At 38.4% G+C, this 124839-nt stretch overlaps 2 protein-coding genes across 10 annotated transcripts; one reads left to right on the top strand and one right to left on the bottom strand.

Annotated features, from left to right (window-relative positions):
• Positions 1-3698: 3698 nt before the first annotated feature.
• Positions 3699-63720, top strand: NFATC3 (nuclear factor of activated T cells 3). Of its 3 annotated transcripts, XM_050311138.1 has the most exons (12): positions 3699-4034; positions 19798-20929; positions 25121-25283; positions 38536-38735; positions 39408-39580; positions 40324-40464; positions 41271-41326; positions 41947-42073; positions 43936-44982; positions 53454-53555; positions 59763-59840; positions 60285-63720. In XM_050311138.1, the coding sequence occupies exons 1-12, from the start codon at positions 3935-3937 to the stop codon at positions 60407-60409; spliced, it is 3444 nt and encodes a 1147-aa protein (XP_050167095.1). In that variant the 5' UTR covers positions 3699-3934; the 3' UTR covers positions 60410-63720. The 3 variants fall into 3 exon arrangements, with proteins under 3 accessions (XP_050167095.1, XP_050167096.1, XP_050167098.1); XM_050311139.1 differs by lacking the exon at positions 59763-59840 and having other exon boundaries at positions 3701-4034; XM_050311141.1 differs by lacking the exons at positions 53454-53555; positions 59763-59840 and having other exon boundaries at positions 3701-4034.
• Positions 63721-80167: 16447 nt separating this feature from the next.
• ESRP2 (epithelial splicing regulatory protein 2) lies at positions 80168-123740 on the bottom strand. 7 transcript variants are annotated; one of them, XR_007628457.1, is made up of 18 exons: positions 122398-123736; positions 121990-122142; positions 120943-121071; positions 102809-102922; positions 100649-100763; positions 99825-99923; positions 99658-99712; positions 98693-98803; positions 97725-97857; positions 97478-97520; positions 96685-96986; positions 95757-95978; positions 94319-94517; positions 92909-93101; positions 91705-91882; positions 87107-87325; positions 84524-86265; positions 80168-81813 (listed from the first exon to the last, which is right to left on the bottom strand). XR_007628457.1 is itself a non-coding variant. In XM_050311388.1 (18 exons), the coding sequence occupies exons 2-17, from the start codon at positions 122122-122124 to the stop codon at positions 84546-84548; spliced, it is 2334 nt and encodes a 777-aa protein (XP_050167345.1). In that variant the 5' UTR covers positions 122125-122142; positions 122398-123740; the 3' UTR covers positions 80176-81813; positions 84524-84545. The 7 variants fall into 7 exon arrangements, 6 of the variants coding, with proteins under 6 accessions (XP_050167345.1, XP_050167347.1, XP_050167346.1 ...); XM_050311388.1 differs by having other exon boundaries at positions 80176-81813; positions 84524-84635; positions 98693-98800; positions 122398-123740; XM_050311390.1 differs by having other exon boundaries at positions 80176-81813; positions 84524-84635; positions 98693-98800; positions 99831-99923; positions 122398-123740.
• Positions 123741-124839: the final 1099 nt, after the last annotated feature.

The raw sequence follows: 124839 nt of genomic DNA, 5'->3' as shown, positions 1-124839 counted from the left end.
CCCAATCACTCCTTAGTGTATAGAAAAGGTTTGAAGGTCTAATTTTTTTTTTTTTTTAATTTCAAATGAAGAAAGGATGCACTTTTTGGTGCAGCAGAACAGAGACAGCAAAATGAAAGCTATGCTGAAGACTAGACAAAAAGAGGAGAATGTTGGCAAGAAATGGAAGTCCTGAACTCAAAGACATCTGATTTTGAAGTAAAAAACTTTATAAAGACTACTGTAAATAACTATTAATTGCTTACAATGCCACCTTTCCTTCTACATATTCTCTAAATTCTTGTCTTGTTAGCTAAGTGGTCATGACATAACCAATTTCTCTGTTTTATTTTAGGATGTATACTCTGCTTTCTTTTTGAATTGACAGCAGTAGGTAGGACTAAAAGCACTGCCTAATGTCCTGCATATATCATCGCTTTCTGAATGAATAGTGTCTCAAACAGGGAAGACAAGATTTATTTTACAGTCAAGGGAAAGGAACAAGTCAATAATATTAATATCTTTAATTCAGCATATTCATTAGAAATATTGCATCTTATCAAAGAACACGGATCAAATATTTGTGTTCAGATTTCCCCTTATGAAGAGAACAAGTTTGATTGCATTTTTCACCAGGGACATGCATAATGAATAATCAGAACAGGAAATTGCTGTGCTTGCTTCATTTGCTGTAATCTGACACAACAATTTTTAATAAAAAGACAAATTCTAGTATGGCTGCCTTGAAAAGCAAAAGGTTACCAAAAAGGTTTTAGACAATAATTAGCTGCTAAAAGCCATTCTATGTATAGTGTATCTTACTAAATTGTTCATCATAGATCTGTTTACATTCAAGAATGTATGAGAGTATTTCTTAACCACAGTTAATCCAATTACATGTTCTTTTCCAGCTTGTTTTGCTGCGTGACCTTGGATTTAGAGATAAAAAGAGGCTACAGGCCAACTGGGTGTGAGCTTCATATAAGGTTCGGGCTTCCTTCAGAGAGGGAGTCATCAGCTCTAACAAGAGCATCAGTCTTTGGTTTAAGTATTGTAGGAACAGTAGCTGTAGTTGCTCATGTATTTTCAGTCAACAAATAGCTAGTGGTGCATGGGAAGTGACAATAGCAAGTACAGTGCTTTGGCAGATCAAGTAAAAAATATATGGTTGCTTTTGCACTAGAAACATCTTTGCATTTTGGCCAAACTTGGGCAAACTCCTGCTGTCCCGAGTTCTGCAAAGTATTTTTTAATATGATGCTTTATGTTTCCACTATAATTGCCATGTCAAAAGTAGGTTTTAATTTAGGCTTGCTTTCTTCAGCACAGGCTACTGATCTTCCTTAGGAGTGGTAGAGAGAGAATTCACTGCACTCTATTAAGAGCCTCTAGTCTGAGAATTACTCACTGTAGCCAGTTCCTCTTCATGAGAGCCTTCTTTTCTCACCTTCATCCACAGGCTCTAATGAGAACATCTAGACACAAATGCATACCTGGGATTATGACATGCCTGTTTGGATCTGTCTAAACCGCAACAAACATGGAAAGACCCTGTGCATAGAAACAATTAGAATTAGTTATTTATAAAGCAAACAGTGTTAACAGATAAATCTGTAATTTCCACATGGCCATAGAGTCACAACACACTAACTCTAGTTCAGTTGATTTTTCAACTAAGTAATGAAATCTTAGAGGCAGCAATGCTATTTCTAGTTAGTATGAATTTCACAGTCCACAACAAATTAAAATTACATAACCGTCTATAAGTAAACTTGACTGCTCGTGAGTAGTAGTTTAAATCCCATCAATGCCCAAGTTTCAGCACAAACCTAGATCACATATATTAAGGATTAATCTTTTACTAATTCCACTGCACACAGTGACTATTTCATTAAGTTGGAATCACAGAATAGAATCACAGAATCATTTAGGTTGAAAAAGACCTCCAGGATCATCATGTTCAAGCTTTGACTGATCACCACCTTGTCAACTCAACCATGCACTGAGCGCCACATCCAGTCATTTCTTGAACACCTCCAGGGATGATGACTCCACCACCTCCCTGGGCAGCCCATTCCAGTGCCTGACAACCTTTTCCATGACGAAGTTGATGTCCAGTCTGAACCTCCCCTGGTGCAGCTTAAGGCTGTGACTTCTCATCCCGTCACTGATTGCTTGGGAGAAGAGTCCAACCCCCACCTGGCTATAGCCTACTTTCAGGTATAGTTGTAAAGAGTGATAAGGTCTACCCTGAGCCTCCTTTTCTCCAGGCTGAACAACCCCAGCTTCCTCAGCTGCTCTTCACAGGACTTGTGCTCCAGACCACCAGCTCCATTGCCCTTCTCTGGACACACTCCAGCACATCATTGTCTTTCTTGAAGTGAGGGGCCCAGAACTGGACACAGGACTCAAGTACTCATATTAAGCTCCTCTCAAGTTGCTCTACACTTTCTCAGACTGCAAATTTCAAACACATCAGGCCATTTATGGTTTCTACAGTGCCATCCCCTGCAGGGAATAGATGCTTCTGCTGCAAGAACAACTTAAATTCTACAGTTACTTTTGCCCTTTTATTTGACTTCCAACCTTACTGCAAGGCAAAACCATAGATGATGGTATGTTATTGTGCAGGGAGAGTATACTGAAGCTTCTGTGCTCTTCTTAGTGACTGCTGGGCTCCCTTTATTGATGGCATACATTGCTAAAAAGTAGTTTAATTTGTATCTTCTTGGTTAAAAGCTTTTAGATGCAGATCTCACAAAGTACGAGACTGTAAAGACACTTTTCCATGCTTTAAAATTATTTTTTGAACTGGTTTAGGAGGAAAATTGCCTGCAGTTCCACAGCCTTGGTGCAGCAGCTGTGGTGACCAGAAAGTGAAGTGCATGAGAGGGTGGTGGTTGGGCACTGGAACAGGCTCCCCAGGGTCACAGCACCAAACTGCCCAGAGTTCAAGGAGCATTTGGATAAGGCTGTCAGGGACACAGTGGGATTGCTGGGGTCTCCTGTACAGGGCCAGGAGTTGGACTCGATGGTCCTGCTGGATGGTCCTTCAGTTCCGGATAGTCTATGATTCTGTGTTTGCTCCATTGCTCCTGTTCCCACTGAGCTGGAAGGCGAGTGGCTGACAGACTCCTGCAGCCAGCGCTTGTTACCCAAGCGACATTCCTCTGCTTACGTCAACCTACCTAATTACTCGAGCCATTAATTAGTGTCAAGAGCACCACCTATTTACATGCGGTGTTTTAGAAGATAACGTGAGATCCGCACGCCGCGAGGGATTCTGCTCCTTTGCTTTCACAGGCGGCCGTTTGCGCTTTGCAGGAGGGTTCACACAGGGACTCCTCAGCGCCCGCCTCCACGGTACCGGGCACAGGACCGGGAACGGGACCGTGCCGGGATCGGGATCGGGCCCGGCGGGGCCGACACGTGGCACCGCGCCCCGCCGTGGCCCCGCCCCCCGTGCTCCGCTGGCCGCCCGGGATTGGCCACCGGCAGCCAACTACACCCCCCGGCAGCCCCCGCGGCGCGGGGGGCAGGGCTAGGCGGGTTCTCCGCGCCACGTGACCGGCGGCAGCGCGGCCCCTCCTCCGGCCCGGCACCGGCGGCCGTCACGAGGCGCTGTCGGTGCCGCGACGTCACCGCGGGCGGGGCGGGCTGAGGGAGGGAGAGAGGGAGGGAGGGAGGGCCGGCTCGGGGGGCGCTGCCCGGGGCGAGGTGCGGGGGCGGGACCAGCCGAGGCCCAGAGTTACGCGCCCGCCCCCCCGGAGTGACAGAAGCGCCCGGGCACCGGAGCTCGCGCCGGGGTCGGAGTCGTCGCTCGGGTGTCGCTCCCCACCCCCGCTCCGGCCCCTCCGGTGTTATGCGGCGGCCCTGAGGGGCGAGCGCAGCCCGGCAGGACCCGGCGCGGCCCTGAGGGGCGACGGGGTCTCGCTGAGCCTCGCCGGCCAAACCCATGACTACGGCAAACTGCGGCGCCACCGACGAGTTCGACTTCAGGCTGATCTTCGGCGAGGACGGGCAGCCCGGCCCCGGGCCGCCGCTGGGGCCCGCAGGTGCGCCCGGGGGCCGGGGGGTGGGTCGGGCGGGTTCCTGTTTTGCTCCGAGCGAGGCGGGGAGGGGAGTGGGGGCCGCGGGAGGCGGGAGCACGGGGGCAGTGGCGCCGTTCCTGCCTCCCTTCCCTCAGGCCGCGGCCGCTGTCCGGCACCGCTCCCGGCCCTCCCTCGGCCCGCGGGGGTTCGGGGGGCGACGGCCTGGGCCGGGTGGGCCTTTCCCCGCCGTCACAACTTTCTTTGGGAAAACAAACCCAGGAGCTCGCGTTGTGCGGCAGGAGCCGCCCAGGAGAAAAAGGGAAAAGGCCCTGGGTTGGATGTGGTGGCCCCGCACCCGCCGAGCCCGGGGAGCGCGGGGGGGGTCTGGTCCCGGGAGTGGCGAAGTGTTAACGGGGCTGGACTGGAGACAAGTTCGGGCGCATGCGACGAAAAGTTTCCACCGAAGTGTTTCCCGTCTGTAGAACATCAGTTACTCCAGTGTGTTCCTGCAGACTTTGTGTACGTGTGGATGGGCGAAACACGGCGTGTCGGGATGCTCGGAGTGCTTCTATTGTAGTCTGTTTTGTGGTATTGGAGCCTGAAAATCCTGTTTAAAAAAACCTCGTATTTCTTTAAACTGCGGAAAGTGAAGTATTCCCTGTGAATTACGGTGTGAAGAATCAATAAGGGCCAGCTGTGCGGTGTGTAGCTGTACCAGAGTTTGATAGCTGCATGCTTTATTTTCTAACCTACTTGAAATAAGTATTAATTGCTAAAGGGCTATGCTATGTCTAACTGTTAGATGATGAGATAGCTCTGAAACACGATTGTGTCCAGGCTAAGTGATGCAGCCATGTTGTTTAGTTCTCTGACTCGGTTGTCTAAGTTGAGTAGAAGAAAATTTGTTTGATACAGTCCGTTTGTGAACACTTGGGATTAACTTCTTATAAAATCCTTGACTTCCTTGATGCTCAGATTTAGTTTGCAAATTCGTTGAGATAAGAGAGGATTTTCTTTGCATATTTTCCATCTTAGTGTAATAGCAGATGGTGCTTTTTGGGAAGGGGGCCTGCATTCTGCTAGCTTGATAAATGCATTACAGTATCATATGAAAATAATGGAAAACATACAAACAAATGACAACAAAAATAATTATGACATCCTCATTTCTATTATTTTGACATAAAACTGATAGTGTAATCTATGTTCTTTTGTTAGTAATAGGTGAGAATGAGAGAACAAGTTGCTCAGAAAACTGGAAATACTAGTGTGGTGTTAATTGACTCTTATGATATTTGTATTTTGGTAGAATCCTTAAAACAATTCAGATACTACGTTTCACATGCTTAAAAAGTTACAACTATTCTTACATTAAATTTGAAAATGCAGTATTTGGACCATGAACTAATTTGTTTTCTTACTGAAAGCTGCATTAGATTCTCTTGCCTGCTGTGCAGAGATGTGGCCTTTGGGAGAAAGGGTTAGAATAGGTCTCTGCCTTCATGTATTCTATTAAAATTATTACTAGAGCTCATCTCTTAATTCTGCACTTGTATTTTACATATGAAGAACTAGAATTCATTTGAGAGGACCCATATTGGAAATCTTGTATTTTTTCCCTTACTCCTCTTCCAAATATATTAGTTAAATGAACAAAAAAAAAGTTCCTAGAGCTCCCTAAAGTATGTATTTCACAGTCTCGTATCGCTTGCTTCAGTGGTGGTGTCTGTTGTGCTGCAAAGTGAGCAGAAGGGTCATTTTTTTCAAACGTATGCTAATAAAAAACCCCTATACATTGCAGGGAAAGTTGCTTATTTTGAAATAAATAATATTAAAATCACTAAGTCTTCCATGATCATGGAGAACACCTGAAAAACTTTCTAATGCTTCATGCTGTATCTCTAAAAGTTTGAGACTGGCATTTCTGATGAAAGAAGTGTCTGGTACTGATTTCTTGCATAAAAAACATGGAAATCTGTGTTAATGCTCTCTTTTTTACTGGGACTACTGTAGCATTGTGAGGATTTTATTCTTTTATATATGTACATGTATAAGTATTTATAGTTCTCAAATCTTCATTTGCGAAGCCTAGCCATGACTGACTGATTTGTAGTTATATATTTTATATTTAACTGTATCTTTAATCAAAAGAAGAAAAGGTGAGCTCTTCTTTCATTTGCTTTAAATACTTTTGATTTCTGAACTACCAAGAAAACACTACTCCCAGGCACTAGATTCCCTTTTTATGACACTAAAAGAACAGTAGGAGAAATTAAATCAACTGGGATTCTGAATTATTACACAAAACAGTTTTAGTGGGTTGCAAGATAGTAAGATTAACATACGTAGTTTTGTGTTAAGTGGCAGGAATTGATTCTTCTGTTCTACCATAGTGCTTGTTTGCTTGATCTGAAAGCTGTAGTTCCTGTTGCAGAGGAGAATGTATGAAAGATGGCTTCATGGTGCTTGAAGTCACTAGTCTAATACTGCAATTTTTGCAGCATACTGGCCTTGAAATCAAAGTGGCAGCCCATTTTAGACAGCTTGTGAGCAGAGGTAAAAATTTGCTCAGGTGGTTGCTAAATAAGAGATTCTAAAAAGCTCTTCAGCTGCTTTTAAGTGGATGTTAGGTACTGAGCACCTTCTGCAAAATCTTGCTCTCTGTTTCTCTGATAGTTTATTGTCCTTGTCCTAAAGAATAAAGAAATTGTTCGTTCAATTTTGTAGTGTTTGGCACTCAAAAGAGGTTGTACAGTTCTAGGTACCAATGAGCTTCATCTTTTTCTGACCAAAAAATTCAAGCCTCCAGTGCCCAAAGGTAATGCTGTAGAGCACTCTGAAGTGAACCAAATCTCTTTGTTGCAAAACTGTTTGGGTTGCTACAGTAGTATCTGATTGCCTCCTGCCACCTTCTGTCAGTTGCATTTGAAATGTCCCTGTCAGCATGTGAGTTACAGTGTCGTTCTGGTCCTGTACAGGCTGCTGAAAGAGATTGTCCTGTAACTCAGTCAGTTGTGGTATTTGAGGTGCCACCTTGTTTGGTCTTTCTAATGAAGAGGTTTTTGAGAAGTAATCTGTGATACTTGAATAATTGAATTTAGCTTTAATGCTTTTCTAATGATGCTGCCCTTCCCTTCTCCACCCCCACCCCCACATTTTGCAATACTATTCAGTATAATTTTGGGAAGTCTGCCTCAAATTTATTAAGCAACTAAACTGCATTAAGGTTTTCGCACTACTGAGGATGTGTTATACCGTTTAAATGCCAGCTGTGCAAAAGGGAAGTAACTGTGAGTTGCTATGATAGTTTCTTTACGTGAAGTTTTATTTTAAGGGTTCATCTTCTCTTTTAAAGAATGAGTTTTTACAAGGTAAGAGCCACACTTAGGGTATGTAGTGCTAAGCTGGGAACTCTGGATCTTGTAAGGTTTTGTATAATGCAAAATCATTTCTTGTTGGTATGTGAAATCAGGACTAACTAAAAATAAGAGGCTGTAAACTGTTCAGTACCCATAAAATCACTTATTTAATTATGTAGGAAATTCTCACAGATGAATTATTGATACTGCTGTTTCGAATCCTGTCTCAAATGTTCCTGTTATTTCTGATAAAGTATTTTAGGAGCAAAAGAGGGGCTGATATTTTATTTCCTATTGAAACATAATAATATGTGAATTTCACTGCAATTTCCACTTTTTGTTCTTGGGTTATGAAGTAGAGAAGGAGAAATTGATATTTCAATATAAGTAATCATCCTTGGTTGATTACTTGATTGATTTTGTTTATTTGCTTTCCTGCAATATAAGTCCTTCAAAAGAACTGATAAGAGTACCCTTCTTGGACTTCAGGTTCACAGTAGTTGTTTTATTTTCTTGGAAACCTTGAAGTGATCTGAAAAGAGATTCTCCATATTTCCTGTGATTTAACATTTGGTTAAGTAATACTGTTTAGTAATCTTGCTACAAATGAATCTCACAATCTATCTTACTTTTCTTCTGAAAAGTATGAAAAATATTCTGTGGTGAATTTAGTGACATTCCCAAACATCTTTGGAACTGGAACCTCACTCTGGCTATGGACAATATATCTGGATTTGTATCTTCCATTGATTTGGAAACTACTACTCTTGTTCTCCTTTGAGATTTTTTTTCCTCTGGCTTAGATATATCAGGTTATTGGTTTGTTACCGGATATCACGGTTGACACATACATTTTGCGATAGTGACTGTCAGAGTAATACCTGATCTTTTCTTCTGAAGGTTTTTGTGTCAAACCTTTCACTGTGAGCATCCGTGAGCTGCTTAGGCTGCTCAGCAGTTACCTGCTGCCCCTGTTTAAGTGCTCTGAAGCAATGACAGGCACTGCATTTTGCCTCAGGTAGACAGAGTACTCTGTAGCAAAAACTAGCATTATATATGCGTCATTTAATTTAGATATATAGGAAAAGTCTTAAAAACACTGATTTGTAATGAAACACCACCACAATACTAGTCTTTATATCTTTGCCTTGATCATTAACATGTATTCTTCTTCCCTTCTTAAACTTGTATTCATGACTGGTGTTGCTGTCAGGGATTGTTGGTAGATAGTAAAAAACAGCTGAAGTTGTTTACAAGAGTTTGTTTGCAGCATGCTTGAACTTTTTGTTCTTTTCCCCAAGGTAGTGATTAAGGTAAACAATACTAAGAAAGTCAAGTTGTGGTAGAAAAGAGAGTAGTCTTATAATTAGACTGAGTGGAAAATTAACGGCTGGATGCTGGCAAGAGCTGTGAACTTGAGGTGTGAGTTGACTGAGGATTGCTCTTGGTGAAATTAATTTTTGTGTTCACATACTTCTGCTGCAAAGTTTGCTTTCCTTAGCTGAGTGGGAGGAACTTGTGAGACATCTTTTGAAGTCTTTTTAACAGGCTGTCTTGCACACCTGTATGGTTCACTTAAAGTGAACTTTTTAAAAAAAACTTTGATTCTGCTTAGATTTGGTTGCCTATACAAATGGGTAGGAGAAAGTCTTTGCACAAGTTGGTAACTGTCATTAATATGTATAACTTGATCCCTCCATATAAATTACAGCTGTTTGTGCCAGTCCATTAACATTTGCTATACAAAAGAGTGCTCATACAGGTTAAGAGTAGGATCAGCTGGTGCAACTTTAAGAAAAGAATGAATGGATAAGTTGCTTGAATCCGTTTCTTTTTTTCTCCCTTAAGTGTGACACTTTTTAACAGAAATATTTGTTTATTAGATACTGAATATTAAATGTATTGTGGTAGAAACCACCACTTGTGGGAAATTAGTCACTATCATTTTATTTTACAAGCTAGTGGATGCTGGTATCTGCATGTGAAAGATTGACACGCAGGGACACAATGCAAATCAGTCGTAGGCTGTGGTTATATAACCTGATGATAGGGGGGAGGAGGTAAAACCAAACAGCTGCAGCTCACCAAAAAGAGGGTCTGTGACAGGAGCCCTTATGACTTCAAGATAACTTAGAGAAACACTGAGGAAGAACCAAGGAAAATATGTATTAAAGTGGTATCAAGGAATTCAAGAATTGCCTGACAATTAAGAGGAAGAGATTAAGATGGTAATCCTCGGAAGTTGCCATGTTGTCAATATGTTGTGGTTTTTTCACAGTATTCTGGCTAAGTGAAGTCTTGGCCATTTGGATGAATCTTGACCAGGGTGAGACCATTCAGGGAAAATACCAAACTCTTTTGTGTGGTGTTGCAAAGCAACTGTAGTTGCAGATTTGAAAAGATCCCCAGTTTGACAAAATGTCACTTATTTTATGTATGAATTCATAGTCACACCTCACTCTGTCCCTTTCCCTCCCATCTGAATTGTGGGCACAGTGCAAATGAAAGCAAATCCTGAGAGCTGGTATGTGGGAGGTGGGAAGGGTACAAAGCATTTGGGCTAGTGCTTTCTTTCGTCTTACATATTTCTGAAACTTAGAAATAAACTCCTTCTTTCTTCAAAGTCAAAAGTAGCCCTCTGCTTAAAACGCGATGGTCCCTTTTCTTTGGTTTGTGTTGTACAACTGCAAGCAGTTTGTCATATCCCACCTGAAGTACAGCCAAATCAGTAATGTTGCTGTGAATGAGTGAGAATAAATTAGAGTAGATGGGGCCTGGGTCAATAGTAAGCAGAGGTTTGGCTGTTCACAGCAATAACGTAAATACGGGAGTTGTTGCCTCAAGGTGCCCTAGTGGGCCAGGGAAATACATGGAGCAGGCTTGGCAGTAAGCCCAGCCAGTAAAACAACATCCAAGTCCTTGCATTTGCCCAGGCATGCCATGTGGGGTTCGAATGACACTGGAATTCAAGATGAGTGAAATGATCAGGAAGGCTAACTAAAACTGCAAGGCAGGAGCAAGCTTATTAAAAAACCAACATTCTCTTCTACCCTTGATACACCCAACTGTGAGTATTCTTGTGAAATACTGGTGAAATAGAACGGTAAAAAATTGTATAACTCTTCTAAGTCATTCAGGGAAGATGAGTTAAAATCTGAAGCACTGCAGGTCTGGTTGAGGAGCAGTTGTTGGGCTCTGGTGTGGCCTGCACAGCTCACGAGGGCGTAACAGAGCAACTGAACTTCACCTCTGTGTCTCTTCTGATGGAATGTCAGTGGCACTGAATGCTTATGGTCACTTCTCAGTCAAAGGCCGATAGGTGTGATGGAGGAGAAGATACTTCTGTCAGTTTTCTTTGGGAGATTCAGTTCTCATTTTTATGTTCCCAGTGGAAGGAGAGAAGAATTAACTTTCTGGGGATCTGACTACAAACTTGTGATCTTCCAACAGTAAAGTCATGAACATAGAACTCTGGGTGTGGTTTGAGTTAGTCTTGTGTCATGATTTTGGTGGAGTCTTTAAAGCAGAAACAAAAACTTCGGTTGAGGCCACATGAAAGATGTTTGTAGGTAAAACATGAGCAGGTACTTGCAGCTAATTTATTAATATCAGAAATGTAGAATCCTATTATTCATATTAATATTTAATAGGAATTGCTTAAAAAATGGCTTTCTCAGGCTGCACTTTGAAGATTAGTCATCGTTTCTAAAAATGAGAAATATTTTTAATATAACAAATTCCTGTATGGAGTGGAATATTTGGATGGTGGGGGGATGGGGAGAGGTTGGTTGGTTGGTTGGTTGGATTTTTTTCAGCAGGTTGGTGAAGAGGGTTAATGAGAGACTTCATGTTTTAGTGGCTGCTAACTTTGCTTTTTTTGGAACAAGTGCTGCAAGAAATGTTTTTTTAATCCCATATTTTATTTTTTTAATACTTTTGGAAAAAATGGGAAGACCACTTAAAGCATAATTTCAGTGATAAGTGGCATTTTTACTATGCTGGAGAATGAATGGAATTACAACTGATTGTAAGGGAGCCCCTGGTGGTCTAGTGGTTAAGGGCGCGGCGCTGTCACCGCGGAGGCCGGGGTTCGATTCCCGGTCACGGGCACTCCCTGGGCAGATGGAGCTCGTTAGCCCTTAAAGGCAACCCATCTACGTCCTAAGGACCTCGCTGCCACCGTCCAAGCTCGCTTGGCCCCGGCAGATGAACCTTAGGATTAAAGGGTGGGCTCAGTTCCGCGCACACTGTGTCTCACCTAAAACATCCAATGCGCAGGCTGGAAGGTGTAAAGACCTTCCCTGGATCTTCGCTCCGGAAGACTAGCCATTAGTTGGGCCAGGGCACAAATTGTTACCTTCTAACTGAAGTTGTTTTACAGTGTAACCCTTTGTATCTTCTTACCCAAAATGAAAGTGTGACAGAATGAGGAACTGCTCATAATCATGTTGCGTTTGTGAACCCTTAGTGGCAATGATTCACTTGGTTTGATGGCTGTAATAATATCTATAGTGATTTAGAGCTACTTGTGTATCTTTAGATGCTTTCTAGAAGTTGTTCCCTAAGTCAAGGACACAAAGGAAATGAGGAGATGGAGTAACTGTATGATTACAAAAGGCTTTAATGGTGTCACTTGGGATAACTGTACTCAAATGACAAGACCATGAGGGAATATGTGGTTTAATCCAAAGAACCACTAAGAAAATCTGTTAAAATTTTGTATTTTGCATGGCTTCTTTAAATTAGGTCAGAGTCTCTGTATTTCATCAGTGTAGTTTGTCAGTTTTAGTCTTTTGAGAACAAATGCTGCTGTCTTTGAAATTGCTGAGTTTTTTGGGGTGGGGGCAAGAGGTTGTGCTGGTGAGGTACAGTATGTGATAAAAACTCCACTCATACTGGAAAAAACACAAGCTATTTAGGGCTTTCAAAGACATGCAAAGTTTCAGGGCAAAGCTACATGTGACACCGGCATGAGACATGCTAATACAATCTTCCATGTATTTGAGGAGACCATTCTGAAACTTCCTGAAAAAAAATTGTATTCATGCTTAGCTTCAGCCTCTGCATTCTCATTTGACTGTTGAATTCCTGGTTTTCCCTGTTACTGTATCAATCCAGCTAAGTGAATTCAAGATGTTTCTGATTCTACATTCGTGGGAGCAGTTGGGAAAACAAGACAATTTCAGACTTATCATCCTGGCTCATTACAGTCCTTTGATGTACAGAGTGTCTGAGCTTCATGCACCTGAAGTCTACCTTTAAGCTGTATTATAAAACATAGGTGAAAAGCTGTAATAATTAATAATCCCAAATACCGAGTTAATGATATGGTAGGATTGCCTGCTATGGAATGGTTTGCCCTCTGTCGTTTAGGACATCTGCAGAAGTGCAGTGTAATTTGTCTGAGATGTGAAGAGTTCCCAAACTAGTTTGTTCAGATACTGCCAATACCAGTTCTCCATCTGTGTTATGTTATGTTTGATAATTCAGTCTCCACCACTCTTACTGTATAATTGCTCCCTACTCGAACATCTTGCCCTGACTTATTGCTTTCCTTTTCTACTAGTTTTCACAAAGATCCTGGTCTATGTCACTGTACTCTCCTGTAAAATAAAATCCACATTTTCTTGCACGCTCCTGTCTGTTTTGTTTGATGTGGCCTGACTTACACATTCTGATCTTGGAATCTTGGATTCTACCAAGTGCTTGGTTCAGGACTGGAGCAGACTGTAAATGGGCAGTGTGTGTAAAGAGTTGTTGTCAGCAGCTCCTTTGTTTTAGAAGTTGGTTGATGTAAAGGCATCAGAGTAGGTAATAAGGTGTGGATTTCAGTTCACTCCATTTGAATAACTGAAGAGCCTTTTTCTGGAGTCTGTTAGTTTTGCCCCCACAAAGGAGGAGTTCTGCACAGTAAATTGGCCTGCAATACCAGGAATCTAGGCAACCCTTCCGCTGGCAGCTACAGCACATAATTCTCTTATTGCTTTCAATTAGTATTTGCCTAGTCTTCTCACCTTTATGTTCAGTCTTCCAGTGGATCAGGCACAATACACTGGTTTCAGAGTGATCAGTCTTCCTTCAGTTCCCATGTTTAAGCATGTAGGATGCTCTGGGGTTGCAGGGCTGCAGTCCTTTCGCAGACTTTAACTGATCAGATAGAACAACGTACTTCATCTCCAGAACAGCAGTGTCAAAAAGGCTGTTAATACTGTGTGTTAGTAATTGCCGTGCTGATGTACTGTGTTAAGAATCTTCCGAAAGGCCGTAGTGTGTTTTTTGATATCTCTGAATTACTAGGTCATGTTAAGCTGACTTTTGATCTGACACTGAATGACAAAGCTTCCATTTTGCGTACAGGGGTATTCTGCAGTGAAATAGTGTGTCTTCTTAAATGTCAACCACAGAGAAAAAAAGGAAGCAAAGGAGAGCCCAGAGAACTTGGAGACTTTTAAAGTAAAAATTAGATTTTTTTTTTTAACCTGTTATGAGTATTAATGAATAATGTGTAAATACTGAACCACAAGTTTTATAAGGTTATAGTATAAAGACATGCTTCATAATCAACCAGAAACAGCAGGAGATCTGGAGAAGGCACAGGTATTAACACTGCCTAGCACTTCCGGGGACTGTTTTCTGTTTGTAACTGAACTTGGAATGACTAAGAACCTTACAGTTACAAGTTGAATTCTTCACCTGCTTTGTACATCACTTGTTATCAATGTATTCCAAAGCTGTTCTTTCCCTATTTGAAACTTAATTCCATTATTTCAGGGTGAAGCTGCATGTACACTAAGACAGTCATTCGAGTTTAAGTGCATACCAGGCTGTGGCCTAAGGGTTTAGTTTCATGTTATGTTTTTACTTGATGGTGAACACCTGCAGTTCCTGCCCTGGTTGCTCGTTTCTCCCCATGTCCCAAAGCCATTCTGTCAGTTGTGTATATACAGGTGTTTATGTTAGTGCACTGTAAATCTGATTGCCAAACCTCATATGTCATTTCCCCTCCCCCTCTGTGTGGGAGGGTAGTTACTGCTGAAAAAAACTTACCGTGTAGTTACACCCTGAGAGCCAGTATGCTCTCATTTTAATCAGTATCAGTTGTAAACATTTGATATGCTGTATTATTCTCTTGCTTAAACTGCTTAAACTAGTGCAACTTCTTTATTCTTCTGCATTTCTACCAAGGATAATGAGTTCTTATCTCGACTAGAATTTGGAGAAAACTCATCGGTTCTACTTTTCTGGTATTCTTGCTTAACACAATAAAATGAGTGAAGTTGTAACTGGCACGACAGAGCTGCCTCTGGCATACATGATTGATAGAAGTAGTGTTTATTTTTATCCTTTTTTGAGTAATCTGATATGACCATGAAACAGAGCACAAAATCATTGAAGAGGAAGAACTGCTTCACAAAATGACAGTTGTAAATCATCCCTTTCTGAAAGCTTAAACTTGCACTACTGTTTTATGTGTTGCCAAATTTGGTCTAGAAGGATGTGCTTCCCCCTGTTCCACCTTGCTCCCTTAATTGTTTTCACAATTTGTTCTTTTTCAGTACCATATTTGGCTTACTAGTCGGTTATACTTCTTATAAACTAATACATTGCTGTGTTTTTTAGTGGATTTTTTGGGTTGTGTTCTTTTTAAATTGGTGTTTAAGCCTGTAGGAAGTATGTCTGGAGAACTTAAGCTTGTAATGGAAAACTGGAGTTAAATATCCAATTATAGAGCTCCAGTGTGGTAGTGTACCAACAAGAACTCTGATCAATTGTCTTTTTAAATTCACAAAAGGAAAACTATGATTCTTGTGTATTTTGGGTTCTTTGTGAAGGTTAAGACTCCTCTTTCATCCCAAGAAATATATAAACTACTGCAAATCTGCAAAATAATGGAATAAAAAAATGGAGCTGCATATCCTTTATGTGCTTATTTAGAGATATTTTTGGAACATTTTTTATAATACCATTGTGTTCAGAAAGAGATAGTGGTAACTCATGACAGAACTGGAAAACAGAAGAGATGGTTATCCTTTCTAAAGTTTGGAAGGGAGATGCACATGATGTTGGTGGCAATGCCTGTGTCTTTCCTCATTCTATTTAAAGGACGTGATTACTGATCCTGTTTTCACAGTAGTATTTTTATAAGACCTAGGTCAAGTTGCACTCTCTTAATACGTTATTGCAGCTCTTGTTGTCTGAACCTGTTTGTTTGTGGGCTTACAAACTTAGAATAATAAAGTAGTTTGGATAATTTTGGCACAGGGCTTCTGTTCAGACATTTGATTGTAGCTGACTTTCCTTCTCTGGAGAAATCTGCAGACTGCACAGCTGCACATGTGCATGTGCCAGTACATCCTTGAGGAGTGAACAACTGGTGGGCAGCCATTACCAGTCCTGAATGTGTCCTCTGATACAGCAAGTAGCGAGCAAAATGTGCTTTAGAAGCAGTTGTTCTGGATATTATTTAAGTACATTCCCCAGTTAGACAGCTTATGTTGAAGTGTAGTTAGCAGCTTAGTAAGGGATGAGCCAGTGCTGCTTTAATACTGAAGAGGAGCTCCTGTAAATGGGTCTGTTTCCAAACAGTAGCAAATGTACATTCAAAAGAAGAGACCTTCTGGTTCTCATTGACATTGGATGACACTGACACCTGATGTAAGATTGCAATGAAAGTCTGCAGCTTTATATAGCTTATACACTGTGTGAATATAAAGCATCTGCTGCCTTTTGTGATCCGTCAGTAGTGAACCTGATCTCAGCAGGGTGGGAAGGAAGACTTCCCTAAACTTCTAAAGACTCAGTGGCTTCTCCATGCATGGTAGTGTTAGAAGTCTTAGTCAGTAAAAACCAAGTTGAGTTTCTTTTAGTGCCGTTGATCCAGAAGATCTCATTTGATCCTAAACCAAAATTTGTTTGACGTGGTTTGTTCTTAGCAACAGTGACTCGTTTAGTTTCTCTGTCTCCTTTAAAATGCTTACTGGAACAATTAAACTATTAATACTACTTCTATAACGGAAGTTAAACTTATTGGACCATAATTCTTCAGTATTTTGTAACCTTTTAGTTTTTTGTTTTTTGGTTTTTTTTACTCTGTATTGCTGTTACTTTTATTAGAAATTTACTCAGTTGACTTTACCAAAGGAAAAGCTTTTAACACACCTGCCTTTTTAGGGTTGTGGGCTTTTGATATGAATGGCACTGCTTCTCTTGGTCTTTGTATTTTGCCAGGTCTGTCCTACCTAGCATCTCTACCCCCATGTGTTTGTTGGAGTTTTACACTCTACCTTAGTAATCTGACCTACTTTCTATGTCTTGAAAGCTTTGTTATATTTTATGGACAGTGAAGGCTTTATGACTTGACCAACTTTACTTCTTTACTGTCTTTCCTTCCCCACTAGGGTTGTTTGGATGTGTAATAGCTCTCCTATTAGGTAACCAGATTTCTGTAACTCCATTTTTTCCCTTGGGCTTCTCCATAACTCATTTTTGCCTTGCACTTGTCTACTGTGAGACCTCCCTTTGTTTGTTTACCTTCTGCTTCTTGAAGCCCTGTGTTGGATTTGTTTTGAGCTATTCTCGCTCCTTTCCCTCTTAAGGATTATTACCTGAGGTTTTTTCATTCTTTCTTTTTTTCCCCCCATTTCTTTCACCTGAGTTGTATTTGTGTTTGTATGTTTACTAGTCCCTTAAGATAGGTTAGAGGGATCTTCCAGATTGGATTCTCTCTACAGTCTTTAATACAACAAAAATAGTTATTGGTAAATAATTTAGTAGAATTAATGACATGATTTGTGAAGGTCTTAGTGTTGTCCTTTTGTATGAGTAGCTAACAGGTTATTTTAACACATGAATTATAAGGGGGAGTATTTGTGTGTGCAGGCTGAAATAAATCTACCTGTTTATCCATTGTGTCTGAAAATGATTTGGGTGATTTAGACTTCCAACTATATTGTGTCCACAGTCTTAAGCATGCTTTTGTGTTCACTAGGTTTCTGGCTTCCTGGTTTTTTGAGTGTGTGCTGGGGAGGTGTAATGAGAGAGCACAGTGCCAAACTCCTTAGAGGTTGTTTGTCAGGAAAGGGACCAAAGAAGCCTGAGTCAGAAGTGGTCTCTTGCCTGCTCGATCTCTTCCCCAGTTCTTCCCAGCTGGCCTTGATAATTCTGTGCTAGTCAGATCTGTCCACCTCAACTCCATGAAACTTAAATTTTGAATGTACATCTGCTTTTTGTAAATCTCAGTGACACTGAAAGTGGAGAAAGTGTCTTAAATATTTTAAGAATTCCAGATTATTGGTGCAAGAGAAATACGGCTCTTTGCACTGGTGAGAGTTTTAGTGCAAACCCATGTGCTGCTACTGTTCATAAAGCTGTTAATGACAGTATATGCTTACACATAGGGCTTGAGGACTTCCAAGTGCTTTCCTAAAACATTTTTATTATTATTTCAAAAATTCTGTAGCTGTGACTGTTTTATTTCTAAGTTTAGAGAAGCTGGATAATAGCTTTTATTAGGATTGCCTTTTTCTTCCCTTGATCTATGCTTTTAATGTTAATACTGAGTTAGGAGCAATGACATCTATGATCTTGCACACTAATATACCAATAGATGTGGAAAACCTGTAACCAACTACTGTCTGCATTTCATGTTTTGTGATAGGAAACAGCAAGAGAAAAAATAAAGACACTCCAGTTAAAGTTTTAGAAAATGTCTGTTGCCCTAGTGAAAGGATAGGGAAATGCAGTTTTGATAGTGCTCAGTGTAGTAAGCTTGTGTTAATTGTGTGATACATAAAATAGACCTTCCTGAGAATCCCGATCTTTTTAATGTGTGCATATTTAGAAATTGATCTATACTGGTTTTTTGTTCTCTTAACACATAATAGTAGTTAATTATATAATTATATAATATGGATAATTGTCATACATTACTGTAATACATATAAAATCACACACTGCTTATGAAATTACTCTGTGCTCCTCTTAAATGCAGTTTGTGCCTCCTATAATACATTCCTTACAGAGTTGCTCCCTGCCCATGAACATTCTGAGGAACATGTTCTGTTCCTTGGTAACAATGTGCTTTGTCTCCATTTGAAATTGCTACCTTGTCTCTGAGGAGCTATAGTTTTGTTTTGGTTCTGTTTTAGTTAATTTTAAGATGATTCCTGTTAGTGAAACTGATAATAGAATTATTTCATTAACAAACTAATTTTTTCGTCATGGAAAGGCCTAAAATACATAGCTTCCTGTCTGGACATCTTATCTGCTAGTGAGAGAGACTAGATTGATTTTTTTTTTTTTTTTAAACAAGTATTAATATTCTGCTGACACTCAGGATAAAAATCATTTTAAAAAAGAGCTAATACCCAGAGATGCAATTAATGTCATCCAGCCTGGATTTATGGAAAATTAGAGTGAAGACTCTGTTTTACAAGTGGAAAGACACAAGACTGGAATCATAAAGGTTAGAAAATAAGAAAAAGAGTTGTGTTTTTTCTACTTTTGTTTCAGACAAATGTTTCATATTGACGGTTAATTCAGTGTTGAGAAGTGGGCCAAGAAAATCTGCTTCAGTTCTGTGAGACAAAGCTTCTGATTTTGTTAATGAGACTTGCTCTCCCTCTCAATTTCTTGTTTTCCTTTGGAGTATTTTCTGTGTTTTGAATAAGTTAGATCTGAGAATATGTTTTGCTTTATTTTACTGAATGACTTGTGCTCAAACTTCATGAGATTGCACTTGAAAAATGCTATTTTGTGGGATGAGCACTTAAGAGAAGCAACAAAAAAAGATCTTTGGAATATGACTCTTCATAATACCTTTAATAATATTCTTTGTTAGACCTCTTGTGATTGAATGTTTTTAGTGGTTCATAATCTTCATTCAAGTTTGAGTCACTGTAAGATGCTTTCTATTGTTTAAGTAGATAATTGTTATGTATGTGATGTTACAATGCTTGTAAGTATTGACTGGACTTGCAGAAAGTATCATAGTCCTATTTTTGTCAAAAACATGATTTAAAAAATAATTTATGATTAAAAATGTTAAATTATAAGTGGAATACACTTGTGAAAGAAAAAGTCTGAATTGAATGTTTAGGCTAAGATCCTGTCAAGTTGTAAACCCATTTTTCTGTTTATATTATATTTTCAACCACTAAAGATGTGTATAAACTGTGGAATCTTGTTGAAAACAGGATTTGTGATAGAAAACAATGTTGTAGTCATATTTAGCTGTAAATATGACTGCGGAAAATGTAAAATTAGCTTTATTTTGTATAGCTAGTATAATGGGAAATATCTATGATGTTGATAACAGTCCATATCTGGGAAACAAAGGATTTTGTTTATGGCATTTTTCCAAGTATTGCATTCTGACTCTGTTCCTTCCTTTTTTTTTTTTCTTTTTTATGTTTTAATTTTGTTTTCAGATCTTGAGTCAGATGACTGTGCATCCATATACATCTTTAATGTAGACCAACCATCATCCTCTGTGAATCAGCCTATTTGTATTCCTCGCCATGGACTGCAATCTCACTCCTCCCCTCTGACACCTCCTACAAGACTTCAGAGCCATAAGAACTATGAAGGCACATGTGAGGTACCAGAATCCAAATACAGTCCACTAGGTGGACCCAAACCCTTCGAGTGCCCCAGTATTCAAATTACATCAATTTCACCCAACTGTCATCAGGGGATCGAAGCCAGTGAAGATGAATTACATACAAATGGCACAGAAAATGACTATATGGAAAGACCTTCACGGGACCATCTCTATCTTCCTCTTGAGCCATCATACAGGGAATCATCCCTTAGTCCAAGCCCTGCCAGCAGCATTTCATCCAGAAGTTGGTTTTCAGATGCTTCCTCTTGTGAATCCATTTCCCACGTTTATGATGATGTAGACTCAGAGCTAAATGAAGCAGCTGCTCGATTTACCCTTGGCTCTCCTTTGGCATCACCTGGCGGTTCTCCAAGAGGTCCCAGTGATGAGTCATGGCAGCAACCTTATGGATTTGGGCATGCCTTGTCACCTAGACAGTCTCCCTGTCATTCTCCTAGAACTAGTATTACAGATGAAAATTGGCTAAGCCCTAGACCAACATCAAGGCCCTCATCAAGACCTACATCCCCTTGTGGGAAACGACGACACTCCAGTGCTGAGATTTGCTATGCTGGTTCTCTCTCTCCTCACCATTCTCCAACTCCATCACCTGGCCATTCTCCCAGGGGAAGCATAACAGAAGACACGTGGCTTAACACTTCCATCCATAATGTACAAGGCCTTAATTCTGGCCTTTCACCATTTCAGTGTTGTACAGAGACTGATATTCCTCTTAAAACAAGAAAGACCTCAGAGGATCAGACTGCCACTTTATCTGGAAAAGTAGATATCTGTCCTGAAGAGCAGGGAAACTTGTCATCATCCCTCGAAACTGTAGTAGATGACTGCCCTGGATCTCAGCACACCTTGAAAAAAGACTTGCCTGGAGACCAATTTCTTTCTGTTCCTTCACACTTTACTTGGAACAAACCAAAGCCTGGTCATACTCCTATATTTCGGTAAGAGATTAAAAAGTCTTTCCTTCCTGTTTTTTCCCCTCCAATGCATCTTAAGTAGGCATTGTCCTTGTATTTCAGTGATGCATTAAGACTACTTAAAGAAAACTTGCTGTAGGCAAGTAGATGTTATAATTAGGAAAAAAATAGTTGAGATACCAAATACCCATCTTTTTCTGCTTTTAAAAGTACAGTAGATGTGTTGTAACATAGGATTAGTTTGTGTACTTGCACAGAGCCCAGCTGAATTAAATGTCTGCAGATTTTGTGCACACTTTGCAGTTCCATCTGTTCTGAGCAACTGACATTTTAATATAGCCAGAGAGACCTGACTTACCTGATTTCATAGAACTGTGAGACCACAAAAGAGGTGGGGAGTTTATTTGCTTTTGTTTCTACTTGCTTCTTTGGGCTCATATAATTCTAGAAATAGAATAAAGAAAAAAAAAATCTATGCCATGCTGAAAATCATCCAGAAAGAATGGATGTCTGGGCTGTCATTCCAGGGTATTTCCATCATCCACCATAGAGTTAAATAGCTCTTTTCTTTTTGTAGTTTGGTCATGTGCTAGCAGAATGGTCTGTGGAGGCTCAGAAGAGGGACCTGGTTTGATTGAGGTGATCAAAACTTCCCATTCCATTACTTTTTAGATGGACCAGTTCTATGATCTTTCCAATCACACAGCTTTTGGAATCACTTTGCCAGTGCAGTAGGTAGAGTAGAAACAAGACCTCCTTAAGCAGCATTGCTGCTGAATGGACAGAGTAGCCATTTCATTTGAGAACCTTTTCCTTGCTCTACTAGCTTTTAAAAATAAGGGGTAGGGAGGTACTGGGAAGGAGAAGCCATTAGATTAATACCTGTAAAGCACAATTGTCCATATAAATCCCCGTATTATAGATTTAAATGTCAATGCTTCCATTCTATTCTGTATTGATTTTAAAAGAACTTTGGTTAACATAGTATAATTCTGTCCACAGGCAATGCTTAAGAGTTGCTCTTCAACAGGGTAGTAAATGAAGCAATTCCTCTTTTTTTTGGAGGGTTGAGGGGTGGATAGGTTAGGATTCATCACATGTATGCTCTATTTTGAAAAAGGCAAAACTTAAATCTTGATAGTTAATGATAAAATATAGTGTTCTTATCATTGCAAAATTTTGTATAAGTTCCTTAGAAGTTATCAACTAGCTTGTCTCGTTAATAGCTAAATATATTTAAACACTGCTTATTCAGCTGTTTTGGTTTTTTTTGCATGATGGTATAACCACAGATTTTAATTTCTCTCCTCAGAATTGTATTGATTTTAGTAGGTAGAAGGCTTTTTTTTTTTTTTTTACACTCTTTTAGTGTCCTTCCACATAACTGTTAATGGATGTGAAATTTAATGGTAAAGCTGCTGGATGGAAAAATCTCTTTTAGCAGATCCGAAACTGCTGTGTTGGCAGATACGTTAACTGTCTTGAAATTTAGGGGGTTTTAAAATTCTGTTAAGTCTGTAAATAATAGGTGTTCTAATCTGTTACCAGAATCTTTTCTTCAGACTAGAACAGTAAAAACTGTTTGTTTTTCCTAAATTATGTATTTTGGAATTGTATTATGTAGGATGCTAAGCAGTCCTAACTTGGCATTTTTGTTAGCTTGCAGGCTAACACAGTTCATAAAAGGTGAGCATCACTGCAGCGCTAAAGGTCATGAACTTATAGGCATGTGGAAAGATGGGATGTGGATCTATGATTCTTTTCTGGGATGACCAAAGTAGTTTAAAAAAATAGATAACTCAGTTAAACCTGTTTCTTCTTGTCGTAGGGAGAACTGAGTAGAACTGAATAAAAAAGTTTCAATGTTGTCATTAAAAAATAAAAATATATTTTTAAATGTCAGAATTTATTTAGAAGCTGGCACTGAAGAATTTCTGTAAATATAAAATGGGCAAACAGGTAGAAGACAAGGAAGACTACACCTGTACACAAGTAAACTAAATAAATCTGTTAAGCTGTATACATTTGGTGCCAAAATGTCATCTGACCATTGAATTAGTGGAAATGGTTGCACTGACAGCTGTATCCTCAGTGAAATGTTGAATTACTCAGCAGTTGTAGCCTGTTCCACGGGTGCTGTGACAGTGTGCATCTTCAGTATGTTAAACATTCTGTTCTGTCATATAATATTTTATAATTTTGATTCTTATAATGCAGAGTAGCTAAGTTGACCTTTATGTTTTACGAATAAAAATGAAATGCAAGATAGTGACCAAAAGTGAGCATCCTACTTATCATAAAGAATTATACAATTGCTATTTATATATTTATTTCCCAACATTCGGTGAAGATGCTGATTTTATTATTTTCTTGCACATCTACTGTTAGTAAGTTTTGCACATTTGAGTTGTAAGTTTTCCAGAAAGTGGGGGAGAAAATAAAAAACATTAGAAAGTCTGTTTTACAGTGCTTTTCTTACTTGAACAAGGGGAATAACAAGAGTCTAGGAGTGACCTAGAAATCTCTACAGTGTAAGTAACATAACAACTTTGGTCAGGACTTGTCACTAAAAGTACAGTTCACAAGACATCAGCAACATTATTGGTGCTAATGGTGGTTATGGTGTTCTGGAGTTAAGGACCATCACAGGTATGGGCAGCACTTGTGTGGGTAACATGGAGCTTTTTTTTTAGAAGAGTGGTCACTGATGATGCAATTGAAAATCATGGGAGTTCTGTTATTTTTGCTTTGACATTTGTTTTTTGTTATCTTTTGCTTTAAACTTACAATTTTAATATGAATGACTAGTGGAACAGTAAGTTTTAAGTTCTGTGAAGTGTGTCTTGAGAATCTAATTTGTGCCTCAAGAAAATAGGCACTTCTTAGGGTAGTAAACTTAATGAGTCATTAATTTCTTTTTTTTTTAACCCCACAGTATTTGATGGGAATAAATGGTGCTTTTGTGTCTGGAAGATAACCAGGGGGTATTCATTAATGGTCAAAAAATCTTAAAATTGAACCCAGTTTCTTTTACTTCCTTCATGGAATTCTTAGAGATTTTTACATTGGTTTAAAAACTACTTGATAGTTTGGCATGTGTCTTCAGACTGCTGTGTCATGAATTTAATATGTAACATTGAGAAGTGATGGGACATCAAGTAGTTTCTTTGTTTCAGTGGTGATGAACAAACAGGCTTTGACAGATATATTTACAGCTCAGGAATCTTTGTAGTGATGGATATATAATGGCAACTTGAGAGTATTTTACTGCTGGAAACTGGGATTGCTGTCAGTGTCACTTATTCTCTAAGAAAAAAAATTTGGTTTAAATATAGTGGTGGAATACTCAGCAAAGTTGCTTCTCTTGTCTGAAACCTTGTCTTGAAAGTCTAGAGAGTAGATGTTCACTTTTAAATGTTCATAATTTAATTTACTCCACCAGGTAGTTACTGACTTGCATCTGACTGTTCATTTTTTTAGAATCTTAAGTCTATAAATCTATGCAGGTAAAAGGGTAGGTAGGAAAACTTTAGTTTGAAGTTCTTCCATATTACTTCTATTAACTGCGTTTTGTTTTTCCCTGGAGTGACTTTGCTAATGTATAAAAGGGTATATCTGTGGATAAGCTGAACATGTACTTTAGGTGTCTTTGTTGCCTGTTGCGGAAAGTCTTTATGCTTAGGTAAAACAGCAAGCTTTTTAAAACTTGGATGATCATACAGTGTTCATTTTAATGATAGTTAATAAAGTGCAGTGCTTGCCAAACTTAGAAAAAACAAAAACAACAAGTTGAAAGATAATAATGCAGAGGGTCAAAACTTAATGACTGGCAAAGAGTGAATCTATACTGTTCCCTCTAAACCATTTAAACTTGCTTTCTGATACACTTGAGGATAAAAAGTTAATATAAAGGTGTTGTAGAGTAGCACTGGTAGTGTGAGGCTTGAGGTCATACAGTACCTTTCTTTTAATCAGATATTGGAAGGAAAAAATTCCATTCTAACAACCCCAAAATAAATTGGGATTAATTGAAGATTTTAATGTACCAGCAAAATTTTGGAATTTTCACATAACATTTTTAAGCTAGTAGGTATTCTTCTTTGGTTATCATTTGTTAGGAAAGTGATATCATTGTGTTTTACAGTGAAGGCTTTGTTTGTACTGTGACCAGATGGCACAGTTCTTGTAATCATAGTGTGCTCATCTTGATTGCAGCACATCTTCCTTGCCACCTCTTGACTGGCCTTTACCAAGTCATTATGGGCAGTGTGAACTGAAAATAGAAGTCCAGCCTAAAACTCATCACAGAGCTCACTATGAAACAGAAGGAAGCCGAGGAGCAGTAAAAGCGTCTACTGGAGGACACCCTGTAGTGAAGGTAGGAAGTCTGGCTTTCTTGAATAGAAGGTAATTTTTTAACTACAGTTGTTGGTATTTACAATGCTGTGAATTGTTCCCTTGTGTGAAGCTTACAGTCTTTCCTGGGTAAGATTTTCTCCCGTAAATGGAACTAGTTCTATACAAAAGTTAGTTTTGGATGCTAAAAAATTTAGTTTGCAACAGTTACAATACCTGTCACAATTTTATGCTGTATGAAGTTTTATGCCTGTGAATGGGTTCACAGTGCAATAGTGTATTATTATTATTGTTATTATTATTCACAAGGTTTAAGGAGGAAGGACTGTGCATGGGGGCAGGTAAGAGAAGTCACCGTAATTAGTTGAAACTATACTGAAATGTGGTAAAGCTTCATTTGAATCAGAAATCTTCCTTTTGGTGTTGAAACAGCTTCTGAATACTATAAATGCCTCTTGTGTTTTTATCAGATCATTTCTGTGAAATGGTACCCATAAATTCCTTAAATTTTCACTTAAATATTTGTAGTGAATCAAACTTGACTATTCTATTTCTTCAGCATAAACCAAAGATTCTTACTCACAATTTAATGTTGGCTATCTCCTTGAAAAGTAAGACATCACCTAGATTTGGACTACTTATCTACAAGGGCAAGTAAAACTTGTTTCTTGCCTTTCTTTTTTTGACATAGTTTTTATTGTCTTAACAGAATCATGGAAGATTTTTTGTCTCTTAGAACAGTTTTGATCAACTTGAAGAAAATGTAGTAGTGAAGGCAGCAGTCCTCATCTCGGCACAGAGCATGGTGATACACTGACTGTTTCCATAAGTGGTACTTGCCATTAACAGTTGCTTTAGCTGGGTTTTTATAGCTAATGGTGTATATTCCAAACACTAATGACATCTAAAGTATATTATTTAAATAGTTTGCAAACACTGTCCAATTATTGTTGAGCTCAGAATTTGATGTAAGATCCCAGCAAACAAGGCTTGGCTTTCATAAGAAAACTTTGGCATCATATTGTCTTTGAAGAGAAAGATGTGTGGGTTTAATATTGTTGGAATAACTGTGTTGACAAGCTGTGACGTGCTCCTCTTTGAGTGTTCTGGTGTGTACACAAATATCTTGCTCTATGCTGGGAAGACTTCTGGATTGGTTAGGGGTAGTCACTCATGTCTCCTTTAATATCCACTGTGTCAGCTGGCTCATACAGCTTGGAAGGGAACCCACCCTCATATACCGAACATGGGGAAGATGAGGAATTGTGGGACTTCTTAGGATGCCTTAGCTATGTTTGTCACATCCTTGGGTGAAAGCAATGTCTCTCTGCTTATTCACCTGAATCTTATTTAATGGCCTTTATCTTAACAGTTACAAAATCTTTCTAAAACAATGAGAAAAAAAATTGATTACATGAAGGTTACAGCAGGGTTTGTCTTTTCCTCCAAATCCTGGATATTTCCTGTTCTTTTCCAGTAAAATGATGGTCAGAGCTTCAGTCCTAAATCTTTTGCTTTAGCAGTCTGTACATTAAAAATGTATTTGAAATAGTTATCCTCTTCGAGTAGTTGGGAGTAACTCATTACTATTGGAGATGCAAAGTGCTAGTAGGATTGGCATAATCTGTCCCCATCCTTTTTTCTACTCAATACAACAGGTCTGTAGCCTATGTGACTTACAGCAATGATTTTAAAAGCTGCTTATTTGCATTGGAAATGTGAAATACCTCACCATACAAGAATGCTATCTTAAAAATGAGGATAATATTTAGGTGTCTGATGGTCTCATGCATTGTACTAGGCCTCTCTAAAATAAAATGAATACAAATGCAAATCAGTGTTCTACTTTGCAATTTGGTCTCTTCCAGATGGATTGGGAATTAGTTGTTGTGTTTGATAGGAGAGAGGAAGTTGTTATGAAACAAAGCATTGATTCGTATTAACTTTTTACTCATTGCTGAGAAAAACAGTTTGCAAAGGGCCAAGTTTGGTAAAGGTAAATACTAAATATCTGTAAGCAGACATTAAATACAAACTGAAATATTTTCCAGAACTTCTGGAAGCTTATTACACAAATCCAGTTCACGATATACATTACTGCTTATTTCTGACTTTTTTCTTTTTGGTGCTCTTAGCTTTAGACCAGCCCCTTTCATGTGTGTGATCACTGCAATAAAGCGCTCAGCATTTTCCTGTGTAAAATAACTATGTGTTAACCAGTGTCAGAAATGAGAAAGAATGTGGGTAAATAGAATAGAATATTTCAATTGGACCAGACCTACAGCAGTTGTCAAGCCCAGCTGCACATCTTTGGGTGCCGGAAGGCCTCTGTGCTTTTTTCTTCTTATACAGTTTGGCTTGCTTTTGAAAAAAATAATTTTTATAGAAAACTGGAGTATTGAATTTCCAAACTGTGAAACCTCTGTAGTTCTGCATGCGCAGTTAATGTATTATTAAAATAAAGATTTTTAAGATAGTACATAACAAGCCATTAATCTATTAGTGCATGTCATTAATCTGTTACTAATACTGTACCGTACCTGTTGCTAGGACACTAAGCTTCTGACAAATTTGGCATCATCTGTTGTGAGTACATTTAATTAGCTTATTTCCAAATGGGAGGAAATCAAGTGGAGCATCATGCTTTGCTTTGTATGTCTCTCACCTTTAAGAATGCAAATTCTGTAATGATGATCTCTTGTTTTCTAATGCAAAATGTTCTAACTAGCAGATACCTTTCATTTTAATCTCTGCTTTCTTGGGAGTATGATCCAGTGAATTCATGTCATCTGGAACAGTTTCTTTTACCTTGGTAGAGAATCTACATGATAAGGCTGACAGTTTTCACAGGGAAGGAATAAATAATTTAGCAGAATGGTTTGCAAGGAGAAAGGTAGCATGTTGAACTTCTGTCATCTAAATTATGTGGAAATTTTGTAATGCACTGCCAGGAGACATAGCCTCTGAGCGCTGTCTACATTTACCATTTTAATTCATAGATTAGAGTAGGAACTTCACCCGTCTACAAAGCCTTTTAAACAAGTAGCTGTCACATTTCATACAACTCTAAGGGAAAAATCATCATTGCTTGAATTTCCCACCCTTCCCCTATGTCAAATTGTACATAAAATAATGTTTACACTTACAGTTTTCTAGAACGGGCTTTTCCTTTTACCTAAACGGGTTAAGGTTCTTCATGAGACTTCACTTGGATAATGCCTATGATCAAAACCAGAAAAGCCTTTTAGAGCAGGTGGCACATGATAAAGATCTCTCAGGGATAATTTGGGGTTTTTTTACTATTGTATTTTAGCTTCCTGATCTAAAATGAATGTTTCTTTTTCAAACAAGAAAACTAGTTTTATATATTGTGTTCCTGCTACTCATGTCAATTTCTGCAATTTTCTGAGCTAAAGTATTTTAAATTTAATGATAACTTTTGGCAGTAAATTCTGTAAGCTGTGTTGTGCACACCAGGAAGTCTTTCCATTTTATCTTTTGTCCTGTTGCTAGGGAATGTGATGATCTACATGGCAGTTATCTTGCTAACCATGCAATGTGATGTACTCAGGGACTGTTGAACTCACAGCTACTTGTTAGTACCGTTCTGTATGCAAGGAGTATCTGTCCTGTGGCCATTCGACACTGTGGGAATCAGTTATAAATAGGGGTAATTTGTTCTAAAATAGACAGTGTATCTATATACTATAGAATCCACTATATAGAATCCACTCACATCCCATGTATGCAAGATAAATTTGGAGCAATGGTAGCTATTAAGAATTCGCCTGTACCAGAAGTGTCTTTTTACTGTACTGTGAAAGGATTCACCAGTTCCTCTGCCATAAGCAAAATTATTTCTGTAGCTGATTCACAGTAACAGAGGAGGGGAAACATCATGTAATCCATATGGACAACTCAGCAGTATTACAGCTGAAGAAAAGTGTAAGATCAAAACTGAAAGAAATACTAAATCTAAGCTAGTTTGTTTGGATGGCTGTGCACTGCTGGTCAATGACAAGAAAACAGTCATCTGCTGTGTGAGGTTTAATGGAGTCATGTAAATAAGGGACTCAGTGTCAGTTCTGAGCTTGAAGTCATGACTGAAGAGCTGCAGTGGAAGAGAAATTAAACTAATTGAGCTAACGTAAACTAATTTTGAACTACTTTGAAACTTCTGAAACAGGAATGTTTCTCAAAACGCTTGTCAAACTCTACCTGAGTTCTGGTGGAAGAAACTATAAGCAACAAGAGAGGATGTAACTCAGCAATGTCTGAGATGATCTGCTAACAATAAATTAACAAAAGGGCTGTCTAAATGAGTGTATGTTTCCTGACCTGTAATTCTGTGACTGTCACCTTTTCCCAGGTGTTCTGTGCGGCCAATGTGTGTAACTACTTGACTGTCAGGTATAATACCAGAATTCTCCCTTTCCTCTATGCCCAATGAATAGCACACTTTTTCAGTGTTTTGTGACCCTTCCCATTCTTCTTGCCTTTCACTCTTTAATTTTTATTTTTATCTTGAATTTTTTTCTACTTAGTCCATAATCAGAAGGCAGGCTGTATCCCAGCTGTAGTTGCCTACTGTTGTTTGGTGACAGCAATGTGCCAATAAATCCAGAGGTGGAGGATAAGTATCAATCTGTGTGCACTGTGTAATGGGCTGTATTGGGAAAAACATCAACCTTTGGATGAGATTCTGGAAATGCATATGTTTCAAGAACAATTTGATGACCAGGCATCTTCTACTTCATAATCCCCAAAATAGATAGCAAAAGCCATATTGATGCATCTACTATGTTTGAATGCTCAATCTAGAAAATGCAGTAACTGGTATGAAAAACAATAAAAATTACACACTGGATGACAATCATCTGCTTTTTGTATCATATGTTTACTAATATTTTTTTTCTAAAGTAAAACCAATTTATGGGATTTCTTTTACAGCTTATGTGGGAATAACCTATTTCTATCCCAGAAACGCTTGTCCAAAATCTGTTCGTAGCATAATTAGCATTTGGAGTTGGCGTTTCAGGAATAGCACATTTCCCCCTTGGTAAAGGTTTGTTTTGTTTGTTTGTTTGGGTTTTTGGTGGTTTTTGTTTGTTTGGTGTTTTTTTGTTTGTTTTTGTTTGATTTGTTTAGTTTTTTTCAAGAGTGTAGTAGAGCAAAGTGCAGATGGACAGTGTGATGACCAGTTACATGTGATTGGCAATTCTGCACTGTGTAAAGTTGGTCTGTTAGTCTTAACACTATTTTAGCTATTAAATTATATCCTTCTTTGCAGTGCATAGAACTGGACAGGAACAAACTAAAATACTCTTCAGAAATGCATGTCAGTATTTAAAACACTCTCAATCCTGTCTGCAAGCAGTGAGTGTGTAAAAGTGTGATATTTCAGAAATAGAAATCCAAGTTTTTATACCTTGAAGAATGTTCTGTACATTGTGTAAACACGTGGTACCATGACCAATAATGCACTGATATTTGCAATTTGTTTGCTTTAGTCCTTTGCAGGACCTGTTTGTTTTTGTAATGACCTTTAAAATATTTTTAGTTGGACTTGTGCCCCTACCTAGTAGTTTATTAAAGTTTATTCCTTTTATCTCTCACTGTTTTTTTTCACAGTCACAAAGGTCTGTACTATTTTAAAGTCTTCAAGTCAGTCTACTCAATAAGTTTATTTGGCAAAAGACAAAGATACTTTGTTTGATGTGCTTTTCCTTCTCAGTTGATGGAAAGGTACATCAAATAATCAAGTGATAGAAAATAGTACTGTGCTTCAGGAAGGGGAAGTTGATGTTTTGGTTTTAACATATTTATATTTAAGATCAGACATTTAACTTTTTGTAACGTTATAACCTTTGCAGAATCAGAATGAAATAATAAAATAAATTCCCATGAGCTGTTAAGACTTTTCTGAGCCAATGGTTGGGATATTGCCTAATAAATCTGAATGGAGTTTTCTCCCATGAATTTCTGCAGTCTCTTTGAAACAGGCCATTGAAGATTATGGGTCTGCACTCATTGCACCCCTGCAAAGCTACAAGAGATGACTGTGGTCAGTCTGATTTTCAATAGCTTCCCTGAGCTCTGGTTTCTTCATTTTATGTATGTGGTTTGCTTCAAGTTTTTTTGTAAATGCAACTGTTGTTAAATTCATGATAAATTGTACCACTGATGTTAGTCATTGTATCTTACGTTTCAAATTATGTTCATCCTCATGCTCTTGAATCCTTGTCATCCCTTGCTTTTATTCCCAAGTCATTGTTGCTAGATGTGCTGTTCAGCTTGGCAGACAACCCTTCAGCTTTTAAAACCAACAGTCTTCACAGTTCTTTAGTGAAGTCACTGCACACCACTCAAAAGTGAAATCCTTGTGGAAAAATGTCTGTATAAAAAAAAAGTTTGGTTCTTCAAAGCTGTGCTCTGGTGTCTCTCTGATATTGCTGTCCAAAAGACTCCAGGCTTGTGGGTTGCATCTCCCCTGTCTCACGGAGCAAAACATTTAGAAGGCATGGTTTGCTTTTTTCTTTAAGTTAAAAAAAAAAAAAAAATTTGCTTTTGAAGCGGACCGAAATTCAAGCAGTTAAGTTTCTTTTCCTTTAGGATTGTTTATGTTTCATGGTAAATTATACCATATCTTTACTCAGTCAGTCTTCCAAAGTAAAAGGAAAAAATACCTAATTCAAGAGAACAGATTTTTCTTTTCACCCTTTAAAATAGGGCCTCCATTCTTCTCTTTTGTCCTCCTTACCTTGTGACTTTGGGGTTTTTCTAAGGAATACAGAAGTCACTGAGGTGCATCCAACTGCTGTGAGAATATCAAGAAGGAAATAACTGGTTACAACATGCTTTTCATATCAGTGTTGAAAAGCCTAGGAAATCTCCATCCAAAATAAATGTTTAGTAAGTGCTTGTAGTTCTTAATACAGCTCTGTGTTTCATTCTCTGCTCATGCTTGAACTGAGGGTTTTTATATAGATGTTGCTGCATTTGATGAACGTAGATTGTTAACTTCAGTGAACAAAAGACTTGATTATCCCAAACTTTACCCCTGACATGCCTTGTATTTCAAGACTATGCCCTATTTTTAGGGAGGCTTATTTGTATGTAAAAGCTTTCTTTCTAATCAGCCTACTTTACCAATCCAGTAATGCCATAAGCATTGAATTAATTGCACAGAGGAAGGAGTGGTAAAGTGTTGATCACATCTCCATCTTCAATTAGCAAGCAAGAAAAGCCACATAAAAGATAAAACTTGAGTATTAAGCCTCAGTAAATGTTTGATTAAGCATGACAATTTCCTAGTAAATGCTGGAAAGTTTTGCAGGAAAATCGCTTTATAAAAATGCAATTAAATAGGTTTTGACACCATCTGGATGTTATTCGTATCACCGTGTTGCTTGATTGCTGAGCATAAAACTTAACTAATGAAATTATTTTTCCCCGTCTTTCCCAGTTCCATATTTTCCCTTCAATTCTAAGACTGAAAGTGTAGGCATATGAAACCCTGACATCAATTCTGGATTCAGTGACACTATTAGGTGTTTGGCTTTTTGTAAATAAGCTGGGGACGCTTTGATTCAGAAAACCAGACTATTTCCAAGTATACCAGTGTTGTCTTGTAAGTACCTGGTTACTGTGAAATGCATATTTTCTGTTGAATATTTTTCTCAAGTTTTGTTGCATGTCTTAAGAAATTACATCTTCTGGATAAATAGCTTTTACATCTGAATAGAGATTGCAGGCCAAGTATCACCAACAATAAATGAAAAGCATGGACAGAACCTTCTTAATTAAAAAAAAAAAAAGGATGGAATAAAGAGGTAGCACTTGCAAGTATTAGAGACTAAAAAGAGTCTTCTTACGAGTTTTTCATGTGTTGCAAGGTTTCCTTTAAATAGGAGTATGGAACCAATGACGTGTACCAGATATGGTCCCAGTATAATCTCTAGGTAATCTGGAAAAGTGCTAACTTATTTTTTCCAGGTTGATGCCTCTTAATTAATGTCCTCAGCAAGTAAAAGATTCTCACTTCTGCCACAAAATTCAAGGTTTAAATGCTGCTGTCTTTAGTGCTTAAATCAATGTATATAGTATCTAGTGTTACGCATTTTTATAGGATTTTCAAGGTGTGCATTAAGAATGTAGGAGTGTTCTTGCCATTTAAAATACAACTTCTGGATGATCCAAAAGTTCTCTCATTAACTGACTGTCTTTGTAGTTACTGGGTAAAAACTATGAACTCAGTATAGCCATGCCTGAGTTTCCTGTGTGCAGTGTAGTAATACGGCTGGAAGTGCTTTGGCATGAAGCCCTTCTGGGCTTATCCTGTAGTGACCTTCAGTCTTTAGCCTTCCAGCTTTAGTTTAACTTACGCAGGCACTGACCTTTGCTATGGAAACGATATAGAAACACAAAAACAACTTGACTGAGTTTCCTCAGCAGAGCAGTGGGTGGTGTATCAGGATTCTGTTACAGAGCAGGGTTTCTAGAGGTCAGTAGTGACACTGTGCAGGAACTTACTGGTTGTCTACAGCACACAGTTTACTGCTCCTGGGAAAGTGGTTTATCTTTTTTTTGAAGTAAAATTAGTAACTTTTGTTTGTAGTCAGCAGGTCTAGGACTGCATGTTAATGGAGTAAATGCTGGAAGGTGTACCTGAAAGTCTACCTAGGGCTCAAGTAGTAGTTCAGGTTCCTATCCCATCTGTAAGTGACCTGTGACTGAATCCGGGGCATGCTGATACTGTAGTGACTTACTGTAACACATCTTCATCGTGGTGATTCTGCAGCACTTGCCAGTAGGTTGTAAAAAGCTGTTTATTTAAATACCTATAGTCTGTACAAAGACACTGTGTTCTTATTTGTGTGTATTGTGTTTTCTTTCCTAAGGTGAAATAAAGGTTTGTATACCATGTCTTCATTATGTATTTGAACTAAGCATAGTGTATGTTCTTTCAAGTTAATTATGTAGGTATTTTCATGGGAAAACAATTAGGAATTTTGTTCTGCTGACTTAAATGTTTCGGCTGTTTAACGTACAGAATTGGGCATAAAGCAGATGAGGTAATAACGCTGCTGTCAATAAAATGAAGAACAATCAACATTTTTTTGAATGAGAACAAAATCGTATTTAAAAGGAATGCGTTTTAAATTCCAAAATATGTAATTTTTCCTGATTTGAAGTTGATTTGGGGTAGTAAGTCTCCTTTGTTATTCACAAGACAGGTATTGCATCAGTAATGTCAATTCAGGCTCCAAATACCATTTTTCTTTAAATGGAGGAGAGATGACACCATTCCTAGGAGACAGAAGGTAGTTCAGATCCTATGATGATTTGGTCTCCAGCAGGGACCAAGTGTGGTGGGCAGAAAGTTCTGCTTTACTTATTTTGTACAGGTTTTGCATAGAGAGAGACATCCAAGGCTTGCTCTCACAAGGATTAGCCATAGAATGGATTTCAGAACACTTCGATACCCTTCAGCAAACTGCTGAATGCACCTCTAGTTAGATATACTGGGGGAACTTCCAGGTAAATTAACAGAGTAATCCAGCACTGTCCTCTCTTCTCAGGAATGGTGTGACATGTCTTTAATTCTGTTGTGCTACACAGTGTATTGGTTTCACTGTGGTCTTTGAGTGATTATGTAAGAGAAGCTACATGGGATGTGCAGGGCATTCTCTCCATGAGCTATTGGATCATTTTCTACTGAAGCTTTGGCTCATTGGCCCCCACATACTCTTATCTTTGATTACAGACACTGTAAATCTTTGATTGACTTTTGCAGAATCCGTGGCATGCCTGGAGTTGTCAGCTTGCTTATTACACAAGGTTTTACAGGAAAATGTTAATTCTGAAGCACAAATTTGTAATATAAAGGTTGAGGAGTTTTTATCCGCTTTTTTGACAGTCTCTCCAGCTCCCCGAGTTTCACTAGCACATCAGGCTGTCTCAGTAGCATCCACAGCCAATTAGGCTTACTGACTTTTTGCTGTAAATAGGGCTGTTGGGAACATGAGGACACTGTGCAACCTGTTCATTGCCCGCTTAAGGCTGGGATATGTTTCCCTTTAATGTGGTCCTGTTACTGCAATCAGACCCTGAATTGTACTCTGTGCTGTGGGCAATAGGGGTTATTCTCTTCTTCCCCACCCCTAGCTTATTTAGTTGCCACATGTATTGCACACATGGTTTATATTTATGGTTTTACAGTGTTTTTTCTCTTTTTACTTTAAACCTTGAATAAATACAATAAATTATCTGCAATGCAAAGTACACATTTTTGAAGTCTCTGCTACCTTGCCAATGTGTTACTACTCTCTACCTAACCGTATTTATGTATACTCCAATACCTTTAAGAGGACATCATTGCAGATCCTTTACAGCAATTATATTTGAGACAAAGCTATAATGGAAGCATCTAATTGACCTAGGTCAGGGGAGACCTTGTTGGCTTTTTGTTTGTTTTGGGACTGGTTTGCACTAGCATGGCTTTTAAGTATATATGAAATTTCATGGGGTTTGTCCTGATGTTATTACAGATAATTCTTGGGGTACCTTATGTATATGCTTCAGAATTATAAAATGCATTGATTTCTTCTAAATTACTATAAAAGTGTATTCTGTTGCATTACAGTACTTTCCTTGTAGTCTTCGTGGGGCATCTTGTTTTTCATTTAATTTAATATGTAAAGCAGAAGAAAATTAGCTGAAGGTGATACTGTGGTAGTCTTGTGGGGTTTTTACTTCTTCTGAAACTAGTAAAATAGTTTCAAATGTCTGCTTTGATACAGTGGTGTACTGCTATGCTGTATGACTCAAGCACACAAGCTGGCATCACAAGAGCATCCTACAGCAAATGCACATGGTAACCTATTGATATATAACTAAACTGTGGTGGAGTGGGCATTTTTTGTCAGACTTGCCTTTCCCACAACATGCTTTGCATAAACCAGGCCCTGTATTCCATAATGGGATTTCAGGGTGAGCACAGAGGGTCAAGAATTATGGAGGGAAAACTAGTATTAGATATGGCTTTGAGCAGTTCAAGTGTATATGGCCATAGAGTCTCACAGGCAATAACAGTGCAACTGCTGGCATGGGGAATGTTTCACTTCCCTAAATTAAACTACTGCTCTGTGTAGGCTTCTGTAGAAGATGTTTTCTCCATGGACTGTAGACAGACCAGCTTAGTTTTGCAAGTATCCCCACCTCCCCTCCTTATCTCTCATATCACCAGTATCTCTAGAACTGCTGTGTACAGACCATTGTTTGGGAAGGGGAAAATAACCTTAATTGGAAATTAGCTTTGTCACAGTGACCGCATTTGGAACTTAGTCAAAATTTTGAATAGGTCTGGCTTGTAATTTTTATAATTCCCAGTACTGGAGTGAACACACTAACGTCACATCTAGACTGGATTCCATTCTGTTAAGATTTAATTTTAACTCTGAGGAAAATGGATGGTGGAGTCACAGTGTTGAGAACAGGTGACAAGGTGGCTGTTGTAAATGCTAAACTAATACATGTCATAAAATAATTCAAACTAATAGAAAATACTGAAATATTCATTTGGTATTTAACAACAAAAAAAATCTTTTGAAAAGACATTGGAGTTGTGCATGAAGTACAAAAAGGAACTTGTGCATATGTCTGTATTTCATTGATGTAACAGCCTCTATAATCCACTCTCATTCCAACACTAAGAGGAGAGTTTCTTGTTGTGTTCCGGTAGTTACAGATGAACGGAGAGAAACCTCAGTACACTGATGGCCACAGGAGATTATTTATATATCTACTGCAACCTTTATAAATTCTTGTTTATCGCACTTATTTACATGGGAAGTACCTCTGCTAATCTAGACTGTCTCCACTCAGTGTCAGAAGGGTTGTTTTGGTTTGGTTTGTTGGGTGTTTTTTAACTGGATTAAACTCTGTTTGTATTGCGAAGTCCAGGGAGAACAAAAAGATGTTACATATTTGGCAAAGCCTTTCCAGACTTCTGTCGGAAACCAAATTTCTATTTTTGTTTGAGAAAGCTCTAATAAAAGTGATGGGTCTGGTAGGTGCTGTTGAAGCCATAATTTGAATATATAAACCAGGCATTCATTTGACCCATAAAACTTCCTGCCAGGAGTAAGTGCACCAACAGTGGGACTTCTGATTGCTGGTGTGGGTGTGCTTTGGGCTTTTGTGCTGCAGACTACTGGCATTAAATTACTCTTCTGAGTAGGTTAAATTGACATGTTTTGTTTGTTTTTTAAGTGTTAGTTTTGTAAAGAGCTTGGATAATATTGTTGTGTGACCAAATAACTCTCCCTAGAGACATAAATATTGACGTGACAAAACCACGTTTAAAGAATGACTGTGTGGCCCTCCCTCTAGTTTGAACATAAGTTGATGTCAAAGTCAATGGAATGCAAATTTGCTCCAGTGTCGTTTAGAAATTATATGACTTGCATCATGCATCAATCTGCCAGTTGCAGAAAGGTGAAGTAAAATGATTTTATAAGAAATATTTTATAGGCTTCAGTTTTAAAGTTGCAGTGTCTAAAGGAAATCTTGGTGTTACTGTTGGCTACACTTGTTTCCTTAAATCTCCTGGATAATGTTACCAATGTACTATCATAAAACGAACTTTTTTTTTTTTAGAATCAATTTATTATTTTTTCTGATGTTTCAATGTGTTGTGCCTAGAATTATTGCTGTTAGCTCAAACAAGAGGTGGTTTTATGACAACTGAACGTGTTGGTGGCTATATGTGTATTTAAGAAAAGGAAAGATGTATGAATCAATATTTGCAAAATTTGGGGTTTTTAAAATATTTTCTTTACCAAAAATACACCACACATGATTTTCCAGCTATTAATTATATTTTCTCAGTCCTAACGTGATACATTTGCATTCACAAAACCTCTTATGTTTAATAAAAGTTGCTATTCCAATTTCATAGTAGAAAAACAAAAATATTTTAGTATTTCTAGAATCTTGGTGCATCTTAGTAAAATTAATAATTAGACTTTGTTTAAAAACCACCTCAGAAACAGACCTATAACATAGCGTAGCTTTGATGTCAAGATTCTGTAGATTGAGCAATTCTTTTGAAAGATTTTAAAATAGTAACAATGGTATTTTAATATCCATTTGTTCTGGTAATTGGTGCCAGTACTTGTCTTCGGGGACAGATACTTGTACTCAGTTTTCTGATTGCTGAAGAATTGCACACACAAATGCAGTAGAAGTCAACTAATATGTTTTTCCATCAGCTCCTGGGCTACAGTGAAAAGCCTGTGAACCTCCAAATGTTCATTGGGACAGCGGATGATCGATACCTACGGCCTCACGCCTTCTACCAGGTGCACCGAATCACTGGGAAAACAGTTGCGACAGCCAGTCAAGAGATAATCATTGCCAGCACCAAAGTTTTGGAAATTCCACTTCTTCCTGAAAATAATATGTCAGCCAGGTACACCACTCCATAAATCAGCTGTTTGGTTGCTATGTGTCTTTTTTTTTCTTCATTTGTGCAAAGGTGAAAGAAAAGTCATGTAGAACAATATATTTTCAACAAATGTGGGTCACGATTAAGATAGACATGTCTCTTAAAACATACCAGTGTTTAGGTAGTCAGAAGTAAAGGAGTAGAGAGGCAGGGAAGCTCTCATGCCTACCTGCTAATTGATGGAGGTATGTGTGTCTCATATGAATAACTGACCACTGCGTGGAATAGGAGCTGGGATTTGATGGATGCATTTTGTCATTCCCTACTCCTTCCTAAGGCAGAACTAAATATAGGTCTCTTGCTTTTTGTAAATGATGTTTACTATATTAAATAAGTTACTTGGAAAGTTAGACAACCTGCAATATCAAATAATCTTTTAAAAGTTCGAAAAAGCAGCAGTTTTAGACATTTACAAGACAAAATGTTTCAACAGAGTGCTTGCTGCCATTTTCACACTAACTTCTTTTAATCTCAGACATTTAAAATAACACTTAAAGCAACATAACATGGGGAAAACATAAAACACGCTTCATTCTTTAACAAAAGAAAGGCTTACAGAGTATACTTTGTCAATAGTTTGATTCAATTTCTTCCATTTCTCTTCTGCTCCATCTGTCCATCCTCTCCATCCTGCAGTATCGATTGTGCTGGTATTTTGAAGCTTCGCAATTCAGACATAGAGCTCCGTAAAGGAGAGACAGATATTGGAAGGAAGAACACCAGAGTGCGACTTGTGTTCCGTGTTCACATCCCACAGCCTAGTGGAAAAGTCTTATCTCTGCAGACTGCTTCCATCCCTGTTGAATGCTGTAAGATTGCTCTAACTATATATAATTTATACTCATGTTTTCTGTATATGTCAGTAGTATTGTCATTCTGAGAATATTTATTGCCAGAATTATGTATAACAAGTGTGAAAAGCATTGTGCATAAAAGCTCAATTACCTCAATTTTTGGTATCTTTAAATACGGTTCTTGCCAAGTGGTAGCCTGAAGGTTTAGAGGAAAAATACCTTATAGTGCAGTCACACAGCAGCTTCAGGAGTTCCTCTGTATGAGTGGGGGCAGCTGATTCATCTCAGAGAAAATATTCATTCCAGGTAGAACTAGATACCATTTAATTTACAAGAGTCTATACCATTACTTGTCTTTATACAATATTATCTAGTGAACAGCTGAAGTTCTGGAGAGTTCACTTGTTAAATGCTAGCACTAAGGAATCAAGACACGACCTCAAACAATCTCAATTTCCCCTAGAATTCATTTTGTCTAGAAAATACTAAAATAATTTTTAAACCAGTATTCCTAAACTAAAAACTTCATTTGCTGTAACAATAGAGACTGTTGAGACTCCTGGCTTCTTGGTGTTTCTTTTCTGTAATTATGTAATTTAAACATGATTTTTAAAACAAAGATAAATCATACACAGATATGAATTGTGTATGCAGATAGATGTCATTTTAGTTTCACCCCTGATTCTTCAAGTTAGAATCATAAAATAAATATCATGATCAAAACTGCATAATAATTTTTTCCTTAATATTTTTTAAAGCTCAGCGATCTGCTCAAGAACTTCCTCAGATTGAGAAGTACAGCATCAATAGCTGCTCGGTAAATGGAGGTCATGAAATGGTGGTGACAGGATCCAATTTTCTTGCAGAATCCAAAATTATATTTTTTGAAAAAGGACAAGGTAATGTCTTACTCTTTTTTTTTCTTCAGAACAAAAGCACTATCTGAATTTGATTTTAAGAAGTAATGATGTTTTAAAAAGAAAAAAAAGTCCTGAATAGTAATCTGAAACTACATTTGGGCACTGATCAGTGTGCTTGAACAGCTTTGATAGAAACACTGCTGCTACTGGTTCCCTGATACCCTGTACAAAACCCAGTGACAGAGTCGAGTGCTCAGTTAAGGATATGGATTATGCCAGGTCAGAGCAGAAAGACGTTCACCAGGTGATTTACTTCCCTCCCAACACAGACAACTTGCCCAGCAATTGAACTACAGGGTCTGTGGGTTCAGGGGAAGGTGTTTGTGGTAAATGTATATAACCCATGGGTCAGGGCACAGAGGTGTGGCTTATGTTATCTCTTGCGTGGTGACTTAACCCCTAAGTCATCAGCATGTTTGAATAACTACAAGTGTTAGTAGCAATTCAACTACCTCTCAAAAACGTTTTTAGAAAAATAGGGTAAAAAACACTCTGTACACTTAACAATGCCTACTGCCTCTTTTGGAATTCAGTCTACTGTATGGAATCTACTGGGTTTAAATGCAGAATCCTGCACAACAGTCAGCTTACAATGGTTGTAGTGTTGAGAATCTGAAAGCAGCTCTATACTTCACACTTCTTTTACAATAGATGTCTATTGCTTAAACGGCCTCTTTATGACTGAAAAGAAATCCAGTTTTATAATAAGTATTTTTTTTAATTAATTATTTACATGTATTAGAAAATGCTTTTTGCTTGATTTATTTCTAAATTTCTCTCAACAGATGGACGACCTCAGTGGGAGGTAGAAGGGATAATAATTAGGGAAAAGTGTCAAGGGGTGAGAAACAACTTTTCTTACTTTAGAAAGCTTATTTTTATTAAATGAGAAAATAGACGTTTTCATTGTTGATCTGAAATTTAGACTTCATTTAGTAAAGCAAGTAGATCACTGGCTAATTCAGACAGACAATGGGAGACTTCTAAATTGGCTTAACACTGTAAAGTAGCCATTAAGATGATGCTTTGAAGGAACTGGAAATAGCATGCTTTTTGTGAAAGCAATGAAAAAGGAATTTGAAAACCGAAAAAAGGAAACTTAATTTTATGAAGATGACAAATTATTTCCAGTGCATTAAAATTTTTCTTAAAAGCTTAATGATCCAAAATGCAATTCTTTGACTGCTAGAGGTTTTTTATGCTCTGGCAAATAAACAAAGCATCCTTTAGATGATGTGTCTATTTAATTAAAGCATTTATCTTTGGAGCACTCGCGTTTAAAGGGAGAAAAGTCTCCAAATAAAAACTTGCTTATAGTACTGTTTTATTATGTAATGTGTATTGATTTGAAATTTGACAATTTCGAAATATTAGGGTGCTTTAATTTTGCAATGTGTTTTAGTTTTTCTATAATTAATACCAGTGTGCATTTGATACGGAAAACTTTTTTGTTTCCTGTAGGCAAACATCGTACTTGAAGTTCCTCCATACCATAACAAAACCATTACAGCTGCAGTTCAGGTGCAGTTTTATCTCTGCAATGGCAAGAGGAAGAAAAGTCAGTCTCAACGTTTTACTTATACACCAGGTATCAAATGAAAAACACAGAAGTTTTATTTTATTTTGCTTTTAAAGTAGACATTTGAAAGAAACTCAGATAGTCATGTCCCTTTGATCGGTACATAAGTTACCTTTGAATTGGCTATAAAACAACTTCTAAAGGTTGGTTGTCTAATTAAAAAGCGGAAACATAGAGTAGTAAGCTCCAGTACTATGATTACAGCCAGGTATTTCTTCATTACATTTTCTAGAGAATAATTTTTGCATTCTGCTTTTCTTTGAGAATGATGATGAATCTCAGAAGCTACTCTTTAAATAACTCTAGTGATGACACAGAGAATAGTAAGATCATAAAAGAACAGGTTTATGGTTTTTTTTGCCCTTTTGAAATGTCAAAAAAACCCACTCAGGTTTAGATACAAGGAAGATGAAAATATTTTTCCCCCCACTCTGGACACATTACAGCTTACTGAGAGAAAATAGTTTGTAACTTAGCCAGAAGTGAAAATGGGACGTGTTAGCTGTAAGTGTAGTTAAAACATCTTAATCCCTCCTATTTGGATGTGGAAGTGGTTGCTATGAGACATGCAATGCCTGCTTCTTCACCTGCCACTTACTTTCTTTTAAGAAAGAAGAACTGCACACCTTTTCCTTTAAGAACTGCACACCCATTCAGAGCAGTCAGAATTCCCAGGGAACCAGTGATGGTGGCGACTCTGCTTGGAGCACTTGAAACCAGATATCTAAAGGAGTCTTTAAAGTTGGATATGGATATTAATATAAACTTCTCGAAGCCAGTGTATATGCTGACAAAGCCAACTTCCATGAGTTTACACAATTGAAAATAAGTTGCGCTCACTTGTTGTGCTCTAAAATTACCCTCTTCATACCTTCATGTGTAATGTAGGCAGTACTTTAGATGTCTGGTATGCCTAGTACATATTAATTGTTACCAGATTTCTGGTAATTTTCAACTATTTTTAAGAGTATCAACTCCTAAGATAGTTACACATCTTAAACTATACCTCTGTTTGAGAAATCTGTATTTAAATTATTTAAATGGTGGAATGAAGTAATGACACTTATTACCTACAGAAGAAGCAATTTTAATTGTAACTGCAGCTGTTATTACACAAACACTTTAAAATCCACATTATCTATGTATGTGTAAGAGTTCATTAAACTTCAATATTTGGTTAACTGTGCTTTATAAAGTAGTAATTGAACTGTTAAGTGTTAGCATTCTTCTACTACTTAAGATCAGTATCTTTTCATGAGACTATCAAGAGTTTAAAAAACCCAAACCTGTAATTGAAAGTGTGTCATTTTGTAACTCTGTATTATAGGAACAGTTGTTGCCATCATTGAAGTTGAGGCATGTGCTGAAAGAGCTGCTGTAATTGAAACAACGTGCACTACTCAAAGTAGTTTCTGTATTGCCAAAGTTCAGCTGTCATAGTGATCAGAGGCTAAGGAAAGCTTGAAGCCTGCTAAAGATTTCCTTCATGTTTTGCCAGTGCCTGATACTGAATGCACATCTGCCTGTTTTCAGTGGTGCCCAGCAGCAGCCCCCTGGTCTCTCTGGTGCATCCTTTTGATGTACTGGACTTTCTCTAACTGGGTTGCAAATGTCTTTAAAAACATACATTACATAGGAGGGTGTGTTAGAAGGGAAGATAACTACCTTTGAATACATGCTAGAAGAATTGTTCTGGCTTCTCTGGGTTAATATAACAGGCATGAAGCCAAACAAGATGAAAGCAGAGTAAAAGAAGGGAGATTGCAGCAACGACACTAACAGTGCTATTGTGGTTGTTAAACAGCTATTGGTGTGTATTTATCACAGGATACAGATGGGTTGGAATTGTAAAACTGTTTTACTTTTTCTAGTTATAATGAAGCAAGAGCACAGAGATGAGGTGGATCTGTCTGCTGTTCCATCTCTGGCCCTGCCACACACAAGCAATGTCCAGGGCCTGCATTCAATCCGAACTCAGCTGCCTTCACCAGAGCAAGGGCACCCACATGACAATTTCCTGTCTACATCACCCAGAAGCCTTGTGTGTCCCGTTCAACCACCATATACAGCAATGGTGACCTCAGCAGTGTCCCACCTGCCACATATGCAAGGTAGAAACCTTAGTCCAAGTGAAGAGTGTCATGTTTTGCCTCCTGCTGTGGTTCAGTCTTTTCAGGTAACATCAGCACCTCCTGTGAGGCCTTCTTACCCGCCTATGCAGTCTAATAATGTGTACAATGGACAGTCTGGTCTTCCTATGAACTCTGTCTCCAGCCAAGGATTTGATGCTATTTCATTTCCGCAAGACACAGCTGTACCTCATTTGATAAATCTTGACTGCCAAACTCTACCACCAGTGCAGTTTCATTCTTCAAATCCAGGTTCTGTGTCAACATCAAGTACAGCAGGGCACCCACTGGCACATCCAGCTCATTCCGGAGAGCCGTCTGCTCACCTGCCATCAATGGGATACCACTGCCCAAGCACTGGGCAGGGCTCCATCCCTTCTGCAATGGGTTGCTCCCTTGGGCAGTCTTCTCCCCAGCTGCAGCAAGTCCCATACCATTCTACAAATCCGGCATCTGCTTCATCCCCATCCCCAACAGCTTCCCACCCGCTGGTCCACTCACCGCTGTCTGGACCTTCCTCCCCCCAGCTACAGCCTGTGCCCTACCAGTCTCCGAGCTCGGGACCCACCTCATCCCCCCCACCCCCAAGTCACTCAGACCAGCACTCTCCCCAGGCCCCCAGCCCTGCCCTGGGGGCTCTCAGCGCTGTGTCACCCCTCAGGCACCACTCCGTGTGCGACTCATCTCCGTTTGCACCCGATGGGGCAGCTATTAACATTAAACCTGAACCTGAGGATAGAGAGCTGAATTTTCAAACCATAGGACTACAAGACATCACACTAGATGATGGTAAGTGGGTATAATATTTTAATACTGGGATATAATCTACATTAAACTACAAAGTGTGTGTGTGAGGGTTGTTTGGTTTAGAATCCACTCCTCTTCATGGAAGGAAATTTGTATTATCAAAATGGAGTCACATATTTGTGTGTTGTCCAAAGCAACAACTTATTTAAAACTAACTGTATCATCTGTAAATTTGTAGTTATACAATTCAAGAGTTTTAGTCTAATTTGCCCATAGAATTTGTTTTTGTCATAAAACAAGACTGGAGGATTAATTCCTACACATTGACACCTTATGTTCAAGGAATTAATTTGAAGCCTTTTCTGGTTGTCTCATTGATATGTTTCAGTGAAAGTCATAATAAAATATCTAAGTTGCATAGATGTAGTTTGGGAGTTGTCCCAGTTTTGAAGGGCAGGGTAGTGTTTTGAAAATCTATCACATGCATTTTGGCACTCTCTCAGTCTCCTCACAGACATTCCTTAGATGCACTGTTGTCATTCAGCACCTCTGCTCACAGTGGCTGTTTTGCTTTCTCCATGCTGACTACTTCTTGAGAAATTCAGTTGTTGAACATAACAGAACAAGGACGTTTCCGTGCTAAAGGCAGGCTGTAAATGTCTGTACTTTAAATACTTGGACAGTGTAACTTACAAAACTTGTCCAACCAACTGAAAAAAGAAGAAATATCCAATCCCAAACATCAGACTATTGGAGATGTTGATGCAAAGCCATTTATGGAACATGTCACTCTAATAAGGCTGGAAGAAGAGAGGGCCTGACCTTAAATGACATATAAAATGTGTTTGGTATTGATGAAGGGAATCTCACTAGTGTCTCTTTTCTCCAACAGCCTTTACTGTTGTGGCTTGGGGTTTTTTTAACCATCCCTAGTAATTACTTAATTGCATCAGCAGTAGTATAAAGATTTAAGTGTAGACGATCTGTTAAATATCCATGTCAGTCCCAGCTCCTTGCATAAATGCAGCCTTGCTATTGTTACCTCCAGACAGTAGTAACAAAATTCAGTAGGAAATGCCTTCAAAGACATGGCACGGTAGGTAGAAAATGAGAGAAACCAATACACTTGGGCTTTCAGTTCAGTGGCCACCTTAATTAAACAAAACTCTCTTTTTAGAAACACTGTTTATCAATCAACTTAACTTTATTTAGAAAAGAAGGAAGAGACTGATTCTGTCAAGGACTTGCTGAGGGGAGGAGAGCAAGGCTTTGTGAAACAGCATGCAGCAAAAAAAGTAGCATTTTCTACTTCTGTATAGAGGACTGAGAAAGAAATCTAATGTTTCGGGACATGTCAGGTTAGAACCTACTTTTTTTCTCATCCTTCTTCTCTCCACACCCACAAACAAAAGATGTAGGAATAAATAAAATACAACTAGATACTGTAGTTAGACTGTTCACAGTGTGAGCAGAAGTGTTTAGCATTTATGAGCATCTTGGCAGTTTGTTTATACTTGTTCAGAAATTAAAATGTAAAAAGAAAGCCAGTTTTTTTGCCTACATCACAAATATTAGTTACTTTCAGAAACTATTTCCATTGCTTAACACACTGACATTACTGAGTTGTTTCTGTGCTGGCAAAGACAGACAGACAAATCATAGGAAAAGCTGTAATAGCCACACTTCAAACATGGCCACTTGTTAATTATTTAGAGAAATATAATCAATATACTTGTGAGTCAAATGGCCACAGTTTTATTAATTTCTTTTTTAAAATGATGATTGTTATGGAAATTTAAAGAATTTCTGATTACTGGTGATTAAACAAGACTCTTTCTATATGGAAAATTGAACATGGATTTAAATGATAAATAGCACTTGGCTGCAGCAATAGGTTTGCAAGCAGAGAGAGTCTCTGCTTTTCACTTCCGTGCTCCTGCCATGCCTAGGGGTTGGGCTTGGGGATTTTTTTTCGCTTCCAATCAACAAATACAAATCAGATGTCTGATCTGAAACCTGCTGTTCCAAAAGTCCTATAGAACTACTCAGTTCTCTCAACATGAGAGAATACTTCCTCTGCTTAATCAGCTTGAAGTAAAAAAAAACAAACCCAAACAACAACAAAAAAAACCACCACATGTTTAGACAAGAACACTTTTAAAATAATATATCTAACGTATTACTTTGGTTTAAAAAATAATTTCAATTTTTCTTCTTTTGTGTCTATCTGAATTTTAGTTCCTGTACAAAGAGAGACAGGCACAAATAGCAAATAGGTTATTCTACAATAATGTTATAACAATTAAAGAAAAACATCCAAACATAATTACATACAGAAATGAATGTTGATAAAGTATGTTCTCCCAGCTAATACATTAAACATGAAAACCATATTTAGTTGGAAAATAGGTTTTTAAGGGTTACAAATTAAGGCAAATAAACCCCTCAAAACACTGAGGCAAAGCCAATTGAAAATTCTTTAAATCATGTCTGGATTACTGACATGTATTTCAGTCAGTAGTCTTAAAGTAAACAAATTCAAAAAAAACCTCTGAGGGCATAAATTATCTTCTTTCTTTTAAGTAACACGCACTATTTAAAAATAGTAGATGTTTTCTTTGCCAAAGAATATTTCTAAAAATATTTTACAAAATTTCAGTGCAGTATGGAAGCGCTACCTCATGACAAAGTCCTGGAGTTCCTGTATAGCTTGACGGGATATGATTTAAAATTCTTTAAAACCAAAAAACACTACAAAAAAACCCCCACAAAACTGGGGAAAAAAAGACAAACCCAAAAACCAACAAAACTAAAATCCCCACCAAAACACCACCACCCCACCTCCAGAAGTGGCAGTGTGGGTAGTAGTTACATAAATTCCTTTAAGCAAGACTCTTAAAAGTGAATCTTGCTGCCTCTTCAGCCAAACTTAGGTGTTTTCTTCAAAACACACCAAAAATCCCTCCAAATCCACTAATACAGAACTACAAAGCTGCTTCACCCATTAGTGCTCAAACCATCTGGATTAGTCTTAATCCAGCATCTCCTGAAAGATGTAACACATCTGACATCACCATTTACAGCTTCCCTGCAAAGTCCAAGATGTTTGCCAGTGACCAGTGGAGCATCTTTTTATATTTTATTTATTGCTTTACCAGTCAGAGCAAGCTGGGCTCTGTTCAGAGTATGAGTGAACATGGATTACATAATTTGAAAGCAGATCCTACACCTGTGTGCCTGTATAAAGACACTTTTTTCCTTTTTTTTTCCTATACTGAAGTTCGTGTGACACTTCATTATCTTGTTTTTTAACAGGATCCTGTTGATGCCTTTTGACTTCTCTAATCTCCACCTTGAATTTGCTATTCTGCTTTGTTGCTTCTCTTCCTGTTTTTGCTTCCTGCAGGAAACACTTTCTAATTCACTTGAAGAAATGAGAGATCAAAATGCATGAGGATACCTAGATATGAAATTCAAATTATATTACAGAAAACATTTGAAACAACACAATTTCAAAGTAATATTTATTGTATGTTACTACTTCAAATGTGTTCTGAAAAACTACTCTTTTCACTTAGGTCTTTGCAGTAGTCAGGCTGTACAAACTGGTAAACTTTCAGACCAGAATTATGTACAAGCAACTTCTTACACTTTATTTGTCCCCTCTGCTTTTTCTCTCCCCTGATGTGTTGTTGGACCTTTTTACCCTCAATGTCATTCAGCAAGTCAGCCCTCTGCCCAACACCCCAGGTTAACATCTCCCTGGATAGACAGTGGAATGTTTAGGGCTGCAAATAGGTGTAAACAAGGCAACTGCAGTGACAGGAAACAGGCAGCTGGTCATTTCTGTCCTTTCCCATACCCATCATCCATACTGTGCTCTGCTGCATATTCCTCTAATAAAGGTCCCATTTCTTCCCCCTTGAAAAAAAAGCTACTCAGACTCAGTCTAGTTATATGATGAGGCCTTAATAATTTCCCCTCACTCTGATTTTAAAAAGTGCTCCTAATGTGGTGGTTTAGCTATCCCACTGTCACGTTTTAGATTTAAATCTATTCTAATACTGTTGATCTAAAATTTAATATCTTGTGGTTTGCAGTTTAGGAGGGCGTTTACCTTGGATTTCATGACTTTCTACAGTGATGAGATTTCCAGCATGTACAACTGTATTTAACCATTTTGAAGGTATTGCGTTAGGCTGTATTTAGCAAATCAGGATGACCTTCTACTAATCCTCTTACATTTCATTACTCATTGCATCCTCATTATATAAAGCTGGAGATTAGAAAATCCAGTATGTGGATTTACTATAAATCATAACTAGAAATCCCCTAATCATTTTGTGTATATATAAAGCAATAAGTCTTCTTTCTCAGCCATATTCCATGTAGAATTTTAGCATTCATTCATTTTAGTAGTTCTGTGATGACTCTCTAGCTGATAAAGTCTCTTACTGAGAAGCTCAGATTCTTCTGATCTTGGCTAGAAAATGTGTACATCATTACAGGTTGCTTTTTACTGTAGCTTCAACTTAATTTCTGGAGAATCAAAGTAGTAATTAATAAGAAAATATTGTAGAATGAATGTACTTTGTATTTCTGTCTATATTTAAAACTTATGCAATAACAAGTCATTCTTAATTAAGGCAGTGTCCTGCCAAATGGAGCAGTGAAGAAACACAGAAAATACTGAATGCGAGAGTCTAGCTTAGTATGGAGGAGAGCAACTCAAAAACGTGTTGTCTTGCTGGTGCAGCTCAAACTTGAGATGTACATTTTAAATCGAAGGTGGTTTTACTCTCTCCTGAGCATGGAACAAAACATTGCATCTTGCAGCATGCCCAACATGGGTAAAGATCCAGACTGACCAGTGGTTTAAAAGCAAAAGGTTGGTGAGGAAAGGTGAAGAGTGTTATCCATCAGAGCTTGTCAGCAGTTGAAGAATGCTATTACCATATCTTCTAGTGGATTCATTGTGTCCATAAAATTTGTGACAGCAAGGCATCTATTGAGAAGACCAGTTACAGACTTCTGATTCGTAAAAATGTCAGTTAAATCCTCAGGTGTCTGATCAGCTCTCCCTCTGAGAGCCACAGGACATCTTGTAATTAACGCAAAGTAAACTCAACTCATTGCACCACTGCAAAAATATTTCCATTTAGGGATTAGGTTAGAAACTTCTTCCATGAGAGCAAGTGGCATGTCTGCATCGTGGTGCAGGTGCTGGCATAGCAGCAAAGCTGGAAGGAGCTCAGCAGCCTTGTGACACTGCAAAAATACACTGAGACACTTCAGCACTCCTTTCCATTGCACAGCGCATGTCCTCCAGCACCAAGGCTCACGCTTAATCCTGGGTCGGACTCATCTCTCTCCTTGTGTGAGAGAAGGGGGTAAACATGACTTAAGGGAGATGGGTTTAACAGGATATGGAAATGCAGAGTGTGACATCATGACCAAGACATGAACAAGGTATTTGTTACTGTACCACATAACTGCAGAACTTGTATTGTGACTCTGCAGGCACCCGCAGCCTATCTATACAGCTATAAGCGTTATGTGCACACAAAAACTGCACTCCTCCAGAATTTCATGCAGCCTTATTTTGTCAGTTAATAAAAAAGTAGTACTTCTTAGTAAAGTTGGCATCAAACCTGAAATTATTAAAAGCAACCTGGCCTATGACTTGGAATGGTGATGTGTAAGGCAGCCCACCATGTCCTTGGTGGTTTGCTGTAGCAGACATGGCTTGGCATATGACTGGTTCGGTGTCAAACCAGCAAAATCAGCTGTGGCTGCTCCACAGCACGGAGGACTGAGGGTTAATTATAGCCTGGCAGCTCTTTCTTTTTTGTTGTTAGGGAAAGTTGACACTGTATTACTTGCTGGTCATGTGGAGTCAAAACCAGGCTAAATATACTGCAATGAGCAATGTGATGTAGTTACAGGGATTCTTCACATAAATGCCGCTGATAGAGTTCTGTTTGGAGTTGACAACAAAGGCCTGTGTCTGAGGAAATGGGTGCTGCAGTCTGTCCATAGAGTTCTTTGAGGTTTACTGGTCCTTGTTGCCTCTGTTAGTAGAGTGATTCACTCAGCCCTCCCCTAAACACACCAAAACGATTGTATCAACTTCTTTTTGTGGGGCATATTAAGAAACTGTTACTTACTGTAGCTACACTACAATCACCTATCCCAAAATATTTTTGGAATCCACTTTTCTAAAACCAGTACATCTCCTAGGTTTAAGTCCCATTGCCCACACATCCTACTTCAGTTCAGTAGGATACACAGGCCAAACTTCTAATCAGATAGTGCTATAAAAAAGGAATTTACTTGACTTCTGTAGGAAGAGATCTTGAAAATCAAATGGTATAACTCCAGTAGCCTTTTGGTCTGCCTGTATCCGGAACAGAGCTCTAATTTTAAGTTGACTTCCTGCTTTGACCCAAATCTGGTGCAGATAATTGAAGGTTTAAAGCTTTTCTTAACCTTTCTTTACTTAAGGGATGAGCCAAGACAAAGAAGTCATTCATAAAAATATGAATTTTTGATGAGTTAAACAGATCTGAAGGGTGTCAGCTTTCTTGATTTTTGTTTCAATTTAATAGTTTTAATTTTGGTTTTATATTCTTTCATTAAAGAACACATTTTAGTGATGCTTTAAGAAGTAAAAAACTTTCTCAAATGTTTATGAAATTATGAGGTAGAAAGGTATTTTTAATGAATATTTATGTGGTAGCTCAAGTTCTATCTAACTTACATGCGTGTTGATCAAACCCCTTATGCTACATAACACACTAGAAAAGGCTGATGCTTTGTTTACCATGTTTCACAAACGACAAGTAGTGTATGCTCAAGGCAAGCGCACGTGCTTCATTCTAGAAGGTGCTGGCTGGAGACATGTGCCATACATGACAGTTTGTCAGGAGTTGATAAAAGCAAACCTGGCAATACTTGGTAGCTTTGTTAGGGCAGACAAGAACCTCAGAATCCCTTTAAGTATGAAATTAATTAGAAAAACTGCTCAGAATCATGTTTCCATGCTAGAGTGACAGATAATCCTTACTGTATAAGCTGTGCTGTCTTTATGGTGCAGAACCTGTTGCTTTATGAGCTAATGAACTGCACTTTCTCTCTGGAGGTTTTTTGAGAGTGTTTGTTGTCTGGTCCTTTGAAAGCTGTGCCTTTAAAGAGGGTTGCTGGCAAAAGTAAATTTGTTTCATCTCGAGGTAGTTTCCTGCCCATCTCTGTAGTTTCATCAGATCTTTAAATAAATATCACTTTCTTGCTGTTTCTACCATAATGGATGGGGAGAAATGTTCTTTTCTTAATCTCCTGTTATTTGACAAGAATTTATCCTTAATCTACTCCTTTCCTTCACCGTGGCAGTGGACATTTTCATTGAAACCCGGATAAAGCTTTCCACTTCCAATTTAAATACATGTAACTTTACACTTTGAACAATTAAGCATAAGAAGTCACCCAAAGAAGTCATTTGAGCTGATTGAATTTCAGAAGGAAGTAAGAGTATATTCATTCTCCCGGGAGTGACCCCTAAGCAGGGCTTAGAAACCATGCTGGCAAAACAAGTGTGTGCCTCTGTCCAGAAGGCACAAATTGGACATGGTCCAGAGTAATTTTGTTAATTGTGTTAAAACCTAATTTATTAGACTTGCAGCTCTGTCTTGCACAGGAAAAAACCACTCTATATCCAACCCCATACACTGCTGTAAGCTCTGCATAGCCACCAATCACAACTGAATAAAAACACACTTGGTTAAAGTAATGAACACACTATTTGACATTGATTTTTCTCCAGGAAAAGCAGTTCAGTGACACACAGCTCTTCACTTCCTCTGGGATTTCTCACATGGCCTTAGTCTCAGAGAGTCACCTGTGCCAAGATAATACTTGGTATTCTGGCACTTGGATCTGTGTGTGGTCTGACTGCAGAGAAATACCTTGGATAAAGTGTACAGACAGTGTGACAAGTAAGGAGGAAGCCAACAGCTGTGTACAGCGACAGTTTCTTTTGGTTAAAGGATAGGGAAAATAACAATAAAGGTTTTATTTACTAGTACTCTTTTGTCTACCTTGTTCAGTGGAGCTGCTGTCAAGGGGAACAAGCACTTTTAATTTGGCAACAGTAAGTAAAGCAGATTGAGAAAACTGCAGGAGGAATGTTTTAAACTAATACAAATACTAAAACCAAATTTAAGTAGTATAAAAATCACGATGATACAACTAGGCAGACATCCAAAAATATTAACCATTACCTTTATGGTTGCTAACTGAAAAGTAACTATGTATACAAGATAAATGATACCATTTTTAGTAAGCACTCTGATAATTTATAAATAGTTATGTTGGCTTACGCAGTAGTTGTGAATGAAGCTGGGTATTTAAATTTAGTGCTATTAAAAGAAAAATGAAAATCACTTCCTGGTTGAGTGAACTGTAACTTCTTGGTTTAGTCCAGTCAGTAGTTATGTCTGTCTTCTTCTCTGATACAGACAGTTTTATCTCTGACCTGGAATACCAGCCATCAGGTTCAACAGAGAAATGGACTCAACATTCAGCATTCATGTCCAACTCCTATGTGGAAAATCTAGAGGGTGAGTCTGCTTGCTCAAATGCTTCAATGTTTGAAATTGGAGCACAAAGGAAAGGGGAAAGTCTTTTAATAGTCTTATGAGCTACAAGTGAAAAGCGCTGTGTAATACTGAAGTATTACTGTAATTGGACACCTGTGTATTCTGAAATAGTTGGAAATTCAGCAGTTGTGAACCAGATGTACAGTCACTCAGTAAAATCCTCCACTCAAAGTATGTATAGCTGCCACAGAACTTCTTGACTGCTGTAGGATCTAGGAAAACAAAAAAGAGGATATGAAAATCTTAAGCCAAATATGAACATGGTTAAAGAGTGGCCAGATAAGTTACCTGATAAATTTGGAATGTTTCTCTTTATTAAAAAGATGAAGCAATATCAATTTAAATAGATGGAATACAGTGGTGTACACCACCAATCTAAGTATTAGAAATACAGATTTATAGCCAGATTTCAAGTTGAATGTGCCATGTAATTGGGAAAGAACATCTGGATTTATTATTTCAGCTTCTTTATTTCACATATAAACAAGATAATTATGCATTACGACTCTTCTAAATACTAATGTTAGAAGTTGATGCATGGTATATGGGTCTTGTTTGTGTTTACACTTAAGTGTTTTTCACTCTATTACAAACATGCCTAAAATGCCAAAGAACTACATTGTCCCTTTTTTCCAATATATATGCATATACACATACATTAAAAGATATATAAAAAAGATATATAACATGCTTTACATTCCCCATTGATTTTTAAAGGGCAATACCTGTGTACAGTAGATTTGGGATTAGTAACAGTAAAGTAATCAAGCTCTTAATTAAACTTTCACACAATTCATGTGTAGACTGACCTTAAGTTTGCCTGTGAAACTGAAATAAATCACACTGGTCTTTTATCATCTTTCAAGAAATTTAGTTCTGCTTTCCTTACATATCAAAATGTTATTAGTAAGGTAAGTAGCTCCTATTCAGAATGGCAAAGGTAGGGAAAGGACTCTGTACCCTAAGTTGACGTTCCTATATATTGAAACAGCAAAACGATTAGTAATTTGCAAGTTATAGCTTAGATTATTTTGGTGTTCTAGACTACATCCTGTGCAACTCAGGCTCTGGTAGGTTCAGAATAATTGTTGAAAAGCAGAAGTTCTTGAAAAATGAAAATTCAATTAAGTAATAAAATAACCCCCAAATACCAGTCTCATCAACTAAAGAATAACACACAGGTTGGCAAACCCCAAGCTTAGGCTTATGAAATGTACACCAACAGGTCCCTTTTAAAAAGGGCACATGGACAGAGACCCAAACTTAAAGAGAAACATGCTTACATTGGCATGTGAGAAATACAATTGAGAAACATGGCATTTTTAAAACTAAAATAATGAGTATTTTATATATTTGGCACAAGATAGTGCGGTACTAATACAAGAGATTGTTTACACAGGAAAGTAGAATGGTTTTGTACCTTGAAGAATGCAGTGTCAAATGAGAGAAGCTTTCTGTATTCATTGCTAGTACAGAATTCTTGAAGAGCCAGCTTTCAGGGTTAAACTAGGAAGAGTATAGCTTCTAAATTATACTGTTGAAGAGGAGAGCAACTGTAAGCTGTGGTGTTCTGCAGGAGATTAGAGCATCTGCAAAGGCAGGAAATAACTAATGGAATACTTGAGTCATCCTTTATAGAATGGGTAAGTGTGATGACTGCTGTGTGGAGTACTAAGTCATGAGGAGAACCCACAAGGGGAAATACCTCTTTATTTGGTCCAAAGGAGCATACAGAAATGGCCTGGAAAAAAAATAAGTCTTTGTTTTGTTGCAGTTTCAGCATTACAGGCTGTGACAAACATGAAAAGGTGAACTATGGGAACACAATCAAACTTACTGAGATATAACAGGTGATCAAAGGATCAAATAGTTGCAAGCAGTCTGCAAACTGTTTATGAAGGTTCATATGAAGTGTACAATTACTCTGAAGTGAGAGAGACTACAAGGTGCTTCCAAATGCAGAAAACAGAAAAGAACATGAAAATTATTAGATTAAATGTGAAACGTACCCCACAGATGACAAATCAGTTATTCAATTAAAATAAAATAAATTATCTTAGAAATTTTTTTGTGTCGATGTTCACAGTTGAGGAACTAGAGATTCTCATGCCCAAAGTCCTATGAAAAAAAGAGACATATTGCAGGACCTGTTCAAGGTAAGGTGTCAGTGAAAAGTTTTCAGAACAGACAGTGACAATTGTCCTCAAGTAGATGACATGCCAGACAACAGCTCTGAAAGAGTAAGAAACAGTTATCAACTGTAATGTATAACCTCCTACTTAAATCTGATTTAGAGCCTAGGTGAATGTGAAACTGCTGCTGCTCGGCTATTCAGAGGGGCGAAAACCAGAAACTGTCTAGAAACCTCTAGAGGAAGACCTTGTGATTAAAAAAAATCAGGTAGTTAAAGAAAAAGTAGAAATTAGAGTAAGGTAAAGAATAAAACCTGTGCTTGTTATTATATTTTTGGGTTTTTTTAATTTTATCCAAAAAAAACATTCAGTCATTTATTAATAAGAGCATCATTTTTCATTATGATGTTATACTTCATAACACAAGAGTATTATTCTATTCAAATCAGCAAATATGGATCACTTTCTCTAGGTGGGAATTTCTCCTGAGGGGTTGGTCAGTACTGGAACAGCTGATAAGATCAGCTCTTGTGTGTCACTGACTGCACAAATGTTCAACCTAATTTTAGTTTATCTTAAAACTCTGGATTGCAAATTGCAGAGTTTTAAGAGCTCTCCATGAACAGTCTGGCTGTCCTGCACAAACACTGGAACACTGGCTCTGTCAGCTGTCCCAGTGCAAACCTTCACCGACCCAGGGGCAAAGTCCTAGGCCTGAAAGACAAGGACAGAGGAGACCCCAGTGTTCTCGCTGCTTCCATTTGTGCAGTGAGCAGGGACTGAAAATGGGCAAACAGCACGATGTGAAGTGAAAACAGTAGGAAGAACCCAGTAAAACAGAACAAGTGGTTGCTCTTACTTTACAGCTTGACAGCAGATCCAAAAGTCAGACCCACTTCTCTGTTCCGCTGATATTGGTGTTACTCTGCTGCTTAATGTATTTGCAGGGTTCCAGTTGACCTTCAGTGCTCTCTCAGGGCATGTTCATTCTTTTACAGTGCAGCACAGAGGGAGAAGAACAAAGCAATAAATAGACAAAGCTGTTAAAATCATTTCCATTTCACAGCCAAATTAAAGAAAAAAATATTAAAAAAGCTGTGTTGCATTTTGATCTGAGCCATGTCTGACAAACAAGTTTTCAAAGTGCAGTTATCACTGTTGTAGTGGAGGAATATGCCACACATGTACACAGTGTAGTGTGTGCCACCCTCTCTCTTGTGATCTGGTCCAGTCATTATTTCAGGATTAGTGACCTGGAGTGTAAACACAGGAAACATTTGATAATGCTTTTGCTGTTACCCACTCAATTGACACTGATCATCCAAAATTACTTTAGATAATGAGCAGGTACTAAATGACTACTAAATACTAGCTGGGCCTCTGCAATTATTTAGTATGTAAAAAATTTCTGGTTCCTCATGGCTTGACCGTAGAGGCCTAGGGTATGGGATTAGCAGTGAGAACACCCGGTACCACACGTACCAAACAGGCAGTTGCTGACTGGATGGCTTTTAAGATTAAGTTAAAGGGCATATGAAATCTTTCTAGCTATATTTCTAGGGCATTCAAATACTAACCTTTGGATTTCCGTTTTAGTCTTTTTAATACAATTTTCTCCATCACAAATTAATACAAAAAGGAAAGTGCTGTATGGTTTCACCTTCAACCTTGTACGTTTCTGTGCAGGATTTTATCTCTTCTTACTGACTTCATGATTTGCATTTTAAACTACTTTATGCCATCACTTCTACCTCATCTAGTCAATGTACAGTCTTCTGGAGTCTGCAAGCTCCCCTGATCCATTTGTTGCTCACAGAGTTGCAGACAGATGAACTAGACACTCCTGGAAAGTATAAAATAGGAAGATGTGTTAGTTGGGACGGTGGTCTGGGAGAAAACACCTTGGCCAGACACAGCAGTAAAAGCATTCTGGCCTTTGCTTGAGGCCTGCATGGTGCTCTGATAGAACACTGAGTTAGATACTAATTTTTTTTAAAAGTGCACTTGAATACTCATTGGGATTATAAATTAGCAATCCTGACAAAGCCACTGGAGTAAGTAAGACTTCTTCATTAGAATTCTCTGTTGGGATGAAGACAAGATCCTGCATTTCCCTAAGAAATGGCAGATGCTTCTAATGTAAATCCATGTAAACCAGATAAATCTGTATTCCCCACTTGGTAAAAGCATTGCCAGAAAAAGCCCTATGCTACAAGACAGCTTCTTACAAACAAATCAATGATTATTTAGAACAAAACAACACAGACTAACCTGGAACTTCAATACTCATTAATACATAATGACTTATGCAGAAGTTCGGCAAATAAAACCCCGTATGACCAGCTACTATATTCAGTGTAATATGTGTTTTAAGGAAAATGTAATGCCACATGGCTACGTGCTGTTCAGTTAAACACCTTTGCCTGTGGGAACTACAAAACACTGCAGCAGTATAGACCAGGTGGTGCTGATGGTGCCAGTACAGGTACACATCATCCATCAAAACTTACGGGAAGTATCTGTCTAATACTTTCAAAATACTGAACTTCAAAAAGTTATTTTTAATGTTTTTATTGTACCAGTCATCAAATTTTAGCAGTACTGAACAGCTGCGATACTCAGTTTGCACAGACCAACTGCTCAGTAGCATTCAGTCGACAGGAGCTGTTAGAAGTCCTGCAGTTAGAGCAAGCTAATGACAGAATCTGATGGATCACAGTTGTTCTAAATGAACATCTAGATTTTGTTTAAAAAAACAAAAAGTTTTTTAGCAGGTGTTTACTTATGGCATTGCGTTGGCCTAATAAAAATACTTGGAAAAGTGCCCTACCTGCAATCACAATTTTCAGTGTTATAGTGCTAGTTAAGTTCATTGAATGAAAGGTTTTTTTTGAAACCAAATAAATTGCAAATCTTGTAATGCTTGAGGGAATTGGCTTTTACATAGCTGGTCTGAACTGTTTGAACTTACTTTGGAGCTGCAATAACATGTATTTAATAAGCTATCCTTGCATTCATGCGGGAGAAAACCATTGCCAGTGATCGACTCTTAGATAAAAAATGCCCCCTGTGCTGTGACATGAGGTGGTTTTAGAGCTCTCCCGAGTAAATTAAAAGAATATGACAAAACCTTTTTTCAGAGTTGAATTTTATATAAGTTACACAGATCTGTGTAACTTGTGTATTCACAGTATTACTGCATTTTCTTTTAGACCCACTTATGCTCCTGCTGCTGCCAAAGGCAATGCTGAGGCTGGAGAACACTGTAAGCAGCAGGAGCAATTTACACTACATGTACATTGATTTTATTATGCTTCTACCAGACAGGAATGATTAGTAGGAAGCTAAATCCTGCTAGGGAAGATTAAGGAAGCACTGCGCAGGGTGTAGAGTACATCAACACTGTTCTGTACAATTACCCAAAGGAGAACAAAATAACAAAAGCCTAGGTTCCAAATACACTGGTTCCAAATATACTGAAGCAGCTTGCTACCAGAGCAAAACATTCTTTTTTTTAATTAAGAATGGTCCTTACTCAACAAAAGGGTCCCATTAAATGCCTGTTTATAGAAGCAAACTCATGCCAGTAATAAAGGTATAATTTAGCAAAGTCTTATTCAAAGTCTTGTTGAGTAAGAGTTACTGTAGCCTATTGCCACTCAGTCCTGGAAAAGGACAGAATTTACTGCCTCTACCAATTAAATAATTATACAGATTTTGGTTATAATCTAATATTTGTTCAAAATTTGTCATTACTATTTAATGTGTTATATCACGGCTTTTACACTTACTTATCCATTAAAATAATTATTTTTGTCATCTTCCAAACTCAAGTGTCCTGCAGCAGTTATCTAAGCTTCAGAGTAAGACTCCAACATTTTCATTTGTTGATAACTTAGGTGCTAGTTTGTCACATTCACAGAGACGTCCCTTACTTTTAAATAGTACTAGGTGATTAAACTTTTCTGAATTTGACATATATGCACACACAGACACACCGACTGGCCTGCATATTAGTCTTTTTTAATTATTACAGAAAAATTGATAACAAAAGAAGATGTGGTTACTGCAGCTTCAGAAATGCAAGGATTCAGAAAACTGGCCCATCAAACAGGTATATAGTATTTAAAAAGAATATTCTGTTAACGTAAATCCACATCTGAGGAAGTTCTGTAAGTTGCTTGAAAGAGCCAGGAGTTGTTATTTGTTGTGCCTGTAACACTCCTGACCAGTTCTGTGGGGAAACCTGCACTAACCTGCCCTGTGCTGTGCCTTTCAGTTACCTGCTTATCGTGAGTACTCATGAGCCTATTTTCTTCAAGGGTATTAGGGATTCTCCAGCATGGATTATGGCAAGTACATGTGTAATAATAAGAGAAACTAGAACCTTTTCTCCCCCCCGTTCCTGAAACCAGGCTCCTCATTCATCTTCTGTTACTTAACAGCATCAAGGCTTAGCAGTGCAATATTTCTTTTTAAAAGGGATATACTGATGATTTCTGCCTTTTGGAAAGCATAAAAACAGTCACTTTTTTTTTTTTTTTTTTTTTTTTTATAGTGAATGAGATCATAGGAAGAGATATGTCACAGATCTCAGTGTCACATGGAACAGCAGTGGCCAGCCAGCCTGCACGTACATGTCCTGGATCTCTGGAGACAAGAATATCTGATGGAATCCAGTAATGGATAAGCTAACGACTAAACACCCATGAAAACTTCACCGTTTCTCTGAATATTTCTTCATCCTCTTCCTCTTTAGACTTACTGTGCTTCCAACTCTGTGGCCTTTATGAACTGGAACAGTGGATCCTTGCAAAACCCTTTTAGTGGGTTACATTTTTGATGTAGAGACAGAGCATTTTAACTATAGTTCCTCAGATGCTGTAAAGAGACTTCTTAAAATGGACACACAGAATCTACACCAGATATTTTAACTGTTTTAAAGTTACAAACAAGCTTTGCTGTTTGCATTTAAATAGAATACTTTTATATTCTAAAAGTGCTTCAGATGTGTGGAGATGTTAGTTTGCTCTTATAATATTCACAGTACTGAATGTGGAAAAAGATTGAATGCACATCTGCAGTGTGCTGCTTTCCCTTAGAGATAGTAGAGTTTGTAACTGATGATTTGTAACACCTTTTGGTCATTTTGGAAAGCCTTTAAAGCTTCTATTGTCAATTTTTTTTTAGTAAGATCTTCCAGTGGCAAATCATACCTGTCATCTGAAGCCAATGCCATGGAAGAGCCATTATGTATATGAATATCGTAGTGTTTTCTTTCTTAGATTCATAGGAAGCAAAGCCAAATGTAGATCTGCACTTGTTTATAAACTGAAAATGTTACTTGATAGGCTGCAAAAAGACCATTCCATCATGAAAGTGTTGGGATAGAAATTACATTCCAAAATTTAACTTTTATAACTTTGTGGATAATCTTCCTGATCTTTATTAGCACAGGCTCCTTCTTGAAATAGCATTTTTCTTAGAAAGTTGCATTTTTAATCAAATTTGAGCAGTAGGATTTTAGATTAAAGAACAGCAACATCAAAGCCATGTTAGATAACAGAAGAATATTTTATATTTGCTGAGGATCTAAATGTTCCCTGCAGAATATGATTTTGAAATCATCAGTTCAGTGGCATTCAAGTTTTTGATGCAATAAATCATTTGATCACATCTGTACATTTTATATGCTGTATGCCTGATCATGCCACTTGGAAGTCCTAAGGAGATGACAATTACAGTTCCTTAAATTTAGGCTGCTTATAAATGTCAGTTTGCTCAAAAATAATTTACTGTGAATTAGTGGTTAGGTAGTGTAATGTGTCCATGTTGAATTGTGAAGGTGTGAAGCAGAAGCTACCAAAGAAATCCACAAGATCCGCCACGGCAGCAGTGAACTCTGCCCTGTGCTCCAAGAATGCATCTCCCTTACCCACATGATCCGATAAATTGGAAACAATCGGTTTACATACTTATTTCAAAATCTCATGCCTTTACAATTAGACACCTTGGAGAGGATCTGAAACTGCCTGTGTCACACGCATTTCCCTGCCTCCAAAGGCACTCATTTACAGAGCTTTCCTCCATGGAACACACAGGGTACAACAGTCATAGCAAAGGAAGACTGGAAATAATATGGAACATCAGAACATCCACGACATTCAGTTTAGTTCCTCATTGGGGTGAGCCATGATGCTTTAACAAAAATTGAGTGAATTAACTCAAAGAATTAGAAAATTAAAAAGTATATCTGCATTGGATCCAGTTCAGACAACTGTGGACAATTTAGCAGTTGAACACATGGTGAGCACATGCCCCTCTCTGTAGACTTAGAGTGGTCTGACAGGAAAAAGCAGTGCTGAGTTATAATTCCTGGAGGAATTCTACTGACGTTGCATTTTGGCAAACAGTCATGGGGAAAACATTACATGAATTGAAGTCAGTGCCCAAGCAATACCATTACAATTGCTATAATCACATCTCTGTAATAGCTGAATCATGAACTTTTAAAAAGGACATACGTTGAGCAGGTGAAATTATAATTTCATCACGTAACTTCCTTTTAAGAGTGCAGCCTGAGGCTACTATCTCGATGTTTCATAATTATTTCAAACAACTTAGTGCAAGGCCACCATGTACCTGCTGGGAATTGTTAAGCATCCGTTTTGTGAATGTACTGTTCAGTGGTACAAATCTTGAAATTTGCAGAAAAAAATTGGCAGAGCTGGAATGTGAAAAGTGTGATATTGTAATTGTCCTCAGCAGTGGTGCTTTACTTTGTCCTCTACTCACGTTAAAGATCCTACAAAGGACTCATATGCTCAGAAATACATCTACTTGTGTTTTTAACACCTTAATAACAAAAGAAACCACACAACACTGTAAACTGTGTAATCTGTCTTCAGAGTGTGTGCTGGTGGCAAGGCACGTTCCAGTTTTCATTCATGTGTTGGGTCTTTTGCATTAACCATTGTTTGTAGGAGAATTCTGACTTAAAAGCTTTTCATGCTAGATGGGATTTATGCTCCTTTATCCTGCTGGTACAGACTCTCCTTGCAAGTTCTCCAAGTAGCTGGAATTCACACTGTACCTAAAATACAGGAGCCCAAACAATCCGGAGTTGCTATGCACTAAATTTTCTGATGCCTTTAAATACCTTGATGCCTGTAGACATAGAGATGCTTTCCTATTTAAAAATGAAATTTAAAAAAATAGTTTTGGATACTAAAGCAGTTTTGTATTTGCCTTGTAAAAGCTTCAGTACAAGGGTCTTAATTTTATTTTAGCTTGTGTGATAACCTAGGTAAAGACTGTTAATCTTGTATAATTTTAGTGATATAAAAAGCACACAATCTCTATTCGACTATGCAAATTTAATTAAACAGCAGAACCCGGTAACTGTTGATATTTTGTTGGCATCCACTTCCTTGCCCTTAAGTCCTGTATTCTCCCTGAGTAGTTTTCCAAAAATTTTAAATAATTTAGATTATCCTGAAGGAAAGCCTTAATGATGAGGTAGCTTTTCTATAAAGAGGGTCAAAGGTCAATGTTAAAAAAAATTAAGGGGTAGCATATTAATCCAGGGGGGAGGAGGGTGAGTTCTGAAATTACTATAAACTAGCAATCTGAATTTCTGTAGTAAAACTTATCTGTTATCAGGGGAACTGCCACCCTTTTTAAACCAAAGAATGAAAAGAACGTAATAGTTTTGTTCTGATACAGAGCTTTGAAACTCTATTTTTGATATTCATAATGGATGTCATTCCTTGAGGTTTGGAAATCGTTCAAATTGAAGTTTTATATTTAAAAATGTGGGACAATAAAGATTAAGTTCTAGATGTTTACAGAGCCTTGTATTGTAATTTCATGTACATTTTGTATTTTAAACTTTTTTGTAAGTTATGATTGCAGTGCTACTTGCAGAAATAAAGGGAAAAACTTGCATTTAGGCTCTTAAATCGTAGTGTTCAAATAAATAAATATAATGGAAATGCATTGTCAGTTATTTAAAATGAAGACCCAGATGCAGAGTGAGAAGGAACTCCCTGTTTGTGATGCGGTGGTAAACAGCTGTACTCCGTTGTAACACGAAATGAGGGACATTTTATATTCCCCCTGGAAGAGTGGTGATTTTGAACAACATGATAAGAGTTTGGGGCTCAGATTAGAGCCAGCAACTTTGAACTTTTACATATGTAAGAAAGAAGTGATCAGCAGTGGTGGTAGAGTATGAGTTTGCACAATACTGATGGTTTTCCTATTTGCAAGTATCATTTCAATTAGAAAATGACAAGATTATTTCAAGAAATTATTCTAGAAATTGTTATTCAGGGAGTGCATCATAAACAGCCATTTCCATTCCTGAAAGAATATTATAGGCAAGATGCAGTTAAACTATTTCTGAGATAAATATGAGATTCCTACAAAGTCTAAATTATTTGCCTATTCTTGGCTGATCAAGCAGTACTGAGGGAAATGCCTTTGGGGAAAGTACGGTAGAGTCAGGCCTTAAAACCTGTATCTCAGTGATATTAGTAGTACTGACAAGATTTTTATCTCTCTTGCAGTTTTGTTACAGTGCCTTTTACTTACCTGTGGAATCCCTAGGCACAGTGACATGTGAGAGTATTCCGAACTCAACAGGGAAGCAAAAGCTATGGCCTTTGATTCCCAGTTCCCACCTACCCGGTACAGAAGAGGACAGTGATCACTCTCCTGGGAGAGCACGGCCAGCGCAGGATTAGCTTCTCCTTTGAGTGCCTGTCCTGGCCGATTACCCTCACCAGTGCTTTTTATCTATAAATACAACAGAAAGGGGCAGCTGAAGTGCCAGTGACTGAATGCACAGTAATTATAGCTGAGGTTTAGTAAAAATAGCACCGGCAGTTCGAAAGCTGTTCACATGTTTTCTAGTGTGATTACCTGGTATATAATTAGCACACAGTGACACCAGCAATAAGCCATTGACTGGCTGTGTCTGCTCTACTGTCAATTCAAGTCGTCCTTAGAAGCAAATAGGCTGAAGGCTGATTCACTCGGACTGACGGGGTAGGGGAGATGAGAGGATCTGCAGTCACGTCAGGGCATTCAGAGCTGAGCACTGACACCCAAAGCTGTTGTGTTGAAAGAGGAGACTTCATTCCAAGCATTGTGAAAACATCACTGTATCTTGCAAAACACTCTTTTGGTATCTCAGGTTATAGGAGAAAAGAAACGTCAGTTCCTTTAGAAAAGTAACCAGAAGTTTGTTCATTTAGGACCTAAGCCCAAAGGAAATGCTGGCAGATATCAAGGTCTTTTAATTTTCATATTGTAGTCAGTATTTCTTTTCAGTATTCCACAGCATTACTTTTGTTTTTCTTCCTTCTGCTTGTTTCTGGACTTCTATCACTCTCCCTGCCTAACTCAAAATACCACTGTGTGCTCTGAATCCAACACTTACTCCACTGGAGTGAATTAGGTGAGGATTGAGGTGTTTTTAAATAGTCCCCTCACCTTTTATTTTCCCTTGGATTCACCTAATTTACAGTAATAATATTCAGGAACTAGCCATTGTTGTAGTGAGTAAAGTATTAGGACATGTGAAAGGTCATGGAAATTAAATAGGATTTCTTACGTCTTTAAATTCTTGCATAGTGTTGCATACAGTTGTCTTTAGTAATGGAAGTTAACACTGAACTTTATTCTGCCTGGTAAAAGGATAATGTTTATCAATCATTCTTAATCCACAAAAAGCATTGTCATTTGCAGAGATTCTCTAAGAAAGGAATTATTTTACCATAACCTACTGTTATCTTTGTTAACATCTGCTACATGCAGAAGGAAATGGAAAAAAAAAAAATAACCAGACTAAGATATAGAAGCAATAAAAATAGCATATTTACTTTACAAAGGCTAGTATGTACCATGAATCTTGTTTTGGAAGAGACTGACCTACTAGAAAAGTCAGGTTATACAAGTTCTCCAGCTGTTTCTGCAAATTTAAAGTTTTTATTGTCTTTTTATTATTAGAAACTAAAAAAAATACTTCTCTCTTCCTTGCTGTCAGTGCTGTGACACCTACTGGTAAGAGTTGGAAGAATGTTTGCAATCTGCTTGTTCCTATTACAAGGGCTCTCCTCCAAAAACAAACAAAAAAATTCATTCTATGACATTTCTCATTTGACATTTTTATGCATAAAAATGCCTATTTAAGTGTTGTGCAGTTGTTGTGTATCCCAGAGAAACACAAACAGCCACAGGTACAGGAAAAGCTCAACAGCTCCTTCCTGAACCCTTGGAGAAGTCGCCCCTGGGGTTGCCACAGCGCGGTCTGTTAATCCTGTGTTCATCCATTACCTTGTATTGCCCTCCCAAGATGCTGCACAAAGAGTTACAGTGCCACAAAAAAACACCTGGAACACCTCTCACAAACCCAGTCACATATATATGGTGATAATGAAGCGCGAGCATTTAAGAGGAGGATAATATAACTGGATGGGCAAATAAGCAAAGAAACAAACAAAAATACCAGAGTCACTCTTTGTTCTTTCAGCAAGGCCATGTTTTGGTCTAAGATCATTATTAACTAACTAAAACTTGCTAAAAGTAGATTTGGTGACATCTAGCATAGGCTAAAGGGTCTGAAAATTATATATGCAAGACAGTCTGAAAATAAGAAAAAGCAGTTCTGATCAGCAAGCTCCTGCCCTTTACATTAAGAAGTTCAATGCCAACAGATAACTCTGATAGTTCATATTGCAAATAACTGACAGTGAGTATTTGAACCCCAGATGTTGTTTGTTAGGCGTTTGTTTTTGGGTTTTTTTCCCACCACTCTCAGACTCCCCAGTTTTGTTTCTAGTATCAGTGCAGTTCTATCCTCTTGTACTCTCCTAGTCACCTCACCTCTAGTATATGAGAAAACGTACTGCCAAGTCTATTCTTTTCTGTAATTTTTGATCAAAGGAAAACGATGCACCTAAAGAGGACTCAGTCATGAATATACTGCTTGGGAATGCAGTGTTGGATAATCAGTGGTATCACGTGAAATAAGTTGGAGGGAGAAAGGAACAACTACTACAAGTTCTTGTGACAATGGAATGATACATGACTAATGACTTAGAAAGGTCCTCCTTGTAATAAAAAGCAGAGGAGACAATGAAGCAGCCTACTGAAAGTCCTGGCAATTGAGAAGGCAAACGTTTCTAGAAACCATCCTTTCTGGAAAAGGACAAGACAAGCTTTCAGAAATCATTATGTCACTGTTCTCAAGTAGGAAATTCTGTAAGTATGATGCAAGAACACATTTTTCCAGTGTTCTCTCATTCAAACAAGTGTCTGCAGAGCCTGCTGCACAGCCTGTCCAAAGCACTGGTTTTCTATGATTTAATGAATTAAGGTTTAATTTTGAGGTCTGTCAGTGTAAGAATTGCATCATAATAAAGGTGCAACCATTTACAGGTCAGAAACAGTTTCAGTTCACAACAGATTTCCAGTTTAACTGCCATTAGTTTGACATCACCCTGTGTGCTTTCTAGGCAGCGTCTCCATGAATAAAGGTTGCTCACACCTGCCTGTCCCTTAAAACCGCTCATGTTCAGGTCTGTGCTGTGTGATCAGTTCCTGATGTAGTTGTTTCTGTCCCCAGCTGCACTAATCAGCAGACGCTGTTTTGCCAATACATGCATTTGTGGAATTCCATGTTCCACCACTTCTTCCCTTACCAGGAATAAAATTTTCCTTATAAAATCTTCAACAGAAAGCAAATATGAGAGGTCAAGGATAACTTTATTCAAGTAACAGCAAATACCACCCTGTGACATTTGCCTGGTCGTGGTCACAGTAGCTGAAGGAGGAGTACGAGCCATCAAGCCAATAGGACAAATAAGGCAATACTGAAACTGAATTAAGTGCTACTATGGGATTATTTTTTTCTAAGGATATGAAAAAAGAAGCTATGCCAAGAATGTCATCATTGCCATCTGACCCCACCACTGACAGAGGTTATAATGGGAAAGTTGCACAAACAATGAAGGATACAAGCAATCCAATACTGGCCAAGTGCTGGGCTGAATGACATCGTGGCTTGAAGAGGAACAGCTGTATATTTTGTGGCTGTCAGCAGAGTTTTGCTGAGAGACTCAAGTGCTGGTTGCCGGAGCCTAAATCCTTTGGAACTAATCCAGCTGCTAAAATGACACTGGAGACCAATAAGGTTTCCTTAGCTAGAAAATGAATACAAAACATACAAAAGAAAGAGAAAAAGGGTGGGGGAGGGAGGACGGAAATTTTGGTTACTGAGCAGGTCTGTCTCCAAGTGCAGGCTCCCACTACTACAGAAGCCTAACCTCTACTTCAGAGTAGAAAGCAGGAAAATCTCTCACAGAGTTCTTTTTAGATATGCTTTTTAGATAGCAGTTAAGCTACAAAGAACACCCTTTAGGTAAGCAATAGTTAAATATCACTGGCTGAGCAGGGCATGTTCTACTGTTAATTGTTCAGTTTTTCTGTGCCATTTGTGCCATTTCTCCTGCACTCCCCCACTACAGGGACTGTGCCTTCATGGCTTTGTATAGCTTGAACATGCATTGCACTATGCTCAAGATTTTTTTCAAACAGTACATGAACTCTTAGAAAGTCAAAGACCATTCAAACCAGCTGAGTAAAATGGAATTCTATCAGTTATGACAAAAAAAAAATCTGTGTGGTTTGGATGGACACAGCCTAAATACAATACTGAATGACATTCAATATTATATTTAACTAGCAATGTAGTCTTTCATAATCAAAGTAGAAATAATTAAAAAGCAATTACATTCTGTCTTCACACTCAGCCTGTAAGATGGTTTTTAAGCTACCTGGTACTTCTTTCATCCAAAATACACTCATGTAGCTTATGCATGACCAAAGGCCACTTTGCAGACAGTAGAGGTGTGCTGTGGATGGACCCAGCAAACAGAATCAGAACTGCTTCCATGCAACATAAAAAGTGCTCAGGGGTGATGTTAGCAAAAAAAGAAATCACATTATTGAGATTCATGGAGCTCATTTGATCAGCTGTTCTGAAAGTGTTCCTCAAGCTCTCAGATTTGTTTAGGACGACCAAGCACCTTCAAATCTTTGTTCAGTATAGCTGGCATTCTAGCAGTCACACAGATACCATCCAGATCCTGTTCTCAACAAAAAATGGACCTTTTTTAGGGTTGTTTTTGGGTTTTGGTTTGGTTTTTGAGGGGGTGGGGTGGGGTGGGGGTGGTTGTTTGTTTGTTTGTTTTGGTTGTTGTTGTTTTGTAAGAAGGTGGAACTCTCTCCTACTCAAAAAAAAGAATAGGATCTGGAATAAAGGGGGCAGCACAAGAGACTAAACTGGTATAAATCCTCTAGAAGACTTGAAAGGGAATAATACCTGTAAAAGATGAAGATGCCCCACCAAGTAGGTGGAAGACAAAGGCTAAACCCTTAAGTAGAGTTATCAGAAGGGGAAAGAGCAATGCTCTTTACTTCACAAAAAGAGAGCTTGGTTGACATTTCATGTCACACATACAAAGCGCTTTAGAGCCGTATCGGCTACAAAGGGCACCTTCTAGTCCCAGTCTCTGCAAACACACCACCTACTGATCATGAGCTGTTCCATCACCGATCTTTCCCATAATTCAAACTTTCAACCATTCACAGCTTTATCAGCAATTTCCCTCCTCACACTAAGAAAAATTCACCATTTGAAGTCAGTCTCAAACCAGAGGAAATTTAAGGTCCACTACTTCTTCCCCTTCCATGCCATTTAGTGAATCCATCCAGGGAGGAGAGAAGAAGGACCAGTTAGGAACCCTAATTCAGAAACCAGGATTGGATTGGTTCAGATGATGCTCTCACTGCACTCACGGAGGAGCAAATGTGTGGGGAGGGGGCAGGACAGTGATATTCAAGGGTTTATATTATCTGCAACTTACATCTGCAATGGCAGCAAAGCCTCCTGCCAGGTCTTGGTTAGAGAGCCTTATCTCACTCCAATCTGTTGCTATTATTCCGTATTTACAGCTCCAAAATTCGGCTGTTATGAAAAGATACTCAGGTTCACTTAATGCCTTATTTATGCCCCATCATTGAATTCACTTAAATAACAGATGGTAGTTGAGGAACTCCAGAAATGTTTAGCACATCCTTCTCTTCTCAATTTTATTAATTTAAAAGTAATCAATAATTTATAAATAAACAATTAATTTGATTGTTCCTATGACAGTACAGAAGCATCCAAACCACATGAAACAATTGCTTCCAACAGCAGCCATGTTAACAACTGCCCAGAAAGTCTTCAGTCTCCCCTTGCCACAAAAGGTACTCTCTGAGAGACAGTATTGCATAACTGGTGGTTTCCACCAAACAAATGCACAGCTACAGAAAAGGACACATGAAGGTGTATTTAAGAAAGGTAGCATTAAATCTTACAGAACAGGTTCCTGGTATCTTAAAATTTACCACACTGCATGTCTCAAAAAATTGAGAAAAAAAACCGAACCAAAACAACTCTCTACAGTCTTGTTTTCTAAAAAGTTGTGCAGAATTTTGCATTGAAAAATCTCCTTTGTAAGAAAGAAGATACCTGGCAAAAGAGGCTGGATTCAGAGGCACAGCCAGGTAGGACTGATGATTCAGTGAGAGTTTTCAGGAAGAGAAGCCATTCTGAAAGGAAAAAATGTGTCCTTCAGAAAAAAATGGTTCCTGTTACAGTAGGGTTAAGAGGAAATCTTCATTGTTGTCTCAGTGTTGGGACCGTTTAAATTATTTTCTCTTTTTTGTCTGTATAATTAAGGCTGGCCTTAGTTGGCTTTCCAGCAACTACTGTAGCCATGCCAGTGGCTTCACGCAGCTGGAGCAATGTTTACAAGGGCTGCAGAGCTGAGCTCTTCTCAGAACATGGTGGGTGGGCTGGGAACAGGAGGCACAGAGTGAGCTCACCCTGCTCACCAGAGCTGTCCGTGCACCAGCATCCACACCGTGCTCTGCTCCGAGCTCCCACTTAAAAGCCAAACCATCCACCTCAGGTTGTCAGGCACCCCTTGATACTTCCTATAAATACCTTCCCATCAGCCCTTCCTCCCAGAAATGTCTATTAAATTACACTTACAGCAGTACAGAAAGGATTATTTATAAAGCTCCACATTAGCAATCTTTTAGGGACCACTTCAGTAAGATAAATGCAAAGGCATTTTTTGAAAGGCAGGACTGTTTTCCCATCATGAAGCACTACCAAGAGAACATTATCTTCAATACCTTAATACGTTTGACACAAAAGTCTATGCATGTGGTTTGATTATTGGTTTGAAATAAACTGCATTTACTGTGTTCACAGAAAATCACTTTCAAAAAAATGTTCTTTTTTCCTGCCTCGAAATGAAAGTCCGAACAATTTAGGGGAGGGGGAGGGGGTGAGTTTAAAAAAAAAAAAATCACAAGTTGCTGGTCTTATTCACTGCTGAAATCCTATGTGGAATATACAAAGGTAATTTTAGACTAAATATTAACATCATGCTTCAAATGTACTCAAATGTAGCCAAAACCAGATGAGTTCATTCCACAAATGAAACCTAGACGTAGGGCATATCAGAGCAAACATGGGCAGCACTGGCTGTTGCTTTGGGCACAATGCTGGCCCAGCCTGCTCGTGCTGGGTATATTCTGAAGAAGCGAATGAGTACACAAAAACCCTTAGATCTGAAACACAGTCCAGGTCATGCCACAAAGGTGTTGCAAAAGCACAACCTGAGCAACTGCTCACGAGCATCAAAAGGCAGGACAAAAGCTTTCCTTTCACACCCATATTAATTTTGTCACCCTCATTTTCATATTTAAAAAAACCAAACCAAACCTACCATACCTTACTCCTTTTAGTACTACAAAGCCACCACAGGGACAGAGAGTATTTTGGATTATTTTCCATATTACTGATGGTTATTTATTGGTAGACCTCACCATGGATGAAGAAGTGAGGCTGAGTTTCAGATTTTAGATTTCATTTGCCATTCAAGAAAAACATCTTGTAAATCTATCAAATTTGGAGTGATTGAAGGCCAGCAAGCATGAAATTTTATTATATCATTACTAAAGCCCATCAGCAGAACCCATTTAAGAGAAAAGATAAGGTAACTGGTATTGTCTCCGAACCAGTATCTCCCAGTGAAGGAGATTGTCATACTAGTTACCTTCTGCATAGCACAGCTGCTCCCTCACTATCTAAACATGGAACTGCAAAGCACTGCATGGTAGAAAGGTACTGAAAAAGAAAGGCACTGAAAAAAATAGTCTTTTCAGGTTTCAGTGTTCCACTGTAGATTTGGGGGACAAAGGATGTAGTGTTTTTAATAAGAAAATTCAAAAAACACCCTATGGTTTATGTGGGTAAAAAATAAAAATGAATTATAAACCACAAAATCTTATTTTTCCTGTGTACACTGAACAATAGAGAAAACCATTCAAATGGGGGTGGGGAGGGCAGTGGTTTTTGAGCATTCAGAAAAAAATGCAAGTCCTCTTACACAAAGAGTTTGCGGAGTTCAGTTTTCAGTGGCATAGTCTGTTAAACTGCAAATATTGTTTCCCTGTATAGTTCAAAATTTTATATCTAGAGCTAATATGAAACTGAATATTTCTGAAATCAGTAACAATACACAAGAACGAGAAGAATTTCTGAAAAGACGTGCTGTGCTTGCTTAATAGAATTGTAGTTACTCTAATTCAGTAATAACTTTCCTGAAGAATTTCTGACTCAAATGCCAGAGCTACAAATTCAAGGGTTCCAAGAGCCAAGGGAGTCTGCTTCATTACTAGCTCCATAATTACTCCTCAACACTGTGTGTTTTTTAGAATGACATCAACACAAATATTGCAGGTTCCCCCTTGCTAAATCAGCCTTGTTTTAAGGGAATGAAAACTGAGGAGCTGGCGTGAGAAAAACTGTTTCTCGGCTCTTTCTTCTGATTTCAAATCCAATTTCCTATTCCAGATCTAGAGGCTAAGCCTTCATTTATGCTCAGTGACAGACATGCAGTGAGTAAACTGTAATTGTATCCAGCAAACCCTCCTCTCCCCCATTTTGGTTTATCCTGATTGTCTCAAAAAATTCTCAGGTCTATAACTCATAGTTGTGAGTGCAGCTCATGAGACCAGCAACATAAGCAGAGCTGTGCTGGAAACTCTGCATCCCTGCTTGCCCAGCTTCCTGAGGGGCTGCACTCAAGGCTGAGCCTGTGCTGCTGGCAGTTCCAGCCACCCAGCTCAGAGCTGGTTTAGTTAAATATACAACGTGCTTTGACCTCATGTTCACTGTTCCATTTCTGGCTTGCCCAGAATTACCCCAAGAACAGTCTGTTAGCAGAAGTGTCCTTTGCCTGCAGCTCATCCCAGCCTATCCGCAGCACTGGTTAACATTGCAGGTTGCCTCCTCAGCACATTTACAACCTGCTTTTCCTGTTCAGAACAGGTCAGAAAATCATATCACCTTCTAAATCCTTAGAAGACTCATTAGCCTAATCATTACATAGTCTGAAAGCTACAATATCCCACAATTAAACTTCCTCTGTAGTAGCTGGAAGATCCTTGAGGCCCACTTCAGTTGTGAACTACACTACAGCAGCACGGGGCTATTTCCTCAGAGTAGCTATATCTAAAAACCTCCAATTGGATGATCTGGTGCCAGTGAACAGATTAGAAACATAATAATAAAAGCCCCCCAAATATTGCCCTCACTGCATTGACAATTTCCCCTATTGTTAGCACGCTCTGTGTGATGCATCATCAGTGTCTAGGTCAACCACATTAAAATACACTTTCTTTCCCAAATCATCCCCGAAACTGTCCCCCAACCTAAAAATTCAGAATCCTTTGTTTTCTGGGGGCTTACTTCTTACCTGGTAAGAAGAACACTGACATGCTGTTATCAGTCAACAACATCTTTTAGTTGAGCCAAAAGATTAATTTAGGGACAAGTAGAAGTCACATTTCAGTGCTGCCATGCTTTTGAGCCTTCTCCTCCTCACAAGCAAGAGAAATGGTCTACTACTACTCACATGCACACTAACAGGTATAATCCCAACTCTAGCTCCTTGTTTGAGATATATCTACTTAGAGCCTGCAGATCATCATCTGACCTGCTCTCCGGATCCCATCAGGGATACAATGGACCTGACTTCTGATAAGTGATTTTAGAAGGATTTCAGAGGTAAATACCACATACAAAATACTTAGCATTCTAAGCAATCTTACAGTTTATATTCCCAGGCATAGATTACTTCACTGTCCATAAAAAATAAGCAAAAATGATCGTATTTCTAGGTTTTTGCATTGTTTAAAAAAACCCAGTCCTGACCTTTTCAAGGTCATTTTAAATTAATACTATTACTAAAATTAATATTCCATGTAGCTTGTGTGGATTTTCACAGTAAGGTCTACAATTGCACAAGGAGTGCATTATATCAAAAAAAAAGAAAGACACACCTAGTCCAGTGGGAACAAGCCCCACATTTGTAGAGCATGTTTAAATAATAATTTATGGGACTAAATTGTAGGAACAAATGTTATGCTCCAGGTAAAGCTCAGACTGTCCTTTCCTCACTTAACCTCTCATGCCCTGACTATAGATGAGAAAGCATCTCTTCCTTGCCAGCCTTTCCACTGTTCAGTTGCACCACCTTTACATTTCTCTCACAGTAGATCCTTGTGTGTCTGCCATCTGTAATGAAGGCAGTCCCCAAAGACCCCAACAGTGAATTAGCTCAGAAAGCAGCGGGAAAAGATCTTACCCTTTCTGACAAACCCACAAGCTTTCAATGCAGCAAAGAAAGCTACATTCTATTGCTACTCCATTGCACACATCAGAGATTTTTCCAACAAACCCACAACAGTTTTTTGGAACTTACTGACACAAAACTCCTGTAATTCTTCCCCTCCCCAAAATACCATGATACATTTTGTTCTTCCTCTCCTCACTTTTCTGTCCTGTTCTAGGGGCGAGAAGAAATATAGCAATGTTTCCTTCATTTTGCTCTGGCATACTTTTTAATATTATTATTTTTAAAATACCCAAAGATTTGGAAGATTTTTGCATATGAACACACATTTTAAAAGCATGAAATGCAAACATTTTGAGTTATTTTAAAAGGCAATGTACACACACAAGTGACCCATAGGAGTAGCACATTAACTCTTCCCCTACCCCCAGCAAGCAGAAAATTAAGTGCTGCTAACAGTGGATGATTAAAACCAAATAGCTACAACAAAAAAAACTTTCAGAAGTTACAATGCTGCAACAGTCAAGTCAGAAGGAAAGGGTCAGTACAGGAGATTGGTATAAACCAAAACAATTGTACATTCATCAGGTCTGTTGTAAAAGCTGCTCTCCCAAACGAAAAGCGACTCAACATGTTGTTGGTCATATTTTCACTCATTGTTCAAGAAGAGCAGGATGTCCTAGAAGGTCTAGGAGCAGTAGAAGGCCCTTTTGAGTGTTCCCAGGCTTCAGAGCAAAAGAAATTAACACAGACAATTCACATGTTTGAAGGTTCAGGGTTGTGGGAGAGAGTGTTTTTTAAATTTTTTTAATAGTGGAACTATTGATATGCAGCCCCCCCCACTCCCCCAGTCACTGCTAAATTCACAGAATTCTCTATTGAACAAATTAGGCAGTCCCAAATTGTGACAAGTGCTAGAGCAACTCAAGATCCAATACTAAACAATAAAAACCTCTTCTCATTTCATACTTCTTTCTATACTATACTTTCTTTTCACACTACGGTCTGAGTGATTACTATGCATGGGATCCTCTACAAGGAGAATACCCAAAGACTGTCAATTTATGGTGCTCAACACCACCAAAGGAAATGACCTGAGAGATGTGGGAAAGGTTGACAGTGATAACAAGCCTATATCATCGGTTTGTTCTTTCATTGCAAGGGGAATTTAACATATATGGGCTGAGTCAGAACATCAGACATGGGTCTTAGGTGAAGGGGAAAAGAAAATGTCAAATCTGGTTCTTCCCCTGCTGAGCTCCAGCTCCCTCTGAGGACGTGCACAGCCCGCTCTGCAAAGGATGCCTCAGGAAGAAGGTAAGTACCTGTGTCTCTGGACATCTGACCCCCATGCCAGGATACCCAGAAGCTGTGGATCTGGAGTAGGCTGGAAACAGGATCAAAACCAACAGGAACAGCAAACTTACTCTCTGCCAGTAGTAGTTTACAACCCCCAGCAGAGAGGAGCTGAATAATTACCTGGAGAAAGTTGCCACCTCTCTGAGAGAAATGCTGCCGATATTGAGGCCATTTTACCAGACATGGAAACCAGGAGCCAACCACAGGGCCAAGAGCAAGTAAAATCAATCAGTAAAGCATAACCACCACACTCAGATCTACCAGCTGGGAGCATAGAACCATCACAATCAAATACTTGTCCAAACTAGGCTGCAATCATGTGTTTTGCTACCAAATTTAATCAGTTGTAGACCCCTAACATTATACTACCGGTATACATTTTTTGTTCTTAAAGCCAGAAGACTGAAGAGTCATTTTGCTTTTATTTTTAGTCCCTTAGTTTCTTATGTTCTAACACAGTCTGTTCACATCTGGGTGACACTTTAAGGCATCCCTTTGCCCAAAAATTTCCACTGGATTTCTATTAGATATTGTATTAATTTGTTTTTTGTAGAGCGGTTTTGAAAAGCTTATTTTTTTCCAGCTAAACAGTCAGACACAACGGTGTTTTGCACAATTTGAAATCAATTTGTACGCTTCAAAGCAACCATATCAAATATCAATGAACACATAGAAAAAAAATTAAAATAGGAAAAACAAGAACAAAATTTTAAAAGAAACCCAACATACAACAAACTGAAGTCAGCAGTTTCATGGGCAGCATAATGACCTCCGGTTTTAAGACTAGCAAGCACCAGCATTTGTTTGCAGTAGCTTCTCCTGCAGTTGGTAATAGGGAACTCCCGGCCCCAAAGCATCTGTGTTCCAAGCCCCCTCCTTGCGAAGCTCGATGGAAAGGGGACATCTACTGGCAGCAAAGATTAGTGTGGGCAGAAGAGGCCGAACCAACGGTTTAACCAAATTACATCCACCGATGCTCCTGACAAATCTAAAAATTCCTTCTCCTGCCATTAGATAAGGATTGCTAAAAAAGAAAAACCCACAGCAAAAGATATTCTCTCAAAGACACAGCTAACATTAAAAAGATAAATCAGTACTTTGGTAATATTTACAGAAGGGAAGGCAATTTATTTAAACTCTTTTTATTATCAGCAAGCACACAGAAAGCAACATAAAATACCTACTCTCTTAAAAATTGGTTATTTAAAGGAAAAATTAGTATAATAACACACTAACAAAAGAAATGGCAATTAGTAAGTCTAGACTAACATGCCATCATCTTTATTTGAATATTCACATTTAACTGCACATCCAGCTAAATAGCCCTCACCTGTTTATATAAAAAAAAAAATAGGAGGAAAAAACACCAGGTCCTTGGTTTAGTTTGGATTTTCTTTTTAAAAATTTGTAAAGCAATTAGACCTAGAAAGGAACAATTTTTAATTGACTATTGGCAAACCTTGGCACAATTCAGGAATTTTGTGCTTTAGAATATTTCAAGTCATCTTTAGATGCAATCAGCTTTTACCAGATACTGTAAGCAGTTGGCTGAAAATTCATTACAACCAATTTTGCCAAATACAGCTCTATACAAAACAAAACACAACTCGTTAAACTGCCAGCCTTGCAGTTCATTTAACTGACTGAAATAAAACAAATATCGTTTAAAAAAATAAGGAGGTGAAGAGCTCTTTTTCTTAAAAAAAAATGCGGAATTAAATTTCGCTAATAAAAGTTTCTTGAAACTATCTTAGTTTACAGAAACAAGCAAAACTTATAAGACTATCTAGAGTGAGTCTGCTCTGCAGATGAAGAAATTCCAACAGCAAACACCTAATCCAGAAGCACAACTGCAATTACTGAAATAGAGAATGGCTCTGCAGTCTCAGCTCATCACAAACAAAAGTAATAGGAATAAACTGTCTTTTCTATAAGCTGGGCAGGAACACCCCATGGGATGGTCCAACAGAGAAATTATTTCTAGGTAAAATTATCAGTATCAAGAGAACAGGACCAGAAGTGAGTAAAGGAATCATCTTCAAACCAGCAGTATCAGAAGTACAAAACTAGGGAAATAAATTCAAATAATGCTAACTTCATTCCTCAATTAATGGAGGAATATGGCAACGCAAATGCAGGTAAATCATTTTGCTGAATGCAAGCACTGAAGAAGTTTCCTTTTGATAATCAAGTTTCATGGCTGTGAGTACCCTTTCTTTAACAACAATAAAAGTCAAATCATAGTTCTTTACCAAACTTCACTTCTTGGGTGAAAAGAGGTAAAGCTTAACACTTTCTGTATTTTTCTTATTCTGTTAAACCACATGCACGTAAAGACAGCAACCCCTTTGATAAGTCTTTGTAACACAGCATAGTCTAAAAATTCAATCACAAGGAGTAAATGCATTCATCAAAGAATAAAAATACTTAGGCCTTACCCTAAGTGGGATTCCCAGTCTTCCCCAGAGACAGAAGCCACCATCCAAAGACATTTGATGCAAGTGTTTATCTTCTATTTGTGAAGAACTCTTGGATTTGAAGCCAACTCATCAGCTATAAAGCCTCTACAGCAAAATTGCAGGTTATCAGCCCCAAACCGGCACTACCTGGGGCTCATGCTGCTCACAGAAGTGCAGCTGAGATGTAAACGTAAGCACAGCTTCACTTTCAGAAGTCACCTGCCTTATCTGAGGGCTGGAGCCCTCAGAGCAGTTCTGCCTCAGCACAGCCCCTCTCACACCTGAGGCACAAACCCTGCGGGCAGCGGGGCACAGCCCAGGGAGGGGCGGCTCAGTATCGGGCTTGTTCCTCAGCTGAGGAAAGGAAACTCCAGACGCCACCTGCAGACACGCGGATGGCTGGGGAAAGCTGCTCCCATCCCAGGTGAGAGCGCTGGGACACGGCAGAGGGAACCCACAGACGCTCCGGGCCCTTCCGCCCCTGCAGCCGGACCCCAGGAAACCTCTCTGGCCCGAGCAGGCTCGGCTTTACCGCGGGAAGGGGTAAAACAACAGGCAGCTGGTACAGGTTTAATCCCATGTTGGCCTTGGGTGCCTGACTGGCCCTGCCTCCCCCCCACACACACACCCACCACCCACCCCAGCAGCACTTGGGTTTGTAACTGTTCCTCCCCCACCCTTCGTTTTCTTTTAGCACAAGCAAGAAGGTTAAAGTTCGAAGTAGGAGCATGCCCAGGTCGGGCCTGTTGTCAGACCCCCACCTGGGGGGTCTCTGGTCTACCCAAAATGCTGTCACTGCTCTTGCAATCATTTTACACAGATAACTGCTAAAAATTGGACACTGCTCCCACGTCCTGTGTGCTATGTTTGGTACAAGCGCAAACATGAAGCCTGAAATATCCAAGTTCACTTTCTATAACTAGTTTCAATCATCTCATGCTAAACAGGGATTGAAACAGCAGCTGGTGATGGCTAAGCCTCTTCTTAGGAGACAGGTAGATACACATTTTGCACATGGCAGAGCTTGTTTGCAATTTCCATTCATGTTACCATGGGACTGTATTTAAAAGCAGAACTGTCATTATTGTCAACTAATCCAGAAAGGTGTTAGAGGAGTAAGGGAAGTATGTTTGTATAAATGATGGCTGATGTTACTTAAGGTAGCAGCCCTGGCTCAGCTTACCAAGGAAAGAGAAAAACACAAGTTCCATATGTTTTTTTTTTTAAGAGGAAAGTAAGGCATTTCAATAGATTGCAAAGTCACAACCAAGATGTGACCAGCTGGACCATGGCAGACTGTAACAATCTAATAAATGGACTATGAAGCTCCCAAATTTTTTAAAACGGGAGCTACAAATTTAGGGAGCTAAAATTTTTTTAAAAGCATTCTCCTCCAAGGCATTCTCCTCCAATTAACATTGGGAATGTTAATTAAAATTATACAATACTTTCTACTATTCAATTACTTTAAAAGTAAGGTTTGGCAGATATCACAAAGATAAATCTTGAAAACAGAGTAATGCAAACATTCTACTTTAAAATAATGTAAAAGCTTTTCCTCCAGTCCCACCCAATTGTCCTGAAACTTCCTTTGGGAGATTTTAATGCTGAATGGCATCTGGCATGAGATAATTCTGACCAGAGAGAAATAAACCATATTATCTTTACATGTTTCCCTCCCCTTCTCCATTTTCACAATAAAAAGGCTGACCGGCTCCATCATAACTTAAACATAGCATTTTGGGTTGCACAGAAAAGTGAGTGCCCATTAGGTCAATTAAATCCAAACATGAACACAATTTCAAGTTCAATACTTTGTTTCCTCTGGCAACAGAATGAGAACACTAAGCATGTAAACAGTTACATCACCCTTGCCTAAAAAGTGTTCCACTACAAAAGAAACATGCCTCATGCATATTTCTGGCTTACCAGCACATGCAAAAAGGAAAAAACAAAACAAAACAAAAGTCACACCACTCACTCAAAATACAAATGCTTATCTAACTCTAAAAGAGAAAAATGTGTATGAGGTTATTTATCAAATAATGATGTTCTGTGAAAATACATCAAACCAAAGCATACATTAAACCAAAGCTTAAGGTACTTTCAAAAGCCAATGCACATAGTAAGCATCTCTTTTATTTGTTGTAATATAAAGAAGCATACATCATTCAGTTCTTTAAAGTACAACTCAAACTGTATACTAACAAAAAGGATCAATTCAGACATCCATGAACATGTCAACAACAGAATTCGTTATATTTTGCTCTGCTGGTATTGCACTTGGAATGGTTTTGAAGTAAGGCACAGTAAAAACAAAGTCATTTAGTGCTTCTACAGCAGATGTCTTTTTTTAAACACATGCTACATGACGTAAAAGTACTTCTAGCTTATGTATATACACACAGGGAAAAAGAAAAAAGCATGCACTAGAGAATTCAGATTCCAACATATCTTGTTGTTTCATAATATACAAATAAAGTAGTTTAAAGATGTAAACAAATTGCATGCACATAAACTAGAGCAAAATCTTCAATACAGTATCTGAAAGCTATTATGCTTAAATAAAAAAATATAACTTATTAGTACTCAGGTTTATGTGCCATTTTTGTCCTGTAGAGATTAAAAGTTTGGGGCTAGGGGGCAGCAAGTTATGGGCAGGCAGGGAGAGTTTCTGATTTTGATGTTTGTTTAATTTTTTTTGCTTTACATGTTGGCAGCAGTACACTGGTAAGAAAGACAAATATGGCTTTTGCAAAACAAGGTCTAATGAAAACATGAAAAAGCACAATTGGATTTGGAGTCCGGCATCCTGATATTTTCCAGTTGAGAACAATACAAAACAAAAATCAATATGATCTACGCTTTGAACTGGGTAAGCCATGCATTCCAAAAGACCTTTCTAAAGACACTTAAACTCTACAAAAAACGAGACACTTTGTTCAGTGTAAACTCTTAAAAACTAAACATAGAAGAATCTGAATGACTCAAGCTTCGCTTTCTACTTCAAATGCTACTAAGTTTCTCCCAATGCTGCAATAGCTGAAGTGCTATTAGACTGTCTTCAGAATTAACTAGATGCCAGGAATGGTTTACTTATTTTTACACAAGTATATTAGAAATTAAGTAAATTAACTGCATAAATTTTGCTTTCACTTTATCTTTGGCATAGGATGCACCGTTTTTCAAATTAAGTACAGGACATTTACCACTCTGCATTCCAACTTGTTATGCTGAAAAGGCACATTTGTTGCTGCCTGGGTGGCAAGGGAAGACTTCTGATTTTGCAAAAGGCACGGTGTTGAGTGCGACATTCTCTCCTCATCCCCCAAAGAGTGTTTAGTTAGACCAGGTACAATTCTACATAGCGGCTTCCCAGGAGCTGTCCATTCTTCTCAGCCACTGCTTTCTTAGCTAGATCCAGGCTTGGAAAAGTCACCAATGCCTCGCCACTGGGCTGGCCACTAAAGTTGTAAAGCATGAGGATGGAATCTGCTTGGAGCTGCAATGGTACAAGAAGACAAAAGAAAAAACTATAAAATCCAGAGACCACACCTGGAAATGCAATTTCAGATGCTGCACATCTGGTTCACTCTGCACCTGTGTCTGTGGTGAAAACACTCTGGATGTTGAGAATGGGAAGGAGGAGAAGGTATCGAAGATTAAAAGAGTTCAACTTTTAGTTTGGCAAACAGCAGCAGCTCATATTCTGCTGTTGTGCTGAATAGAATCATGTAGACATAATTCCATGCAAAAATTTTGCTAGGGAAGCAATTGAAATTAAAGGTTGATAAGAAAATAAAGACATAGATGTTAATAAAAGGTAAAGGGAGCAAGAAAGTCCAAGCATTTAATGAATAGTTCTTGTACTATGTAGACTACTGGCCAAGTGACAAAGGAGATATATATATAAGGCATGTCAATACTCACATGCACAGTTTAAAACAAAACAAAACCACATCACATACACAAAAAACAAAAGAGTTGCTAAGAGTTCTGTGTTGGGAGGATGAGTTGAACTCAACACAGATATACAGCACATGAAAGATTTTTCAGAAAAATGAAGTAAAATTTGGTGCAGTCCAACTGAAATAAGTACTTATTGTAATTTTAACAAAGTTAAGAAAAAGCAGGGTAGCCGATGAGATTATTTAGCCACTGGAGTTGATTTACTTTGCAGAGCATTTGCCCTCATAAAGTCTTAAAAGGTAGTGCCAAATTGCTGAGTTCAAAGCAGACATCTGCCCTGCTGTACTCCATCCCTTTCCTATAACATGCAGGAAGTACTTCCAAGGTAAGTTTGGAACCCCTGTTTGTTGGATAAAAATGAATCTCAGTGAAGTTTCAAAGTCTGAAGGATCAAAACTCAGCATACAAGGTTAATTTGTTGGAGAAAACAGTGTCAGACAAAATCATGCTGGAGAACCAACTAGTTTTAGGATTATTAACCCAATTTGAGTTAAGTTCATGTAACATATGTCCTGTTGAGTTTATAAAAGGTTAAAATATTTAGGGGTTTCCTTTTTGTAGAATTTGTGTGCCTGGTATACTGTAAAAAATAGAGTTCTCAGTTATTACCAAGAGCAGTTTCTGACAGCTTTACCTTCAAACATATGAAAATAAAGCAAGTATGAGCCAGAGCTTCACTTACCCAAACACTGAGCAGGCAGTACAAATATTCATAAGATGTAAGCAACGGTACACATAAGAAACCAAAAGCATGCATAAGACAGTTAGTACAGACTTTGCATTATTTCTTCTCAGATAACTAAAGTTAGTCAAGAAATAGCATACAGAAAGAAATTCAAAGACAAATAAAAATGCTCACGTCTAAAACCCACTTCAAGTTTGGAAGTAATCTTGGTTTATTTCAGAATAACACTGTGCTCAAAGAGAAAGTTGAACACAGTTTGGGTTAAGTCACAAATCTGAGCTAAAAGATGCTCTACTCTAAACAAGCTCTTTGTTATTAATCCATATGGAATCAAGTCATTTACCACCAGCCCAGAACAGAAATTTAATATTGCAGGTTAGAGTCAGCTGAAAACACACATGGAGCACAGTTAGACCTCTAAGCACAGAGAAGAGCTTTAAAAACATAGTTTATTGGTGTAATACCAATGTAAGGGTCTGGAAATTCATGTTATAAGAGTTACATAGAAAGCTAGCAGGGAAGTTTACGCATTCTGCAAGGATTATAATAAAAAGAGTTAAATAAACCCCTTCAGTTTCATTTTAAGACACACTAGTGTTAAGTTCTCATTCTTTCAGATTTATAGAGATAGAAATAGATTTTCTTTATGTATATATGTGTTTTATAACTAGATCCAAATTCATAGAAATATTTTTCTGTATTTTTTTTAATGGTAAAAAGAGTGGTATATGTATAATACTACTTTGAACCACTTAGAATTCAGGAAACAACTGAGTTGATGGTGTTTATGTGAAAGTACCTTTGTCTGTGAAGGTAATTGTCTCAAGGCACAGTATTTAATTGCCATATTTGTACTAAAAGTTTGTTGTGTTTTTTTTATTTAAAGAGGAAAAAAAACGTACTGACTAATCAGTAGCAGTTTGAATGGAATACAATAGTACTGGGACATGAAGTACTCCATACAGGCCATAACAATTTCTTTAAGAATTATGTGTTAGTGCCAAATATGCAGGCAAGTTTACTGTTAGCAAACCTAGTTAATTGCATCAGAAGTGACTATACCCAAGAAACCTCTCCTAAAAAAATAATGTAGTAGTTCACATTGCACTAGAGAGATCAAGAAACAGAAATATTAATCTCTAGCCAGTTATATGATACAGAAGAGACAAAGCCAGAGCTCTGGGTTTTTTGCCCACACCTTAGTGGGTGCTTTGTAGCAATAGAAAAAAAGAAAAAAATCATCTTCTACTACTCTACTGGAAGTAAAATATTGGACTGGAAGCTTTACATGAGAAACAAGCACTAATAAACCCTGCTGGAAGTTTAACACACCATCTAAGCAGAGCCAGGCTACCTCCACCACTGTATCCCAACTACAGATCACAATGGGCCCATTTCCTTAGGTTAGTTGATTTTTTAAGCAAAAAGTCTAATGCAAGGATCCCAATGCAAGCTAATAAGGGAAAAAAGCCACAAGAAAAAAAAATCTCTATCACCAAGCCCTTCTTTCCCTTCCCATTCACCTCTGGAGACACAGGTTCTGCCAGTGGTATCTTACCTTCTTCAGAAGTTACAAAGAGTTACAAACAGACCCACTCTTTCGGTGCTTGTAACACACTCCTGGCTTGATCGCTCAGCTGAATAAGGCCATTGTAGTCATCGGGTGCATACTACAGTACAAGTGTGATATGTGATAATCAGCAAGAGAAGGAACAGTCCTGGTACAGCAAGCCACACAGATGATCATTTGCAACCTTCATTAAGAGCATCAGCTATAATAACTGGCAGGAGACAGTGAATTTGACATGCTATTTTTATGTAAGATTAAAAAAAATACACATCAACTGTATTACTGGTCATAGGAATAGATATAAAACAAATGCTTGGGGGAGGAAATTCTGAACTGTATTTGAACTGTTCCTTATCGAGAAAGGGGAATAGCTCAGATTATGAAGTGCTCCTTTTTTTTTTTTTTCATTCTACTCATGAGATGGCAGCATCAGGTAACCAAACTCTTCAAGTTTGCATGAGCATAATCACACCTCCAGTAATGGCTCTCACTGGGACAGATGAGCATCTTCCAACTGAAGTGCAGATTGGTAGAAGTGCATGCATCTCGTTTAGATCTTTTATGCACCCATAGAAATAAACTGCAACTTCTCTAGGGTAGAGTGATAAACACTTTAACTACATACAACGCTTGCACTACATAGACTACACCAATGCCATTAAAGAAAATCAGTGTCCTGGCATGAATGCACCTACGAGATAAAATTTATCCCAGTATAGTATATTTCTACATAGAAAAAAGAAATAAATGATACAGTGTAACTGCATCAAGATAGATTTGTAGAGGTAGTACATTAAAATAAAAATAGTGACTATACAGTACAGTCACACCAACAAATTAAAACAAAAGCTTCATTTATGTGTCAGATCTATGAATTACCTGGTCTGGTACAAATATAAAACATGTAGTCAGAAAATACATCTTGGGGAATATGAAACATTGTTTTTATCTCATAATCTTGCTAAATTACATATCCTGGAAAAGGACTGAGAATTCTTGCACATGCTGCAGAGTACTCGAGGGGCTCCTATAATCCAGAAGACAAAGCGTGTAGCATAATGCAAATTATAGAATATCCTTTTTGGTGGCAAGAAGGGTTTTCTGCCCTGAAAATGGCTGTTTTGTATTAACATTTTAGATGATTGCCAAATGCACACAATATGCTGCCTTCCTTTGATATTTCTATAATACAAAAAGTCTCCTGCCAGCTTAGGGAGAAAAAGGTGTTATATTTGGGCATACAGGACACATTGTATCCATCCAAAGGGAAGTCGAAAAGAAATAAACAGTCAGTATACACCTTTCAGAGAGAACAATAACCAGGAGCCCAGAGAACATAAAAGGAAAGAACCTCCCAGAATTTTTACTACTGAATTCTAGTCACCTTCACATCTAGACCCATGCCATTAAGTAAAAGACAAATATAAGAAGTATTTTCTAGATAGTCTCTGCCAGGGCAACCAGACCGTGCAAATATTAGATTTATCAGTTCCCAGACCTGCCCTTTAAACGAATCTACAAAATGTAAGTTTACTCTATGGAAAGAATGTCTCAAGATAGTACATACTTTAGATTATCAGTAGATGTACAGTAGGCAAAGATCTACTGGTTCTTGTGAGGGACAGTATTTCAAAGGTTACACTTGAAATGCAATAAACAATGTCAAAAACACAAAAGTGGGAAAACTATCCTGCACAGAAAGTCAAGGTTGTCAGAGCTTAGGCTCAGCCCTAAAGAAAGAGAAAAAGAAAGAAGAAAACTAAAATCATCAAAAGACCTAGCAACAGAAGTAGCTTCTAATCACAAGGATAGGTAAGAGACTGCAGTCAATTAAAACAGAAGCTGTGGAACAGTAAATTCTTCAAATGAAATAAAGACTACCCTAATTTGCCTGAGTAAGTACATGATCGTGAATACTTCTGATTCTGTCTGCATTGCAGAACCCATAAGAACAAAAATATTCAACCACACAGGACAAAACCAAGGGTAAATTGATTAATAAAGAGGTAGTATACTTCACTTCCTCTTTGTAAATTTTTTTTTTCCTATTTTATTTCTTTTGTCTATGGTGAGGGAAATATGGGACTGTTCTCATCGCCTCACAGACTATGCACAGATTTAACCAGGTCACTAACCAATAAGTCATTGATTTCCATTTCATTTTTACAGTTTCTACAGTGAACATATAAAGCTCAGTCTAAAACCAGCACATATAAAGCAATCGGGGGCAGGGGAACCCACTGCTGAAAAAAACAATCAGGAAAGTATATTTAGATACACCTCAGCTGGGAAAAAATGGGAGCAAATAAAAGGAAAACATCATAGGAAAAATGGCCTCTTCCTGGATGGCAGCTGCAATTATGGCCTAAACTATTAATAAACTATAACAGAACAGTTCCCAGAGGGATCTCTCAGACTTCAGAAAAAAGCCTAGATAGACTAAGTCTAGGGCATAAAATGAGATCTGATGACTAGGTAACTGCAACCTGTAGCACAAGAGTCAGGAGAAATACCCTAAACTGGTTTGCCCCTGGAACGTATCAATTGTACCGTAAAAGTGCTGATACTCACCAGCAACCACATGGCTTCTCTGAGGAAGAGACACCACTGGAATGGTTTGTGTATCAGAGACTGCCTGTCTCTGTATCCAGGAATGCCTGTTCCCAACAATGTGGCTTCAAGGTGGTGCCACTTTAGTCTTGCTTCAAGCACGGGAGGCAGACAGACAGAAACCGGAACCACTAATTTACTAGTTCCAGTCTCGTAGATGGTTTCTCCACACAGGCAACACTTTCAGGAGGAAGATACATTTAGGAATAAGATAAAACAAACAGCGTGCTCTATTCTCAGAGTGGGGGAGTGAGCATATAATAGTGTCTGTATTGCCAGATGACTTCAAATACCAGTAAGTTGGAATTATTCCTCTACTACATCGCCTTTACCTTCCCTAGTCAAAATATGCTATCCCTAGGATTGGCACACACACAGTGGGGTGTCCTTCTCAGACTACAAAGAGTCAGATTTCAAAAGGAATCCATAGGAAACAGAGAATACTTCCTTGTTTGAGCATGCACTTCAGGGAAAAAAACCTAACCTCTAAAAAGTCAGTAACAATGAAATCAGCTGTCCTGATACAAGAGAGAAATGTTACTAATGCCCTCGGAATTTAGTCATGCATCCACTTCCTTTCATTTCCTTGTTACTCTTTTAAGCACAAGTCACTCTCCTCTCCTCCACTGACAGGCCTTGAATTCTGGGTCTCTGAAGACTTGGAGGATTAATATACTGCAAAAGCACTTTTTAACTGCGGACAAAAGGCACCAAAGCCCAGTACAGGTTTAAAGAGTAGTATTTATTTTAAGCTTCTCTTACCCAAAAACATGTACACAGAAGTCCCTACGTTTCCATCCTAGTCTTCTTCAGCAAATTCAGGAGGCTTTATTTAAAGTTCAGATTGTGCCCATGGCCCTTAAATCTTAGTCATCTTCTAGTTTATTTTTTTTACTACTATACTTATGACTTACCTAAATAGCAGTCTGCTTTCTAAGAACTAATCCACAGGGTCTTTTTCAGGCAGGCATGAATTCACATTCATGCCAGTCTCCAAGAAACTGGGGCAAGTACTCCTAAATGCGTGCTGAATCCTAGCCAAGACAACAGCTGTGAAGTAGCTTTGGTCCGCTAAGACCCGGGGCACAGTTAAATTGTGTCTGCTTATTCATTAACCTAACAGTTCTTGTCACGATACCAACTGTGTCAGTATTTGCATTCTCATAGAAAAACAAATAAAAGTCAATATTTGGAGACTAGAAATATTTCTCATTGATTTGTTCAGTGGCTAAATAATAAAATCCACAGAGAGTTTAGCAAAAAAATGGGAAAAAAAAATACTTTATTGAAAAAATTTGTTCTGATACGCACCAACTTCACATAAATCCATGACCACTACTACCCTTGTTCCTTCCTTATTTACTTGAGTTTTCCCACTGCTTCTACAGCTGTACAGAGTGTGACGGCCTAAAGTAACACTGAGAAGTCTTGTTGCATGTAATTATTATTTTTGCACCACTTCTTCTAGTAGGTGTTTTAGCATTTGTCACAGCAACTACTGTCACCCCACTTTCCTATGAATTGCGTGGTGAAGTTTTTGATTTCATTGTTTTGGTTATTTTGGGTTTTGTTGTTTTTTTAATGTAGTTTTAGTTGGTTTGGGTTTTGTTGTTATTTTTTAGGTATCCTTTAGCTGTGTATCCAGTATACAATGGGACTCAAATCAATGGTCCTGTTTCATTACAGTGCAACTAAAAAGCAGTCTAAGATGTATTACTGAATCAGAGAGTACTAACATTAGCTGTTTTGAAGATTGCAGTACACTACAATATTATACAGAAAGGTAATGGGGAAAATTACCACCTCTAAGATTTACTATTAAAATTCTTCACAAGTTTTTGGTTATTTAATCCCAGTTACAATAAATAGAAGGAAGTTTCAACAATAAAAACAAGAAAGCAGAACTACAAGAACAAATCAAGCTGCTGAAACACTAAGCAAGAGGGTAATGCTGATAAAATTAAAATTAAAATGCTGATCTGCAGACTTTAATATTATTTGTTATTAGAAGCATGTACTGATGTTGAGACCAGCTTGTTGAAGCCCATGATAAGCAAAGTCTATCTCTGAAGAGGCAGGTCTGGTATGAAAGGTGCTTTCATTTAAGCAGCAACATGTGCATACATGCAATATACAGAGCCCATGAAGACTGAAGGAAAAAACCAGAAGAGAATAAAGGAAGTACTAAAACTGAAAACCCTGTTCCTTTCAGAAAAGGACATACAAAGACAAAAATCACCCTTCAATCTCAGCATCTCCAACCTGGTTCCCAGAGTACCAACACTGAAGCCCATTGAATACCAACATCAATTAGTTACAGAGAGATTAAAACCACACCCAAACCACTGATGATTATTAGGGGCTCACGTTATGAACAAGCAGAAGAATCATGTAATAAATCCTTGGGCAGCAGCAGAAAATGAAAAAATAATGTGAGGAAAGGGGAGGAAAAAAAGAAAAAAAGAAAAAAAAAAAAAAAAGATTAGTTATTGCTCCAGAGACATAATTTTGTCCCATTACAGTAAGTCTCCACCTCTTTTTCCCCTAAAGGAATGAGAGAGTATAAAACTAGCATTACCAAATGCAGGTTTCCAAGAACAATTCAAAAGAATTCCTTGGCTTCTTTATAAGATTTTGAACCCGATTTCATTTGGACAACATCTTCTAAAGAAACTGAAGAGGTGACCAATTTAATAACAGTAACTGATGATGACAGGAGGTTGCAGCAGCAGAATATATTTTTCACCTTGTGGCAAAATTTCTATTCATCTAATCCTTTAACTGTGCAATACAAACACCATGAACTGCTCTCCAAATGCAGAAAGAAGGGAAAGGGCAAATTGAGCAGACACAAAGTCAATGACCTGTTCCATGCACAGTCTGGTTCAGGTCACATTTTTCAAAGGTGCACTTACTTAATTCTAGCTGAATTTCAATTTAGAAAATACACTTCCCCACTTAAGGTTATAATACATCTACCATCTATCCACGAAAAGCCCCACTCAGTTGAAAAAAACTGCAAGGCAAAATATCAGTGCCTAAACAGCAAGATGAATTATTATTACTGTTTGTGTGGAAATCATGAAAGCCACAAACAATTGAACACGGTTTGAACTTTTTTCTGTTGAAGGAAAAGCCCTAAACCACAACAAATTTAGTTTCTTTTTAATGTTTGTCAAAATTTATCACACTTTTTATGTGCTAATCTTCAAATTTTTCCACTGAAAAACTGAGTATGTAAAACTGTTTTAAACAAATGTAACATTTGAAAAAGACACAACAGGTAGAGCACCACATCTTCCAAGTACTCAGAACTTGGAACATACACATTTAAGCATCTGTTCTCAGTCTACGTTCATTTACATAGCAGACATCTAGCTCTACAAATTAAAGCTCATTGTTCTTTAAGAATCTTAAGATTAAAAAAAGAAATAAAAAAGGAAAACATACCTTGCCTTAGTGTTTCATATTAACTGCTGCTATGCCTTAAAAAGAATCCACTTGCATCCTACGCTTTAGCACTATCACTGTAATCCAACTTACAGAATGTTGAAGGACAAACATGAAAAACCTTTTCACACAAATGACTTGCAGTGGTTTGAGACCCACCAAGAGGGTTTTGTCAGGGCTTCTGAGTAGTACCCAAAAGGGCAGAGCTGGCAGTTGTGTAAGTGCTGTTATTATCCACAGAAGTTAAATACAGACTGGAATATACCATATTCAATTATCTTTCTTTTTAATCAGCTTGTGATGACAAAACCTGGACATAGATACAATATCCTCTGAGACAAAGGGCAGAAGACATGAAAGGACTCATTCCATGAATTCAAAGAAGTGCAACTGGGAAAAAATGTTTGTACTTAGTGCTTGTTTTTTTAATTTATCAAGAAGACAAGTTTCTATATGTTTGCTCACTGAGAGCAGTCAGTCAGTACATACTGACTGAAATTATCTATAGCATGTAGAATATTTGCAATCAGGACAAATAGTTCAGAGACTACAGTTTTCCTTTAGTTTGCAATGTAATGCAATTTTAATGAACAATATTCCTGGCTGTGACCAAAATAGTCAGTACTTGAAAGAGTGTCTGACAGAGGCATCTGTCTTTCTCTTTTTGCAAAAAAGTCACCACACCTAGCTCAGAGCCCTCTGTACTAGAAATTTACTCTCAGCAGACTTTAACACTTAAGTCTTGAAGGACAAACATGGGCCCTCCCTAAGGCTCCCACCAAATAGTGGTCAGGAATGAAAGTTTTTGGGAGCCCCCACCTCCCTCTGGCAGCCCCTTCACAGCCCCACTCACAGTGGGGTTCTGCACTTTCTTGCTCTTCAAGCTCAAACTCTAAACCTATACACAAAATCACTGCTTTCTAATTAGGATATGTTTATTATATAAGAAGTAAGGCAAATTGTGTGTCACACTTTAGTCTGTCAGTTAAATATGGAGCCTCACACTTGTTTGGCAGTTTCCAAAAGCACTCACTCAGCTCTGTTTGATCTCCACTGATCAGTATTCAGAGGTCCAAGTACAGCGTCAAGCACAGGAACTGTAAACTAACCTGGTATCCCTGGAAGAAACTGAGTATCTCCTTCATTCCTGTGTTGTATGGCAAGCCCTGCATACGGACCAATGCTCCAGGCTGGGGCAGAATCGGAGTGTGGGTGGCAGTGGCAGCAGCAGCTACAGCTCCTGGAGGAGCTGCAATGTACCCCACTGTTGTAGGAGATACTGGAGGACTGAAAGAGAAAGAGGGAGCAAAACTGTTATGAAAACCAATAGTTCTTGGAACAGGCAAAGATGAATCTGAAAATTTAAGTCTGAAAGTAAACCCAAATACCACAGAAAAACAAACAGCCCTGATGTAGATTGCTCTGTGGACTTCCATAATTTTTCTTCAGTATCTGATAATCTAATTTTACAGAAGGGAGAGAAAGGAAAATAGCTACCATCTGTAGTTAAAGACATAAGGAGTGGCATTTGTTATTTCACAGAGGAGAACAAAAAAGTAGCTGCAGAAGACTTAAAATAGTTAATAAAATCATAAAGAAAAAAAAGGGGAGGGGTGTGTCATAATATGAAAAGCAGGCAAATGCCCAAATCTGGCATTTCTGAGCCACAAAATAGTGATGAGTTAGCATCTCCAGCTCTGGTCAGGACCCATCTAGCAAATTACCACATATTCAAGCTAGCGAGTGTCATGAGCCTAGGAACTACCAATGAACAAGCTATTTCCCCATGGACCCAAGTACCAGACTTAAGTGACTCATGCTGATACCATCTGTGGGAAGGAAAAAGGTGGGAGATCTGCTTTGCTTTCACATGTAAAAGTGTTCTTTGGTCTCACTGATACACAAAATCACAATTAGTACACACCTATGATGAGCCTTTCAGTACGGAAACAGTGTTGTAAGTAAAAGAACAAACTAAGAGATGAGTGTGTAGAGGCATTTATTGACACAGTTTCTTTCCTGGCCAAGAAACAGAAATGCCTTGATGACATTGCCCCAGTGCCAAAAAACCCTGTTAAATATTAGACCAACATTATCATCATGAGATTCAAACAGAACCTACAGAAGAGACGAATTTCACTGCAAGGCCACAGAGAATCAGTTAAAATGGTTACTGCCTCTGCTACTAAACATCAAGTTTCCAGGATTGCCTACCCCAGAAGTACAAATTTAAGAGCTGTTCACAAGTGACCACACAGTTGCCTGCTCCACTGAGATGAAAGGTAAAGAGAAGTAGTTAAATCTTGCTGTTACCTGGGATAGTAAGCTGTGTAATTCATATAAAGCTGAGCAGCCTGAGCTGGGTAGTAGGTAACAGTTGGAGGAGCAGCTGCAGAGGCCTGGGGAGTCCTGGTGGTTGGCAACAGGGCTTGTGGCTGGTACAGTGCTGCCTCTGCTGGAATGACAGCTGCTGTCTGGAAAGCAGCATAAGCTGGTGGAGAGAGACCTACAACCAAACCAGGACACAGTAGCAAAAAGCAATTAGAATGGAGGTCTCCAGGAAGTATAATTCCTTTCCTGCAGCAATGTGATTAAAATTGATTAAAACCATGTGGGCATGATAGATGAACACATGAGCAAAGACTTGTCTCTAACCTTTCCACTGGAGACCCTTGCTATGTCACCATGAATGACAACTGGCACATTTGGAATGAGGAATTCCTGAAAGCTCACAATGCTAGAGCTGAGAAGCCTTGACAATATGTAAATGGAAAGTAGGGAACTTGAGAGTTATTCAAAGAAAGCATAAAGCCATGTGCATAGAGAAAGCAGGCGTGCACACCAACACACCCTCATTTATTTCAAACAGAAGTTGTACTCTGTGGGACAGAAGTATCATAATAGGAGCTACACATGGGCATCCATAACTGCTGACCATGAGTCTTCATGTGTAAGTTTCCTGTGACTTCAAAAAGTATTTTTAGGATTTATCAAATGGAAAAGAGAATATCCCACTAGATCGCTAGTCTGATATATTTTGACGAACAAATACCTAATTTGTATAGGAATATTAAACCTGGTTTGGTGTGCAGTCAGATTGTTTTCATATACTATATTTGGTAGCTTTTTACTGTTTTGCAAAACACATCAGTATCTGCTTTGTGATTTGATAGTGACACTAATTAGAACAGTACAGTAAAGGTCCATTATAGTTCCTCAATAAGGTTCACTGTAATCTCAAAATAAAAAAAATTAAAATCCACCTAACTTCACCACTCTGTGGTCTGTTAGTATATCAACCCAGTGGGTGTTTTCCTTCAAAAATAAGCCCAAAGAGTACCTTCTCAATGCTCTAAGGCAAGACAGCAAGAGCACTCATCAGCAGCTAGAATATAGAACTTCTCCCTGTTTTAAAAATCCCCTAATTCCAAGTAGGTTTCACTACAGGGAAGTCTACCGCAGAGCTCAAAAGAACAGTACACCCATAAAAAGCAAAGTGTGCAACAATTTCACTGGCAAGGCCTTGCCGCCCTCTACTCATCACCGAAAATACAATAAAAACGCCTCTGATCAGTCCCATTATTGCCCAAAGGGAACAATTCCAATCTCAGCATGTATATTGATCATGGCAAAACCCGAGTCAAAAGGTGAAAGGCCACAAAGCTTCAGCACCTACCACATGTCAGCCTTTAGCAGCAGAGAGCAGAAGAATTGGAGACTTACATGGTAACTTACATGGCGGTGGGGATAAGCCACTACGATTTAAAGTGCCACCCATTAAAACAAAGTTCATCTCCTCTCCTGAACACTGGAATACTTCCACATAACGGTCCTTCATCATTTTTTTGTGACATTTTTGAGCCACCATAAAGGCTTTATCAGCAGATTTCATTTGGATAAAAGCATCACCTGATGGTCGTCCCTAAGGGGAGGCGGAGAAATAATTGTAAGTCAGTCAGATGACAAGAAATGCAGAAAGATCAAACATCTACCAAAAGACTGTATTTCTCTTCCTCCTCTGGCAGTAATGACTATTAACTCAACAATTATTTATGGGAGCAGAAAAATCAAGACACATGCAAGCAGTTCCTAGTTAACACAGTGCTTCAGTTTTCTGCAGAAAAAAACAGAGAATCATGAAGCATGGAAAAAAAGTTTGGAGGCCTCTAATCCAAAGGCTGCTCAAAGCATGACAAACCTTCAAGTTATATCAGGCCACTCATTGCCTTCTCCACTTGAAATCTTAGCATCACCGGGGTGGAGATTCCACACCATCTCTGGGAACCTGTTTGGATGCTTAGCTAATTTCTCATTTTGTTGATTTTGTTTTTTCCTTTTCACCTAAATGGGATTTTTCTTGATGCAGTTTATAAATACTGTCCCTTATTCTTTCGCTGTGAAGCTCTAGGAAGAGTCTGGCTTTGCCTTCCCTGCAACTACTTTTTAGGAACAACAGTATAAAGCTCCAGATCCTTCAGCAAAGCCCATAGTTACATCAGAAATTGATTTCCAGGTCTGCTTTTATGCAATCTGACAGACATAGTTGTATACATAAAATACTAAAAATTTCCTTAACCAAAAAAAAAAATCATCAAAGCAAGTATAGCCAATCTGTTTCACTTGTTTTCTTTCATACCTCAGTATTTCTGTGGCTAAGGGTTTATTTTTAACACAAGGCAACAGAGAAAATATATCCCTATGATCATGTCATTAAAATATACTCAAAACACAATTTTTAATTGTCAGCTTCCTTTAAAGCCTGAGAAATCTCTAGTCAAATTAGAAGTTAGGAAAACCTAATTTTGACACAAATACTACTCAAACAACACAGCAGGAACCCTGAGGTTGACAGAGTAGCTATGCCATCTAATAAGAAACATTTCTGTCTTGTATATCTCCAGCACCTCACTGAAACATAAGAACCACTTCAACAGCCTCCAGGGTAAGGTTATCACTATAAGAAGAGGTTTCATCCTCCCCTGACTGATGCAAAAGTCTGTATGTAAAAGGGGAAGAGAAATGAGGGAAAGAGACAAAGAGAACATTGTATTTTCCCAAAGTTACAGAAGACTAAAGCACAGCCAAGATCAGCTAAGCTGCCCTGACTTCTAACTCCATTCAAACACTGGAAAGTCAATCCTCCTATGCAAAATGCTGTTACCTGTTGATTAAGGACCATGTGAACTCCATGGGGCTTGATATCCCCTGTGGCGTCTCCCATAAATTCCAAGATGTCATCAATGCCAGCAGTGTAAGGAAGACCTCTGAGTCGGACACAGTCACGCATGCTGCCCGTGGCAATGGTGTAGGGTGGGGGTATGACTGGAATGATGGGAGTTGGGAGAGTTGGGATAAGAGGCGTTGACATGTATCGATTAAGTACCTGTTGGGGAAAAAGCACAGCGACAGATTTACACATCATCTGCCTGAGCACAGATCAATTCTCGCAGTACTATTTCCAACAGCATAGAAAAAAAACCCCTTCTTAAACCAAATTATTGCTGTTAATTTCCCGTTGGGCATTTCAAAATTTCAAACTCAGAAGGGGATTGGGAAAGGCTAACAAATTCAATTTGCTAGACCCTAATAACAGACTTTTCTAATGTCAATATAAAAATGGTTAAAAGCCAAGTACAGTTAATTTTATAATATCTAAAACCATATTTGTGCTAATAAACCAATATTGACACATACAGTTCTTACTTAAGTTAGGGTTGATTAAAACCAGTCATTTTAAAAGAACTGAGACCAGAAATAACCAGTAAGTAAAAATATGAGCTCTAATTTATTCATAAACCCTGATTAAGTGAGAGTGCTCATCTCGAAGTACAGAGCTTCTGAAGAAAACAATCAAACAAATAAATAAGAACTATAAGAGACTTCGATCTCAGCATGTTCTGTTGACTCATTCCCAAATGACAAAGGGAACATATGATGTGTTAGGGCTTAATGGTGAAAAACATTTTTAGTGATGATTATCACAAATAAACACACTCTACTGAAAGAGGTACCAAAAAGAAGGTTACAAAGCTTTAGTTTTTCAAAAGTGATTCTTCTTAGTTCTGAGTCTCACAGCCAATAGTTACAACCTGTTGGACTTCTGCTGCTGTGCTCCTGAAGAGTTCTATGTAACGTTTCCCAAGTATTTCTTTGTGCTTTTTAAGTGCATTTTGTGCATATTCTTCACAGGAAAATAACACAAATGCATCTCCTGTGGGTCTGCCATCTGGGTACTTGACAAAGAGAAGTCCCTCTTTCCCTCCTGTGACTGGGCACTCTGGCCCCAGGAACCCCAAGACATCCTCGTGCGTAGCAGTGAATGGAAGGCCTCTCATCCGGATGATAACTTGATTCTCCTTGGATAAGAACTGGGCCACTTCATTGGAGGTGCCTGGTGGAAAGATAACAGCATATGGCCAGGCTGGTCAACTCCGTAAGACAGAGCAGTGGTAAAACAGTAAGGAAAAATACAGGAGGTAAGTAGATAGCAACGAACCCACAGAAGACCTGAGACACTGCTAACTCTCAGCAACCTATTCTGAAGTGAAAATCTTCTACCCTGCAAGTGTTTCATATTTTAATGAAATTGGAACAATGATGAGATTAGTGTGAACTTATACAAGTCCCCATAGATGCCTCCACTGCAAGAGCTCATCTTCCTCCCAAACAGCAAGACCTGCCTGTGAACATCACAGCCCAAATGCTGACAGCTCAGTTTCAACCATGGGAAAACAGAACTTGGCAGGTCAAGTATTCTTGGAAGGCAAAACAGGAAAAGCTACTTCATTATCCATTTGCATCCTCAGACAAGAAAAAAACATCAGAACTAGAACAACGTTCCTAGGGACTTAAGTAATCACACTGAACTCCAGCATCACTTACCTCCTGCAATTTTTAAGAATTCCTCCCCAGTTGCTTTGTAAACCTTAGAGAAAAAGAAAGAACAAAAAAACCCTATGTGAAAATCACAACCTTCAACTCTAAACCACACACAAACTCTTTCACAAGCCAAAGAATTGTATTTTGGTACTTGGAGCAAAACAGAAGTGTAGTTTGTTCTCATTTAAAACCATGGTCTAAAATATTCATGTTACTCTCCAAAAATTTATTTCAAGTCACAACTTTTTACCTCAATGTATCTGCTGCCCATGTGATGCTTATGTCTTTCCAGTGCCAGGTCTCTCTGTTCAGAATTGACAAATCGAACTAATGCCTCCCCATTTCTTCTTCCTTGAGAATTTAGACAAAGAGCCACACCACCTCTGGAAGGCAAAACCAACCAAAACAAATGTAGTTTGACTCTTTAATACAGATAATACACTAATACAAAGAATTGTGTTAGAATAGTAAAGAAATCAGATTTTAACACGAAGGTTACAGATTGAAAAGGAAATTGCTACTACCCACAATTTAATTTCATTTTTGATGTAACACGATTATGCTTTAAAATCCACTCCACTGAGATCATGGATCTAAGGTTGCACCACTTTCTCAACTTCCATGAAAATGCAAGTTTGCAAGTCCTTCCTATCATCTCAGAGATGCAGATTTTGATTTCCTCAGAACTCTAAAGTAAGAACTGTATTTTCTCAGTGTTGAGAATCCAGAAAATATATTAAGTGACGGATATGCTAAACTAAACTTACTTTCTCTCTCTCTCTCTCTCTCTCTCTCTATATGTATACACACATACCTCTATACAGAGGTGTACACATGAGTCATATGAAAATTTCTTCCAAACAGAGAGGTTTGTGAATCTGGCCTGTTTAGGAGGTAGAGCAGAACACTGAAGAGCTGGTAAAAAATTAAAGTTTCTGTTGTATCCTGGATTCTGCTTTAATTAATGCAATAGGAGTTTCTCCCTTTAGATAGGAATGTATGTTGGTTTTCAATTGATAAGTCTCTTTCAAAACTCTCTCGCACACTTAAGGTTGGTAAACCTGTTCATTTATTATGACCACAGCATGGGAAGGGGTCAAATGGGAAAGACAGTGGAAGTCAGGACTCTAGTGGGAAGTGTGGGGGATGTGTCAAACAAATATTAAAGGAACCTGCTATTAAAGACAAAGAGACAAAGACAAATTCTTATTATCTTACTTGGCAATATTGAGTCCTTTGAAAAACCGAGCAATATCTTGGTCTGAAGACTGCCATGGCAAACCTCTGGCACGTATTACTGTCTCACTGTCCACAGTTTCAGATTTACTACTACACAGAAAAAAACAAAAAAACCAAACCAAACCAAAACAAACAACAACAACAACAACAACAAAAAACCACAAAAAAAAAACCCACACAAAGCAAGCTTTAATCTAGGTTTTCCATGATTTTACCAAATTTCGGATTGCAACTAATTTAACTGTAAACTGGGAGTATATTTCCTATTGAGACTCTTCTATTTCTATTTTTCATTTCAATAAAGAAAGGAAAGATAGCTGGGATTATTCTTTTATATATACACAACACTGAAGAGATGCACTATCTTGTCTCCACATTGCAGTTCCTTAAATGAAAAAAAAATAGGAAAACTTTCTTAAAGTAAAGTAATAAGGAACTGGATTAATTTTATTTGAAAAATCTAGCAACCCAAGATAGATGAGTACAAGGCAGTCCTAAATATCAATACAAATTACTTATGCCTAAAATGCTTCATTCTCCAGTCACCGCAATATATTTAAAAACAAAGAACATCCTGTTTCTTCTCTCCCTAAACTGAACACTCTCTCAGGAGCACCACACAGCTCAGTTGCCCATAGGGTGCACTGGCCATTACCCTGTTGACTCAAGGAAAGTTCACAAATATTTCCTCACCACTGGGTAAGATAAGCCAGCCTCACTGCCATGCAAAACAGCAGCAAGAGAACAAAGAGCATTTAACTTGCAGTGACTTTAAAGTACAGCATCCAACGTGCCAGCTCTAGTCTATCCACACTAGACTGACTGCTGAGTACACTGTTACTGCTCTCAGGAGCCAACCTGCTTTCGCAGTGACTATAGGGAAATATTCACAAGCCTTCCTTACTGTAGACAAGACTCTGCTTGTAAACAACTGTGACACTTACCAAGGGCCTGTTTCATACTTGGATTTCACAGTTTCAGGCTCAGTAAACACGTGATCTACAACAAACCAGAAAGCTTATATATAACCAGGATCAGAGATTACTTAAGAATGACATTCCCAATTCCTTCAGAAAAGAAAGATTTCTTTCTTTTTAAATAGTTCACTTACTACAACCTTCAGAGAGCATGCTGAAAATGATAGCCACCATGGTTTTCACTTGCCACACGCCAAAGTCCTCCTCCGCTTCATCTGTCCCTAAGCCTAGATCTGAACAGGTGATTATAGAAAATAACAGACTTGCACAATTGTTTGGAAACAAGTAATAAGGCTTTCCTGATATTAACACAGAACTGGTAATCAAATTTGTCTTTGCAGGGACATGTGAACATTAGACATGTTACTCTGCTCATAAAATGGTTAATATTCACTTTAATGGTCAATAGTCTGAAAACTATTGAGAGTTTACATAATTTCAGTGTCAACAATTAAAAAAAATAGCTGAATAAGTTCCTGTCACTTCAAACATAATAACTTCAATCACATTCAGGTGGCCCACAGGAATCCTCCTAATTTGAATTAAGATGTACAGTATTGTTTGGGTTTTGGTTTTGTCTTAAACTCAGTTCTGTCAGGATCATGCAGAAGACCTACTATTATATGCAAACAGTAGAAACTTGCAGGTCATCTGGTGATGAAAAGGCCACTGACAGCAGCTCAGTTTTTCCTTCAAGATCAAGTATCAATGCAAGTGATGCTTTTCTTTGGTGGATTTACTACATATGGTTTGGAAATCAGCGTTAGACTCAAACTGAAGGAAAAAAATTACAAGCAGAGCTCCCCCAAGACACATTGCTTCCACATTCCTTTCACCTTACCTATGAGTTTTTAAACCCCTCATCTTAGTTTAGAAGAATAAAACCTGTAATGATCCCAGGCATAACATTTGAGGAAGCATAATTGATTCTGAGATAAAAGCTGCAGCAAAAGGATACATTCTGCCATGGTCTTGATAGTCTGATCTTTCACGGCAGCTGAACTAGGGTAGCAAGTGTGAAATTCTTTGCGCAGATCATAAAAGGAATAGAAGCAGTCTGACAGCGGGAAGTTCTACAAAGAAGGCAGAAAGTTTGTTTTGTACACACTTTAAATTTCGATTAATATTTCTGGACTGAATGAGGCAGTCTCAAAAATCATATAGTTGCACGTCACCAGCTTTTGCGTGATTGAGCAGTTTGGTTCCTTTGTAATAAAATAATGGCCAGTCTTCGCGAGCGAAGATCCGGGGAAGGTCTTTACACCTTCCAGCCTGCGCATTGGATTTTTTAGGTGAGACACAGTGTGCGCGGAACTGAGCCCACCCTTTAATCCTAAGGTTCATCTGCCGGGGCCAAGCGAGCTTGGACGGTGGCAGCGAGGTCCTCAGGACGTAGATGGGTTGCCTTTAAGGGCTAACGAGCTCCACCTGCCCGGGAGTGGCCCTGACCGGGAATCGAACCCGGGCCTCGGTGGTGACAGTTCCTTTGTAACACAGTTTAAAAACCACAGTTGTACAGAACTGGATCTCCCAAACAGCTTCTGGGAGGCAGACCTGTGCAAAACAGCTGGAGAAGATGGTTGGAAAAATATTTAAAAATATCTAGGTTTTGCTGTTTTATATTCTCATTTAGGACACTATTTTCTCTTTTGCAGCTACACTGAAAAGCAGATTGTACCCAAACACGATGACAAAGTTTAAATAACTATTTTTACAGCACACAAAATATATTTCAGCAACTTCGAGTTATTTATTCATCACTGTTGTGTATTGGATAAGAACTTTAATTATGTAACACTATTAAACAAATGTTTAAGTAGCCCTTTACTCAGGTATTAGCTTATTTTCTCAAAGAATAAAACAAATAACTTGGTCTATTTCACCACTTTCTCCCTCACACTGTCCAACTGCTTTACTAAATAAAAGTTTAATTTCAGTCTAGTCAAACAGCACCCATCTTTGTAAATAATGAATTAAGAAAAGTCACAAGGTAATGCTTTCTAGAATGGTAGGACTAGCAAGAGCTAAGGTCTGAGGCTTACTAACAATGTGCAGAGAGAAAAACCATTGCAAATTAAAAAGTATTGAAGGAGAAGAGAAAAAAAGAACAAAGAGAAAGAAATGCAGTGCTAAGAGACTCAACATTTTGAAACCAGATTGACACCATTTGTCCACACTGGATCCATTCCTTGATCTGTGAAGAATTATTTCTTCCACAACATCACAATTTGTTTTAGTTTAGTCCATTTGTTTCAAGAGGGAAGTACAAAGAATTACTCCCATCAAAAAAAAATACTAGTGTGTTTGAATGATAAATATAATCCCTGTTTCCTTACTTACCTCATCCCTACAGAAACATGTGTTTTTTCATAAAAAGTCAGTGTTAAGTTTTAATACAACACAAACACCAAACTAATACTTGTAGAAACTCAGCATGAGCCAATACTGTTAAATAGAAAAGAAAACCCTACAACTGGTCAACTCCTTCCATGTCAGCAGCTCTCGTTCCTGTGGGGTTCCTGCAGGCTGTCAAGCAGGCAAACTCAAGACCCACCACCTTGCACAAAGGCAAGAGCTGTAACTCTGCTTCCTGCTGAATAAATGCTGATGGAGAATCACTGCCATTCTCCAGGGCAAGTCACTGCCTCCATGCTTACCCTCCACAGGACACTGACACATGGCTCCTACATATTTCACATCTTGGTAGAAACCCATGGCTCTGCACAGAATCTGTGGTTTAACACAAGCCTAAGCAAAGCAATAATTCTCCATCACTTCTGCTGATCTGAGATTAGATCAGGACCTTTGTGTCCGCTCCTCGAGACACAGAATTTAAAGTACTTGTACTGTCACTGTCTCTATCCTGTCATTCCTATTTTTCCTCTTCATTATGCTCATCTAGGACTCCAGGTACTGTAAGTGACATTTGAGAGCAAGTGCCAAGAATAACTACTTCGCTACTCGTGGTTGAGACCAGCAAGGAATCATCTTAAATAGTCTTGGAACACTGTAGGTCACAAGGTTGAATTCAGTGGCTCCCCTCAAAGTCACACAGGCTGTTTTCTTTGATGTCTTTAAAACACAGTACTGCCTTTTTGCACCAGTTCTGATATCATACCTTTTTGGATGTTTCTGGGTGGAGGACTTGCCGAATGAGTAACTGGCCATCACTGCAGAGTGTGTAAGAGCTCCTTCCAAGTACTTTCAAATCACCGGATACCAGTTGACTAAACTGAAAAACAAAGTGATAAATTTCATTGTATTGACTGATATTTTCATGAAACAAGCACCCTTATTCCAGTAATTTTTTTTTTTTTTTTTAGGATAAAGCAATCCAGCACTTTGCAAAATTTTTTTAAAAAAACACGACGGAAGACACAGGCTCCTGATAAAAGTAAGCAAATAAATGGTACACTTTTGTGGAATAGAAAATAAGAACATCCAGAGTAAAGTAAAAAGCCCAAACAGGAAGATAAGGTCATGGTATTATATTGGTAATGTACAAAGCCTGAACTAACTATAACAGAAGTTATTAAATATTTGAAAGACTATTCAAAATTAATCCCAATACTGATTTTGCAATACCTTTTCTTCAATTTTGGCACCTTTGACTTTGGTTATTGCCTTAATAATTATTTTTTTTAACTTCAAAAAGAAAAAAGCTACCCATCAGGATTTACTAACGTTTCAAAAGTAATATGCTAGGCATAGCCAACAAATCATGGTCTAATACCTTCAAAAGTGAAATTATAATCAAGTCAGATCCAAGCCAATTAAAGTTCTTGGTATATATATAGAAATACAGAGCTATGAACACCAGCTAAAACAAAATTATTCCCTAACTGTTGGATGGATAACCCCCAGCAGGTTACTTCTAAAGAGGAATTATCTTGTTCAATGTTAGTTTCCATCCTTACACAACAGTTTCCAACCTTTTATTACTCCATACCACTGTTAAAATTCCTTGCTCATAACAGCCAACTACCATATTATAGTACCTACAACATATCAGTAAGCAGTAGCTTGTTAACTAACTTTCAAGGGGACAAATATAATTATTCTAACCTTCCCCCTTGATGCTACTCCCTCGCAGGAAAGCATCAGCTCACAAACAAAGCAATAATTAACATCATGATGCAGTAGCCACCCAGTGCTTTCCGCAATAGCTTACAACTCCAAAACAACCAAAAGCAAATTACAAGTTGACTTGAAACTCAGACAATATCTTTCTGTTGTCTTTTAACCTGTGTATGGGGAGAAAAGAGAGTAGCGTTGTTTTATCATCAACGCATGTGACGCTTTCCATCGTTACAGTGTCTGCTCAGGAAAGACCATGTCCTAATGATCCCACAGCTACACAGAATTGCGTGTGAACAAACGCTGCAGCATTTGTGTCCCAGAGGGAATGGTTCTGCAAGGGAGAGACTGTGTATTGAACATGATTTAGAAGGAGTAGAGACATGATTACCCCAGCTTTATTTCCAAATAACTGCTCAAATCCAATCCAGGCCCTTTTCTAGGCTGGGGCAGCTTACCAGTGTTGCACTACCATTTTGAGCTCAGAAATCCTGTAGAAGTGGGTATTACACATGAAGGTAGAAAATTAAAAAAAAAAAAAAAATATCAACCAACCCAAGCCCTTGTAGATTCAGAAAGCCAGTTTCCTCTTAATTGCTAGTAGAGGTTTGCATTCCTACCACACTGTTGAAGTCTTGAAGAACCTGAGGCTATAAAGCAAGTGATTGTTCAAGGATGATTTAAAGTCAGAAAATTGAGATCTGAGAGTGCTCAAAATACCTCAGCTGATGTGTAAACACCACAAAAAGAAGAAAATTCCATCAGGCTCAAAAGAAACCACTTCAGAAATGCAGATCTGTGGACTGCCACAGTCACAGACCAACAACAAATATTCTCTCCACAATAACATGCATAAAATCTGCCTTCTCACTAAATGCAGCAACTTATCACTTTCTGTTTTAACTTCTGGGCACAGTAAAGAGCAAATATTTGTAAAAAGGGATTGGAAATGGTGATAGGAATCAGCCTCCAGAAGATGTACATGGATTCTTGCCAAAAGGAAGCAGAATCTTACTGATGAACAGTAATAAAACACTCCCCAAACTTTCAACTTCATACCCTGAGTTTCTGAAGATGCTCAAGAGACAATAACAAAAAAGTGCAGTTAGAGAGCTATTCTGATCAGATACAAGAAGAAATCCAATCCACACGATTTGAAGGAAGCAACAGTTGTATGCGGCCTCCTGCTGTACAAACAAAACATAAGAACTGTAGTTTAAAAAGACTTTATCAAGTTAGAAAACAATAAGAGAAAAATGCTCGGACAAGGGAAGAAATGCTCTGGTCAAATGGCGTAAGTCAAGTTAGTATAAATTGGGAGTGCTCACTGAACTATTTCTTTTTTTTTTCTTTTTCCCCCCACACAACCTACAGCTGAAAAGACAGATACACAACACAGCTACTTTCAGAAGCCCATAGTGAGAAGACATCAAAGTAGTAAAATACTGCGTAAGGACACTAATAAGACCAGTATTCCAAGCATACTCAGGTTTAAAGAACTCCCAAGAGGCAGCATTAATTTTTATTTTTTACTTAGCCTAAGTATTTACACGGTATACTTATTAAACGTCAGGGACAACATTTAACACCGCAAACTCCTTTCCAGTGGGACAACCAACACGTCAAAACGATTTTCTACTGTTCTTACTAGATGCCAGCAGCTTAAAGTGCTTTAGATAAACCTCCAAAAGGTTGGCAGGCCTTGCTGAGAGTTCCTAAATAAACTTTTATTTCAAAAACAGCCATTTTCAAACTTTGGGGTGTACTGCTGCAGGAGAGGGAAAAAAGAGTGTGGGAAAAAGAGTCAGGAGATGTAAGCAATCCTTCCTTTCCAAAACACCTTAACTATGGCGTGGGTTAACTGAGGAGAGAATGAGGTAACAGTGCAAACAGGAAGATTCACCGGGGACAAGAGCATGGGGCAAAATAGGAAGCAAAGCAAAGAGGAATGATAGATATTTGAGATCAGCCTGAACCAGCTTCTTTCATCTGTGTGAGATGTCACAAAATTCTGCAAAGGTTAAGTACAAAAAGTATAGCAGTGAACCAGCTCTTGTCATTCCAGATTAGGCTGGACCTTAGAGTCTTTTAGGCAACAGATACCCCATATCACATGTACCAAAGGTGTTAAAGCAACCAGGGCAGATGTGTTTATAAAACCACATTGGTAAGCATAGCATAAGTCACATCAGTTAAGCAATTCAGCGTTCCTGATGAAAAGCCATTTTCAGCCTCCTTTCTTGCATCACAAGTTTCAGGCAGCATTTCAAAGAACAGCCTTGAACCAGTATACACCCAAATGTAGCAAGCTAAGGACAAGTTAAGACCAGTGCCAGATTTACATTATGTTTTTCTGTCTCACATGTTGAACAACCTGTCCACAACTCTGTCATTTCGTAAATTCCATCCACATCTCCTTCACTCTACTAATAAAAACCATCTCAGCTATTTACCTCCTGTCATTCATCTTCATCCTGCCCTCCACAGCACTCCCCCACTTCAGCATGAAAAGCTGCCCCACCTTAAGGCTTCCTCCAAGCTTACACACCCTGTCTGCCCTGTTAATCTCCTCATTTCATAGCAGAGTTATACAACGTTAATTACCACTGCTTGCATCTTGCAACTAGCCCTCATTTCGACTACAAGAACCAGTCTATTAGCATCACCCTCCACCTCTATTGCTTATTCCAACAGATCAGTCTGTCCAGTAGAGAGCTCTGATGAGTCATTCCATATTTAAAAGAATATATTCCATAATTTCATACCAAGATTAAAAACTGAACAGAGAGAAAAGGAAGAATCAAACAAACAATCTGCTCTGTACATTTGCCTCCATGAAACCAAAAACAGTTCTAAGAGAAAAGGTAATGAGAGGCAAGGACAGAATTCGAGTACCAGTTTGAAAAACTGGCTAAACATGATTTTGGTTGTGCAGCCAAGAGTACAAAGAGAGTGAAGAGACACGTTTTGCCAGCAGCAATGCTGGATGAAAGCCAGCACAAGCATTTTTACAAATGAATCCCATGGAACTGAAATGACAGCCCCTTCACATTGCCTTAACTTTACAAACAAAGCTATGGATCTTAGAGAAACAAGAAGATTCTTCATTAAGCTCTTTCTATAGTTATGATGCACAAAACACTAAAATAAACCTCTGGATATTTGGATATTCCCATTTCCTTAACTAAAAATAGCTCTCATCCTTGAGAAAGGCCACTGCATCTGTGCCTGGCATGGTAATGAAATACTGAGATAATTCAGACACAGAATGCATCTATGCTACCAATGGCACCATTTATAAAACACCAAGGTAACTCTAGGGAATTCTCCCTTTAAATCACCCCTGAGAAATAACAGAAAATTTGGTTGCTTCTTACTCATCAGACTTTCAGTAACTCCTAGTGACTCTTCAAAATGTGATCCTTTCCTGCACTGTTTCTCTGTTTGGCTTCTTTTGGTCCTACTGACCTATCACAGCTAACAGCACCAGGCAAGACACAGAATTATTCTCAGAGCTTCAGAATTAAAAGCATTTGCAATTTAACCTGGTCAGAAATGCCATGCTAAAGCATAATATAAAAATCCAGAAAACAGTTTAGCTTGTAGTCCATGCTTAAACTACATGTGAATCTATTCCCAAGTAGAAAGATGAGTTATTAGATTTATTAAAAGCCTCTGCACAAAGGATGGTCCTCACAGTGTGGTGGCCTGGTTTCAAATCAGTGTTATCAACAGACATGTTACTAAGTTGGCCAGAGTTTACCATTTGGTGATTACACACGAATACATGGCCTGGTTTCTGTCAAATCAGCGTATCAGAAAGTGCTCATTTTTACTTCCATGTCATCTTTTGATTTAGATGGGAGAACAAATCACATCTGGTACAACCAAAACTGAAGACATGAGAGAGATGATACTTGATTTGGCATAAAGCCTGTCAAGAGAATTTGAACAAATTTAACATTTTAGATCAGCAAACCAAACCAAAACAAGTAAAACCAACAACACTAAAAAATCAAAACTCACAAAAAAAACCCCACAAAATTTTTTTCAGGAGTGACATCTTTGGTCATTATTAAAAGCAATACTTTCAGGAATAACTTAAAAGTTATTTCTGCTCACCTAGGCCCATACATACTGACATATTCCCTTGAGCTTAAAAACTCCTCATATTGCTAAAACTAAACCACCCTAGAGAAAGTAAAAGTAGACTCCATAGATCTGAAAAATCTACTGATGAAAAATGTTTTATCTGAGGCAAATAAATGTGCACTGCTTACATCTCTTCTGCTCAAACCTATGACTAAAGCCATACTGATTATAACCATGGATGTTTTCCAGTCTTACTTGTACTTAAAAAAAAAATCATCATTACTTACTAGACATTACTGTAGTTCATAAGATTAGAGTTTTAGACTGTCTTTTAGGCCTTTGGTGTGAGTCATTCTTTGCTTGTAGCAGGGTATATAAAAATGATCTGTCCTCTTTCAGCTAAGAGTAGTATGGAAAACAAAGGATAATCTCCAAAAAGGTCTCTCTGAAGATTTTCTACTCCAGATTCTTCTTCAACAGGCAAAAATACTGCAGTTCTTGCCTCAAAGCCTGATTTTATGCTAAGTCCTTTAAAATTTATTGCCAAAGAACACCCAAACCCAATTATATAATTGCAGGTGTGGTTCCTGAAAGAAGATCTCCAGCAGGTGAACACTGAAATAGGCTGCTGAGAGAAGCTACAGTCTCCATCCTTGAAGATACTCAAGACTGGACATGGTCCTTGATAGCCTGCTCTAGTGCCCTTGCTTTCAGGGCTTGGGCTAGACCACATCTATAGGTCGCTCCAACCTCAGCTGTTGTGTGACTGATCTCTTTGGACTCTGTTTCGCCTACTCTGCAGCTCCACTATCAATGTCACCATAGTGTACCACAGTGGGGGGTAGGGGGGTGATTGGGAAGGACATATTTTCTGGGATGGGAAGGAAAGTGGAGATCAAGACCTGAGATGCAGCCAAATCTCATTAACAGAACTTGTCTGCAACCAAAACATAGGTGAGATTGAAGCATCACTGAAAAACATCGTCCAGCAACCCTGAGGTCTTTCTGAAGACTTAAAGGGTCTAATGCAGCACAAGAAAACTCAAGAGTAACAAGCTACAGCTTTGACATACAGAGCTTGCACACACCCCCCCCATACCACAACATGTCAGCCTAGAGAAATATTTTCACTTGGACTTCGTGCCTCAGATGCTACACACATGAGGGTTTCATATTTATTTACAATACACTCCATGGGCAGTTTTCTACTCCTTCACTCTTCCAACCGTGGTGATAATGTCAGCCTTATCCATGCAATGGAGGAATTTAAAGCATGTCAATACCACTGGGAGGTGCACAGACTGCATTTCAGCAGTATTTACAAGTATGATAACCCTTTATTGTGCTGGGTAACTTTTTAAACAGAGAATCCTATAGTAAGCCTTTGCCTTTGTTCATCTGTTAACTGCTATTCCACATGGCTGATAATGGATACGTACGTGGTGACCTTGCACTGAAACTGCTATATGGAGAAAAAAAAAAAAGAAAAAAAGGGAGGGGTGAAGGAAGACGAAAAAAAAAAAAAAAGCAAAAAGCGTAAGCCCCAGTGCAGCCATAAGCTGCAGTTAACTTCTTTTCCCCTTACAGCTAAATAGGAAAAATTACTGTATTTAGATACTTTTCAGACTCAAACATGAAAAAGAAATTAGTTTTATTTCTTTGCAGGGCAAACATGCAGGAAATGACAGAGGAGGCCCAGGTCCACTCACTAGAAATGTTCAAAAACAATATTGCCAGTTTGATTTCTCCTACCAAGAGGAAGGTAATTATTTGTTCTTCTGAACATTAATGCCTGAGATTATTTAGTGACTGCAGACTAGCCTAGACAAAAGCATGGGTTTCATTTCCAGATTGCCACAGACAATATCACTTTTCTCGATATGACCAGTCAAGTTACAGATCACATTATGCCTCCTGATGTCCTCTAAACTGTATTAAATAACAGAGTGAGTAATCAGTCACAAAGGCCACCATAAACGCATTCCAGAGAAAGATATGTACGTATAACCCCAAACCAGTCGGAGTTTCCATCCTACTTTGGAATTTGCAAATGCAAGGGCAGGTTTGCTCTCCTCAGCCTGTAGGAGAGGCAGGATGTGGCACTGAGCTTCAAGGACTGTAGACCATCTTCTCATGAATATTATGCTGCTTCTTACTACCTATTCATCTTGCTGTCATTTCATATTCTTCCCCAAATAGAGCTCCAACTCTAGCAAACCAAGCATCACACATCCTGCTGCTTCTCTAGTTGTTCCAAAGCAATTTCATCTACACAAGCTACTTAAATAGACAAACTCATATTATTGCTTCTCTCACAGAAAGAAACTAATTCTTTTCCACCCATGGCATGAGCCAACAAAGGTAACAACAGGGTTAAGGTCTCAATTATCCTATGCTTGGGGGTCTGCCATGGAATTCCAGTCACAAATCTTCAAAAGTAGTAGTTGAAAACCACAGAATTATATTTTTAAAGTTATTTATGATATTCACTTTTATTTTTTACTTTGTTAGGAAGCCAAAGTTACAGGAAGCAATACCATCTTGTCATCCTCCTTTTGATCATCAGACAGGTCATCACAGGTTTCTCAAGCCAGTAAGGCACACAGCCTACGGATACCTCTTACAATTACTGTAAGATTTCAAGGGAGAAAAATGGAAGGTACTCTTCAAGTTTATTGCATCCTTCCACTCAACAAAACATAGCAAAGTACTTCAAAATTCATTGTACTCCTCCAGAATTACATAAAGGACTGGAAACTTTCAGCTTTGGTGAGCTAAAAAATACAGTTTAATTAATTCTGCATAAAAATAAGCTTGTTTAGCATTGTTCAGCAACAGGTAAAACATGACATGCAGAAACAGAGCAACAGTTGTCATGGTTTGTCTGTCCAGCGACAATTTGTGAGGCATAAAAAGCAGAGCATCATGACTCAGGACTGTGACAAAACTGTCTTAAAAATGAAATTCCATATTATTTCTTTCTGTGGTTCATTTTAATTGGGACCAGGTCTTTGTGCGACAAAATAAACAATAGTTAACTACAAGTTTTAATTCTTCCTAAGAAAGAATGCAAACATCCAACCTTCTGCCAAGACAAAGATCTGTCCAAGGCATGCCACTTGAGCATTTTATCACTATTTTTGTTTAATTATTTCTTAGATGGGAGCTTGCAACCTCAGATTATTTGCATGCTTTCCAGTTATGGTATCTACAGCTTCTAATTCAGGTAATGCATTAAGCATAAAAGGCAAGACCATAGCTCAGGCCATCTAAATGTCACAGCAATCAGGTCACAGCTTTTATCTTCAAAAGCACAACCTGTTTTAATAAGAGAGTGTTGAAATATGCAGGGCACTCCATAAATAGGCTACTTGAAGTTAGCCTTGTATAAGATAAAGCACCTCAGTCTAGCAACTTAAGAATTTCAGAGTTTCTGGACTTACTTTTCTACTACTTTATGTGTCAGGGAAGTGCTATATAGAGAAACACTTATTGAGACAAAATAAGTTTTCACCTTTAAATTAATCTGTATGAAAGAGGTCAGTAGCTATTAAAACTAACAAAATAATGCAAAAAAATGCATATCTTGCAAAACATTTTAGCATTTGTTAGCATACATTATTGACGAATCTGACTTTGAGCAAAAAGGAAACTGATTAGTAATGTAAAAAATCCCTACTCTGTCAACCTTTTACCTACATTTCAAGCACAATTACAATGGTGCCTCACACTCCTCACAGGTTGCTTGCTATCAGCTCAACTCACTGAGCAAGTTATTACAGCCTGAAAGACAAGGTTGAACGTACTTTCCAAACTATGTTTTAATTAATGCCATGACTGCAATACTTCCCAAAGTCTCGATTTAAGGACAAGCTCCCTCTTAGTGTTCTATACCTCCCCCACTCCTACTTACCTCTGTTTCAAGGACAAACTTTCATTAGCAATGTGATCTTTAGCACTGGCTCTATTGACTGTAATGCATGGTAGTGCTCTATTTACTCAACACTACCTCATTGTTTGTAGTGTAAGCTTAACCATTTGTAGGAGAATAGCCAATACCTGCAAAATTAAAGCATTTTTTTGTATTGGGTTGTTTTTCAAGTTGTTTTTGTACCCAGGGAGGGTAAAAGGGAGAAGAGACATTAAAAGAATTAAGAGACACCTATTATTCACAATTCAGTTTCCTGCGTAATTTTCTCATACTCCTGCCTCTCCATTAAATTTATACTGTAAGAACACCATAGGCATTGACTTTTCCAAATAACAGCCTTGAGATCCATGAAATATCTTTTCTTAGATAATAATAATAATCAAAGTGATTCTTGATCAAACCCTTAAAAAAAACACCATCAAAAGCAAGTAAAAATTTCATAAACTGGCTCTGCTCCAATTCCTAAATGGGGAGTGTTCCATTTCTTGTACAAACATGCTTTCACAGAAACGTAAAGAAGTGGAATTAGATCCCTAAATCAGCTTGCCTTCAATTTCTCAAATTCTCCAGTCACAGATTAGGGCAGCAATCCCATGCATCAAGAATTGATTATAATTGATATAAGGAAAATGGGAGTAAGAAATTGTGAAGACTTTAGCCGTTCGCAACTGAGATCAAAATTTACACTTGGCCTTCCAAGGGATTCAGACCTTACCAACACAGAATGAGGACATTACTTGTTTAGATGCTGCTTCCCCTTACAGAACTACATCCTCTCTTTCAAGTAGCTTCTTGTGATTTATTGTGACTGAAAAGAACTGAAATGAGTTTAGCTAAATATGAAGCAAGTCACACAGCTTCTTGTGATCAATTCTCAGCATCTGAGACTTACAGAAAAAGGGGTTGATTCATGTTTCCTTTAGTTTCTTTAAGCATATCATAAAACCAGCAGTTTTCTTCTCCTGCACTTTATATTTACGAAGTACCATTTTACATGCTTTACAATAAACTAAAGTCCATCCTGGATAAGTTTAATTCTGTTGTAAGAAATAACACTGGCTGAGACACTCAAATAAACCCCAAAATTCTGTTACAGTCATTCTTGTGACAACTACATATTTTCCATTTCTAAATCTCATGCATCCCCCTCCAACCCAGTCGTATTTGTTTCAAGAGGTTTGATTTATTATATGCTGGTTTTCATCTTTCTTAAGCAGAAAAGGAAACTTGAATTAACTTTCAGCTACAGTAAGATCTACTCACAAAGCAAAAACTCCACAGTGGTCTTTGCACTTTTGTATTTCAAGTTGCATACCTGCTCTGCCTTACTCCTAGTGTAACTCACTGCAACAAAATTACTTATCTGGAAAGTAAACATCTTTACAGAAATTATGGTAATATTAATTTCACACACTGCCAGTGTCTACACAACTCATGATAATCTTAAAGCACATGCTTAAGTCTCTCTAGAATTAGAGCCAGAGAATGAAAACCTCACTAATTAAGTTTTGACTTCAGTAAGAAGGATAACAAAATTCCAAGACTGTCCTAGAGCTCTAGCAACAGAATCGTTTAAGATAACAAGTGTCCAAAATCATGGCAGGAGTCAAGTTTCTGTAAAAAATGAATGCAACTGCTTCTTAACCTTAATTTTAAGTTTCTATCCAATATTTTTGTGCTAACACAATGTCCATTTCTCAACACCCTTTGCGCTTGTCTGCCCAGAGAGGCAGTTCTACACCTCTACAAAGACAGGTAGCAGGCAGAAAGAGAAACTAAAATATTTTGAAATAGAAGTCTGGGAGAAGTGGCAGCATTGATATTGGTTCTTGTTTTGTCACTCATCACAAGGGGTGAGCATTTGAATTTCGGTTCCCAATGCCTTTTGCCTAATATTTATAACTCATATGTACCTTCACAGCATGTGGATTTAATGAATGAGGGACAAATTAGTAAAGTAGTAGTTTAAAAATAAAGCAAAAACAGAGGCTATTGTATAGAAGTATACTGGAGTACGTTGTGAACTGTTAAAGAATATCAACACAGATTTATCAGAGCAAAGCACTGAAAAATGGTTTGTAGAGCAAACATGACTTCTGATTAAGTGGTCTCTTAGGACATACATGAAGTTGTCTTTTAGAGTATCTTGCCCCCTTTTACTGAAATAAGGTCATAACTAACAGAAACTGATCATGAAAGAAAACAACATGATATCTCTGAATGTTTTATGCAAAGCAGCAACTATTATAAGAAAAAAGCTTTTCCAGAGCAGGTAGAAAATGGCAAAAACATGAATGTGAGGAGGAAGGAGAATTACTGCTTATGTTTCTAAATAAGAGATATAAAAAAGTTTCAGTTTTAACTGTTGAAATTATAAGATAAAACAGGACTGACATTATGTTAAAAAAAAAAAAATCAATCTTCAATCAGCATTTTTTGTTTTGGTCACAACACTGCTTTGCCAACAAGATCCATTCTAGCATCTAGGCATCAGTCTTAAGTGTAACTGTTCTGCAAAGAAGTGCTGCAACACGTTAACATGTTGATGTTGTTAACAAGATGTTGCTCTCATTTAGCAGTGCTCATATACCTGAGAACTGCATACAACTTAAGGGCTCTGGTTTTTAAAGGGGGGGGAAAAGAAAAAAAAAAAAATCAAGTAAACCAACATACAAATTGAAGAATTGTGCAACTCTTTCAAAATGAAAGGAGGAGGGAAACAGCACAGGTTTGCAGACAATCCAGTGTCCACACCAAGTTTTCTAAGTAGTTTACAGTAAGAACAGGTAAAAGAACTGCATGTATGCTTACTGTCAAAATAGTAGAATACAAATCATAGAATCATTTGGGTTGGAAAAGATATTCCAAATCTCTGAGTCCAACCATTAACCTAACACTGCCAAGTTGACCGCTAAAACCATGTCTCTTAAGTGCCACATCTACATGCTGAAATCCTTTATGATTTATTTATTCCTCAGCCACTTTTGAAAACCCTGACAATAAGTCATTAACACATTTCTAGTGATTTTTTCAGTAGCTACTTACAGCAAGTTAGAGGAAAGAAATTCAAAGTCTTTGAAGAATCATGCAATCTAGCAATCTTTGGATTAAAAAGCTTCTATTTTCTGTTTTGCTGTCTTAAAGAAAAAGACTTTAAAGAAAAAGTTACAAGTAGAATTTTAAAATGAATTCAAGTAGTCAGAATTATAGCTGTGAGAACATCCAGATGTGCTAGTGACACAGTTCTCAAGCACTGCACAACATGACTCTGTGTGAAGACAGGCAGTTCAAGCCGTTTGGACAGGTCATAGTAAAGTTTATGTGTCTATACATGCTAATCCACTCAGACTTGGTAATTTAATGTTGCTGTTCCACTACCAGAAAAAGAGCAACATCCACTATCATGAAGTCTGCTCATCCTTATCCTCAAACCACTGGACCAAATCATTCACTTCAAGTGAATATTGGCACTTCAAATTTTAAGAGAAGATAGCCAGTTAGCCAAGACTAGGACATTTTTATGCCTGCAAAGAAAAGAATATGCAGCTTTAGACAAATTAATTTATCTAATTCTCTGTTCATTCTGAAGTGAAATGAACATAATTATAGGAATAAAGCAAGGGAACCTTCCTATTGCCTACAGGGAATACTTAAGGAATTCAGGCAAAAGTACTGCAGCCTTCAGAAAAGGTAAGGTTACTGCTTTTCCACAAACCTAACAGAACACAAATACTGCCAATAACAAATGCATTCACATGATCTACATATGAATATTCATGTATACATATGTATAATATACAAAACAGAGGAACTGTTTCTGCTCTTAACTCTTCTCTACTTTTGAGGAAGCAGATTTGAGTGTTTCAATAATAATGTAGTAGAACCTGGGTAGCACTGAGGATTTGTAAATGAAAACGTAGTTTACCTATACCATCAACAAGAGAATTATAACTAGGTTTCTGAAATGAGAGTTAGCCATCCATTTTCAGTGCTAAAAAAAAAAAAAAAAAAAAAAAATCTATGCTGTAACAGCCTGCAGCTACAGAAAGCATTAGCACATCCCTAATTCCCCACAGAAAATACCGATGATATTCCAATATTAGGTATCAAACATAAATTATCTATAAAACAGGAAGCTATTAGATGTTGATACATAATAAGAACTCCACATAAGGTTACATGCACGCAGTACACTCAGCTCTCCTACAGGAGCAGGAGTTTATCACGTACCTGCCCTGACAACCTGAAGGTCACCTTGTGACTATCAGGAAATCCTCATCACTCACTGCTGATACCAAACCAAGGCCTCAGTTTCACCGCTCAAACGGCTTGGTGGCGTACATATCTTAAAATGTTCCTCTCCTTTCACCCACACCCTAGTGCTATGGTTGCCCTCAGAAAAACTACCTAATCTGCCACACTGTGCCTCAGACAGAACTGCTCCAAACCAGAACTGGTTTTAACTCAGAACAGAGCCCTGCTCCAGTTCAATTTACAGCCCCCAAAACTTTTGTATTGGCATAATGCAGGTGAGGGGTGTCCATGCAGCAGCACCTACCTAAGTGAAAGGTGCCACTACAGTTTTCACACAACTGCAGCGTGAGAACACAATGCGGGGGCAGAAATACCCTAAGCTGGTATCGCCATCAAACATGTTGGATCATGAAAACACAAGCAAAGGGTGTAGTCTCATGGGATGTGAGCTTGGACAGCAAAGCAGTTTAGAAGTTCCCACCCCACGTGCTCATTTCAGTGATCCTGTTCACAGCACAGCTTCACAAAGAGTTTTACTGACACAACAAAAAGATTGCTAAGTATGGTGTAGGGGCAGGAAAGAAGCAGCTTCACTGCTGAAGCCAAATCTTGTGAAACTACACCCCAGGTATTTGTTGTAGAAAGAACAGCCTGTCTAGTAACACTTGCCAAAGGTTTGCCAAGCACCTGCTCCAGAACATCAGAACTCAGACCCAGCAAACATTCCAAAATACAGACTCTTAACAGAGTTTTATTGAGATGATGCAGTCACCAAGTAATCTGAAGTCGCAGGACCAACCACAAGATACAAAAAATAAAATTTAAAAAAACCCCACCCCGCATTTTCCTATTTTCTGCAGTCTAAAGATCCAAAGGTGTATTAAAAATATACTCCAAAAATCATTTATGCAAAATGAAGGTGTGACAGCTGGCAGGGGAGCCAAGAAAGCTTTCTGCTAGAACTTTGTGAAGAAGAGGTTGCAGAACAAGTTTCTTTAAAAAAAAGTTGTAACCGGTTTATCAGGTTAGAGGAATTCACTGGTTCTTCCGCCTCTTCCCCCATCCCATTTGTTTCCAGATGCTCATTTAACCAGCTTGTTTCTTGCTGAATGTGTTGAAAGTAAATTGCACCTGCAGCTCAGCTGGATGATCAATAGACACCCAAACACACTTTAGAGAACTGGCAATTTGCTATCACCTGCGGAAATGGCAACCTCTCAGTATTTTAAATTTGTGCATTGTTTAGGGGAGTTGGGGGAGGAAAAGGCCCAGCTTTGTCTTTCTCTGTTTAAAATATGAACTGAAATAATCATTCATATATTGGATTCAATGTACAGTGTGATGAAAGATTGGCAAGATTAGGACTGTGTTTTAAGCAAATTTTAATACTTAAATGTCAATCCATAGATGAAATCTGGATGCTTTCAATAGGTCCAAAAGCAAACCCAGCTCTCACTTGAGAGCCTCTCCCTTTTTATATGTATTGTTCAAAGTAAGATGGTAATTATGGCTAAATACTTCAGACAGCTCTCCAAAATTATTAGTTTTTCCTAGACTTATCCTTTGTCAGGAAGACATGCAAATATTGCCTTGTAAAAGGAAAGTAACATGTCTTAAGGCAAGTCATGCTGATTCAGCCAGGTTTTCTGCATGCAAAAGATTAAGAAATTCACAACACTTTTAACTTTGTATGCAATCTTTAACTTAGAACACCCATGGCTAAAATCAGAGGAGCACATGAGGATGTCAGCTTTTTAATGACAGAGTAATGGGGCTGAGAGAAAGGCAAAGTTCATTTTGGTTTTGCTCTTTAAAAGCAAGCCTTCATTTCTGCAAGGTTTCAGAGAGCAACCTGAAAATAATTGTTCCCCCTTAAAAGCTTGGAAATTGGGAAACTATAAAGCTACAGCAGTTATACCTAAGTAATGTGCTAAATAAGCCAGTCCTGTCATTTGAGGAACTGAACAATGAAACCTAGCAAGACTGTAACAATAATGCAGGAAGAAAACTATTCCCTTTGGTGACTGATGTAGCTAATGTATGTTTAGAGACTTACCTCACAGGCTCAAGACAGTTCCAAATACACACTCAAACAAGAGATCTCCCACTTACTTTGTTAAATAAAAATCCTCACATGTTTCTACTCAGTAGCATTCTGCAACTACAGCACATCTCATTCAGCAGCACTAAGTTCACCATTACTGGTCCAACATCAGAGATGAGTTATTAATGCCATTTTGAACTACATACTTCAAGCAGGCTGCTTCTAAAGGGCACACATTTTATGACTTCAGGTAATTATTTCCCCAATATTTGTAGGTACTCCCCTCCCCACCCAAAGCATAGCTATCACAACATTGCACATCACCTATCAGAAAATACAGCTGGATCCCATAAATGCAGTACTATCTATGGAATGAAATGCTTGTTACCCTGGACAAGTACAGTATTTAAAACCTTGCAGCAAAACATATAGAACATACACTGCAACAAACATCACGGTTCTTTGGGGGCATGGTGTTTCAGAACCTCACTTTGTAAAATTACACAGCAAAAACCTACTGATGAGGAACCCTATTTTAGAATATTTCTTAAGACAGACTCAAGTAACAAGCTGTGAGAGATGTAACACCTGAAGAATATGATGTACAATTGAAAAGATGATACATCATTTGTGGAAGTGCCTTCTTAAAAGCAGAGTAAAGACTTAACCACAGCTTACAGACCTTTGGTAGCCTCCATCATTGCTGGAAAGTGAATAGCAAAAGAAGAAGGCTTTCTGTGGTCAGTGGAGAAAGTCCAGCCCCACAGTAGCCAGTCTACTGTTTACCAGATACCAATCACCGAATCAGAACCACAGAATGCTCCAGGTTGAAAGAGACTTCTGAAGCACAGATAAAAGTTGCAACGGATTTGTGCTTAGTGATTCTCACTTCCTTCTAGGTGTAGAGACTGGGAACCCAAGGCAAAAGCCAGAAGTAGACACTGAAACTTCCATTTACATGACTGAGATATGTGCTAAAGTGAGCGATTTCCAGTTGCATCATCAATTTTCTACCACAATCCAAACAGGGTGTGGAAAGCTAATTTCACATACTCTACAACATTATCTCAAATCAAGGTACAAGTCTACTTCCTTTTCCTCCTCCTTTTCAAACAACCACTTCACCCACCTGTACTTTTCCTAATCCAAATGCTTAACTGAGAAAGAAAGAAAAAGTAATCCATATGTGTTGACAAATACCTGACTCATCCTTAAAATATATGATGCAATTGAAATATTTAATGGACTCATCTTCAGAAATGCAGAAAAGGATTTTCTATTAAAGAATACAGAGATTTTCTTTTTGCCACCACTGCAAGCGGAAGGTTGAATTAATTCTCTCCTAACTCCACAAGGAGCCAAAACACATGAAGGGGAAGCAAGATTAGTTTAAGTAAGGTGTGTTCCAGAAGACCTATGATGGAACTAGCCACATCACAACTGGCACCCAACAATTAACAGCAAAAACATTATTTAGTTGCATAGATATGCAAACAAAAAGGAAAAAAATTGTTGGTTTTCAAGAGTCTCTACCCACCTACACACAGAGGTAGTATTTCCTTTTATTTGCTAAAGCAGACCCACCTACCGTGCAATTTACGGCAATAAGATACAATCTTTCATAAAGTATCGAGTATAATTAAAGTGTGTCTGTTATAAAGGTAAATAGAGTGTACTAAGCTAAGCTGTTCCAGATGTCTTTAGTGCAAGATCTAGGACAAGATCAAACCTGCAGCTGCACATTTTCCCAGGGGTTATTATGGAGCTAAAAAAAAAATAAAAAATAAAAAACCACCTCTTGGTCTTGGACTTCAGCAAAACCAGTGCAAGTAGAACAAATGCCACCTGCAGCTAATGCTGACAGATTTTAAGACACGTTAAGAGTTACATGTTCAAAGCCACTCACTACAAAGTACACTGTTAACCATTCCAGTATCAAAGAGGGTTAGGACCAAGTCTGCCAAGTTATCTATGTCACCAGAAGTTACAGCAACATGAACCTGTTCTACTGCCTAAGCAAGTTTCTTGCTGAAACACACCTATGATGATTCAGACAAGGTGTGGAAAGTCAGGTTTCTGTGTTACAGAAAAATGCACTATTGTATTTTTCCATTCAAGCACATTTTATGTATAAAAAAAGTCAAAGCAAGCAAACTTTCAGGAACTGCATATGTATACACTATTGGCATTAAATTATTATAACTAACTTCAGTCTTCTTGAGATGTACCATACAAACTTACAGATTTACTGTCTTAGTGAGACATTAAAGGAGCCAAAGAAAATTACAGAAATCACAGGAAAAAAAAAAACCCTTAACTACTTTATAATCTACTAATTAAGCTCATCTGGAAAAGAGTAATACACAACAAGTACAGCTGATGTTATATGAAAGTATAGTTTTGAAGATTTCAACTAACTTTTAAGAACAACAAATGAGAAAAAGTCAAGTTTTTTAATACCCGTTAAAGCAGTGAATCTGTAGATTAAAACATACCATGTGAATTTTGAAACCTTGATTAGCATTGCTATATTAAGTAGTACCATTACCAGCCTACTCTTAAAGGCTTAAGAGAAATTTAGAGTAAAAGTACACCCATCAAAGTCAGATCTTCCAAGGTCTTACAGCATCAGCTCAAATACTCTAGTATTGTACATAACTGTTTCAGAATTATGGGGTTCTCGATTTAAATGGTTTGGGTCTCTTTTGAGTTAGCTTTAAAACAAGCATAGAAACTTCCTAGTGAGTTCAAAGTGAAAGGCAAAATTAAAACTTATTTCTTTTTCCAAATCCATTAAATCTTGTTGGCAGGTTTTTACCCTGAAGAGTCCCTGCTCCCAAGAGCAGCACCTCACCTGTTGAAGAACCCGGTCCAGTGGTTCAGCTTTGCTCAGTCCCTCTGGTGTTAAGGCACTGACTTCGCGACACTGGTCACTTAAGTCCAAGTTGTCTGCTTTCACCAGGGATTTGTGTAGTGTCCCTACCTACAAAAATATTTAAGAAATTATGGACAAAAGTGAGGAGCAACGGAATTAGCTCTTTAAAACACTGAGCTCGGACTGCAGAGAAATCAGAAAGGTGCAGTGTCACAGCCGATACCAACCGCCAGGAGAAAAGCATTTGCCTATTTCACAAATCGAAACCTTTGGCCTCGGTTTCTCTCCCTCCACCCAGGAGAGCCACACGCTCTGCTTTGGTGTGTCTGAGCCCGTTTACATGAGATGGTTTTTGCAGTTAGCACCGATTTTTGCGGGAGTTGTTAATGGCAAAGCGAAGATCACTTCATGTTAAGGCAGTTTCATTAATCTATTAAGGAAATGGATAGTCATGTTAGTTTTATCAAAGCCCTTCATCTCTAGGGGGCTCTTGTCTAGGATGGGGGAGGGGAAGGGAAATTAGGGATTACTTTTAGATCGGCCTAAGAATTAAAATAAATCAATATTCTTTTAAAGGTTATCCAAATATTGGTTAACAAGAAAGAAAGAAAGAAAAAAAAAGGCTCCTGCAGCAGGCCGCAAAGGGTCCAGTGGTTACCGTGAGCCCGCTCCCAGGAAAGCTTGCATGCTTGGAGCCACCCGGGGCAGCTTTTTGTTTTAAAGCTTCAGAAGTCCGTAGACATCCTCGAAGCTACACACGTTTTAAGGCGGACGGGACAGTGAGGGGTGGGAAGTGACTAAACTTTCTTTAAAAGTTACTTCTTCCCTTCAGACGGAACAAAAAGGACCTTCCCGACTGGGCGCCCCGGGCAGTGACTGACCCCCGGGCACAGGCCCCGCGCCCTCCCCTCCCTCGGCACATTTGGGAAATGAATAAACGGCTCCGGGCAGGCGGCGAGTGGCCGGGAGAGCCCGCTCGCCCCGCGCCCGGGGAACGCACCCTCGGCCCGGATGTCGAAGCCATACCTTCTTGCTGTGTAGATCCACAACTTGCCACACCAAGAGAATTAGTTCCCTCTCATCCGAACCCAGTTTAGCCCCATATGCACCAGCTGTTGCCCCAAACAACACCACCAAAGAGTCACTGTGCGAAGCCGTCATGACCACAGGGGGAAACAACTACAATCAAAAGCAGAGGTCAAAAAAAAAGAGAAAAAAAAAAAAGAAAAAAAAAGAAAAAGAAAGACACACTAACAAACAAAACAACAACAACAAAAAAACCCCACGAGGCTCGCCCCCAACCTCCAAGTAATCAAAGGGGAAAGGAGCGAGAGAGGAGTCATAATATCAAGAGGAAAGAAAGAGTTATTTAAGGAAGTTGGGTGTTTGAGAAAAAAAAAAAAAAACATGGAGAAAGTAAGCTCACATCCCTACCTGTTCCCGGTGCTCTCCTTCCCGGGGCTGATTGGGAGGTGAAATTAGCAAGCTGTGGGTTTCTCTCCCTCTGACATCATGGCAGAAGCTCAGCCTAGGCTTGGTGATTTTTTTTTTTGCCTCTGTGTTTTTTTTTTTTTTTCCTTCCCCCTTCCCCTCTCCTGAGTTACCTGCCCCTGGTGCAGCTCATGTGACTCTAGTCAATCTCCCAAAGGAACAAGGCCATTGGGCCTCTGAAAAAGGTGTAGGAGGGACGGAGGGAGAATCAACGCCTGGCTAATCTGGCCTGATTGGTTTTTGAGGGAGATCAGAGGACAACTCCCTTTCTCTCTCTTTAATTCTCCCTGCAGGAAGTGCCTCTACCTGCTTTCAGTTTTGCGGGCTCCTGCCCGGCACAGGCAATCGCGCTCCGGCCCCTCGTGCGGGGGATACGGGGCTGTGAGCACTCACACCCCGTCCCATTTCCTTGGGAAATCTGAAGAACACATACGTACAGTTGCTAAAGCACAGTTTATGTCTTAGCATTGAAATCTCCGAAACAGAAGTCTTTACCTGCTCCTAATTAATTTCCTTTTGTGCACGTTGCTACGTGTGTATCCAGCTGCTGTTGCCAACGTTAATGTATAATAAAAGTGTAGTATTCTACAAGGATTTTAAGCGATATTACAGACAGAAAGTACTTTGTATTTTAGGCCCTATTCTCTAGTTTGTAAAAGTGGATCCTAGGAAAATATTGTTTTGTTTGTTTTGAGAGAGAGTGTTTGTAGGAAGTTTTGCAAAATAGCAATATAAAGTCCTGCATTTTCTACCCTACAACTGCTCAGTAAGGAACTAGTTCCTGGGTATTAACTGCAGATCAAGTTGGACAGCTTTTCTCTATACCTCTCTCCTGTTTCACAGCTGAGAATCTACAATGGGAAATCACCATCCAGTTTAGCTGCTACAAAAACACTCTGCTAAGCATTTCTGCTCAACAGCAGCAGCAGTAATATTTGTAACATTGGGAACTGAGACAATTTTCAGAGATATTGTCAAACTCAAATTTATTTTAAAGCTGAAAATTAAAGCACCTCTAAACTATTATAACAGTTATTATTTTTCCTATTGCCACCACTGAGGAGCTACTGATGATTTTTAAAGGCCAGATGCTGCTAGTTAGACTAGTCATAATATTTCTTTTGTTCAATTAAATCTCCAGTTTGTACTCCGATATTAGTGTTGTGTTTAAATACAGCTCAGAAAATACAGAAATTCAGAAATACTGAATGAAAAATTATGCTGCTATTTAGCTACTGATGTCTATAGTGGGAAAATGCAGAGTTGGACATTTAACTGAATAGCTGATAGCTTTAATTATTAAATCACATTTTCTCATCTTCTTTTAACATGCTAATTTTATAATTGGTTAATTATAACAGTTACTGTGGACCTCCTTCAGCAAACACTGATTCACATGCTAACACCATAATAAGACTAATTCCATTTATTTCAATGAAAATAAACTATATTTCAAGGATGCTGTCTCATGTGAAGTACCTTAGAAGTCATGTATTAGAAGCACGCAGGAAACTCTGCAGTGCAAAGGTGTATCTCACTGAACATTATAAGGTAGTTGTTAAACACCTCTCAGCTGTTGTCTCTGCAGCTCACATGTGCAGCTGCCTGAGAAGTAATTCTGAAGGTATTTCATAGGTACAGAAAGGGTAAATTCCCAAACACTCAGAGATGAAAACTTTAATCTGTAACATGTATTTATATATTCAAAATGTTTTCAGCATTATATTTTCTGGCATTGCTGAATTTATGCAACAGCTATATTTTCCTCTGTCAATACATTTCTAGAAGTGATCAGTAGAATAAAAACCCACTTATATTCCTTTTGATTCCTTATATCCTTCGGATATAGTGGTACTGAAACAGCATAGCAGCCTGATCGAGTATGGGATGGTTCTTATCCCAAAAGTCTGTAATAAGAACCATAAAAATACATTGACTGCAAGTGTGAGAACTGTTCCTCTTTTCCCAACTTGTTCCTCTCCTCCCAGGTACACTTCTCTTAGGCGAGTGTTTGAGGGGAGGCAGTGTTTGTACACATAAGTGTAAACACAGATTTTACCTGTAGTTATGTTCATGGAAAAAAATGTACCCATCTGTTGCAATGTAGCTGCCTTCATGAGGGTATCATTTTGTAGCCCTGATGTGTAGATCACACATAATGGGATTATAATAAGCAGATTTCTATAGAAGATCATACAAATGATAAATTCTTGGCCAGTTTGACATATATGATCACAGGCTCCAGTGAACTCGCACAGAGAATGCCAATACACGTGTACTTGTCTTTTAGGATCTACGTGAAAGAAAAAGTATTGTAATTCACTTAGAGCAGCATGTCAGATTAAAGAAGTCCTCCTCAGATCAGCGTCAAAGACCCTTGAAATC

Source organism: Myiozetetes cayanensis, unplaced genomic scaffold, assembly GCF_022539395.1.
Source record: "Myiozetetes cayanensis isolate MyiCay16 unplaced genomic scaffold, myiCay2020 scf16, whole genome shotgun sequence".
NCBI lineage: Eukaryota > Metazoa > Chordata > Aves > Passeriformes > Tyrannidae > Myiozetetes > Myiozetetes cayanensis.
The sequence above is the reverse complement of the archived record's forward strand: the minus strand, read 5'-3'. Positions and strand labels throughout refer to the sequence as shown.

What these genes read in the sequence shown, in the direction of transcription:
- NFATC3 (XM_050311138.1), top strand. Translation starts at nt 3,935, where the DNA reads ATGACTACGGCAAACTGCGGCGCCACCGACGAGTTCGACTTCAGGCTG. An exon ending in ATTTTTTGAAAAAGGACAAG is followed by an intron (nt 40,465 to 41,270) that starts GTAATGTCTTAC and finishes TTCTCTCAACAG; the next exon opens with ATGGACGACCTCAGTGGGAG. An exon ending in ACGTTTTACTTATACACCAG is followed by an intron (nt 42,074 to 43,935) that starts GTATCAAATGAA and finishes TACTTTTTCTAG; the next exon opens with TTATAATGAAGCAAGAGCAC.
- ESRP2 (XM_050311387.1), bottom strand. Translation starts at nt 122,124, where the DNA reads ATGACGGCTTCGCACAGTGACTCTTTGGTGGTGTTGTTTGGGGCAACA. An exon ending in AAAGGACTCAATATTGCCAA is followed by an intron (nt 97,858 to 98,692) that starts GTAAGATAATAA and finishes TTTGCCTTCCAG; the next exon opens with AGGTGGTGTGGCTCTTTGTC. An exon ending in GAGAAGCCATGTGGTTGCTG is followed by an intron (nt 84,636 to 87,106) that starts GTGAGTATCAGC and finishes CTTGTACTGTAG; the next exon opens with TATGCACCCGATGACTACAA.